We start from the raw sequence: 144,179 nt of genomic DNA on the forward strand, positions 1-144,179 counted from the left end.
CAGGACAGCGATCACTCACCTCGGATTAGACAAAGATTTTTTCTTCAACAAGCAAGACATACAAGACATTCTCCAAATACCCGACAGGGCCAACATCCCCGTTATCTGCAAGAGGAAACAACGCAGGTACAGAGGACAAAGAGCCAGATACCTGGTCAAGACCCGGAGAAGGCGAGTGGGAAGCTGCGTTACCCGTCAATACTACTCGTCAACGTGCAATCATTGGACTATAAACTAGACAGGTACGATCACGAATATCCTACCAACGGGACATCAAAAACTGTAATACCTATGTTCACGGAATCGTGGCTGAATGACGACATGGATATTCAGCTAGCGGATACACGCTTCACCGGCAAGATAGAACAGCACACTCCGGTAAGCACACTCAGCACACTCCGGTAAGAGAGGGGCAGGCTGTGCATATTGGTAGTGCAAGAATCTAAGGAAGTCCTCTAGATTTTGCTCGCCCAAAGTAGAGTATATTGTGATAAATTGCAGCCACACTACTTGCCTAGAGAGTTTCAGCTTACTTTTCGTGGCTGTTTTATTTACACCACAGACAGATGTGGGCACAAAGACCGAACTCAGTCAGCTGTATAAGGAAATAAGCAAACAGGAAACCACTCACCAGAGCGCGCTCCTAGTGGCCGGGACTTTAATGCAGGAAAACTTAAATCAGTTCTACAAATTTCCATCAAATATTAAATTGCAACCAGAGGAAAAAAAATTCTAGATCACCTGTAACTCCACACACAGAGACGCGTACAAAGCTCTCCCTCGCCCTCCATTGGTAAATCCGATCACAACTCTATCCTCCTGATTCCTGCTTACAAGCAAAAATTAAACAGGAAGCACAGTGACTCGGTCTATAAAAGTGGTCAGATGAAGCAGAGCTCCTACAGACTGTTTGCTATCACAGACTGGAACATGTTCGGGATTTCTTCCGATGGCATGAGGAGTACACCACATCAGTCATGGCTTATCAAATAAGTGCATCGAGGACGTCGTCCCCACAGTGACTGTACGTACATACCCAACCAGAAGCCTGGATTCAGGCAACATTCGCACTGAGCTAAAGGGTAGAGCTGCCGCTTTCAAGGTGCGGGACTCTAACCGGAAGCTTACAAGAAATCCTGCTAGCCTGTGACGAACCATCAAACAGGTAAAGCCTCAAACAGGGCTAAGATTGAATCATACTACACGGCTCCGACGCTCGTCTTATGTGGCAGGCTTGCAAACTATTACAGACTACAAAGGGAGGCACAGCCACGAGCTGCCCAGTGACACAAGCCTACCAGACGAGCTAAATCACGTCTATGCTCGCTTCAAGGCATGCATGAGAGATCATCACTGTCTGGACGACTGGTGATCACACTCTCCGTAGCCGACGTGAGTAAGACTTTAAACAGGTCAACATACACAAGGCTGCGGGCCAGACGGATTACCAGGACGTGTGCTCCGGACATGTGCTGAACAACTGACAGGTGTGTTCACTGACATTTTCAACATGAAATTGAGTCTGTAATACCAACATGTTCAAGCAGACCACCATAGTCCCTGTGCCCAAGAACACAATGGCAACCTTCCAAAATGACTACAGATCCGTAGCACTGATGTCCGTAGACATGAAGTGCTTTGAAAGGTTGGTAATGGCTCACATCAACACCATTATCCCAGAAACCCTAGACCCACTCCATTTGCATACCGCCCAAACAGATCCACATATGATGCAATCTCTATTGCACTCCAACGCCCTTTCCCAACTGGAAATTATGTGAGAATGCTATTCATTGACTACAGCTCAGCGTTTAACACCATATTACCCTCAAAGCTCATCACTAAGCTAAGGATCCTGGACTAAACAACTCCATCTGCAACTGGATCCTGACTTCCTGACGGCCGCCCCAGTGGTGAGGTAGGTAGCAAAACATCTGCCACGCTGATCCTCAACACTGGAGCTCCCAGGGTGCGGCTCAGTCCCCTCCTGTACTCCCTGTTCACCCACGACTGCATGGCCGGCACGACTCCAACACCATCATTAAGTTTGCCGATGACACAACATGGTAGGCCTGATCACCGACAACGACGGACAGCCTATAGGGAGGAAGTCAAGACCGGCCGGTGGTTGCGCAGATACAACCTATCCCTCAACGTAAACCAAGACTAATGAGATGATTGTGGAGTACAGGAAAAGGAGGACGAGCACGCCCCCATTCTCCTCAACTGGGCGTAGTGGAGCAGGTTGAGAGCTTCAAGTTCTTGTGTCCACATCAACAACAACGAGAATGGTCCAAACACACCAAGACAGTCATAAGAGGCACGACAAAACCTATTCCCTCAGGAAACTAAAAAGTTTGGCATGGGTCCTCAGATCCTCAAAAGGTTCTACAGCTGCAACATCGAGAGCATCCTGACTGGTTGCATCACTGCCTGGTACGGCAATGCTCGGCCTTTGACCGCAAGGCACTACAGAGGTAGTGCGTACGTCACTGGGGCTAAGCTGCCTGCCATCCAGACCTCTACACCAGGGTGTGAAGAGGAAGGCCCTAAAAATTGTCAAAGACCCCAGCCACCCCAGTCATAGACTGTTCTCTCTACTACCGCATGGCAAGCGGTACCGGAGTGCCAAGTCAAGTCTAGGACAAAAAGGCTTCTCAACAGTTTTTACCCCCAAGCCATAAGACTCCTGAACAGGTAATCAAATGGCTACCCGGACTATTTGCATTGTGTGCTAATACCTTTTTTGCACTATTGGTTAGAGCCTGTAAGTAAGCATTTCACTGTAAGGTCTACGCCTGTTGTATATGGTGCACGTGACAAATAAACTTTGATTTGATTTGATTCAACCTCGGGAGGCTAAAGACATCCAGCTTGGCCCCTAAAACCATCACAAACTTCTACAGATGCACCATTGAGAGCATCCTGTCGGGTTGTATCAACCTCTGGTACGACAATTGCACAGTCTGCAAACACAGGGCTCTCCAGATGGTGTTGAGGTCAGCCCGGTGTCACAGGAAGTCCAAGAAGATCATCAAGGACCTCAGCCACCCGAAACAGGGCCTGGTCACCCTGCTATCATCTAGAAAGAGGAGAAGAAAACAGGTGCATCAAAGCTGGGAGGAGAGACTGATAAACAGTTTCTATCTCCAGGCCATTAGACTGTTAAACAGATGCTGGCCTTCTAGGCAGAGTTCCTCTGTCCAGTGTCTGTGTTCTTTCGCCCATCTTAATCTTTTATTTTTATTGGCCAGTCTGAGATATGGCTTTTTCTTTGCAACTCTGCATAGGCCAGCATCCCGGAGTCGCCTCTTCACTGTTGACGTTGAGACTGTTGTTTTGGGTACTATTTAAMGAAGCTGCCAGTTGAGGACTAGTGAGGRYTCTGTTTCTCAAACTAGACCCTCTAATGTACTTGTCCTCTCGCTCAGTTGTGCACCGGGGCCTCCCACTCCTCTTTCTATTTTGGTTAGACCCAGTTTGCGTTGTTCTGTGAAGGGAGTAGTACACAGCATTGTACGAGATCTTCAGTTTCTTAGCAATTTCTCACATGGATTAGCCTTCATTTCTCAGAACAAGAATAGACTGACGAGTTTCAGAAGAAAGTCCATGTTTCTGGCCATTTTGAGCCTGTAATCGAACCCAAAAATGCTGATGCTTGAGATACTCAACTAGTCTAAAGAAGGACAGTTTTATTGCTTCTTTAATCAGGACAACAGTTTTCAGCTGTGCTAGCATAATTGCAAAAGGGTTTTCTAATGATCAATTAGCCTTTTAAAATTATGAACTTGGATTAGTCAACACAACGTGCCATTGGAACACAGGAACAATGGTTGCTGATAATGGGCCTCTGTACGCCTATATAGATATTCCATTAAAAATCWGCCGTTTCCAGCTACAATAGTCAATTACAACATTAACAATGTCAACCCTGTATTTCTGATCAATATGATGTTATTTTAATGGACAAGAAATGTGCTTTCTTTCAAAAACAAGGATAATTTCTAAGTGAKCCCAAACTTTTGAACGGTAGTGTATATAGCGTATTCTTGTCATGGCTCATCCTACAGATGTTGGATCTTAATTTGAGCCCTTTCGTCGCAGGAGGAAAATAATTCTGCAGCAGGAGGATTTGAGTGAATATTGAATATTTTAGGAATAACTGCCAGGGGGCAGATCTGACCGGTGCTTGTAGGCTATATTAGACTACAAGTCCACTGGGTGTCAGTTCAAGCAGCGTAGGCTACAMTTGAAGTTGGAAGTTTAAATACACCTTAGCCAAATATATTTTAACTTTTTTTTCACAATTCCTGACATWTKATCCGAGTTAATATTCCCTGTCTTAGGTCAGTTAGGATCACCACTTTATTTAAGAWTGTGAAATGTCKGAATAATAGTAGAGAGAATGATTTATTTCAGCTTTTATTTCTTTCATCACATTCCCAGTGTGTCAGAAGTTTACATACACTCAATTAGTATTTTGTAGCATTGTCTTTAAATTATTTAACTTGGGTCAAACGTTTCGGGCAGCCTTKCACAAGCTTCCCAAATAAGTTGGGTTAAATTTCGTCCATTCCTCCTGACAGAGCTGGTGTAACTGAGTCAGGTTTGTAGGCCTCCTTGATCTCACACGCTTTTTCAGTTCTGCCCACAAATTTTCTATGGGATTGAGGTCAGGGCTTAGTGATGGCCACTCCAATACCTTGACTTTGTTGTCCTTAAGCCATTTTGCCACAACTTTGGAAGTGTGCTTGGGGTCATTGCCATTTGGAAAACCCATTTGCGACCAAGCTTTAACTTCCTGACTGATGTCTTGAGACGTTACTTCAATATATCCATCATAATTTTCTTACTCATGATGCCATCTATTTTGTGAAGTGCCCAGTCCTCCTGCAGCAAAGCCCCCCACAACAATGATGCTGCCACCCCGTGCTTCACGGTTGGATGGTGTTCTTCGCCTTGCAAGTCTCCCCCTTTTTCCTCAACATAACGATGGTCATTATGGCCAAAACAGTTCTTATTATTGATTCATCAGACGAGAGGACATTTCTCCAAAAAGTACGATCTTTGTCCCATGTGCAGTTAAACGTAGTCTGGCTTTTTTATGGTGTTTTGGAGCAGTGGTTTCTTCCTTGCTGAGCGGCCTTTCAGTTATGTCGATATAGGACTCGTTTTACAGTGATATAGATACTTTTGTACCTGTTTCCTCCAGCATCTTCACACGGTCCTTTGCTGTGTTTCTGGGATTGATTTGCACTTTTTCACACCAAAGAACGTTATCTCTAGGAGACAGAAAGCGTCTCTTCCTGAGCGGTATGACGCTGCGTGGTCCATGGTGTTTATACTTGCTACTATTGTTTGTACAGATGAACGTGGTACCTTCAGGCATTTGGAAATTGCTCCCAAGGATGAACCAGACTTTTTTTGAGGTCTTGGCTGATTTCTTTTGATTTTCCCATGATTCAAGCAAAAGTCACTGAGTTTGAAGGTAGGCCTTGAAATACATCCACAGGTACACCTCCAATTGACTCAAATGATGTCAATTATCCCATCAGAAGCTTCTAAATCATTTTCCATCATTTTCTGGAATTTCCCAAGCTGTTTAAAGTCACAGTCAACTTAGTGTATGTAAACTTCTGACCCACTGGAATTGTGATACAGTGAATTATAAYTGAAATAATCTGTCTGTAAACAATTGTTGGAAATATTACTTGTGTCATGCACAAAGTAAATGTCTTTACCGACTTGCCAAAWCTATAGTTTGTTTKCAAGAAATTTGTAGAGTGGTTGAAAAACGAGTTTTAATGACTSTAACCTAAGTATATATAAACTTCAACTGTAGCCTCGTTATTGTTATTTTATTGTTATTTTTTTACATTAGTTTGTTTAGCCTGTATTTTCATACTCTGCATTGTTGGTAAAGGTCTTGTAAGTAAGCATTTCACGGTAAGGTTGTACCTGCTGTACCTGTTGTATTCGCCGCAAGTGACAGATGAAATCTGATTTGATTTGTTGAAATTGTGTTTTGAGGGTGAGTGCAAATTAAATGGCTAGGTCGCTAACTACCTGTTTTTAGCTCTCCATATTATCTCTGCTTATTGGCTAACTAGACACCTTGTCATCAGAATCCCATTCAGACATGACCAGTAAATCCTACCTTGGCTGGAAAAAGATGATTGAGTTGACTATGGCAATTGATATTCTATTAGGCCTTTTGATTATCTGTTAGGCTACTTATATGATGCTGACCTGAATACCTACCTTGATGTTTAATTACACGTTGAAATGTGCCTGATTTGCATACTAGTAACCGGATTGATAGTGACATTTCTATATTCATGGTTATTTGACTTTRGTACGCTTGCCTGATCCTCCTTGATTTTTCATTTTGAGTGAAACATGGTGTAAATCTTTTTAGTAGGCATTCACCATCACATGTACTTGAAATTATATTGTGAAATTACATTTGACATTTTAGTCATTTAGCAGACGCTCTTATCCATTACAGGAGCAATTAGAGTTAAGTGCCTTGCTCGAGGGTGTCACGCCCTGACCATAGTTTGCTTTGTATGGTTCTATGTTTTGTTTGGTCATCGTGTGATGTGAGTGGGCATTCTATGTTGTAGTTTGTCTGTTTCTATGTGTTTGGCCTGATATGGTTCTCAATCAGAGGCAGGTGTCAGTTGTTGTCTCTGATTGGGAGCCATATTTAGGTAGCCTGTTTTGTCATTGTGGGTTGTGGGTGATTGTTTCCTGTGTCTTTGTCACCAGACAGGACTGTTTCGTTTTGTGTTATTATCGTTTATTGTTATTTTGTTGTTTTGTTCGAGTATTTCGGTTTTCATTCAAAGGAATATGAATACTCACCACGSTGCAGTTTGGTCCTCCTCTCTTTCTCCTAACGACGAGCATTACAGAGGGCACATCGACAGATTTTTCCCCTAGTCAGCTTGGGGATTCAAACCAGCAACCTTTCGGTTACCAGATCAACCTCTTAACCTCAGGGCTGCCTGGCGTTCTAATGTTATTGTAATTGTAAAATGATTCAAATGTCTCAGTTACCATTGACCTTTTTATGAAATTGTGCACAGCAGCTAGGTTTCGATCCAATTGGCGACAGATTTTCATGTGAATATTCTAGAATCCGCGTAAAGAAAATATGTGCCTTTTCCCATCAAGGGTGTTTACACCAAATAGACATGTTGCGGATAAAAATCAGCGCGTGGTGACATAATCCACACAAAATGTACTTTTTCGCTTACATTTCATGTACCGGTATAAAAATCTAAAGTTCAATGTGTGTCTATCGCATTTTCAACCCGATGGATAGTTTTGTCACAAAAACTGTTGCATTAAATAGCAAATGTGTCTACTTTGGTCTTGGCACGTGTGCTCTAGCCGACAGCTTGTAGATACAATACGGACGGGTAAGCTAGTCTATATAATGAGTTGATCATGGACAAGAGCAAAAATATTTGTATTTGTCAAACAGCAGTCAAGCATTTGTCAAACATCATGTCACCAGAATAAGACCCTCGATATTGTTTTGAAAGGAGCATCAATATTATCGTGCACTTTCACCACTCTGTGAAGTTCATCAGAACTTATTTCATCTGTAGCCTAGTAAACTGCATGGTTTCCCGAGTCGTAGTGAGAGGACCACACCATATCATTGCGTGACTCCGTTTATTTCCATCTGATGGTTATTATATCAATATTTTAGCTGTGCTGGAGGACATCTGCAAGATGGTGCTGGCTGGCAGGCTTAAATTAAACAATGAATGTCAAATCACTTGCACTAAACTGTCCTTTTTATTTGCTGTCACAGTTTACAATAAGGTGTCAAAATTACCAAACTAAATGTGTGACTAGTACTTAGGTATTTTTCTGTTTGTAAGCAAATTAAACACTATATAGCCTCAAAACATGGTTAAAACTATAATTGTGATATCATGGATGGTCAGTCCTTGCYTCAATAGCTCTGTCTATGAATTTGAATGGTTACATTTCTCCAGCCCCATTCCTCAGCTTTATACCGAAACAGGGGCTGAGAGAGCACTTTGTTATTGTTTCTACTGCTGATAGCCGCTTTAAGTACAGATTTTCAGTACCATACATTCCTCTGCAAATTATACACAGCCTAACTATAAAACATGGGCGAGCGTCCACACTGGAGGAAAGTTTACCATTCTACAGTAGGTCTACATCTGTCAATCAACTGATGGCCCAAATCAGCTCAGGGAAACACAAACAGTAGCTTATTAATGGTTTTCACAACTTTCAATTTGTGACAATGGCTTGGCAAAATGTAGCCTATTGGAATATAATCAAATAACAAGGGGCCTATTGCAACCATCGATGGCACAAGATTAACGCCAGCTGATGTCTCCTTAAACCATCAATATGTGCTAAATTCACCCACGCGGCTGATCTCAATTGCAACCATTAATGGTCACCTCATTACCACACCCTAAAAGATGATGTCAGTGTTACCTTATACCACGTTCATATGCTACTCGGGAACTCTGACATTTCCGATTTCCTGTTTGGTTGGGCTGCGGTACGTGTATAAATAATATCAGTTAACATGTCGGAAATTTCAGAGTGCAAGTGAATGCAGCATTAGTCCGAGATCTGTTGGCTATACAATGACGAGTTGCTCATGTCTCCGCACTAACAATGGGAGTCGTCCCAAAGGCAAGAAGGCAGGTGACAAGCTTAGGTCTGCATATTAAACAACTGTTATCAAATGTCTCAACATGTATAATATCCACTCTATAGAAGGTGGAACGTGTTACAAAGAATAATAAGGGGGAAAGAGGATAACAACACCTTGAGGGGTTTATGAAAGTAATTTAGAGGTTTGCTCATGAAACAAATCAAATATCCTTAACCCTAAAAGCGGCAACATAGGCTATTTAGACCCCTAAAAGCACCAACAGGGGGAATTTCTGACCCTAAATGGGAAATTATGGCAAAAATACACATTATTGTATTTATCTTTTCCAACAAAAGAAATGGTTTTTAAATTCCACATTGCAGAATAATAGTGAAGACATCAACACTATGAAATAACACATATGGAATCATGTAGTAATCAAAAAAGTGTTAAACAAATCAAAATATATTTCACATTTTAGATTCTTCAAAGTAGCCACCCTTTGCCTTGATGACAGCTTTGRACATTCTTGTCATTGTTTTGCTTTTCTAACAGTCTTGAAGGAGTTCCCACACATGCTGAGCACTTGTTGGCTGCTTTTCCTTCACTCTGCGGTCCAACTCATCCCAAACCATCTCAATTGGCAAGGTCATCTGATGCAGCACTTCATCACTCTCCTTCTTGGTCAAATAGCCCTTACACAGCCTGGAGYTGTGTTGGGTCATTGTCATGTTGAAAAACAAATGATTGTCCCACTAAGTGCAAACCAGATTGGATGCCGCATCGCTGCAGAATGCTGTGGTAGCCATGCTGGTTAAGTGTGCCCTGAATTCTAAGTAAATCACTGACAGTGTCACCAGCAAAGCACCCCCACAGCATCACACCTCCTCCTTCATGCTTKATTGTGGGAACTAAACATGCAGCGATCATCCGTTCACCTACTCTGCGTCTCACAAAGACACAGCGGTTGGAACCAAAAATCTCAAATTTGGACTCATAAGACCAAAGGACATATTTCTACTAGTCTAATGTCCATTGCTCATGTTTCTTGGCCCAAGCATGTCTCTTCTTATTATTGGTGTCCTTTAGTAGTGGTTTCTTTGCAGAATTTCGACTATGAAGGTCTGATTCACACAGTCTCCTCTGAACAGTTGATGTTTAGATGTATCTGTTACCTCAACTCTMTGAAGCATTTATTTGGGTTGTAATTTCTGAGGCTGGTAACTCTAATGAACTTATCCTCTGTATCAGAAGTAACTCTGGGTCTTCCTTTCCTGTGGCGGCCGTCATGAGAGCCAGTTTCATCACAGCGCTTGATGGTTTTTGCAACTGCACTTGAAGAAACTTTCAAAATTCTTGAAATGTTCGCATTGACTGACCTTCATGTCTTAAAGTAATGATGGACTGTCATTTCTCTTTGCTTATTTGAGCTGTTCTTGCCATAATATGGACTTGGTCTTTCACCAAATAAGGCGATCTTCTGTATACCACCTCTACCTTGTCCCAACACAACAGATTGGCTCAAACGCATTAAGAAGGAAAGAAATTCCACACATTTATTTTGATTTGTTTAACACTTCTTTGGTTACTACGTGAATCCGTACAGTATGCGTTATTTCATAGCTTGGATGTCTTCACTATTATTCAACAATGTAGAAATCAGTCAAAATAAAGATAACCCCTGGAGCGAGTAGGTGTGTCCAAACTTTTGACTGGTGCTGAACGTGATATGGGCACTGGTGCCATCAGACTTTTAGCTCTACATTTGGAATGCTATGTGCTATCAATCCAGTTCCAATTGCAGGTTAATCAGGTTTCCAACCTTTTTATGCGAGTAAAGTACACGTCGGATAAAACATGTCATGCAATGCCTGATGGAAACAGCAAATTTGTCTGTAAAATTTTAAGAATGTCGACAAACAAAATATGGTAGACAAGGTGAGATTTGGTCGGTAAAATGTATTAATGTGAGAAWTGGTGGTGGAAACACTTTTATGTGCAAATATAGATATACAGTTGAAGTCGGAAGTTTACATACACTTAGGTTGGAGTTATTAAAACTCGCTTTTCAACCACTCRACAAATTTCTTGTCAACAAACTATAGTTTTGGCAAGTCGATTAGGACATCTACTTTGTGCATGACACAAGTAATTTTTCCAGCCATTGCTTCCAGACAGATTATTTCAATTATAATTCACTGTATCACAATTCCAGTGGGTCACAAGTTTACTTACACTAAGTTGACTGTGACTTTAAACAGCTTGGAAAATTCCAGAAAATGATGTCATGGCTTTAGAAGCTTCTGATAGCCTAATTGACATCATTTGAGTCAATTGGAGGTGTACCTGTGGATGTATTTCAATGCCTACCTTCAAACTCAGTGCCTCTTTGCTTGACATCATGGGAAAATCTAAAGAAATCAGCCAAGACCAAGTATTTTTTTTCTATTGTGTTATTGACTGTACGCTTGTTTATTCCATGTGTAACTCTGTGTTGTTGTTTGTGTTGCACTGCTTTGCTTTATCTTGGGCAGGTCGCAGTTGTAAATGAGAACTTGTTCTCAACTAGCTTACCTGGTTAAATAAAGGTGAAATATAAAAATATAAAAAATAAAAAAGTCTGGTTCATRCTTGGGAGCAATTTCCATATGCCTGAAGGTACCACGTTCATCTGTACAAACAATAGTACGCAAGTATAAACACCATGGGACCATGCCGTCGTCATACCGCTCAGGAAGGAGACGCTTTCTGTCTCCTAGAGATGAACGTACCTTGGTGCAAAAAGTGTAAACCAATCCCAGAACAACAGCAAAGGACCTTGCGAAGATACTGGTGGAAACAGGTACAAAATTATCTATATCCACAGTAAAATGAGTCCTATATCGTCATAACCTGAAAGGCCGCTCAGTAAGGAAGAAGCCACTACTCCAAAACTGCCATAAAAAGAGCCAGACTACGGTTTGCAACTGCACATGGGGACAAAGATTGTACTTTTTGGAGAAATGTCCCCTTGTCTGATGAAAAAAAATAGAACTGTTTGGCCATAACAACCATCGTTATGTTTGGAGGGGGAGGCTTGCAAGCCGAAGAACACCATCCCAACCATGAAGCACGGGGGTGGCAGCATCATGTTGTGGGGGTGCTTTGCTGCAGGAGGGACTGGTGCACTTCACAAAATAGATGGCATCATGAGGTAGGAAAATTATGTGGATACATTGAAGCAACATCTCAAGACATCAGTCAGGAAATTAAAGCTTTGTCGCAAATGGGTCTTCCAAATGGACAATGACCCCAAGCATACTTCCAAAGTTGTGGCAAAATGGACAAAGTCAAGGTATTGGAGTGGCCATCACTAAGCCCTGATATCAATCATGTAGAACATTTGTGGGCAGAACTGAAAAAGCGTGTGAGATCAAGGAGGCCTACAAACCTGACTCAGTTACACCAGCTCTGTCAGGAGGAATGGGCCAAAATTCACCCAATTTATTTGGGAAAGCTTGTGGAAGGCTACCCAAAACGTTTGACCCAAGTTATACAATTTAAAGGCAACGTTAACAAATAGTAATTGAGTGTATGTAAACTTCTGACCCACTGGGTATGTGATGAAAGAAATAAAAGCTGAAATAAATCATTCTCTCTGCTATTATTCTGACATTTCACATTCTTAAAATAAAGTGCTGATCCTAACTGACCTAAAACAGGGATTTTTTCTAGGATTAAATGTCAGGAATTGTGAAAAACTGAGTTTAAATGTATTTGGCTAAGGTGTATGTAAACTTCTGACTTCATCTTTAGTAACCATCATATCGAAGATAACTTGGAGTCACGAGATGACATGTTGTGTAGTTCTCCCCAGGGTTGGGGAGTAATGGATTACGAGTAATCACAAGTAATTACACAAGTAATTAACGGATTACAAGTAATCCGTTACACGTAAGAGATTACAAAAAACGGTAACTGTAACCGGTTACGTTACAAGCAAAAATATTGTTATCAGATTACAGATACTTTTGAAAAACTAGATGATTACATCGAGGATTACTTTTAAATTGAGAAAAGGTGTTTGCGAAAAGAAAATCTTTAACAGTTCTCTGTTTTCTCAATGACATTCAAATCAGCATTGAAAAAAGGCACAAGTTTAAGTTTGTTCCACCTGAGCGAGTCTGACCACAAGTCAGAGACCACTATGATGACACACCAAATGTGTTTGATGGCTCACGGGAAAAGAGCAGGAATAGGCTTTTGTAGGCTACAGTCCAAGCTATGTCTTCCAATGGTGCGACTGCTGTTGGCATCCAAAGATTATCCAACTTGAATAAACGCTTGGAGGTAAGGATGACAGCAGTGGTGTAGTCTACGGCGATATGGATATCACTTATTATTGATATCTACATAGCACATTGATGTGAATTACACTGCTGCTCTCTCATTTAGCTATTTGAGCCTTACGGATTGTGGTTGTTGTGGATGGCTGTTCACAAATCTAAATGTGTATATGAACCCAATAACGGTTGAATTCAAGAAATTTAAGCTGTCTATCAATCTTTTTTTTTTTAAACCAGTGGACAGCCAGTGAAAAGTGTGCTCTTGCAACAGCTTCATAGTGCGGATCCCAGCCTATGGAATAAAAGTGGGGCTTTTATTGCTCAGTCTAATTCATGCTGATAAAAAAATGCATCCATAGGCCTAATGGACACATGCTCAAACTAGCACACTTTTGATAGACTTAGAGGGGCAATCTGTAGTTGTTACATCCATTTTTGGACTTATAAATTATATATATTAATGTAAAGATATCATTTAATTGTCACGCCCTGACCTTAGAGAGRCTTTTTATTTCTCTATTTGGTTAGGTCGGGGTGTGATTTGGGTGGGCATTCTAGTTTTTCTATTTCTTTGTTGGCCGGGTATGGTTCCCAACRAGAGGCAGCTGWCTATCGTTGTCTCTGATTGGGGATCATACATAGGCAGCCTTTTTTCCACCTTTAGTTTGTGGGATCTTGTTTTTGGTTAGTTGCTGTGTTAGCGCTACAAAACTTTACGTGTCATTTATTCTTTCTTGTTTTTGGTGTTCATTTAATAAATTTATGATGTATGCCTACCACGCTGCACCTTGGTCCAATCCATCTTTAAACGATCGTAACATTAATCGTATTATTATATGTAGTAGAAAGCGATGGGTTAGAAGAAGCATACACAACCAACCCATAAAGTAAAATCTAACATCCATATATGGCCAGCTAAACTTTAACATTAATTCATCCTGCAATAGATGTCGTTCAATTGGTAACATACATTTTTGTCTTCTTCTAATGCCTCTTAAGGGGAAAGTAATCGAAAAGTAACTGAATGTAATCAGATTACATTACCGAGTTTGGGTAATCCAAAAGTTACGTTACTAATTACAATTTTGGACAGGTAACTAGTAACTGTAACAGATTACATTTAGAAAGTAACCTACCCAACCCTGGTCCTCCCACTACAACTCGGGAAACATGCAGTTTATTACACCTAGCCGTTTATTATAAGTTATGAATTTCACAGAGTGGTGAAATATCTTATTCTGGTGACATGATGATCGATGCTTGGCTGCCGTTTGACAATTAAAAGTAATATTGCTCTTTCGTTCAAAATGATCTCATCATGTAGGCTATACCAGCACTGTGTCTGTGAGCTGTTGACTAGAGTGCATGTACCCAGACCAGTGTGGCACATTCGCTATATAAAGCAAAACATTTTGTGACAAAACCATCAGTAGAGTTGAAAATGCGATGGAACCCCATTTAACTTGTATTTTTTATTCAGTACATGGAAATTGAACCGCAAAAGTTTTATATGTGCACTACGTCATCATGCACAGACTTTTATCTGAAACAAGTTAATTTGATGGAAACACATCTCTGGTGGGAAAATGTGAATATTTTATTTATGCATATTTTGGAATATTGAAAACCTATCGCCAGTTGGATGGTTACCTAGCCACTGACTAGAATTGTTTAGTAATTGTGTAGTTATAGTGGCTGCCACACACCCTAAGGGCAGATCTGAAGTGGCTCCATATCTAATTATTTTTTATATACTTTACTCTGTACCAAAATTTACTATTGAGTCTACATTTTCAGTTTAGCCGCACACCACTAGCATACAAAAGAGAGGTTATTTTTTATTTGATATTAAATCATGATAAATTGTGTTTTTTGTCTATAACTAGTTGCTTGACAAAGTCCTAAACATTTCAGTTGGATAAAAAAAAGGGCTTAGTAATTTACATTTTTGGCACTTTCAGGGTTAACATTGGTTTCTCAGTGATCTAATTAATACATGTAAATGAATGGCCACAAAACAACAGCCATTGTCAATTCTGTTGCGTAATTCACATTAATGTTTCCCTTGAGTTAACTATAGGATTTTTTAAATTTTTTCTTTGCCTCACAGTTTATTTTCAAAGGGTCAGCTTACAGTCTGTCCACAAGGCTGGTGAAATTGTATCTAATAAAAATGTTATTCAGTTTACTTTATTCAACGTTATACATGGTTCTCCCTATAGAGTCATTTATATAGAGAGCTGGGCCAATGCGGTTTCTGCATATTGACGCATTTACATTACACTTCAACAGTTTATGGCAGCCATGTTAGCTCCCCATTAACATTACATTAGGAATATTTAGACAATACTATCTAAATTAATGTCTAGAATTAGAACAATATAAAAACATTCTAAAAGTTGGCCTAACTCTGTAAATATATGGCTCCGGTTCTCCCTATTTGTCTTCTTTGAGTGGGCTGGGACTTCCATTACAGCTCAATCAGTGTCTCTTAAACAGCACAGCCATCTGGGTCAGATTTGTACATGTTGCTTGGTATGACAAGGCTGCAGCAAGACACAAGAAATGTCTCCTTACTCTGATGTATAGTGTGTATGTGTGTGTATATGCACATTTGTTTCCTGAACTAGAGAAAGTGGGGTGGTGTGTTGTCTTTCCAGAGTCCCAAAAGACTGCATTTGACCTGATATGTCTTCTCCAATCATTGTAAATTGAAGTACCTGTGCCTTGGCAGGGTTAGCCCTGGGACTTAGACTTTCATCTTCAGACATCCTTTCATGAGAAGCAAGCATTTTCCCAAGGTTAACTTGTGTCTTGTGTTGTAAATTTAGGACAAATTCAAGGTTCCCCTCTATTGTTACAAACATAAATTGAGGATTACATACTGTACATACTGTGCCCTATGTGAAATACCTACTGTTTGAAGATCAGTGGATAACATTTTTCTATCAAACTTAAACAATAGTTTGCCAGTCATTTATTCTTAAAAATTAATGCCAAATGATTCCAAATGATGCCATATTTCCCAATTTTATATTTTCCCGTCCCATTTTATGTTTAAATGTTTTGTTTTATCATCGCTAACTCTAAATTGAATACCAGAAACTGATAAATGTATCTGTCTGTATACAAATGTAAACATGTTCTGTATGGGTTCCTGTTTAGTGTAGTCTCCTTGGCAACTACAGTATTGAAGAGGTAAGGTGCATTCCTGATTCTGCTGCCATGTAATGAGAGGATATTTGGGGATTTACTTTCAGTTATGAAAGCTGTGTTTGTTATGGATTTTATAAAAATATATACATTATATCTATTTGGGGGGACTAACACAGGAAACATGCCTTACAAATCTTTATACAGTAAAGGTGTTATAGATTGCTTCGAAATCACTCTATGATGTTATCAGAGGCAGGGRGGTCAGTGCATGTCTCATATTGATGAAACACAACTGTATTTTCTCAAGGCGTCTAATTCAAACAGGCTAGCCTCTGGATAATCTCACTTGTTAATGTATTCCAGTTGGAACAAAGTCAGAGCTCCTGGCCACATCGTGCAAACTTGGGAAGAGAATGTGTGCRTCCTTCTTACTGTACAGGCTGTAGGCTTGTTACAGTAACTCGCAGTCAGCTATGTCATAAGACTACAGTCAAATAGGGACTTCATGCATGTTTTCCAGGGGAACATGTAGCTTCAGATTGTCGTGACTAGGGGGTATTCTAGTTTATTATTTCTATGTTGTGTTCTAGTTACATTTTTCTATGTTGGTGTGTTGTATGATTCCCAACTGGTAATCGTTGTCTCTAAWTGGGGATCATATTTAAGTAGCTATTTTTCCCACCTGTGTTTGTGGGATATTGCTTTGTGTTTGTGCATGTGCACCACGTAGTCACGTTTAGTTGTTCGTTTATTGTTTTTTCTTTAAGTTTCACTTTGCAATAAATATGTGGAACTCAACATCCGCTGCGCCTTGGTCCCGTTCTTACGACAACCGTGACAGAATATCCCACCAAAAGAGGACCAAGAAGCGTATCCACAAGGTAAAGGAGTTTTGGACATGGGAAGAAGTGATGGGTGGATGCGAAACCCTTCCTTGGCGGCAGACGGAAGGTAATAATGGAGGACAGCGACGACGCCAGGGTTCGCGGCCACAGAAAGCCCAAGGACAACCCCAATATTTTTTGAGGCGCGGGAAGAGCCAGAGCACATGGAGCAGGCGATAGAAAGGTGGTCGGTCGACCCAAGGAGAGAGCCAGAGCCCGCCTGGGAGTCAATGGAGCGGTGTGAAGAGGGATATCGGAGAATGATGTTGGCGAAGAGTAGGCTGCAGCGCAGGCAGGCTGAAGATCGGGTCATCAGTCCGGTGCCATCTGTGCCGGCTCCACGCACCAGATCTCCAGTGCGCCTCCCCAGCCCGGTACGTCATGTGCATGCTCCCTGCATTCGCCCTGAAGAGCCAGAGACCGTCAGGGAGGCAATGGTGAAGTTGGGAGAGAGAGAGATGAGAGAGATGTTGTGCAAGTGCGTTCTGCTCAACATCCGACCAGAGGATCTGGTGCAACCTGGGCCTGCTCCACGTTCTGGCCTCCAGTGCGCTCCCCAGTCCGGTACGTCCTGTGTCTCCTCCTCGCACCTGCCCTGAAGTGCGTGTTCCCAGTCCGGTAATCCTGTGCCTCCTCCTCGCACTCGCCCTGAAGAGCGGTCACCAGTCCGGTGCAACCTGTGCGGCTCCATGCATCAGGCCTCCAGTGCACCTCTCCAGTACGGTGCAACCTGTGCCGGCTCCACGCATCAGGCCTCCATGCGCCTCCCCAATCCGGTATATCCTGTGCCTGCTCCCCGCACTCGCCGAATTGCGTGTCACCAGTCCGGTGCTACCTGTACCGGCTCCACGCACTAGGCTTCCAGTGCGCATTCACAGTCCAGAGCTTCCGGCGACGTTCACAGTCCAGCGCTTCCGGCGACGGTTCACAGTCCAGACTTCCGGCGACGGTTCACAGTCCAGAGCTTCCGGCGACGGTTCACAGTCCAGAGCTTCCGGCGACGGTTCACAGTCCAGAGCTTCCGGCGACAGTTCTCAGTCCAGAGCTTCCGGCACAGCCGTCAGCTTTCGGTGTCACATCGGAACCCCCTGCGACGGTCCACAGTCCGGAACCTCCTGCGACGTCCACAGTCGAACCTCCTGCGACGGTCCACGATCCGGAAAAGCTGCGACGGTCCACGGTCCGGAACCCCCTGCGACGGTCCACGGTCCGGAACCCCTAGCGATGGTCCACAGTCCGGAACCTCCAGCGACGGTCCACAGTCCGAGGACCTCCAGCGACGGTCCACGGTCCGGAACCTACAGCGACGGTCTACGGTCCGGAACTACACGACGGTCCACGGCCGGAACCTCCAGCGACGGTCCACGGTCCGGAACCTACAGTGACGGTCTACGGTCCGGAACCTACAGCGACGGTCCACGGTCCGGAACCTCCAGCGACGGTCCACGGTCCGACACTCCAGCGACGGTCAACGGTCCGGAACCTCCAGCGAGGCAACGGTCCGGAACCTCCAGCGAGGGCACTCCGGAACTCCACGAGGGCAACGGTCCGGAGCTTCCAGGCACGGCGCCAGTCCAGCTCCATGGCCGGAGCCTTCCTCTACGCCGGTGTCTAGTCCAGGCACGGCGTCCAGGCACAGCGTCCAGTCCAGCTCCAAGGCCGAAGCCTTCCTCTGCGCGATGTCCAGTCCAGGCACGGTGTCCAGTCCCGCTCCAAGTCGGAGTCTTCCTCTCGCCGGTGCCCAGTCCAGGCACGGTGTCCATTCCAGCTCCAGGCCGGAGCCTTCCTCTGCGCCGATGTCCAGTCCAGGCAAGGCGTTCAGTCCTGCTCCAGGGCAGGAGCTTTCCTCTGTGCCGGTGCCCAGTCCAGGACGGCGTCCAACCCAGTTCAGGCCGAGCCCTCCTCTGCGCCAGTGCCCAGTCCAGGCATGGCGTTCAGCCCCGTGCGATGGCCGGATCCGGGGTCTGGCGGGGGATACGACCTACACCGGAGTCGCCACCACACTAATCACCCCCCTTCCCTCCCCATTTGGTTTCAGGTTTTGCGGTCGGAGTCCGCACCTTTGGGGGGGGGTACTGTCACGCTCTGACCATAGAGAGCCATTGTTTCTCTATGTGTAGTAGGTCAGGGCGTGACTGGGGGTATTCTAGTTTATTATTTCTATGTTGTGTTCTAGTTAAATTTTTCTATGTTGGTGTGTTGTATGATTCCCAATTAGAGGCAGCTGGTAATCGTTGTCTCTAATTGGGGATCATATTTAAGTAACTATTTTTCCCACCTGTGTTTGTGGGATATTGTTTTGTGTATGTGGATGTGCACCACGTAGTCACGTTTAGTTGTTCGTTTATTGATTTATTGTTTTTTCTTTAAGTTTCACTTTGCAATAAATATGTGGAACTCAACATCCTGTCATGTTTTGTCATTGATCATTATGTCTTGTCCCTGTGCTTCCCCTGCTGGTCTTATTAGGTTCTTTCCCTCTTTCTATCCCTCTCTCCTCCTCCTCCCTCTCCCCTCTCCCGCTCTCTCTCTCTATCGTTCCGTTCCTGCTCCCAGCTGTTTCTCATTCTCCTAACGACCTCATTTACTCTTTCACACCTGTCCCCTATTTTGCCCTCTGATTAGAGTCCCTATTTCTCCCTCTGTGTCCGCTTCAGTCCTAGGTATTGTCGCGGTCAGAGAGTGTGGCTTTCCACTCGTAACCTTCCCCTTACGACAGCTTCTCGTAAGTTGACTCCGCGGTTCATTGGTCCGTTCCGTGTCTCTCAGGTCGTCAATCCTGTCGCTGTGCGACTGCTTCTTCCGCGACATCTTCGTCGCGTCTTCCATGTCTCTTGTGTCAAGCCTTTTCTTCGCGCCCCGTTCGTCTTCCCTCCCCCCCCCGTCCTTGTCGAGGCGCTCCTATTTACAAGGTACGGAAGATCATGGACATGCGTTCTCGGGACGTGGTCACCAGTACTTAGTGGATTGGGAGGGTTACGGTCCTGAGGAGAGGAGTTGGGTTCCATCTCGGGACGTGCTGGACCCTTCGTTGATTGATGATTTCCTTCGTTGCCGCCAGGGTCCTCCTCGAGTGCGCCAGGAGGCGCTCGGTGAGTGGGGGTACTGTCATGTTTGTCATTGATCATTATGTCTTGTCCCTGTGCTTCCTCTGCTGGTCTTATTAGGTTCTTTCCCTCTTTCTATCCCTCTCTCTCTCCCCTCTCTCCCTCTCCCGCTCTCTCTCTCTATCGTTCCGTTCCTGCTCCCAGCTGTTTCTCATTCCCTAACGACCTCATTTACTCTTTCACACCTGTCCCCTATTTGCCCTCTGATTAGAGCCCTATTTCTCCCTCTGTGTTCGCTTCTGTCCTTGTCGGATTCTTGTTGATGTTTGCTGTCCTGTGTCCTTGTCCGCCCTGTCGTGTTTTTGCCTTCTTCAGATGCTGCGTGTGAGCAGGTGTCTATGTCAGCTACGGCCTGTGCCTTCCTGAAGCGACCTGCAGTCTGTGGTCGCTCTCCAGTCGTGTCCTCTCTACTGACGAGAGGATTTCAGTTTCCTGTTTTGGATTTACCTTTGATATATCCAGGAGAATCATGTTTGTTTGATACTGAATAAAGATGTTTCTATTACGTCGCTTTTGGTCCTCATCACCAGCATAACAGAAGAATCCGACCAAGATGACCCAGCGACTATGGATTCCTCAACACTGCCTCGAGTTCCAGGGAGCAATGCTCGGCAGACACGAGCAGGAATTGTTTGCTGCTCGTCATGCCGTTGAGACCCTGGCCGCTCAGGTCTCCGATCTCTCTGGACAGTTTCTGAGTCTTCGTCTCGTGCCACAGCTACTTCCTGTCTTCCGAGTCTCCGGAACCTAGGTTAATAACCCACCATGTTACCTGGGCAGCCCACTGAGTGTCGCTCCTTTCTCACCCAGTGTGATATTGTGTTCTCTCTCCAGCCCAACACGTACTCAAGAGAGAGCTCGGATCGCTTACGTCATATCACTCCTTACTGGTCGGGCTCGGGAGTGGGGCACAGCTATCTGGGAGGCAAGGGCTGAGTGTTCTAACGTTTATCAGAGCTTTAAAGAGGAGATGATACGGGTTTTGATCGTTTCGTTTTTGGGAAGGAGGCTTCCAGGGCCCTGGCTTCCCTATTCAAGGAATCGATCCATAACGGATTACTCTATAGAGTTTCGCACTCTTGCTGCATCCAGTGACTGGAACGAGCCGGCGTTGCTCGCTCGTTTTCTGGAGGGACTTCACGCTGAGGTTAAGGATGAGATTCTCTCCCGAGGTTCCTTCCAGCGTGGACTCTTTGATTGCACTCGCCTCCGCATAGAGACGGGTAGATCTTCGTCACCGAGCTCGTGGAAGAGAGCTCGCTGTTAACGGTGTTTCCCCTCTCCGCATCTCAACCATCTCCTCACCGGCTCAGAGACTGAGCCCATGCAGCTGGAGGTATTCGCATCTCGACTAAGGAGAGGGAACGGAGAATCACCAACCGCCTTTGCCTCTATTGCGGTTCTGCTGGACATTTTGTCATGTCATGTCCAGTAAAAGCGCAGAGCTCATCAGTAAGCGGAGGGCTACTGGTGAGCGCTACTACTCAGGTCTCTACATCAAGATCCTGTACTACCCTGTCGGTCCATCTACGCTGGACCGGTTCGGCTGCTTCCTGCAGTGCCTTGATAGACTCTGGGGCTGAGGGTTGTTTTATGGACGAAGCATGGGCTCGGAAACATGACATTCCTCTCAGACAGTTAGGGAGGCCGCCCATGTTGCGCTTAGATGTAGTCTTCTCCCAGTATCAGATGTGAGACACTACCTTTAACCCTCACAGTATCTGGTAACCACAGTGAGACCATTCCTTTTTGATTTTTCGTTCACCTTTTACACCTGTTGTTTTGGTCATCCCTGGCTAGTATGTCATAATCCTTCTATTAATTGGTCTAGTAATTCTATCCTATCCTGGAACGTTTCTTGTCATGTGAAGTGTTTAATGTCTGCTATCCCTCCTGTGTCTTCTGTCCCCTCTACTCAGGAGGAACCTGGTGATTTGACAGGAGTGCGGAGGAATATCATGATCTGCGCACGGTCTTCAGTCGGTCCAGAGCCAGCTCCCTTCCTCCTCACCGGTCGTATGATTTTGTATTGATCTCCTTCCGGGAGCCACTCCCCCTCGGGGTAGACTATACTCTCTGTCGGCTCCCGAACGTAAGGCTCTCGAGGATTATCTGTCTGTTTCTCTCGACGCCGGTACCGTGGTGCCTTCTTTCTCTCCCGCCGGAGCGGGATTTTCTTTGTTAAGAAGAAGGACGGTACTCTGCGCCCCTGCGTGGATTATCGAGGGCTGAATGACATAACGGTTAAGAGATCGTTATCCGCTTCCCCTTATGTCGTCAGCCTTCGAGATTTTGCAGGGAGCCAGGTTCTTTACTAAGTTGGACCTTCGTAACGCTTACCATCTCGTACGCATCAGAGAGGGGGACGAGTGGAAAACGCGCTTTAACACTTCCGTTAGGGCATTTTGAATACCGGTTCTGCCGTTCGGTCTCGCTAATGCTCCAGCTGTTCTTCAGGCATTAGTTAATGATGTACTGAGAGACATGCTGAACATTTTTGGTTTCGTTTACCTTGACGATATCCTGATTTTTTCACCGTCACTCGAGATTCATGTTCAGCACGTTCGACGTGTACTCAGCGCCTTTAGAGAATTGTCTCTACGTGAAGGCTGAGAAGTGCGCCTTTCATGTCTCCTCTGTCACATTCTCGGTTCTGTTATTTCCGCTGAAGGCATTCAGATGGATCCCGCTAAGGTCCAGGCTGTCAGCGATTGGCCCGTTCCTAAGTCACGTGTCGAGTGCTGAGCGCTTTCTCGGTTTCGCTAATTTCTATCGGCGTTCATTCCTAATTTCGGTCAAGTGGCTGCCCCTCTCACAGCTCTGACTTCTGTCAAGACTTGCTTTAAGTGGTCCGGTTCCGCCCAGGGAGCTTTTGATTCTCCTCAAGAAGCGTTTACATCCGCCCCTATCCTGTGTTACTCCTGACGTCACTAAACAATTCATTGTCGAGGTTGACGCTTCAGAGGTGGGCGTGGGAGCCATTCTGGCTCAGCGCTTCCATTCTGACGATAAGGTCCATCCTTGCGCTTACTTTTCTCATCGCCTGTCGCCATCGGAAGCCAACTATGATGTGGGTAACCGCAACTGCTCGCCATCCGCTTAGCCATAGGCGAATGGCGACAGTGGTTGGAGGGGCGACCGTCCCTTTTGTCGTTGGACTGACCATAAGAACCTTGAGTACATCCGTTCTGCCAAACGACTTAATGCACGTCAAGCTCGTTGGGCGTTGTTTTTCGCTCGTTTCGAGTTCGTGATTTCCTATCGTCCGGAAATAAGACACCAAGCCTGATGCCTTATCCCGTCTCTTTAGTTCTTCTGTGCTTCTACCGACCCCGAGGGGATTTCTCCCTGAAGGGCGTGTTGTCGGTTGACTGTCTGGGGAATTGAGAGACAGGTAAAGCAAGCACTCACTCACACTGCGTCGCCGCGCGCTTGTCCTAGTAACCTTCTGTTCGTTCCTGTCTCTACTCGTCTGGCTGTTCTTCAGTGGGCTCACTCTGCCAGTTAGCTGGCCACCCCGGCGTTCGGGGTACGCTTGCTTCTATTCGCCAGCGGTTTTGGTGGCCTACTCAGGAGCGGGACACGCGCCGTTTCTGGCTGCTTGTTCGGACTGCGCGCAGACTAAGTCAGGTAACTCTCCTCCTGCCGGTCGTCTCAGACCGCTTCCCATTCCTTCTCGACCATGGTCTCACATCGCCTTAGACTTTATTAACGGTCTGCCTTCGTCTGCGGGGAAGACTGTGATTCTTACGGTTATCGATAGGTTCTCTAAGGCGGCACATTTCATTCCCTCGCTAAGCTTCCTTCCGCTAAGGAGACGGCACAAATCATCATTGAGAATGTGTTCAGAATTCATGGCCTTCCGTTAGACGCCGTTTCAGACAGAGGTCCGCAATTCACGTCACAGTTTTGGAGGGAGTTCTGTCGTTTGATTGGTGCTTCCGTCAGTCTCTCTTCCGGGTTTCATCCCAGTCTAACGGTCAAGCAGAAAGGGCCAATCAGTCGATTGGTCGCATATTACGCAGCCTTTCGTTTCGAAACCCTGCGTCTTGGGCAGAACAGCTTCCCTGGGCTGAGTACGCTCACAACTCGCTTCCTTCGTCTGCTACCGGGCTATCTCCGTTTCAGAGTAGTCTGGGTACCAGCCTCCTCTGTTCTCGTCCCAGCTCGCCGAGTCCAGCGTTCCTCCGCTCAGGCTTTTGTCCAACGTTGTGAGCGCACCTGGAGGAGGTGCAGGTCTGCACTTTGCCGTTACAGGCGCAGACTGTGAGAGCCGCCAATAAACGTAGGATTAAAAGTCCTAGGTATTGTCGCGGTCGAGAGTGTGGCTTTCCACTCTGAACCTTCCCCTTACGACAGCTTCTCGTAAGTTGACTCCGCGGTTCATTGGTCCGTGTTCCGTTGTCTCTCAGGTCGTCAATCCTGTCGCTGTGCGACTGTTCTTCCGCGACATCTTCGTCGCGTCTTCCATGTCTCTTGTGTCAAGCCTTTCTTCGCGCCCCGTTCGTCTTCCCTCCCCCCCCCCGTCCTTGTCGAGGGCGCTCCTATTTACAAGGTACGGAAGATCATGGACATGCGTTCTCCGGGACGTGGTCACCAGTACTTAGTGGATTGGGAGGGTTCGGTCCTGAGGAGAGGATGGGTCCATCTCGGGACGTGCTGGACCGTTCGTGATTATGATTTCCTTCGTTGCCGCCAGGTTCCTCCTCGAGTGCGCCAGGAGGCGCTCGGTGAGTGGGGGGGTACTGTCATTTTTGTCTTGATCTATATGTCTCTGTCCCTGTGCTTCCCTTGCTGGTCTTATTAGGTTCTTTCCCTCTTTCTATCCCTCTCTCTCCTCCTCCCTCTCCCTCTCCCCGCTTCTCTCTCTATCGTTCCGTTCCTGCTCCCAGCTGTTTCCATTCTCCTAACGACCTCATTTACTCTTTCACACCTGTTCCCTATTTGCCCTCTGATTAGAGTCCTCTTCTCCCTCTGTGTTCCGCTTCTGTCCTTGTCGGATTCTTGTTTTATGTTGCTGTCCTGTGTCCTTGTTCCGCCCTGTCGTGTTTTCTGCTTCTTCAGATGCTGCGTGTGAGCAGGTGTCTATGTCAGCTACGCCTGTGCCTTCCTGAAGCGACCTGCAGTCTGTGGTCGCGTCTCCAGTCGTTCCTCTCTACTGACGAGAGGATTTCAGTTTCCTTTTGGATTACCTTTGATATATCCAGGAGAATCATTGTTTGTTTGATACTGGAATAAAGACTGTTTCTATTACGTCGCTTTTGGGTCCTCATTCACCACATAACACATCCGCTGCGCCTTGGTCCCGTTCTTACGACAACCGTGACACAGATGGACAGAACAACATGACTGTCATGTGTTTTCCAGGGGAAAATACCTCAAAAGAAAAAGATAAAGGAAAAAACAGACTAAATCAGCTGTACAGTATTAACCATCTTCTTCTGAAAGGGGTTTAAACGAGGTCAGAGATCTCGTATTAATCATACTGATTTATCATCAAGTCTCAAAAGCCGATGGCTGGTCTCCTGCCAGAGTCCATCAGAAGACAAACCCACCTGGTTTATATTTCTCTTTTCAGTTCTGGACCCAAGTGAAATTAAAAAGCACTAATGCCTGTCAGTGGTTACATCCAGAAGTAACATCCTTGCCAAAAGAAGCCTGATGACAAACAATATTCCAAAAGGATGTGCATTGAAACAGTATTAGTTGTTATAGTCTTTGGATAAAAGAAGAAACTACAATTTCCTTAGTCAATCTTCATCACTGTCATGGCAGCCAAGACAAATATTGCATCAAAATGTGTCGAGTTGTGTAAGACAGAAAGGTGGAGTAAAATGGATTTGACAGGCTATGGGATGCTAAAAGGAATTCTACCTTCTGTCTGTTGTTCTAGGCACAGGGAATAATACTGTTGCATTGGATACAAAATACATTGTGCATTGGGTTCCTCATCAATCAGGTATTTTTGCTTTGTGTAGTTATGCATTAAAAGTAACCAGAAAGATTAGTTATGCTCTCTCTACTGTCTTTTCATCCTCTCACAACATCTGAGGAAGACACTTTTGTTTTAGAAAAATAGATACAGAGAGGAATACTACAAAGCAGGATCAATGAGCCAGCTAATTTGCCTAAATATTCTGAAATAACTTTTRATTTTTTAGAAAGTTAATCTTGAAATGGGTATGGTCTAATTGACTCAAACACCAAAAACACATAGTTATGTTAAGCTTTCTTACGGAACCAGAATTTTGGGGGGGGTTGTTTTTCAAAGTAAGTTGTCTAGATCATTAATTATTCTATGTAGTATACTTAGAAAGTGAATAGAGATATCAACAGCTGCCATTTAACAAATATTCTCCCGGCTCTTGTAAAAAATTATATTAAATATAACTTCTTCCACAAAAGAGAAGGGAACATTTGAGAGATCATCATTTATAACATGAGTAGACCCTTAGATTGCTCTACTGGGCAATTAACCAATCTGCACAATACATCTGAAGCTGCATTAAAACATCTGCCTAGATACATCAATGTCAAACCTGTAGTTACCTAGTTTTCTATTTAATAGCCTGCTAGCAGTCTTCTCAGGAATCAAATTGACCATGTGGAAATCTTACAGCCAATCCATCATGTTTAGGCAAAAATAAAAACTTAATGTTTAAGCAAAAATTATTCTGATTCCAAGTTTGAATGATTCAACGACGGTAAGCGCTTCTGCGTTCCCACCTGCTGAACAGTACTTTAACAGTCAGCGTGTTGCTGCTGTGGACTTACTGTAGAGCTGTCATAGAGGGCATACCAAGCAGTCAACGGGTCTCAAAGCCAGCTACTGCTTAGTAGCACGAACATCCAAATCTGTTGAGAAATGTCATACATGACCCTGCACTTGATGGTCCTTTGGGGACAGTGACCCCAATGCACAGGTCAGTGACTTTTGTAACCAAAAACCAAAGGGTGCTAGGCAATGTGACTACTGCAAAGTAATCTTTAACACACATGCTGTCTCTGAGGGGTGCTATGGAAAGTTGGCCACAGCCAGTCGACCTTCCTGAAAACTATAAGGTAACCTGCTGTTTTTATAAAGGCTTTTACGTTTGTAAAAAAAATAAAAAGTACTATTTTTCTCTATGTCGTTTACACAGAGTTGAGTTGTGGGGAAAGGTCACAGATCRGTTTCTTTTTATCACATTGTATCTATTCAGCATATCTGACGCCGCCCACATACACATCTCAATACATCCATTCTGACCAGATTTTGCTGACACAGACCTTTGCAACCAGATAATCACTGGTAAGCTAATTTAGTTCTAACTTTCCATGCTTGAAGAGTACATTTATAAAGCTTTCCTGCTGCCCATAAATAACGGACATTGTTAAAACTTATTCTAGCATTCACAGTTAAAGAATGAACAAGGCTCTTCTGTTGCAACCAGTACTTTTAAGCAATTCAATCAAATATATGGTTTAGAATTAAAGACGGGTGGAGGGATGAAAATTGATTTAATCTGGATCCTGTTTTCTGTGTTCCATTTTGTTTTCAGTATCTGAGAGTTTAAAACCCTTTCATGTCATGCGAAAAGCCTGTTCCCTATAAAGTGTGTTTTTCACATTTGTTTCTTTCTGAAGATAATAAGATATATTCTCAATTACTTACAAGAAACATTTTCCAGGTTAGATGGGTCTTTAAGAGGGAAACTGTTGGCGTATAATTTTTATTTTTARATATTTTCATTCATTCGTCTTCTGATTGCTCTCCAAGAGTTTCATGTGTAAAATATATTGTGCATATGAGGTCCAAAAGTATTTGGACAGTGACACATTTTTTGACGTTTTGGCTCTGTACACCATACAAAATATATAAAATTATACAATGACTATGAGTTTAAAGTGCCGACTGTCAGCTTTAATTTGAGGGAATCCATATCAGGTGAACCGCTTAGAAATTACAACACGTTTTATACATAGTCTCCCCATTTTAGAGAACCAAATGTATTTGGATAAATATATGTATACGTGTTTTAAAGTAGTCAAAAGTTTAGCATTTGGTTCCATATTCCTAGCACGCAATGACTACATCAACTTGTGGCTACAAACTTGTTACATGCATTTGCAGTTCTTTTTGGTTGTGTTTCAAATTATTTAGTGCCCAATAGCAATAAATGGTAAATAATGTATTGCCTCATATTGGATTAACTTTTAATCAAATAAGAATATAATATATTTCTGAACACTTGTACATTAATGTAGATACTACCATGATTATAGATAACCCTAAATGAATTGTGAATAATGATGATTAAGAAAGTTACAGAGGCACAAAGACATTACCCACAAGACATGCTAACCTCTCACAATTCCCAATAACAGGGGAGGATGTTACCATTTTTTTCAGGGGTATGGTATTTATGTCTCTGTAACTTTCTCACTGTGGCTAGGCCAGCTAATGACCACTCTGCAGAGCTGCCTCCAGGACAAGATTCATCCCAACAAATGCCAGCCTGCTCTTAATCATGGCGTGAATCATTAAGCTATTTCAAATGTACAAAAGCCCTCTTAATAGCCCTTTTATATGCATTTTCTCTAACATAAACCTTCCTCAATCYCCTGCACTGCGTTGCTTTGAATGAGTAGGGATATTCCCCTAGGACCCCCCCCCCCCCTTTAAAAGTTACCCTCAGCAGCTGGTATTAGTCAAGATGAGCTTCCATTGTTGTCCTTTTAGCTGCATAGCTCTCGTAAAAGGGAAACATTAAATGCCCAGTTAGGGACATGCAACTGCCAGAGATTCAGTAACAACTTTTTGAAATTCTACCCTGCAGTGGCCATTTTCATTTGCCAAGGTCCCAGATAGTAACACTGTCCTGTATAGTAGAATTAGAAACTTGCTTTGGGAATGACACATTGTTGTTGGAATACTTTACCTTTAACTCATTCATCTAAAATTGAGTATTGATGTAGGTATACTATATCATGAGACTGTATGTGTCTGCCAAAAATTCACAGAATAGTAAAKCTACAGCCAAATAGTTTTTTACCGAAATGACTAAAATGTCAACCTTTCAATAGCAACCTCTCAATTTCATCTAAACAGTGCTAGGACTTCATTAAGCCCCTCTATTGTTAACATCTGGGTGAGAAAGAATGGGTCTTTCTCTGGTAAACTGTGCCCCTGCTTTACAAGAGGATTTTATTACGCTACGCCGTTGACATTGGCAGCTAGTGGCACACCTGGCAATGGAAAACCCTCAGCTGTTTCAGTCAAAAGAGATCAATCAAAGCAACCTGTTTCCCTGAAGCGTTAGATTTCATCCAGAAAGGTTGAGGTGGGGGACTTACAATAAGCAGTGTGTGACTGGTCTTATTCTACAGCCCAGAGACTCGGCAGGCAAGTACTTCCCTTTGAGAGCTTCCTGACCTCTCAGCTCACACAGTCGCTCGTAACACTGTCAGACTAGTCCAGACATAACATTAGCTCACACTTGAGTCCCCAGTGAGCCAGCTAGTCACTGACACTCCCACCCCTTCCATATGCCACTCTCCCTCATCGCCTTTTTTAATCTCTCTCATCGCCTTTTTTAATCTCCCTCATCGCCTTTTTTAATCTCTCTCTCTCTGTCTCTGTGTTTCTTCCTCCCTCTCGCTGACTCTATCCTCTCTCCCATCCATTCCCTGCTAGGGATGCGGTTGCCATGGCAACTGCTGAGTCACTGCCAGCTCTCTGCTTTCAGCTGCCGTCCTCTGATGTGATTCTTTCAGTGAGGGGGGCAGAAAGGGCCTCAGTCTCCACCCTGTCTGCTTCATGAGCATATTGATCAGAAAACTCCACCATGTGCATTTGTTGCAGTTGAGCGTAAAGATCCATCACTGCGGGTGTCGGAGCCAGAGGATCCTGGGGGAGCTCTACAGGCCAAACGGGAGCGTTTCGGATGGGCAACATCCCCACCACAGTGAAGCACTGCCTGAGCTATGAACAACTCATCCAGGATTATCCGTGGCTAGGAAGCCGGCTGCAGGATGAGAAGGTAAGAGGGAGGGTGTAGGTTGGGGACATGTGAAAGGACAGAGAGGGGGCATCACCCTGGGATGCAGAAACAGGCACTACACTAACTGGCATCAGACTGCAAACACTCTATTTCAAAATAAATTKAATTGTCGTGATAAGAGCGCAATATATGAAATAATTGTTATGCCTACTGTTTAACGTTGACTTGCGGTCTAAAAGCAGGATCCTGTTCCTCTCAACGATTTATATATACACTAGATGAATGATAGGGGACGCTACGTGTCTCCATCTTGGCACTCCCCCACATTGTAGAAAATATTTTGGAAGCTATAGAAATGCATTTATTAATATATTTTATTCTATTACAGACACCTTAATACATACTTTAAAATTATATCATGTGAGATAAAAAAAAAATGTAATCCTTAAAGTATCATTTTGAGCGATTACTAATGTTACTGTCCTCACTACAATAACAAAAATACTTAAATACATGGAATGTTGTCCATGAAATATCTAATTGAAATATTGTAGAATTTAATTCATTCTTTCCTCCCCCACCATCTATCTTAAGTAAGTCTGGTAATTGTCAGATAGAGAGTGCATCAAGTGAACACCCTTCCTATCCTCCTCTCATCTTTTCCCACTACAACTGTTAGATTAGTTAGTCAGGTATAATATAAAAAAATCTGTATTATAGTTGTTGGTGGACTGCTTTTGTTGTCAACTGTAAAATCGACTGTAGGTATTATTAGAAATTCTGAACTGACACACTTTACGCGTTTCATGCATTATTAAAATGCCAGCAGTGATCTGAAGATCAAAGTGTTCTGGGCTTAAAGAGCGACTGCCCCTAGAAAACAACGAATCCCTTTGAAAAGGGCCTATGTGGCGTCCTTGAGTCAGAATCATTCATTCTAGTGTCAAAATTGATTACAAAGTGTAATAGCATAATTTTAGTCATAAAGTCAGTCTCYCCTAAAATGGAGTTTGGAACCTCAGTGTGTCACAACGAATTAAATGAAGGTTGGGTTTCGATTACAATTATGTCAACAAATCATGCTACCCTTTTCCAAGCTCCACAAGCAAATCGCCCCTCAGCCTCCCTTTKTTGAATGGGGCTCCGGTTGWRTCATCGCCCCCAACCAACACGTTCAAAGGATCACGGCCATTCGATTGACCATGCAATCAATGCATGCTTCCAGAAGGATGCACAGCCAAAAACGATGGTTTGCATGCCCTGCCGAAGGACCCTATCATGCGCAATAGGTGGTTGGATTTCGTTGCTCTCCAGTGGTGGTGAGTATACTGGTAGCTAGACCATAGACTGCTGGTTATGTATATTTTGATAATCATTATCACTATCATCGCTAGGCTAGCTACCTACATAACTAGATAGCTGGCTAATGTTAGCCTACCTCAATACAACTTGGACTTGGCTTCGAAACACAATAACATTTCAAAGGAAGTCAAATATTTAGTAGGAKAACTTGTTGTCATGATTGTGATTTCACCAGATTGACTTTAGATGCAGTATAACTTTAGCCAGCMAACTAAGATTAAGGACACAACCGTATATTAGCTAGCTAACATTAGCATTGCTAGCTATTTTTGAAACACTTCGCTAGTAACAGTAATGGCAACATTGCCATCTCTCTAGAGTAAATTTGACAACACCATAATATGGCAAAGTTGTTTCCAATGAAATATTTGCCTACTTTAGCGTTGCCATCGTATTTCCATGCCACTCTAATTTAGTTTAATGTAGACTAAATTGTCACAGCCTRCGAGGTGCAACCCATGTCTAGGGCACAAATACAGTAAATATTGGATGCAACGATGATGGTACTAGGTAACCATGTCTGTCTACAACAGTGCACTAACTAGCAGCAACAAACGCAAACCAACTCTGGGCCATAGCAAAARATGTCACAGTTGGATGCATATTGTAACGGCGTCACCGGCCTGAATCTAATCTGGAGCCAATCAGTCTACATCTGTCAAGCATAGAATTAGCTTCCAAACGAGATTGTTATTTCTCTATCTATGTTTTATAATTGATAAATGATGACAATCGTTGACCCTTTTTTTCTGTTAGACAAAGTGCACAGTTGGTCATGAACGGATGCCAGGACCTACAAGAAAGAGCAAAGGTGGGTACCATAACATGTCTAGCAATGGGACTCCAATGTTTTAGCGACCTCCAAAAATTATTTAATTCACTGTTCTCTTGTTATTTTCACAGCTTGTCAGGAAAGACCTCAGAATAAAAGTGTGTCATGCGACACAAGTACTCGTGTGATAAGGAGGACCGAGCACTCCCCCATTCTCATCGACGGGGCTGTAGTGGAGCAGGTTGAGAGCTTCAAGTTCTTTGGTGTCCACATCACCAACAAACTAGAATGGTCCAAACACACCAAGACAGTCGTGAAGAGGGCACGACAAAGCCTATTCCCCTCAGGAAACTAAAAAGATTTGGCATGGGTCCTGAGATCCTCAAAAGGTTCTACAGCTGCAACATCGAAAGCATCCTGACTGGTTGCATCACTGCCTGGTACGGCAATTGCTCAGCCTCCGACCGCAAGGCACTACAGAGGGTAGTGCGTACGGCCCAGCACATCACTGGGGCTAAGCTGCCTGCCATCCAGGACCTCTACACCAGGCGGTGTCAGAGGAAAGCCCTAAAAATTGTCAATGACCCCAGCCACCCCAGTCATAGACTGTTCTCTCTACTACCACATTGCAAGCAGTACCGGAGTTGCAAGTCTAGGACAAAAAGGCTTCTCAACAGTTTTTACCCCCAAGCCATAAGACTCCTGAACAGGTAATCAAATGGCTACCCGGACTATTTGCATTGCTCTGATGACACAGATGACTTCATCAACAAAGACAAGTAATGTGTGTTATATAAAAAGTTGTATTCAAAAACACTTGATAAAATAGTAGGCTAATTCCCCAGCAAGCAGATACAACTAGTATAATCATTTTGGTTGTGAAGTGCATTAGCAAATAGCTCTGTCCTTTCTTTAGAACAAAATACAATTGACCACTTGGCTGTCTATTATATCACCTGTCACAGGCCCTACCAGTCAACACCACCTCATAAGACCGCCTGCTGCACTTGTTCGAGAGATGTCCAGTTTGCAGCCGGACATGGGGGCCCTCATCGGCATAATGCAGACATGCCCTCGCTGTGAGTATTCCTATGAATGGAACAGTTAGTCACATGTTGGCAAGTATCCAACCAGCAACCTTCACCTGTCAGTGGCAACAGCTTTCACCGGCTCATCATTTGTACTAATACAGAAGGTAACCCACTTCATTACTTTGATCCATTTGATAACCAAATTTTGAAACTAAATGTAAACTGACATTATTTGTTGCTATTTTCTACTTCTTAGATGCATATAATGTCCAGGGCATAACCTAGCCTGGTGGAACCAGCCTGGTCGCTGTATTCACCATTCTATTTCACTTCACATTTTGTGAGGTTGGTTCCACCAGGCTGATCATAACCACCATTTAATAATGTAATCAGTTGTGTGTGTGGTGTGTGTGTGACTAACCAGTATCTTTGAACAGGGGGCAGGAGCTAATCTACGCTGCCATGTGTTATCAATGGGGCTCTGGCAATGACCTTACCTCCAGCCTCACCTCTTGCATGCTCACCACTGGTCGTCGATGGGGAGAACAGAATTAGGTAGGTTTAGTGTGACCTCTTCAAACTTCAACATAGTACCTGTTTGTGTGTCAGACATTACCTATCCTAATTGCCATTGGTAATAGAACAGTGACTATGTGTGTATGTGTTCACAGAAACATGTATGGAGCCAGCACATGGAGACTTGCAAGATGATGTGATGAAGTCCAGATCGACAGACGCACTTGATACTGATGTCTCTGAATGTAGAGAGACCTGGAACTCATCATAAAATGTTTACTAGACACAACTTTTACTTGTATTGTCTTTTTTTAAATGATTGAATGGAATGGTATCAGTGAGTATGGGGAGGAAGAAACCCTGTGCATTCCGCACCAGGATCAGGGAACTCCTGTTGTATACGGGACACCACACAGGGAGGTATGACCACTCTGACATGTTTGCCAAGGTGGCCCCATTACCACAAGAGAAAATGCCGATAGGCACAGTATCTGTATCGGCTGGGAACGACAATGAAAGGTGCACATTGTTATATTAGCAGAACACTGATTCTATGGTATTATGTAAAGGGTTGTATATTCTACATGGACCTGTTACTACATTTGAAAGATATCAAAACACTTTGTTTATAACATCTACATAATAAAAAAAAAAAACATTTTGTCATATTATTCTGGAGGCTGACCTATTCAAAGCTTCCTCAAGCATCTCACCATACATCCGCCTGTAGTTGAGTTCAACCTGCAGGATGTATGTTTGTTGTGATTAGTGGGGAGAAACAGCTGCTGGTAAGGTTCTGACAGATGGGTGTGTCTTGGTGGTGGCAAGGACACACCCGAGAAACACTCACATCAAACCACACCCCCAAGCCAGCTTCTGTCATGGCTGCCAGCATTTCACAWGGAGCAAGCCAAAAAACGAGGCCAAATCAGCAGGTGTAGTTCCCTTTTAAGGTTGTAACACATTATTGGACAGGAGAAACAGTTAAATGGGAAAATAGCGCTTTAGAGTTTGTGACAACAGATATAACATTTGTTTATTGTTTTCAATATCTAACATGACTCTTTTCATTTTCAGTGTACTTTAACACGTGAATATCCAGAGTATGTTAAAATTATTGAAGTTGGACCAAGAGACGGACTTCAAAATGAAAAGGTATATGTTTTCATCACAGTCACATCTGAATGACACACCATCCATGATCATGAAATAAGTCATGTACAGTGCATTCTGAAATTATTCAGACCCCTTGACTTTTTCTGTTTCGTTACGTTTCAGCCTTATTCTAAAATCGATTAAATAAAATGTTTTCCCCATCAATCTACACACAATACCCCATAATGACAAAGTAAAAACAGGTTTAAAAAAAATATTTAAAAAATAACTTATTTACATAAGTATTCATACTCTTTGCTATGCGACTCGAAATTGAGCTCGGCTGCACCCTGTTTCCATTGATCATCCTTAGATGGTTCTACAACTTGATTGGAGTCCACCTGTGGTCAATTCAATTGATTGGACATGATTTGGAAAGGAACACACCTGTCTATTTCAGGTTGACAGTGCACAGTTGACAGTGCATGTCAGAGCAAAAACCAAGCCATGAGGTCCAAGGAATTGTCCGTAGAGCTCCGATACAGGATTTTGTCGACCCACATTTCTGCAACATTTAAGGTCCCCAAGAACACAGTGCCCTCCATCATTCTTAAATGGAAGAAGTTTGGAACCTCCAAGACTCATCCTAGAGCCGCCCGGCCAAACTGACCAATCGGGGGAGAAGGGCCTTGGTCAGGGAGGTGAACAAGAACCCGATGGTCACTCTGACGGAGCTCCAGACTTCCTCTGTGGAGATGGGAGAACCTTCCAGAAAGAGAACCATATCTGCAGCACTCCGCCAATCAGGCCTTTATGGTAGAGTGGCCAGACAGAAGCCACTCCTCAGTAAATGGCACATGACAGCCCGRTTGGAGTTTGCCAAAAGGCACCTGTAGGTCTCTCAGACCATGAGAAACAAGATTCTCTGGTCTGATGAAACCAAGATTGAACTCTTTGGCCTGAATGCCAAGCGTCATGTCTGGAGGAAACCTGGCACCGTCCCTACAGTGAAGGATGGTGGTGGCAGCATGCTGTGGGGATGTTTTTAAGTGGCAGAGACTGGGAGACTAGTCAGGATCGAGGGAAAGATAAAAGGAGCAAAGTACAGAGAGATCCTTGATGAAAACCTGCTTTTTTTCTATGATTACCCATGACATGTGTTTCACATGTTCTTCTCCAAAAATGTATTGATCAAATGAACACCAACTGCCCTTGAAATCTATGGGAAACATGACATGACTTTACCAGATGGCTCATATGTTGTATATATTCAAGTCTACTGTAGCTGTACAAATTGACATGATGACAAAGTCAAACTCTGGGGGTACTACATGCTGTAATTGTAGGAAGTACTGTATGTTTGGAAGAAGTGGACCAAGCAGGTGAGTGCCGTAAATTACTCTGGTTGCAAAGATATTGCAGCTGAATTGCCCAGATGTCCACTCCGCACATACCTCCAATCTTGACAGGGGATCAGAATCATATCCAGAAAGAGACGGTCTCCATTTCATTGTTTTCCAGGAAATGGTTCCGACAAGAGTCAAAATCCAGCTGATAAACATGCTCTCGGAAACAGGCCTGCCTGTGATCGAGGCCACCAGCTTTGTGTCTTCAAAGTGGGTACCACAGGTAATAACTCTTCTTTGTGTTCCCAGAAAGCTTACTGAGTGATTTATTAGGCTCTTATTGTTCTCTTCAGGACTACTGGGGGAACCTGCTACTCCAGTATCCCAGTTAGACCCTGGACTCGCAGATGTTTTCGGGGAAAACCTTGAGCTATAGGCCTATTCCAAAAACTGTTTTCCAAGCACTTTATTTTGTTTGCCTGTGTAAAATATATGACAGCTCACCTCATGAAATAAACTACAGATGTCTGTGTCATATTCTTGAGTTGTATTGAGACATATGATGTGGAACAGCTATCTCTGCATTTCTATATGAGCTTCTGGAAAATATGAGTTTTCGTAAAACTAGGCTACATACTAGTCTCGCTTGCCAGGCGCATGGACCTCCAACAGCAGCTGTGGGAAGAGACTATACTCTGTCGACATATTTTGTAAACWTGCTTTTGTCTGTTGTCAAGATGGCGGACCACACTGAAGTGCTTCAAGCCATCCACAGATCTTCTCATGCTCGTTATCCTGTACTGACACCCAACATGCACGGCTTTCAGGATGCTGTAAGCATTTCATTATTCATCCGAGAAATCACACTCTTTAAAAAGAACAGATATCTCCCCAGGCTCCCCTGATGTGTAGTGCTGTATAGAGGTTGAGGGAACACTATGCCTGAGATGAATGGAAAAGTTTTAAAGTAATGTTTGTTGCATAATGTTACATCGAAATAATGTAACTTCCCTCTGTCCTGTTGAAGGTTGCGGCTGGTGCTACTGAAGTGGCCGTGTTTGGGTCTGCCTCTGAGACCTTCAGTCGGAAAAATATAAATTGCTCTATTGATGACAGCATACTGAGATTCGAGGAAGTCATTTGCACTGCTAAACAACAACAGATTCCAGTCCGTGGGTTTGTATCATTCCTCACTTTGCGCTTCTTCACCAGTAAAGCCATTTTACTTTAATAMATTGCAATGATTCCATATGCTCTATAACTGGTGTCAACCATGTACCGTCGTGGACAAATATAGTGAACCCTTGCTCTTTTCTTAAATCATTTCCTATTTCATCTAAAAAAAATAAGTTGAAATTTAAAAATACTTTTGGTCTCCACACCATGTAATTGTATTTTCAACATTGCAGAACCAARTTTATTTTTGTAAACTTAAGTTTACAATTTGAATTAAGAATATAAAGACACATTTTATGGACATGGGTACTGGGGGCCTTGAACGTGTGCAAGTCATCATGAAATCAACAGACTATCAATGTGTTTTCGAGTCCAATGTTTAACTCTGTGTCCAAAAACTGGGTCTCCATCGAAGATGAAGACGGCCATCAAGGAACTTCACTGGACTATATGCAAACTGGAACCATATATCCMGAGGCTGRATTTATTGTAGCTGGGYATTTTAACAAAGCAAATTTGAGAACAAGGCTACTTAAATTCTTCCAGCATATTGATTGTGCGCATGGGCAATACCCTCGACCACTGCTACTCTAACTTCCGCGATGCATACAAAGCCCTCCCTTAGGCAAATTTGACCACGACGCCATCTTGCTCCTACCGTCTTATAGGCAGAAACTCAAACAGGATGTACCAGTGACGAAAACCATTCAACACTGGTCCGACCAATCGGAAGCCACGCTTCAAGATTGTTTTGATCAGGCGGACTGGAATATGTTCCGGTCAGCCTCAGAGAACAACATCGACCTACACGCTGACTCGGTGAGTGTGTTTATAAAGAAGTGCATTGGAGATGTGGTACCCACTGTGACTATTAAAACCTACCCTAACCAGAAACCGTGGATGGATGGCGGCATTCACGCAAAACTGAAAGCGCGATCCACCACATTTAACCATGGAAAGAGGTCTGGGAATATGACTGAATATAAACAGTGTAGTTATTCCCTCCGCAAGGCAATCAAACAAGCGACCTGCCAGTACAGGGACAAGGTGGAGTCGTAATTCAACGTCTCAGACACGAGACGTATGTGTCAGGGCTAACAAGAAATCACGGACTACAAAAACGTCACAGACACAGACGTCACGCTTCCAGACACCTTCTTTGCACGCTTTGAGGAAAATACAGTGCCACCGTCGAGGCCCGCTAACAAGGACTGTGCCCCCCCCCCCCCCCCGCTCCCTATCCCAGTCTGTTGTCCCCACATGCACAGCACCCAATGTCACAGGAAGGCCAAAAAGATCATCAAGGACATCAACCGCCCGAGCCACTGCCTGTTCACACCGCTACCATCCAGAAGGTGAGGTCAGTACAGGTGCATCAAAGCTGGGACCGAGAGACTGAAAAAAAGCTTCTATCTCAAGGCCATCAGACTGCTAAACAGCAATCACTAACTCAGAGAGGCTGCTGCCTACATTGAGACCATATCACTGGACACTTTAATAAATGGATCACTAGTCACTTTAAATAATGCCACTTTAATAATGTTTACATATCTTACATTACTCATATCAGATGTATATACTGTATTTTATTCATGTTTACATATCTTACATTACTCATATCACATGTATATACTGTATTTTATTCATGTTTACATATCTTACATTACTCATATCACATGTATATACTGTATTTTATACCGTCTACTGCACCTTGCCTATGACGCTTGGCCATCGCTCATCCATATACTTACATGTACATATTCTCATTCACCCCTTTAGATTTGTTTGAATTAGGTAGTTGTTGGGGATTGTTAGATATTACTGCACTGTCAGAACTAGAAGCACAAGCATTTCGCTACACTCGCATTAGCATCTGCTAATGTGTATGTGACAAATAGAATTTGATTTGATTTGAGGTTGTGGMTCTTCCAAAAGGACAASGACCCCAAAGACACATCAAAAGCACCCATGAATGGTTCAAGAAGAAACACTGGAATCTTTGAATCACATCCATAGCCCACGGTGAGAACTGAAAACAGCAGTTGGTGGAGGGCAAGCCTCAAACATTGAAGAATTTGAGCAGTTTGCTACTGAAGAGTGGGCCAAATTGCCAGTAGAAAGGTGCAACAAGCTCATTGAAGGCTACAAGAAGCAATTGTTGGCACTTATCTTGTGCAACCAAGTAATTGCTCTGGGGTGCCAATAATTTTGTCCATGCCATTTGTCTTTATTTTAAAAATTAAAATTGAAAATATAAGTTAACAAAAATAAAATTGGTTCTGTAATGTTGAAAATCCAATAAGGTGTGGAGACTTTATTGTTGTGGTTGCAATTTTAGCTTATTTTTTTATGAAATAGGGAAATATTTAAGAAAAGTGCAAGGGTTCCAATATATTTGACCACAACTGTATGTTTATGTTGACTTTGAAAAAAATGTACTACCGTAAAATGTTTCAAAGGCCTAATGTTACTCTCTCTCTGTTAGCAAAGGTACACTCAGACAGTGATAAATGACTCCAGAAATAATAGGTTAACAAGCAAATTTCCAGATGTGCACTGAATCGTTCTATGTGTTGCTTCAACTACAAGTCCAGATGGACAGTATAGAACCGCTGACATGAAGCATGTTTAAATTTTGTGGTACAGTAGCCCCCTTTCATTCAAACAACGCAGCAATGCCATGGCAACACATCAGTTTGACACAGGCATTCTGGCAAATATCCTGCTGTTGGAGATGGCTTGGGCAGCACTCCCTTCCCTCGAGTGCAGCTAGAACTTTCTGGATATTCCGGTGACAAACTGAGGTATCGTCTAACGACTGCGAGCCCAAGAGAAACATTTTCTACTTTTCACATGTCCGCTATTTCAAGCAGTGAACCTTTCCTACACATATGGAATAGGCATATTGTTTGACTTCACCCCCCTGCATAATTTCTCATTGCTACTGTCAACAACATAACCACTACATATAACAAAATATTCAACACCAATTGGATATAAGATTTGAAGTCTATATTGCACTGGCAGTTAGCGGTTACTGAATCCAGAAAACAGAGTTATGATATACCTTAGAGTTATGATCTACCTTATGCTATTTGTCCTTAGACAAATAGCATACATTATGACTTTTTGACTAGAGAGAGTTAACCTTTTAGTGCAATTCACTTTGTGACATGTGGCCAAGTTGGCATGTTWATGACCCATGTATTAATATATTCCATGTGTGTTTATGACCCATGTATTAATATATAGTACKAGTCAAAAGTTTGAACACACCTACTCATTCAAGGGTTTTTKTTTATTTTCACTATTTTCTACATTGTAGAATATTAGTGAAGACATCAACACTATGAAATAACATATATGGAATCATTTAGTAACTAAAAAGGTATTAAWCAAATCAAAATATATTTTACATTTGAGATTCTTCAAAGTAGCCACCCTTTGCCTTGATGTTAGCTTTGCAAACTCATGGCATTCTCTCAACCAGCTTCACCTGGAATGCTTTTTTTTTTTTTGCTTTTCTAACCGTCTTGAAGGAGTTCCCACATATGCTGAGCACTTGTTGGCTGCTTTTCCTTCACTCTGCGGTCCAACTCATCCCAAACCATCTCAATAGGGTTGAGGTCAGGTGATTGTGGAGGCCAAGTCATCTGATGCAGCACTTCATCACTCTCCTTCTTGGTCAAATAGCCCTTACACAGCCTGGAGGTGTGTTGGGTCATTGTCATGTTGAAAAACAAATGATTGTCCCACTAAGTGCAAACCAGATTGGATGCCGCATCTCTGCAGAATGCTGTGGTAGCCATGCTGGTTAAGTGTGCCTTGAATTCTAAATACATCACAGACAGTGTCATCAGCATAGCATCCCCACACAATCACACCTCCTCTTCCATGCTTCACGGTGGGAACKACACATGCGGAGATCATCCCTTCACCTACTCTGCGTCTCACAAAGACACAGCGGTTGGAACCAAAAATCTCAAATTTGTACTCATAAGACCAAAGGACAGATTTCCACTGGTCTAATGTCCATTACACGTGTTTCTTGGCCCAAGCAGGTCTCTTCTTATTATTGTTGGTGTCCTTTAGTTGTGGTTTCTTTGTAGTAATTCATCCATGAACTTCTGATACACACAGTCTCCTTTGAACAGTTGATGTTCAYATCAAATCAAATCAAAAAGATGTGGCACATGCGCCGAATACAACAGGTACACAACAACAACCTTACAGTGTGAAATGCTTACTTACAAGCCCGTAATCAACAATTCAGTTTTAAGAGAAAAAAAAMTGTTAAGAAAGTATCTACTAAAATTAACTGAAATAAAACAAATTAAACGTTCTAAAATACAAAAACAAAAGAGAAATAMATTTTTTTATTTTTTATTTTTAAATAACAGTAGCGAGGCTATATACAYAGAGTACCAGTACAGAGTCAATGTGCGGGGGCACCGGTTTGTCAAGGTAATTGAGGTAATATGTACAGTTGAAGTCGGAAGTTTACATAGACCTTTGCCAAATACATTTAAACTCGGTTTTTCACAATTCCTGACATTTAATCCTAGTAAAGAAATTCTGTCTTAGGTCAGTTAGGATCTCCACTTTATTTCAAGAATGTGAAATGTCAGAATAATAGTAGAGAGAATTATTTATTTCAGCTTTTATTTCTGTCATCACATTCCCAGTGGGTCAGAAGTTTACATACACTCAATTAGTAATTGGTAGCATTGCCTTTAAATTGTTTAACTTGGGTCAAATGTTTCGGGTAGCCTTCCACAAGCTTCCCACAATAGGTTGGGTGAATTTTGGCCCATTCCTCCTGACAGAGCTGGTGTAACTGAGTCAGGTTTGTAGGCCTCCTTGCTCGCCCTTGTTTTTCAGTTCTGCCCACAATTTTCTATGGGATTGAGGTCAGGGCTTAGTGATGGCCACTCCAATACGTTGACTTTGTTGTCCTTAAGCCATTTTGCCACAACTTTGGAAGTATGCTTGGGGTCATTGTACATATGGAAGACCCATTTGCGACCAGCTTTAACATCCTGACTGATGTCTTGAGATGTTGCTTCAATATTCCACATCATTTACCTACTCATGATGCCATCTATTTTGTGAAGTGCACCAGTCCTCTTGCAGCAAAGCACCCCACAACATGATGCTGACCCCCGTTTTCATGGTTGGGATGGTGTTCTTCGGCTTGCAAGCCTCCCCTTTTCCTCCAAACATAACGATGGTCATTAAACAGTTCTATTTTTGTTTCATCAGACGGGAGACATTTCTCCAAAAAGTACAATCTTTGTCCCCATGTGCAGTTGCAAACTGTAGTCTGGCTTTTTTATGGCAGTTTTGGAGCAGTGGCTTCTTCCTTGCTGAGCGGCCATTCAGGTTATGTCGACATAGGACTCGTTTTACTGTGGACATAGATACTTTTGTACCTGTGTCCTCTAGCATCTTCACAGGGTCCTTTGCTGCTGTTCTGGGATTGATCTGCACTTTTCGCACCAAAGTACGTTCATCTCTAGGAGACAGAACACGTCTCCTTCCTGAGCGTATGACTGCCACGTGGTCCCATGGTGTTTATCCTTGCGTACTATTGTTTGTACAGATGAACGTGGTACCTTCAGGCGTTTGGAAATTGATCCCAAGGATGAACCAGACTTGTGGAGGTCTACAATTTTTTTCTGAGGTCTTGGCTGATTTCTTTTGATTTTCCATGATGTCAAGCAAAGAGGCACTGAGTTTGAAGGTAGGCCTTGAAATACATCCACAGGTACACCTCCAATTGACTCAATATGTCAATTAGCCTATCAGAAGCTTCTAAAGCCATGACATAATTTTCTTTCGAATTTTTCCAAGCTGTTTAAAGTCACAGTCAACTTAGTGTATGTAAACTTCTGACCTACTGGAATTGTGATACAGTGAATAATAAGTGAAATAATCTGTCTGTAAARAATTGTTGGAAAAATTACTTATGTCATGCACAAAGTASATGTCCTAACCGACTTGCCAAAACTGTAGTTTATTAARAAGACATTTGTGGAGTGGTTGAAAAATGAGTTTTAATGACTCCAACCTAAGTGTATGTAAACTTCTGACTTSAACTGTACATGTAGATAGAGGTGAAGTGCTATGCATGGATGATAAACAGATTGTAGCAGCAGCGTAAAAATGGGGGCGGTGGGGACAATGGAAATAGTCCGGGCAGCCATTTGATTAGCTGTTCAGGAGTCTTATGGCTTGGGGGTAGAAGCTGTCTAGAAGCCTTTTGGACCGAGMCTGCTTGCCGTGCGGTAGCAGCAAGAACAGTCTATGACTAGAGTAGCTGGAGTCTTTGGCAATTTTTTGGGCCTTCCTCTGACACTGCATGGTATAGAGGTCCTGGATGGCAGGAGGTTTGGCCCCAGTGACGTACTACCCTCTGTGATGTTGAGATGTGCCCATTATTTGAACTCTGTAAAGTATTTATTTTGGCTGCAATTTCTGAGGCTGGTAACTCTAATGAACTTATCCTCTGGTAACTCTGGGTCTTCCTTTCCTGTGGCYGACCTCATGAGAGCCAGTTTCATCATAACCCTTMATGGTTTTTGCGATTGCACTTAAAGCAACTTTCAAAGTTCTTGAAATTTTCCGGATTGACTGAACTTCATGTCTTAAAGTAATAATGGACTTGCCATAATATGGACTTGGTATTTTACCAAATAGAACTATCTTCTGTAAACCTCCCTTACCTTGTCACAAAGCAACTGATTGGCTCAAATGCATTAAGAGTGAAAGAAATTCCACAAATTAACCTTTAACAAGGCACACCTGTTATTTGAAATGTATTCCAGCTGACTACCTCATGAAGCTGGTTGAGAGAATGCCAAGAGTGTGCAAAGCTGTCATCAAGGCAAAGGGTGGTTACTTTGAAGAATCTCAAATATAAAATATATTTTGATTTGTTTAACACTTTTTTGGTTARTACATGATTCCCTATGTGTTCTTTCATAGTTTTGATGTCTTCATTATTATTATATATTATTCACTATTATTAGAAAATAGTCAAAATAAGGAAAAACCCTTGAATGATTAGGTGTGTCCAAACTTTTGACTGGTACTATATGTGTGTTTTTGACCCATGTATTAATATATGCCAAGTGTGTTTATATTTACCATGTATGTTTGTTTTCTTTTAGATATGTTTCTTGTGCACTAGGATGTCCATATGAGGGACCCATTGAACCCACTAAAGTTGCAGAGGTAAGACAACACTTCTGCGTTGCCTTCTTGTGTCAATAATGGACATACTCTATACCTTATACGTGGGTCGTTCCACGATATTAGTTCCTTTAGGCTCGTGTAACTTGTTGGAAAAAATCTAGTTTTATTTCACCTAATTTTAACATTCTGTCACAAAGAGCACATGTTCAACCTAATWAAAAAAAATCCTATCTCAAAAATTACTGTAGTAAGTGCCTATAGTGCCAAATAAYMWAKKYGMTTTGACCATAACAGGGTTGACCGTAACAGGGTTGARGATTTAATCAGCCATAAAACCCTTGTGACAGGGGAAATGGAAGCTTGTTGTGTGCAACAGGGAGAGGCAAATTAATGCAAGCTTCACAAAGAAAATGCAYTTTTTCAAAGATTTCTATTCAAATCAACACTTGAGTTGCTTACCAAGAAGACATTGAATGTTRCTGAGTGGCSTATTTACAGTTTGTTTTTACGGTCTGAAAATCTATGAATCTAAGACTTGAAAATGGCTGTCTAGCAATGATCAACCATCAACTTGACAGAGCTTGTAGAATTTTTTAAAGAATAATGGYAAAATATTGTGCAATCCAGGTGTGCAAAGCTCTTCTAGACTCATAACTGTCATTATCGCCTAAATTGGGGTATTTTGTGTAGATGGGTGAGAGAAAAAAATCTATTAAATTAATGTTGAATTCAGGCTGTAACATAACAAAATGTGAAATAAGTCAAGTGYTATGAATACTTTCTGAAGGCACTGTATAGTAAAGAGCACTTCATTTCATATACAGTATCAGGCTTTAAAAATCCAATGTTGGTGGACAATTTCTATTTAAAACATCAAAGGGARGCAGTAGGGAATAATTTTCTGTACATGTATAATCTAAACAATGTCAAACRCCCGAAATGACTGTTTTCTAGATAATAAAAAAACGTTAATAWGTCTGTAATGCTGTAACTACAGTATACACAGTTCTTCTTTTTTTATTTTAAAATGTAACCTTAATTTAACTAGGCAAGTCAGTGAAGAACAAATTCTTATTTGCAATGACGGCCTACATCTGCCAAAAGCGGACGACGCTGGGCTAATTGTGCACCGCCCTATGGGACTCCCAATCACGGCCGGTTGTGATACAGCCTGGYTCATATCAAGCAAGAGACCTCTGAGCTCCTGCATGTTTATGTTTCCAATGGACTTGTTATGATAAGTTGCTCTATTCTTGGCTATAGGTGGTAAAGCGGTTGTATGAACTGGGCTGCTATGAGGTGTCTCTGGGGGATACTATCGGCGTGGGCACCCCAGGCTCCATGGCCAAGATGRTGCACTACGTCATGAAAGAGGTACCCAGCAGCGCTCTGGCCGTTCACTGCCACGACACCTACGGCCAGGCTCTGGCCAACATCCTAACTGCACTGCAGGTAATGAGCTAACAGCTAACATTTAAGCACAATATGGGRACTACGGTTGTTTCAAACACATATTTTTAGATCCCCTGACAATCTAGGGTATGAGTAATGTGTAGTAAAACGTTACTGAAAGGATGCATGGTAAACGTTCATGACACAATACATAACAATGTGGTAGAGGGCCATTATGAAGTGGTCCAAGATGGTACAGATGTTGCATCTTCATTTGAGCCAGTTTGCTACAGCAGAAAAATAATCCTGCAGCAATAGGAAATGTGAATTATTATGAGAATTATAATTAATGGACATTTTTGTAGGGGTTTATACACTTTTCGTAAGGGAAAATCAAGTCTGAAATTTCAAAGTGGGAATTTSACTCAACTACACTACAAGTTTTACATTTCCTACATTGCAGGAAAGTTGTCACCAAATTAAGGTCCTACATCTGTATTATGAAGSCTTTTGTGTACCAAACGTCTTGTGTGCTCGGATTGTTTTGTGAGAATTGAGGAGGCATTGTTTGCTTGAATGAAAATATATTCATAAACAACAAAAACAAAGGCTATATGTCACAATAGGACATACTGTACATAAATAGGAGAACACACATCTCTCAATTGGGAACATGATCTGGAAGTRCCCCACAAAGTAAAATAATACAAAAACTGCCCACCAATAAAATCCCAGAATCATAATGAACATAAGATATGCTGTCATATTACCAGCACCTACATTAAAGATAATAAAATAGTATTTCACAGATCATTAATAAAYCTTTATCCTCTCTTTAAACCACAAAATCGAATTAAGTTGTACAAAGCTTCCTGGAACACCACTCTTCTATTGTGTTTTTCACCACCTCTCCGGAGTGAACCTATGACCCGGGAGTCAGTCAGGTCATAAACCAGAGGTAAGGTAGACATGGCTGTATCAGTTCTCTTGGGAACCTCATTGTGCTCTGTCTCCCAGTTTGTCATCCTTGGCAGCGGAGGGATGATCTTTTGGTGCTGGGCGGGGGGGTCAGAAGATGTGAAGGGGGTTCACACAAAGGCTCACCTATTCAGTGTCTGTTTCACATGACAGTGCTCTGGCCTTGACAATGGTACTGAGTGTGAGCGGAGGAAACAGCCAGCCCTGAGGGGTTCCCAACTCATGTGCTGCTTGGCTGTTGAACTATTTGACAATGCTGCGCTTAAAGGGCATGGGGAAAATGATCCTATCATTGGCCCGCATGAAACACATGGAAAATGGAGAAGGCGAAAGAAACCTGTCCAGACCAGTAACTATGTAACTGAGACAGGGAGAATGCAGTGACTATCGCTGGATTCATTGAGAAATCAAGAGCTTGGGACTATAAGGTTCTATCTGCAAAAATATGATTCTGAGATAATTAGCTTTAAATTTTCGCAACCCTCATTGTGTCAGCAATTTTAGTCTCGTATTCTTTTGAACTTAACAACATGCATTTGGGTATTTAAAGAACTATATAGGTAGAGAACATTGAACAGAACAAGGCTATGTCAATAACAACATTTTGACAAGAATGCAGATAGGAAGTTATAGTCCCAATCTCCCAAAAAGTGACTCATGGTAAGACACTTAGAAAAACAGAACAATTCAAAATGAAAAAGGCATCATTCACTTCAGAAAAGCATMTGTTGTGCTGCAATCCCACTTACCCTAAATAACCCAAAGTCTGCATAACTTTTAGCACTGATTCATGGCTTTACTTATGAATTTATCTACACAGAAAATTCACCAGTGTTAAATCAACACTGACAGTGTTACATTTAACACTGATACYGTGTCTATGCAGTTCCACACTTTTCAGTGTTAAATTAACACAGTGCTTAGTCTAAAGCCTTATTTGCATAAAAACATTGATATTGAAARAAACAATTCTAAAAAATCWACCTGCAATAGAGCARGCTGGAAATATGATAATGATGGCCGTGGTAACACTGGTTATTAACACCAACACTGGGGTTCTTTTACACCCATTAGTGTTAATTTATCACTMACAGAGTTCATTTAACTCCTGAATTAACACTGTAAATGTTACACTGAAAGATCAACACTAGGTAACACTGGCCAATTTGCTGTGTATTTCCATGCTCAAAGAATTGTACATGTTCATAAAACAGCTTCCTGTTTTGTATTTTTTTTTAAATAACCTTTCAACACATCCTGATGTTGGGCACTTTTGACAAGGGGTGAGAAGACCCAGAGTGTGGGTAAAATTCCTTTCTGTGAATCACATAGAAATTGATTTATCACAGCTGCCCCGTGACCATTGAAAATAATAACAGGCGTGGATGTTTAGCCAACCATTTGTTCTCCTCCCATCTCAACAACCTCAGTGGAAATGAAAGATTTTATCATAGGCTTTTCATTACTGAGTGCCAGTAGTCCATGCCACCAACTGGGATAGAAATGAATTCCACTAACCCCTGTCAACCCCGTGTCAACTCTGCTTTTGTTCATGATAATGACATTCCATGCTCTTTGTACCTTTATTTTGGGAAGTTCTGGGGTCCTTTGTTACAAACCCACCTTGGCGGGTCACACAATGACAAAGTATGTACTTCGTTTTTCAGACTTGGCTGGGAAATAGATTTGATCTGACCCAACGTTTCCATGTAAACTGCAGCTGACTTGCTGAGCTATTGATAGAACTCAGTGTAGCCAGACGCTCTTGACTGAGAATTCAGACCTGTTCTTACTCATGCTTATCTCCTCTACATGAAGCAAAGCAAGTCCGAGCCAAAGCTCATCGACAGTGCTTTAAACTTGTGAATCTCGCTAAATACACCACATACAAACGTATGTGAACATCCCTTCAAATTAGTGGATTCGGCTATTTCAGCCAAACCCATTGCTGACAGGTTTATAAAATCTAAACCGCCRCTGGAAGCAACATCAGCACAATAACTGTTCATCGGGAGCTTCATGAAATTAGTTTCCATGGCCGAGCAGCCGCACACAAGCCGAAGATCACCATGCGCAATGCCAAGCGTCGGCTGGAGTGGTGTAAATCTCTGGTGGTTGCCAGGAGAACGCTACCTGCCCAAATGCATAGCGCCAAATGTAAAGTTTGGTGGAGGAGGAATAATGGTCTGGGGCTGTTTTTCATGGTTCGGGCTAGGCCCCTTAGTTCCAGTGAAGGGAAATCTACAGCATACAATGACATTGTACATAATTCTGTGCTTCCAACTTTGTGGCAACAGTTTGGGGAAGGCCCTTTCCTGTTTTCAGCATGACGATGCCCTCGTGCACAAAGTGAGGTCCATACAGAAATGGTTTGTTGAGATCGGTGTGGAAGAACACAGAGCCCTGACCTCAACCGCATCGAACACCTTTGGGATGAATTGGAACGCTGACTGCGAGCCTGGCCTAATCACCCAACATCAGTTCCCAACCTCACTAATGCTCTTGTGGCTGAATGGAAGCAAATCCCTGCAGCAATGTTCCAWCATATAGTGGAAAGCCTTCCCAGAAGAGTGGAGGCTGTTATAGCTGCAAAGGGGGACCAACTCCATATTAATGTCTATGATTTTGGAGTGAGATGTCCGACGAGCAGGTGTCCACATACTTTTGGTCATGTAGTGTATTTACAGAGTGGAAAGTATGAATGTTATTCTGATAATGGGTGGAAGTGGGTCAGTAAGGGTCACTATTCCATTTTGTCCAATATATCAAAATACTCAGATGAGGGTTTTCCCAGTGGTGGCTTGAGAGACCCACTAATGGGTTGTACTGTAGCTAATATCTGCTGGGTAGTGGATCTCTAACTTGGATAGAGATGTTTATGTTTACTTGTGGTGTACAACGTTTGGGAAGCACTGGTGACAGAGACAAAGTTGTAAATAGGATGAGAATGTTTCATAACCACGGTGARGACAAATCAAACAGGCATGATGTCCAATAAACCTATGGTTATGAGTTAACCCATGCAATCCAGAGGACATTACATTTGAGCTGTGTAGGTGTATTGTTGAGTGTCATTAAAGTGAAGTGAGATGGGTGTAAAGACCTGTCAGTGGTAAACAACTCTGCCTATTTTCAACAAAGTGACTAAACATTTAGACAGCTTCATCTATGTGGTTTGATGGTTGATTACTAAACCCTCACTCAAAGGTCAAGGAGCAAAGTCTCTAGAATAATGAGTGTTAACATTAGTTGAATGTTAATGACTCTTCAAACGCAAGGTTGTTGACATATCAACAAAGGGAGTCTCTTTTCTAAAGAATTTGGAACGCTCACGTTGTGCAGTCTTAGCAATGTTTATCTTCGGTAAGCATGTTTAGTGCTCTAGCTAGCTAGKCTACAGCACCGCCTATGACAATATTTAAACTTTTCCCTAAAAATTACTTCTGGAAATTTGGCAACATTGCCAACATGACAYGCTACAAGGAACTCCCATTTAATTGCCTGCTGAGGATATTAGCTTATTAGAAAAGGCCTGTGCCCCAGAGCGTGGTGCAGGAGTCAGTGTATGTGCCAGGTAACCATAGTGATGAAAGCCAGTAACTTGGTGGAAAATATACCTCTCCGTGTGCGCTTAAGATCAAGACAATGCTGCCCTGGGCATGGTCCCGTTAGTACACCAACACACAAAGAAATGGTGCCTTATTAGAGAGTAAAACACTATCAAGTAATCAACCTTAGGTSGACATGAGGTGTCTGCTGTGTCTCAAGATGGACAATATAGTTGAATATACTAAAAACGATGCATCTTAAAGTTAACTATACAAACAACAAAGGTTAGATTGGCGCAATAATTGGTGCAACCAATGAGGCAGGTGAAATTAGWATTTCTTGAATTTAGTATGACTTACTTCTTCAGCTTACTGTACAAAACATTGTAGTCAAATGCTTTGAGTGGTTTACACTGTAACTGAGGGGTACTTTCTTTAAGAGTGAGGGCTCTACTTGGCCAATGACTGCCYTGGTCCGACTAGACAATAGAAGGTTTTCATGCTTTAAGTTAGAAATMTCCCTCTTTTCATTTCTGATTAATCCATATATGTTTTTGTGTCTACCTCCCTATTACCTACAAATATCAAGGAAGATGGCTTGTAAAGGTGGCTTTACAATGACAGGACAGTTTATTTATTGCTGGAAAGGGCTGTCCCAGGTTAGACATTTGTCAGCCTTGTGAGTTACCATTGAATACAATCTCCTTCAGTTCCACATTCTATGTAGAGAAATGTCAAGGCTGCGGTGGTGAAACATTGCTGCCTCAAACACTTCAATGAACATACCCTTTCTGCCCCAACTGACGCACGGCCGCACTTCAAACAAACAATACTGGACAAGAGTGTGGCAATCTCTCAAATTGTTCACTTACAGTATATTAGCCGCCTTCCGTAATCCCATATCATGTGATGTGAACAGCCCGAGTAAACTAAAGTGTATTTTGCCAGGAATGTATTGTTTTTTTACCTCCACTGCTCACTGAATGTGGCTCTTTAACAGCCAGGCCACATCTGGTTTCTGGGCTATGAGAGGCTAATTGAACACTGGCAATTTGGACTTTCTGACCACCAGTCCCTGTGCATATTACGTCCCATAGAGCAACAGGAGTCAGACGTGTTGTTGAAAAGGATTGCTGTGCTCTTGCATTTTGTTCCTCTCGGAAATGGTCCACCGGAGACCCTCTGACCCTCTCGCAGTTAGCGGCAGAATGCGAGAGGTTTGGCACTGTAAATTACAACTCTGTGTTTACACAACAAAAAAGTCTGCCCAGTACAATATCCTGCCCTGGAGTTAACTAAGGTCTGGGAATCTTGTGCGCAGTGCACARCGGAGTGGATCACTAGGCCTTTGCCAACACAAACAGCAATTACAGGCTGCTCAGAACAGCCCCTGGATAAAATAGACCCTTGTCTCGGAGAAAAGGCACCAATTAGGACCATTGTTTAAAGAGCAAACCGTGCTTCCGTTATTGTTGTTTACTTGGGTCTGTCCCCCAGGGAGAGACGTCCTTCATGGTTTCATTCTGATGTGTCCCCGTGCCACACCGGGGTCAGTGGGAGGATAAGCGAGTTCATTTTATAGCACCGTGGGATCCTCTGACATCTGGTTCTGCCACGGAAGCAGGAAAACGTTGTTAATATTCTCCTGACGGTCGCTGAGATACGTGGAAAACATTGAGAATATCTTAATCTGCGATGCCTCTGAGAAGTAGATGCTTGGCTTCAGGGCCGGCCCTAGCCTTTTTGGGGTCCCACCTCTCGGGTAAAACATTTTCGTGGCTCCCCTCTTGATGGCTGAAAGAAAACTTTTAAAAGACATTTCCTGCAATGCACATTTTGCCATGGGGCGTAGAGAAAATATTGCAGTTTTAAAGTAAGTTTTCTGCCATTCTACACATTTTGCCATGGGGCGGAAAGACATTTAAAAAAAWMTATAATAAATGTAATGCAATTCTACATATTTTGCCATGACTTACAGTTTCTTCAGAAAGTACATAAAGCTTTGTATTCAGGACATTCCATTTATTTATTTGCCATATTTTGCAGTTTTACTTCATTGCCTTATTGCAAAAAGGATGCATGTTTTGGAATATTTTTTATTTTGTACAGGTTACCCTCTTTTCACTCTGTTAATTAGGTTAGAATTGTGGAGTAACTACAATGTTGTTGATCCGTCCTCATCCCATCGCAGCCATTGAACTCTGTAACTGTTTTAAAGTCACCATTGGCCTCATGGTGAAATCCCTGAGCGGTTTCCTTCCTCTCCGGCAACTGAGTTAGGAAGGACGTCTGTATCTTTGTAGTGACTGGGTGTATTGATACACCATCCAAAGTGTAATTAATAACTTCACCATGCTCAAAGGGATATGCAATGTCTGCTCTTTCAAAAATGTATGCCCATCTACCAATAGGTGCCCTTCTTGGCGTGAGGCATTTGAAAACCTCCTTGATCTTTATGGTTGAATCTGTGTTTGAAATGCACTGCTCAAATGAGGGACTTCACAGATAATTGTATGTGTGGGGTACAGAGATGAGATAGTCATTCAAAAATCATGTCAAACACTATTATTGCACGCAGTGAGTTCATGCAACTTATTAAGTGACTTGTTAAGCAGAGTTTTACTCCTGAACTTATTTAGGCTTGCCATAACAAAGGGGTTGAATACCACACCTCTCTTTCCTTTACTGACATTTTACTGACATTCCTTTACTGACATTTCAGCTTTTACTTTTGTATACATTTTTTGTACAAAAAAATGAAAACAGAATTCCATTTTGACATTATGGAGCATTGTGTTTAGGCCAGAGACACAAAATCTTTATTRAATCAATTTTAAATGCAGGCTATAACACAACAAAATGTGAAAAAAGTKAAGGGGTGTGAATGCTTTCTAAAGTCAAGGGGTGTGAATACCTTCTAAAGGCACTGTATTCCAATGATCTGAGTGAAAGTGACTAACAAAATCAATGTGGGCCGCCTGGAGGTCAGGGCCCCTGGGCACGTGCCCTGCATGCCTGGTCGGTATTCGGACATGATTACTACAAGTTTAGATAGCTGGCTAGACTAACTTACCAATCTAAAAATTGTTAACTGACATGGCTAATTTAATGACTCTCGTGACTGACATAACAAGATAAAAAACTACTGATACACAACCAGATTTCGAACTTGCACCTTGTGTATTCTACTATTCTACCTCTCAACTTGAGACRCCGACTGAATTCCTAGAAAATAAGMTTTTTTGGGGTCATGGGCCACCTAGCGGCTGGGGGCCCTAAGCTACCGCTTATGTCGCTTATGCATGGAACCGGCCCTGCTTGATTTCATAATTTGTCCCAATGAAGACAAAAAGTTCCAAGGCTATTGTAAATAACCTGATGGCTTTGAGGCCTGAGGTCCTCAGAGGCATATTATATAGTAATTTCCCCCATCCTGAAAGTAAGTGAAGCTGTGTACAACGTTTTTATCACGTGGCAGTTGATAAACTGTATAAAACTCCGGTTCTCTGTTGGAGCATATAAATCATGTTTAAAACCCAACATAACAACAATAGCATATCCCATGATTTGAGAGTTAACATCTGGGAAAACTTCTCTATGGGTCATATTGTCTTTAATGAAATGTAAATGTATTCGACAAGAATAATTAAACTTGTCTGGCGGACTGAAGATGTTTTTATGACATCAACATTTTGGACGAAACAAGCTCCTGATTTTTTTTCTGAAAGGTAGAGTTAAAGTTTAATGGAAGACAAATTAGCGAGGTGGGTTTAAGGCAAATTATTATGCTTTCATGTGTTTTTGAGGTCTTCATAACTTGGAATTGAACTGTCACTTTCAGCTGTACTTCCTGTCTCCTTTGCTTAAAGTCTGAAGGGACAACAAAGGACAACAACACATCTTTATGCTTTTCTACATTCTTTATACAGTGATGTTGCATTCCTTATGAAAGATAAAAACATTCTTAGCACGATAAAGTGGATTATTCTCCCCAAGATCACATGAGGTGGATGTTTTGGGAATGTTTAACTATGATAAGGCATTTCTTTCCTGCAACACTAGGTCAACCAAATATCAGTGAGCCTATCCCTTGCTAAGCAACATGTTCTGGCTGTTTGGTACCGTGGTCCAACAATAAGCTCAACAATGCATCATTAATTCTCATATGGAGGCCAGACAGTTGGTGTCGTAGGCAGTAAAAAGCATTTTCCCACAGAAAGTAGAACTCTCTCTGACAATTACTTTTATTGTGGACATTGCATGAACCACTTTGAACTCAGAGACATTAAACAAAACAAGACATACATTTTATATGTAATTATTTTTACATATGGATGCGTCCTATTTTTTCAGTACATGGAAAATACTGAGACATTATACTCAAAGACAGCAGAGGTTGTCTTGATGTCATTGAAATTGAGTTATTGCCCTGAATTTAAACAACCCCAGCGCTTAGTAACACACACCTTTGGAATTAACCATTTACAAATGGACTGTAGGTAGAAGACTAATTATTCAATGAATGTATAAAGTTATAAGTCTTTGAGTTATAGAAAAAACCCAAGAAAATATATGTGGAGAACAGTCTTGTTAAAAGTGAGTAACAATTGAGTAAAAAGTAAAAGTATTTTGAGACTAAGAGCTCACAAGAGGTGGTGCAGTTTAACACACGTTACCATGAAGATCAGAAAACATGGCAAAACAATATGGAACTTTCTGCATTTACAGAGTCTTATATTACCAAAAACAAATGATGTGCCACTGGTTTAGTATGACAAAGAGGATGAGTAAGCTGAACTGTGAGGAACACCAGGCTGTTGCGCCCACTCATCTCCGAGAAATGAAGACCACAGTTATCCTAACTGTCTGTAAAACATCACCACAACCCTGGCAGGGCACGCTGTACCAACACATACAATACAGGAGAACAGGGGACATTGTTCTACATGGGATTTTGCCATCTGCTTGCTCTGTGRGTGTGGTTGCTGAATGTCTCTCCTGTGTGTGTGTATACCTCAGATGGGGATTTGTGCGGTGGACTCATCTGTAGCAGGTCTGGGCGGGTGCCCATATGCCCAGGGAGCCTCTGGTAACGTGTCAACAGAAGATGTTCTCTATATGCTCCATGGCATGGGCATTAAAACTGTGAGTGTTGCCTCACACATAACCTGAAAACAGCACTTTAAAACAGCGTTGTAATCGCTAGGGAAAATACAGCTCACCCTCTTTAATTTGAGAAAGCTTCAGACAGAGGATCGGGCCTRGTTTACATTAGTAAAGTGCTTTTTTGCATAACTGTCATGTGTATTGGTAGGCCTGCTGTTTCTATTTTCACAACTGTTTCTTTTGCAATGGCTCCCCCTGCTGGCAGGGTACCATTCCTGCTTCTTTGATCRCTTGTTTCTTTCATTCCAGGGAGTCGATCTCTCCAAGGTAATAGAGGCAGGTGATTTCATCTGCAAAGCCTTAAACCGCAAGACCAACTCCAAGGTAGCCCAAGCAAGAAGCAAGTCCTCGTGATTACTTTGTGCATTGATACAAGAAGAAGATAAAGACCTTTCCCTTTAGCACAGTGTTTTGTCCTGTTGATGCTGCATATAGATAGCCAATGATTCTATACAAAGTGCAATATACATCTTTTTTTTAAACCAAAATTGATGGCCATTTAGCAGAGGCTCTTTATTAAAATGTTGCTGGATAAGGCCTACTTAAATTCAAAAATAACTGAACTTTTTTTTACCAAAAAACCTCTTCCAGTTATCACGTATAGTCTGTCTGGTAGGAGGTGAAAGATAGAGATGACTCCACACTAAGTTGTGAAAGTTATTCATGGTGTGTCTGTGGGGGTCTCTTCCCATTCATTTCCAGCTCAGCAGGAGTCCTGATGGGTTTTAAACCAGTGAGCGTCGATCATTTTCTCCCTCAAAAAAATGTTTTCTCCCTCAAAATGTATTTTCAAGTCCGTTGCTTTATTAACGTGGAAGTCTGCCTGTCTCCACATGTAAAATATTGATTTGTTTTTTCTCTCTTCAAAGCAAATGTTATTTGTCATGTGCCATATACAACTGGTATAGACTTTACAGTGAAATGCTTGCTTACGAGCCCGTCACAACGATGCAGACTAAAACAAATAATAGTAACACAATTCATCCTCACCAGTGCATGACCCCGTTCGAAACCATATAGATGGTMGCGACTATTTATTTTATTCTGTAGAGTTAAAAGCACAGTAGGCGGCAGCTTTATGTTGACCTGTTGTATGTGCAATAGTCAGAGGGGCCAAATGTATTTTACCTGGAGAAGCCTCTTAACCGTTTATTTTAGTTGAAGTAGGCCTTCTGAACATACAGCATATCTAAGAACACCGAACAATATCATGAACTTTGTTGTATAACAAAGTATTTAACCTCCCTTCCACTAGACTGGACTCCTTTTTAAACGCCTTAGAAAATGTCAATATACACAATTAAATGATTTTATTAATTTTCAATAGTAAAAATTAGCATTTCAAGTAGAATTTCAATAGTAATGAATGCAGTTCAATGTGAAGTATTATGTGACAAAGTCCCATAATAAGAAGAAATATATTCAATGTATGTAGTGACGTTATTCTATGGGTTCATCTTGCAATAGGAAGCGACATTTATATTATACATTAAATAAATAGTTATTTAAAGAAGGGTGGTTGAGTAAGTCTGATTTGTTAGGAAACCAAGATAATATAAATAATAGTATCCCTTTTATATTGTAGTTGGAGTGGAGGAAATAGAAACAGAAAACAACTGAAGAGAGTTCTGGCAAACCACTGTGAATCCAACATGTTTACTACATAAAGATAATAAAGGTTGATTAAACAAAATTGTTTACAGTTAAAGAGCTAGATTACTGTAGGTTTCAGATTACACATGACATTCTAAGCTTTCAATGTTTGCCTACAGTGCTGCCTGCATATCTAATATTTATCTAATCATCTACCAGCCCCTTCAGCCCAACCTTTCCCAAAAATCAAGACCTAGCTTTGTTATTATCTTGTGACAATATTGTATTACTTAAATTATTATTTTACTTGAGATAAATCCAAACAGTTGTTAACCTTTAAATATCTTACTGGGAGAGTATCACAGGATTAAACACACAATAATCTTTTTGACACACATTACCAATATATTTTATGAATGTTAAAAAATACAAAATTCCCATTGCTTTTGGAGGGCTTAAGTAAACACATACATTTTGTAGACATCTGGATTAAGGTGTTGAGGTTCCATGAAAAGGGGGACATGACAAAGCAATGCATCTTATCAGACTTGAGACAGGTCATAGACGTGACCTTAAACATGAACATCTGCTACATAGCAACGTTAGCCATCATATATCAACCTAATTATGCAATTCTCTAACACGTTCTGTATAGCCAGCTAGCATATTGCTAATATAGTTAACTCATGTTGGTTACTGGTAATACAATGCACATGTTAAAATACAACAAAGATCTTGTTGTCTTTGCTCCCTTGGGGAAACAGGATGGTTACAAGGCTGTAAATATATATATATATATGTTTTTCTTATAAGAAGTTTGAATCAGCTCGACAGCATTGGAGTGACAATAGAGGGAAGAAAAAAAATTCACTTAAAAGGGATGAGTCAATATTTGACCATCATTGCCTTGTTGACATTACCAGTTGTATAATGTCCCTTACTGACTGTGTTGTGTACCAGTTACTAGAGCGCTATCAGCTTTTTCCAGGAGTTATCACATAAACCACGCCACTGTGTTCTGACACTCAAGCAAGCAAGGATAGCAGAAATGGCTTATGGCCGTACATTTGTTTTAATTGCACAAAATTATCTTAAAACAGAGTCATGTTTTGACATATTAGTATAAGTAGCTAAGTAAYTGTTGATAAAATAGTATTTTCAAAAAGCTGTTAGATCCCAATAAATCTAAATTAGATCAGAAAATGCAGGTTCTGCATTATCAGACATATACCATTGCATACTGTACCATAATCATATGCATAATATATACACAGATACATGCGTGTTTGAGTGTCAAGGTCAGAAAATTACAACACTATTTTTATCAGGAGGGTGAAATTGAGGCTTTTCGTTCCCTCTGTGCGTCCTATGAGAAAAAAAGCAATGTATCAAACAATTGTATTGTTTAAGCATTCTACCCTGCATCTATTATTAATGTATACTTACTTACCGTATGTGAAAAACAATCATGACTCCCAACAGTACTACTGCAACAAGCAGTATGTATGCAAAAACATTCACCAGCTGATCTGAAAAAACAAAGTACACTTTCATTTGAAGCTCTGCTGGTGGATGTCTATTGATTTGACTGTCTCCAAACCATTTTGAATAGACACAACAACCATTACAGTGCTGACATTTAGCATTACAGTTGAAGGAMAACTTCAAATATTACCACTCAACCATTCGTATCCTGATTCTGATTCACTCATTGGAGGTGGCACATAAGGAGTACTTTCTTTCTTCACTGGTGACACTGAAATACATTTTAAAAACAGGTTTTCAGCCACTTCAAAATAAATCTGAAACACAAACTATTTGCCCCACTCCCCCCACTGACATTGCTGATAACTTCATTGTTAAGAGAAAATGTACTTAGTTATCTTAAGATGAATACACTAATAAGAGTGTCTGCTAAATGACTCAAATGTAAAATGTAAATGTAATAAACACATCCTTTGGGGAAAAAACTTCACCGTATAAATAATCCAATAAGTAGCGTTGTAGTTAATGACTGTGTGGACGTCACTCACTAAAATGCGTTCGGTTGTGAAGTACTTCACGCATCATGTTGCACTTGAATAGGTCTTTGTTGTGAAGTCCACCACATGTACAGGGATGCTGAAGTGTTGTTCCCATGGTAGCAATCAAAGACATTCTGCACTTTGCATCTCCTCCCAGAATAAGAGCAGGATCCAGAAGACTAGTGCATTCATCCATAGAAAAATCACTGCACGGTGTGTCTTCAGTATCCCAGCAGTTTGATAGGAGAGCTTCTAAACGGTTCCTGTTCATTTATATTTATATAATAAATCATACAGCAAAAAGACCCAGGCAGGCACTACAATGTCTACATGAAAACATCAGCAAAATCCCCTGTAGACTTATAGAAATGTTGTATCACGATTGTCCAATACAAACCTGCAGAGCGCCTCCCCCAGGCAGTTGTCAAAGATTTCCAGACAGATTTGGGTCCTGGCCTCCTCCAAATGTTCTCCACATGTGCCACTGTGCAGACCCTCCTTCATATGCAGACAGTCCGGATCGCCTGGGTCACATTCACAGAGGACGAACATCTCTGCGATGTTGTATGGCAGACCAGCGTAGAGCTGTTGAGTGACCTGTCGACAGTGAGTGCTGTTGCATTGCTTTGCCAAACACGTCTGCACAAGAGGAACTATCTGCCTGTTGCAGACATCATCATGGAGGCAGATTGTCATCTGTTGCAAACAGGACCCATCAATGTCATGAACTGAAAAATAAGGGTCCGGAGTCAATTATACTGTTTATAGCCCAAACTACAATATTTACAGTAACATAAATAGTTATAATCGTCTAACTGTGTTCTAAATGTATGAATACGAGGACAACAAATTCATTACCGTATTCTTTCAGACTGCTACTTTTCCAATCCACAGTTGAACTCTTCTTCTGTTGTGCTATATGGACTTAGATCATCAAAGAYAATAATGCATTACACACAGACTTATACACAACGCCCACAGACCACAATACCTTGCTATGTGCGGATAGTATGCATCCCTTTCCCCTCAAGAATGGTCTACCATATAGTCAGTCATGCAGGGTTAAATTAATCTGTGGCCACCAGACAGATTTTGACAGCAATGCTAAAAGAAATGACAGATACATTCAAAATGAGAGACTACAAGGACAAAACTCTTGATGCTGCAATGATGAAAATATCTCAAAAACCAAGAGGGGAATTACTAAAAACTCAACCAAASAAGAAAAACAACGCAACCGTCTTTTGCACTAAGGACACCAAGAGTTCGGAGAAAATGAACGCAATCCTGAAAAAGCACTGGCATATTCTGCAATTAGACAAAAAAATCGCACACCTCTTCAAGGAACCCCCAATGGTGGTCTATAAGTGTGGTCGCAATATTGGAGATAGTTTTTTYAGATCTGACATACCCCCTGAGCCCACTCAGATACTCTTGACACCCATTCCAAATGGGAACTACAAATGTGGCTCATGCGCACAGTGCAATAGCACTACAAAAACATCCTTCTTCAGACACCCACATACAGGTCGAAAAATCCCTGTTTGGGGTATCATCACATGCAAGACCAAGGGAGTAATCTATCTCATCACCTGTTCATGTGGAAAAGCCTACAAAGGGAGGCTTACCGGATATCCTTTCTAAAAACATTGACCCCTAGTGGTCTGATCTCAGGCCCTTCTTATGAACAATTCTTTCTTGTATGAACAAGTCTTATAAATGTATATATTCTTTCTACGGCTTATTAGCGTACACCTAATATGTTCCCCCTGTTGATGATGCTTATTATGCATTATGGTTGAACCAAAAGATGACATGTAACAAATATGAAATGAAATATGAAACAATTAAATATGTGAAATTGAATTAAACAATAATGTATGTTGATGCTAACATTATGTAAAATATTTAATTATGTTTCTATATGAGAACAATAGCCTAATATATTGAATATGTCATAKTCTATTGTTTTTTAACAGTTTCAGTAATTCATTCTAATTAACTTAATCACTTTGACACACCCCTCACTAMTGTCATTGGTTGCACTAATTGCACTGTTTGTCTACATAACCTGGTTCAAGTATTCATGACATTACCCTGAAGAAGACACAGTGATGCTGAAACGTTGGTAAATACTCAATAAATTACTGGGAGTTTATATATGGAGTGTGCGACTCTATTTTGATAGTTTATTCGCCGTTAGTCAGCACCTCCATACAAACACATTTTTCTGGGTGGGCGCCAGCTCATGTTTTTTATTGTGCTATATGGGTGGGACAAAGATTCAAAAACAATATAAATCCAGCCACTTATACAGTACCAGTCAAAAGTTTGGACTCARCTACTCATTCCAGGGTTTTTCTTTATTTTTACTATTTTCTACATTATAGAATAATGGTGAAGACATCAGTTAATAGTGAAAACATCAGTTGTGTTGTGACAAGGTAGGGTTGGTATACAGAAGATAGCTCTAAAATACCAAGTCCATATTATGGCAAGAACAGCTCAAATAAGCAAAGAGAAACGACAGTCCATCATTACTTTAAGACATGAAGGTCAGTCAACTTTCAAGAACTTTGAAAGTTTCTTCAAGTGCAGTCGCAAAAACCATCAAGCGCTATGATGAAACTGGCTCTCGTGAAGACCGCCACAGGAAAGGAAGACCCAGAGTTACCTCTGCTGCAGAGGATAAGTTCATTAGAGGTAACTGCACATCAGATTGCAGCCCAAATAAATYCTTCACAGACACATGTCAACATCAACTGTTCAGAGGAGACTGCGTGAATCAAGCCTTCATGGTCAAATTGCTGCAAAGAAACCACTACTAAAGGACACCAATAAGAATAAGAGACATGCTTGGGCCAAGAAAATGATTAGACCGGTGGAAATCTGTCCTTTGGTCTGATGAGTCCAAATTTGAGATTTTGATTCCAACCTCAGTGAGTGAACGGATGATCTCCGCATGTGTAGTTCCCGCCATGAAGCATGGAGGAGGAGATGTGATAGTGTGGGAGTACTTTGCTGGTGACACTGTCAGTGATTTATTTAGAATTCAAGGCACACTTAACCAGCATGGCAATCACTTCATTCTGCAGCGATACGCCATCCCATCTGGTTTGCGCTTATTGTGACAATCATTTGTTTTCAACAGGACAATGACCCAACACACCACCAGGCTGTGTAAGGGCTACTTGACCAAGAAGGAGAGTGATGGAGTGCTGCATCAGATGACCTGGCTTCCACAATCACCTGATCTCAACCCAATTGAGATGGTTTGGGATGAGTTGGACTACAGAGTGAAGGAAAAGCAGCCAACAAGTGCTCAGCATATGTGGGAACTTCTTCAAGACTGTTGGAAAAGCATTAAACATGAAGCTGGTTGAGAGAATGCCAAGAGTGTGCAAAGCTAACATCAAGGCAAAGGGTGGCTACTTTGAAGAATCTCAAATACAAAATATATTTTGTTTAGCACTTTTTTGCTTACTACATGATTCCATGTGTTATGTTATATTTTTGTGTCTTCACTYTTATTCTACAATGTAGAAAATAATAAAGAAAAACCCTTGAATGAGTAGATATGTCAAACTTTTCACTGGTACTGTACCTATGTCCATTTTAGTAGTAAATTAAAGTTGATCAATACCCTGTATAWTACAGGAGATAAAATTAGTCTTACCAGTTAACGTCTTTCTTGTATTTGACCTGTCCTTTAAATCATGTAGACCCTTTGAAGCCAATGCCTCCAGTGCATTCTGAATGCAGGAGTTGTTGTTCACGACACTCCATATTCCTTGGCACTTTCTTCTGCTCAGGGCGCATGTACAATTAGACAGAGAGGTGCTCTGGAGTTCCATCCACAATGACAGACAGTGGCGCTGAGAGCTTGGAGAGTTGCACTGTTTTTTTCCTTTCTGGCATGAGTCCTTCAACTTCTTATACACTAATGCACAGTGGTGGGACTTCTGGCAACTATGAAGAGCAGAGAGACAGCTATCTCTGGTGGTTATTGGTTGTTCCTTCATAGGATTCCAGCGGGGTCTAACAGAGCTGCTCAGGGCTTGACCATCTACAAATACAGGTGCATTGCAATGTAAAAAGGACATGTAATGTACAGTTGAAGTCGGAAGTTTACATACACTTAGGTTGGAGTCATTAAAACTCGTTTTTCAACCACAAGTCAGTTAGGACATCTACTTTGTGCATGACACAAGTAATTTTTCCAACCATTGTTTACACACAGATTATTTCACTTATAATTCACTGTATCACAATTCCAGTGGGTCAGAAGTTTACATACACTAAGTTGACTGTGCCTTTAAACAGCTTGGAAAATTCCAGAAAATTATGTCATGGCTTTAGAAGCTTCTGATAGGCTAATTGACATCATTTTAGTCAATTGGAGGTGTACCTGTGGATGTATTTCAAGGCCTACCTTCAAACTCAGTGCCTCTTTGCTTGACATCATGGGAAAATCAAAAGAAATCAGCCAAGACCTCAGGAAAAAATTGTAGACCTCCACAATTCTGGTTCATCCTTGGGAGCAATTTCCAAACGCCTGAAGGTACCACGTTCATCTGTACAAACAATAGTACGCAAGTATAAACACGTCTCCTAGAGATGAACGTACTTTGGTGCGAAAAGTGTGAATCAATACCAGAACAACAGCAAAGGACCTTGTGAAGATGCTGGAGGAAACCGGTACAAAAGTATCTATATCCACAGTAAAACGAGTCTAATATCGACATAACCTGAAAGGCCGCTCAGCAAGGAAGAAGTCACTGCTCCAAACATAAAAAAGCCAGACTACGGTTTGCAATTGCACATGGGGACAAAGATTGTACTTTTTGAAGAAATGTCCTCTGGTCTGATGAAACAAAAATAGAACTGTTTGGCCATTCTGTTCGGGGTAAAAAGGGGGAGGCTTGCAAGCCGAAGAACACCATCCCAACCATGAAGCAAGGGGGTGGCAGCATCATGTTGTGGGGGTGCTTTGCTGCAGGAGGGACTGGTGCACTTCACAAAATAGATGGCATCATCAGGTAGGAAAATTATGTGGATATATTGAAGCAACATCTCAAGACATCAGTCAGGAAGTTAAAGCTTGGTCGCAAATTGGTCTTCCAAATGGGCAATGACCCCAAGCATACTTCCAAAGTTGTGTCGAAATGGCTTAAGGACAACAAAGTCAAGGTATTGGAGTGGCCATCACAAAACCCTGACCTCAATCCCATAGAACATTTGTGGGCAGAACTTAAAAAGCGTGTGCGAGTAAGGAGGCCTACAAACTTGACTCAGTTACACCAGCTCTGTCAGGAGGAATGGGACAAAATTCACCCAATTTATTGTGGGAAGCTTGTGGAAGGCTACCCGAAACGTTTGACCCAAGTTAAACAATTTAAAGGCAATGCTACCAAATACTAATTGAGTGTATGTAAACTTCTGACCCACTGAGAAATTGATAAAAGAAATAAAAGCTGAAATAAATCATTGTCTCTGCTATTATTCTGACATTTCACATTCTTAAAATAAAGTGGTGATCCTAACTGACCTACGACAGGGAATTTTTTACTAGGATTAAATGTCAGAAATTGTGAAAAACTGAGTTTAAATGTATTTGGCTAAGGTGTATGTAAACTTCCAACTTCAACTGTATGTATCACCAAAGGAGGGTTACATTTACCGTACTAGGTTTGCGTCATTTTGTTCTTAATTGTTTCCTTTAGAAGAATACTAATGTTGATAGGACAACTAAAAACAACATGTACAGATGTAGGATGTTAATTTGAGCCAGTTTGCTAAAACAGYAAAATAATCCTGCCGCAACAGGAAATGTGAAATATTATGTGAATTATAATTAGGGGAGTTTTTTGTTGGGGTTGATAAATGTATCTTATGGGAAATTAAGTCTGGAATTTTAAAGTGGAAATTATCAACTTAAGAAGCCTATTTAAACCTCAAATAGACTAGAAGTCTTTAATTTCCTGCATTGCAGGATAGTTCTTCTGCAACAAGTTCTTTTGAACAAATTAAGATCCTACATCTGTACTATGTATGAYAGAATGGGTGCACCTGTCTCAGGGAGGCATTGTGAAGTGAGTAGTTCCAGAGAGGTACAGGGCTCCTCCCATGCACACAGACACCCTCTCACTGTAGGATATTGGTCAAGAATGGAGTGGATGGTCATGTTACAGACCTTTGAGACTTTTATTTGGCAACTTCCATCTGGATTCGAGCACAAAGGAGAAGAGGTAGAAAAACAGGATTTTCAAAGGCAGTTAAATAGATGCACATTGGCACTGATATGTATTCTGTGCAACAGGTGTTTTTTTCAAGGCTGGGCTACCCCCCACCATGTAATTGGCCAAATGAATTGTTTGATTATCTCAGAATAAACACAAAGCATTTCTGAGCAGGTTTGATGTAGCTTTGTGGGACTACAAAAATGGACATGTAAATATCAAATCCATTTCCCACAATAATGTAGCCTACAGCTCCCAGAATTACAGTCATTGAGGTTCTATTTATCCTCTCGTTGAGACAACAATATCATCTGCTCTAGGCAATAGCAGGTGTGAAATCCATTTTCCACACAAGACTATAGGCTTGAGGCTATTGCTTTAGTAGTATTAGGTTTCCTCAATATCACACAGGCGTGGAATCGAACATTATCTCTACTGTAATTMAATTTATGTTCCATGGCTTTTGATAGTATTTTATTCACTCAAAGAATGGCAATATGGTTAAGTCCCAGTAATCAAATAAAACAGATTACATCTCTTACAGCAAAAAAAATTACCTTTAGGATTACATGTGTTTCTGAGAGATGATTTCTCACAGAAAGCTGACTGTGATATGCATGTCTCCATAAAGCCCAAACAGCCTGTGGATCTGGATGAAATCTTGATGCTGGTCATCTGGTAAACAAGAACTACTGGAAGATATTTACAAACAAAAGTTTGAATACAACAACTTTAAAGTAATTGAACTCTTCTCCAATGTGTTGGTAGATAGAACACCTTCCCCATCCTTCTCTTATGAGTGGATTTCACACGGAGTAAGCTGCAAAGTAGGCTACTGCTTYAAATTGAATACAAAACTTTAGTCCTTATGTTCCCCTTTAAACTACCCACTGGGCACAGACCTCAGTTCAAGGTCCAGTTTTGATTTACATTTTGTTGAGTTGTTAATTCAATGCAAAATCAACAAACAAACAAAATCACAAGTTCATTGGATTTAGGTTAAAAGTTGGGTAAAAACATTTTTTAAATGACTTTTTGCAAATTCAGTCAGTTTTCCACGATCATTCAGCATCGTCACATAGATGTTTTTGGTTGAAATGARGTGGAAACAGCGTTGATTAAACCAGTAGATTGTGTAGCATTATTTCAACCAAGTTAATTTAGGCTGCCAATTCACTAATTTATTTTGCAAATGAAAATACTAAACATATGGATATTATCATAACTCTATTTAACTTGACCACTTTTGCTACTTACTCTACATTGGGGAGCTACATTCTATCTTTATAGGTCAGGTATCACAGAAGTAATAGTAAAGGAAAGCGTGTCCTTTATTCACATGCTTGAGGCTCGATAAAAAGAAGCTAAATATACACCAAATTACCGGTAGACTTTATATACTCACCAATTACCGTCGCGGTTTTCACACCTGTCGTTCGCTGCATGGTAACACCTTCCCTTTCGGTTGGTACCTCTTCAAGTGGACAGCTCCGATCTTTGCAGCTGCGATTGCCCCGGTGCGTATCAATCGCTATGACGTCAGTTGAAAGGTAACCAGACTTGCAGGTGGGATCTAGGCTAAGTACTTACACCTCTGAGACTACGATTAGTTAAACAGATAAGTGAATGCAAGTTTGAGGTGCGGCTGATTGCACACATCATACTTCATGCTCATAAAGTAAACATTTTATGCCCTTGTTATGCATGCAGCACTGGGTTATCAAATAAAATAACTTGGTKACTTTTATCTTGAATCTTCAGGGAGTAATGCAAATTCATTCTAATGAAATGTGTTAAAAGTTGTCAAACTCATGGTGACTGACAGTCAATGAAAGATGTTTAGGACAGGGTGGAATACATACACCACTAATAAATGAGTTGTATAACAAAACACATAGCATTGTCTCCAGGTTGCTTTCATCAATGTTATGATCAGTGGTTAAGGACAGTGATGGTCAGTAAGAGGTGGGTATATTCATCCATTTAAATAATAGCCTATACAACCTGGTTAGTCAATCATGGTAAAGTTCATACTTAACCACAGGAGGTTGGTGGCACCTTAATTGTGGAAAACGGGCTCGTGTTAATGACTGGTTAATGACTGGTGTTAATGAAGTAACTGAAATACCCTAAATAGTATTTGAACCCAGGTCTGATGAATACAAGATCAATGTTGATACATAATATGTTGTTTTACAAGAAGCACAGCAAACAATGATAAATGTTTAAAATGTTTACCTTCAAACAGATCAAAAACAACAATCACTTACATGAACAGATACATTTTTAGGGGAAACTGCTTAACATACTTTTTAAAAAGTACATGAAATAATAAAAAACACCAATAAGAAATCATCACAACAAACACCTGAGAAGAAATCAAAACAAACAAAAGCGATTGTAGAAACTGCTTTTCAAGGGTTCACATCAAATTAGACGTTTTTAAAAAATATCAGAATTCAATGTCTTGTAGGGTTATTTAATTCTGATTGCTTGTTGATTGATCCAGCAGTGAATTAGAAACAAAGCCGTCTTTATGAAAAAAAGTCTCCATTACCTAATTTACATATTATGAGAGCTGTAACACAGTTGTGAAATCACAAAACCATGTCCATAATAACTAGTCAGGAAGAATAGAAACAGATGGTCGTGAGAAGGTTGTGAGAATTTAACCTTCCACCTTGTCATGAAAACCACTGTAGATGTATTTTCGAACTTTGGCTGGATTGTCAATGTACAATACCATATCTGTAAACATATAACCAGATATTACACATAGAATAGGAAGGTAATAACAATAACAATAAAATATAATAAACAACAGCATCAACAACAACAATAATACAAATATTAATAATAACAATAATAATAAAAAGTATTATTATTATTATGATAAGTAGTCATCATAAGACATAAGTAAACATCACCACAAATACACATGTAGTACACTATTGTGGCTAATTAATAACGAGTAAATTGTTATTTTGTAATCCATCTTCAGATTTAAGAAGCTTTGATAATAAACGTTGATAGGGTTTAATCTTTGTATTGTGATTCATCCTTCAGTCTGTTCTTTCTGGTGAGGTGTACAACACCATGGGGTGCTACTTCCTGCCTCTGGTGGGATGAGAATCAAAGACTGGAGCCAATAGAACGGTTATCCATCTGTAACAGACACGACTCATTCAAATCACTTCTCTTCCCCTGGGTAGAAGTTCCAGCAGGGGAGGGATTTGCTTTCACACAGGTTGGTAGATATTGAGTGCTTTCAGTCCATTCAGAGTATGTGGTCTCATTCAAGATGTCTGTTATTAAAAGCTTGACGTTACAATGTGTTCTATTTGTGATCTTTGTATCATGGAGACAGTGAATGCCAGTGTGTCCTGGGTGGCATGGTGCAATTATAAGATCTCCCAGCATGCCCCAGTATAGGATTAAACCACATGGTCAGATATCCGTGAGACATTGTCCATGTTGTTGACTTGAGTGGACAAGGATTTACGGCTGTCAGTGTTTATTCTTGTCCGTATGCCCTCTGTTTGGTTCTGACATRGGCCAAAAGAGCGACAGGAAAATGCTGCTTTGAATTCCGCTCGAAACTTCCCTGTGGAAAAAAGCTAAACTTTGTTAAACACATAACATTTTAGTAATTTAGCAGACGCTGTTATACTTACAGGAGCAATTCGGGTTAAGGGCCTTGCTCGAGGGCACATAGACAGATCTAGTTTTTTGAACCACCAACCTTTCGGTTACTGGCCCAACACTCTTCACCACTAATCAAACCTCATATGAAAGTGGTATTCTGTTGAAATTCTACCACTTAAGTATTACGTTTCTTTACCATTAAAATTGATTGAACAAGTTACCCCGGCACATCAAATCCCTCTTCCAAAGCTCCACTCTAAGTGTGTTGTGATATACTATACTGTCCAGCAGATGGGGCAATAAAATCATGAACAAAGTATTTTGAGACAAACTCACCACTTAAAAAGTTATAGATGATTGGATTTGCAGCACTGTTGGCATATATCAGCCAATGTGAGAACGTGAACCAGGCGTATACAGTCTCTCTGCTGTTTGTGTACTTAAACGTCCCAAACACTCTGCAATGACAAGGTAACATCAGTGAGACCTCATCAGTAATGACACCAAGTGTGTTGAAGCTGTAAATGGAGCTATAGCTTATTGACAGGTGTTTGCAGGGGTGGGGGGTATTAAAGAGATAGTTTAGCCTAATTTCTATTTTACCTCATTCTATGAATAAATAGCAAGTGATATATTGTCGCTGTCTGATGAAAACCTCGTAACTAAATGTTTTGCCAATTTTCATAATTATTTTACATTTATTGAAAGCAGTAACTACCCTCAATGTGCCCTGAACATTTCATGACTCTAGGACCAAGAAAATATATTCAACATAGCTTCTGAAGTTTCATCATTGTATATTAATGGGAAATTACGGTCATTCTTTCAAATTCCTGAAAAGCTTCTGTTTTGGAGAAAATAGGMTTTCATCAGACAGCAACGATATGCACCCTGAGAGACAGACATCACAAATATGTTTGCTTATCGCATTGATATAGATCAGAACATGTGTGATCTAGGTATGCTAAATTAATGCTTACAGATTACTAAATTCTCAGTATGTGATCACATTTTTCTGTAAACACAATGTTTACCAGGGACTACTGTGAATGACAACCGTTATTTGAGTCAAATGACTCATTTCCAAATCGAAACTTCTGACTCATTGAAACATCTCTATGTTGAATCCTAGAGTGTAATGGCTATTGATCCTGAAGACAGAGAGACAGAGCAGCCAAAGAGGCTGCTACCTTTTCATGATGTTGAGTACGCTGATGGGCAGGTAGCAGAGGGCAAAGACAAAGAGGACCACCATCAGCATGCGGGCTGTCTTCCTGCGGGCCCGGACCTGTTTGATCTCAGCGGACACTGTGCTGGTCCGGACCCTGGCTGACTCTCCAGGTCCTGGAGGATAAGTGGAACCCTGGAGGGACGTCCGCTTCCTCTGTAGCACAGATGACGTCCCAGGAATCTGTTAACAGAACCCACAACCCACAGCCGATCACACTGTGGTCTTTGAACAGCGTTTGCTTGACAAGCTCATTAAAACTCAAAACATTCAAAAAGCTCAATGGAAAGGATCTGAACAGTGGAGTGCATAATCTGAGAGTGCATTGTCAAATAATTGCAAGGATAATGGACACTGATAAATTGGTGACTGCATGATCTAGAAATAAATGTGGAGAATCAACAAAGAGKCAGATTGCTAAGAAACAGTGCAAATGTTGTCTGTTATCGTTCACAAACATAAATGTACATAGATACCTGTTGACACCACAGTTTATGACATATCTGGATGTATGCCAGAACCATCAGACAGAGGGGAGCGAAGTATGTGACGATGAAGAAGCAGGTGTGATACACCTTGGGGTAGACATCAGCTGTTGAGAGAATGAAATGTGACTTAACTAAATGATTGTGACATAGATGTAAATTAGAGGTGCTACCCTTACAGAAAAACCACATGATTTCACATGTGGAAAATCACATGATTTCACATGAAATGTTACATGTTACTTCATGTGAAAAAATGTTTTTGTAACCCTTCACATTGTTTCACAGGTTTTCACATGTGTAGTTCCATGTTATCACAAGTTGCTTTACATGTTTTRACATGTTATCACATTAACTTCACATAAGATCAGAGATCACATGAAAACATGTGTTTTTGGAATACTTCACTTGATCACATGTGAGATTATGTACTTTATCATAAGGGTACTGTAGGAATTGTGGTGGTAATTTGTCAAATCCAAAGGGGAAACAAACATGTCTACATTTATATACATATTTATCAGTAACATGCATGAGCTTGTAGTTACTGTGCAGGAATTTAAATTGAGTGGCAAGACAGAACTCTCCATCAAAAAGAGACATTTTTTTAAAGGGAATCATCAGATTGTGCTGAATATGGTTCCTATCACAGAAACATTCTACACTTTAAGAAATAACAATTGAATAAGTCGGCAAGTTTCCATTGACCCAAGTTCATTCAACAAACTAAACATTGCGACATGTGTAATGTAAAAGGCAGTTATAGGAGAAATGTTCTAAACATCTACTACATTTATATCTATTCAACAGAGGCGGATTTTTCTTTTGTCAAGCTTTCTTTATTGTGACAAACGATTATGGAAACGGTATTTTTCAAATAAATAATGATTGCCAAATATTTTTGAAGGTACGTTGGGCATGTGATGCCATTTCCCTTACTATAAAGCTCCACTCCACATTTAGCCTAACTCTAAATGCCTAGTGCTTGCTAAATCAATTTTTTCAACTATAAAAATTATGTTTTTTTTGCAGGACAAGACTTGTGCTGTCTATCAATAATGAATGAATTGCTTAACTTTGCTTTTCTGGTTGGCTGGATGCAAGTTCCAAGATCCAATTATTTCAGGTTTACAGGACTGCAAGTTTCACCATGGCACGGTTGGGCGATACACTGGCACATGAGAATTATTAGAATATTGCAAATATTACTAAATTCTTGCATTCTATCCATGTTAACTTTTGCGGATAACCTAAGACATGAAACAGATAGGTGGGAGCGGGCATACCAATTTACTAATGCACTCTGCCCTACATGGAAAGAGTTTGACATCACTGCTTTAGACAAACTGCTGAGCAAAAATTGCATCCTGGCAATGTAACTGTCCCCATACAACTTAAATGATAACTTTTGCATTTCAGAGATGTGAGTCATGAGTAATACCACGTTCACGTGCTAGTCAGAACTAAAAAAACMTAGAAATGTCCGACTTGCTAACGGGTTGTAGTTATATACGTGATGTGTTCAACAAGTTAGAAAGTCTAACATTTCCGAGTTCTGAATAGCATGCGAACGTGGCATAAGTCTGAGATGCAGGTACTGTACATATACTACATGTGGACACCTGCTCGTTGAACATCTCATTTCAATATCATGGGCGGTAARACGGAGTTGGTCCCCCCTTTTAGATATAACAGCCTCCACTCTTCTGGGAAGACTTTCCACTAGATGCTGGATCATTGCTGCGGGGACTTGCTTCCATTCAGCCCTTGCTTTGTGCATGGGGGTATTATCATGCTGAAAAAAGAAAGTGCCTTCCCCAAACTGTTGCCACAAAGTTGGAAGTACAGAATTGTCTAGAATGTCATTGTATGCTGTAGCGTTAACATTTCCCTTCACTGGAACTAAGGGGCCTACCCCAAACCATTATTCCTCCTCCACCAAACATTACAGTTGGCACTATGCATTCGGGCAGGTAGTTTTCTCCTGGTATCCGCCAAACCCAGATTCCTCCATCAGACTGCCAGATGGTGAAGCATGATTAATCACTTCAGAGAACGCGTTTCCACTGCTCCAGAGTCCAATGGCGGTGAGCTTTACACCACTCCAGCCGACGCTTGGCATTGCGCATGGTGATCTTAGGCTTGTGTGTGGCTGCTCAGCCATGGAAACCCATTTCATGAAGCTCCTGATGAACAGTTATTGTGCTGACGTTGCTTCCAGAGGCAGTTTGGAACTCGGTAGTGAGTGTTTCACAGACGATTTTTACATGCTACGCGGTTCAGCATTCGGCAGTCCCATTCTGTMAGCTTGTGTGGCCTACCACTTCGCGGCTGAGCTGTTGTTGCTCCTAGATGTTTTCACTTCACAATAACAACCCTTCAGTTGACCAGGGCAGCTCTAGCAGGGGAGAAATTTGACAAACTGACTCGTTGGAAAGGTGACATCCTATGACTGTGCCACGTTGAAAGTCATTGAGCTCTTCAGTAAGGCCATTCTACTGCCWATGTGTGTCTATGGAGATTGCATGGCTGCGTGCTCGATTTTATACACCTTTCATCAATGGATGTGGCTGAAATAGCCGAATCCACTAATACTTTTGCCATGTAGGATCTTAATTTGAGCCAGTTTGSTACAGCACGAAAATAATCCTGCAGCCACAGGAAATGTAAAKTATTATATGGATTTTATACAATGGCATTGTTGAATACTCGTTTCTGATTGGCTTGAAGGGCATTCTAGAGCATACATTATTTCCCTGTAAAGCACGGAATATCCGCATGGTTGAATTTAATGGCAATAGTTCCTTCTTACATGTTTTATGTTTGACCTGCTTTTGAAAGCAAAAGTCGAATTGAAAACATTATTGACATCGGTGAATATCATTTTCATAACAGCAAGCTAGGACTGATGGTTTGATTAGCTAAACTAGCAAGTCTATTTGTTTGGTTACCAAGGCAAATGAAAACATTTCTAGTGGCAAATGTGTTAAATTATAGCCATGGTATACTGTAAAAGGGACAATCAACCGGGGCTCTATGCGTTCTCTGGAAAAAATGCCTTCCACGTCGTCCATTATTTTCCATAGAATGCATATGCCGCTCGCTGATTATCCCTTACATAATGCATGGACATTTTACACTTCAAATACACTTACAAGTTTTAAATGTCATGCATCAAATTAAGATCCTACAGCAAATTAAGATCCTACGTCTGTAGATGTCAACCTTTAAAGTTGAGAGTTTGCATGAGGACACATTCCTGCAAAGGTTTTCCACCCAAAAACGAATTTGAGAGATGGAGAACTTTCATCTCGCTCATTTAATCGATAGCCTTGACACATTCATTTATTTTCTATCTAAACAATTGTGCTGCCAATAGTTGTATGGTTTTCTGTGAAAGAGTATTTGTCTGTAGCAATCAAGAGGCATCCAAGCCTCTTTTATCGGATAACCTGCAAAGTCATCCCTCAATGCATTCCAAGTATTTTTCAACTGTCTGACCCTGAATCATTCAGTAGAACAGATAAATGGGAGGCTGGTGATGGGAGGACAGCTCATAATAATGAATGGAATGGAAAACCAGGTCTTTGATGTGTTRGATATTTTTWCATTTATTCCATTCCAGCCATTACTATGAGCCTGTCCTCCCCATTTAAWGTGCTACCATCCACCACTGCCTTAAACATACAGTCTGGTTAGATAGTCGTTTTTTCCTATCAAAGGAAGACAGTGACTTGTTTTCAATATTGTGTCAACATGAATGTTACATTTGTATAACTCATTGAGTAGAATTCAAAAGGTACCCGCCCATGTAGAAAACATGTAGGAGGCTGGGATAGAACACTCAACCATGTAGAAAGAACTTGCAAGAGGCCCAAATAGAAAACATATTGTTGCTATGTAATTACATGCTGACAGTAGATGACGGTACAGTATGAAGCTGAAACCTATGCTTTCTGTTTGCATCTTAGATCTGCACCTTTTTGTGTTCATGTCAAGTATGTAATTAAACACCAATAGCATTTTATCTCTGCCTCCTGCATGTTTTTTTCTGCATGGTTTGAGTGTGAGTACCTTTTGAATTCTACTTAGTTATTCCCTAGTTATCCCCACACTTAGTATATGATTAGAATACTATACAGCAGCGGATTAATGACATTTGGATACTGGTCTCACACAGCTTCAGAATCCCTTCAAGGAAAACCCCACAATCTTTAGGTATTTGTTTCATTAGTCCATTATTGATTTAGTCCCAAAATGTTTTTCATGTCAGCAATCAAGTTTTCAAGATACAGTATATAACTTTCAAAATTCAGAAATACAGCTGGTATGATGCATTTTGCATCATATGATGCTGCACTTTTCTGTATTTTGAAAGTTATATATCTTGAAAACTTGATTGCTGACATGAAAAACATTTTGAGACTATATGAACATTGGATTAATGAAACAAATACRAATAGATAGTCTTTCGGTGGAATTTTCCTTTAAGAGTGATGTCAACACAGCAGACACTACAGTATATAACATTACAGATGTTTTTTTCTAATGCTCCTATGAAATATTGATTCCATCAGAAAAGAACGAGCACATTTGTGTAGCTGGTGTAGTGTAACACAAATTATAAACCGGGTGGTTCGAGCCCTGAATGCTGATTGGCTGAAAGCCGTGGTATATCACGGGTATGACAAAAAAAATATTATCATTGTTCTAATTACATTGATAACCAGTTTATAATAGCAATAAGGCACCTCGGGTGTTTGTGGTGTATGGCTAAGGGCTGTATCCAGGCACTCTGCGTTCCGTCATACGAAAGAACAGCCCTTAGCCGTGGTATATTGTCCATATACCACACCCTCTCTGAACTTATTGCTTAATTATTCCCCATCTGACAACAGCTCCGGGAGGTTTAGTCACAAGAACTGAAATATGCCTGTCGCCTTTGGTCCAGACCTTGGTTCAAACAGTGACTGTTTACTAGAGGCTGCCTGGAATGCTAAATGGGCAGGCTTAATACTTTTGGGACTACTCCAGTGGAGTACTCAATTGTTTCAGGCATTCTCAATCAAGCTTAATCCAGCAGAGTTAGAGTATTAGAAATTGGTCTGGTCTGGGGTTACAGTGCCTTGGCGAGTTCCTATGGCATTGAGAGGAGGGATTTTGTGGATGCCCGCCTACCTCCCCAGCGCTCTTCACACACAGTGAAAAGGCTGGTTTTGTTGGTGAGCTCAGGGAGCAGGCTGCTGCACTCCATCACGATGGCCTGGGGGATCATGATGACACAGGAAACCCCCCAGATGAGGAGGATACTCTTGCGGGCGCGCCTGGCCGTGCTTTTGAACATCAGCGGGTGGCAGATTGCGTACCAGCGGTCGAGAGCAATGCAGCTCAGAGTCAAGACTGACACAGATACGGAGATTGTCTGGGAGATTGAAAAAGAGGATGTCCAGTTAATTGAAGCACAAAGTGAAGCAGTACAAAAAGTACTACACTTAATATATACCTGCTGAGAGAAAATCTGGGATTTCCCTTGGGCAAACAAAATAATACTTTCTCTTCATTATTGTGAAGAAGAGAAGAAGAAAATGACTGTTCTTTTTTATCTATTTTCTCATTTAAAAGACTTCTCAATATGAATATTCTGTCACTGCCAGCAGAAAAACATTGATGGACAGGGAAAATTGGCTGATCTAGATGTTGACAGGGGCAACCATTTTCCCCCAGGACGATTACACCCAACCTCCCCCAAGGCATCAACTATTTATATGGACTAATTAGAATTGGTATGATGTGAAGCAGAATGGTAAGGCAACCCTTAGAGACCACACACACCGCACCGAATGTTGATCTGCCATTCGTTCGGCGCAGTATTTTTTTAYGGACCACCCACGGGTGGACATCTGACTGCTGACATTTTCGCACGATTCTGTAGAATGTAGAATCGACTTGCACTTGGTTTGAAAATGATGGCCYGCACTCTGTTCAGAGGTGCTAAGTACTCTTAGCTTTTGTTAGAAGCGCAGAGATAATTGACTGTCAGGTATTATAATTATATATTATATATATATGTATAGTATATATGATGAAGTCTGACTAACTACCATAACCAAAGGATGATTACAATATAAACATTTATATGTATCGTGCTACTAGACCTTAGTGCTGCCTTTGATACCATCGATCACCACATTCTTTTGGAGAGATTGGAAACCCAAATTGGTCTACACGGACAAGTTCTGGCCTGGTTTAGATCTTATCTGTCGGAAAGATATCAGTTTGTCTCTGTGATTGGTTTGTCCTCTGACAAATCAACTGTACATTTCGGTGTTCCTCAAGGTTCCGTTTTACGACGACTATTGTTTTCACTATATATTTTACCTCTTGGGGATGTCATTCGAAAACATAATGTTAACTTTCACTGCTATGCGGATGACACACAGCTGTACTTTTCAATGAAACATGGTGAAGCCCCAAAATTGCCCTCGCTAGAAGCCTGTGTTTCAGACATAAGGAAGTGGATGGCTGAAAACGTTCTACTTTTAAACTCGGACAAAACAGAGATGCTTGTTCTAGGTCCCAAGAAACAAAGAGATCTTCTGTTGAATCTGACAATTCATCTTGATGGTTGTAAAGTCGTCTCAAATAAAACTGTGGAGGACCTCGGCGTTACTCTGGACCCTGATCTCTCTTTTGACGAACATATCAAGACTGTTTCAAGGACAGCTTTTTTCCATCTACGTAACATTGCAAAAATCAGAAATTTTCTGTCCAAAAATGATGCAGAAAAATGTATCCATGCTTTTGTTTACTTCTAGGTTAGACTACTGCAATGCTCTACTTTCCGGCTACTCGGAATAAAGCACTAAATTAAACTTCAGTTAGTGCTAAATACGGCTGCTAGAATCCTGACTAGAACCAAACAATTTGATCATTATTACTCCAGTGCTAGCCTCCCTACACTGGCTTCTTGTTAAGGACAAGGGCTGATTCAAGGTTTTACTGTTAAACTAACAAAGCGTTACATTTACATTTAAGTCATTTAGCTGACGCTCTTATCCAGAGCGACTTAACAAATTGGAAAGTTCATACATTTTCAATCCTGGTCCCCCTGGGGAATGAACCCACAACTCCTGGCGTTGCAAGCGCCATGCTCTACCAACTGAGCACACGGGACCATGGGCTTGCTCCTACATGGGCTTGCTCCACCTATCTTTCCGAGTTGGTCCTGCCGTACATACCTACACGTACGCTACGGTCACAAGACGCAGGCTAGGAATTTCTAAGCAAACAGCTGGAGGCAGGGGCTTTCTCCTATGATCTCCATTTTTATGGAATGGTCTGCCTACCCATGTGAGAGACACAGACTCGGTCTCAACTTTTAAGTCTTTATTGAAGACTCATCTCTTCAGTGGTCATATGATTGAGTGTAGTCTGGCCCAGGAGTGTGAAGGTGAACGGAAAGGCTCTGGAGCAACGAACCGCCCTTGCTGTCTCTGCCTGGCCGGTTCCCCTCCTCCACTGGGATTCTCTTACCTCTCAACCCTATTACAGGGGCTGAGTCACTGGCTTACTGGTGCCTTTCATTGCCGTCCCTAGGAGGGGTGCGTCACTTGAGTGAGGTTGAGTCACTGACGTGATCTTCCTGTCTGGGTTGGCGCCCCCCCTTGGGTTGTGCCGTGGCGGAGATCTTTGTGGGCTATCTCGCCTTTGTCTCAGGATGGTAAGTTGGTGGTTGAAGATATCCTTTAGTGGTGTGGGGCTGTGCTTTGGCAAGTGGTGGGGGTATATCCTTCCTGTTTGGCCCTGTCTGGGGGTATCATCGGATGGGCCACAGTGTCTCCTGACCCCTCCTGTCTCAGCCTCCAGTATTTATGCTGCAGTAGTTTATGTGTCGGGGGCCTAGGGTCAGTTTGTTATATCTGGAGTACTTCTCCTGTCTTATCCGGTGTCCTGTGTGAATTTAAGTATGCTCTCTCTAATTCTCTCTTTCTTTCTCTTCTTCCTTTCTCTCTCTCGGAGGACCTGAGCCCTAGGACCATGCCTCAGGACGACCTGGCATGATGATTCCTTGCTGTCCCCAGTCCACCTGGCCGTGCTGCTGCTCCAGTTTCAACTGTTCTGCCTGCGGCTATGGAACCCTGACCTGTTCACGGACGTGCTACCTGTCCCAGACCTGCTGTTTTAAACTCTCTAGAGACCATTTTACTCCTGATGGTGTCTGACTTGCTGCACCTCGACAACTACTGTGATTATTATTATTTGACCATGCTGGTCATTTATGAACATTTGAACATCTTGGCCATGTTCTGTTATAATCTCCACCCGGCACAGGCAGAAGAGGACTGGCCACCCCTCATAGCCTGGTTCCTCTCTAGGTTTCTTCCTAGGTTTTGGCCTTTCTAGGGAGTTTTTCCTAGCCACCGTGCTTCAACACCTGCATTGCTTGCTGTTTGGGGTTTTAGGCTGGGTTTCTGTACAGCACTTTGAGATATCAGCTGATGTACGAAGGGCTATATGAATACATTTGATTTGATTTGATGATGAATCTGAGTTTACACAATAGACACACAAAAAAAAACGGCATTACTGTTGATATGGCGAAATACTATCAAAGTATGGGGGCCCTAGTCTATATTCAACAGGTCTATACTCAACATTCTCAGCATTTTTATTTTATTTTACTAGGCAAGTCAGGTAAGAACAAATTCTTATTCACAATGAAAATAAAATAACCGTCACAACCATTTTGTTTTTGTGGAGCGAACAGCTAACTTTAGACGTGACGACCGGGCATTCGTGCGGTTGAGTTTGTTTCTACGGTATTGATGCAATAATTTCCATGGTAATTTAGAATGTTCATTCAAATGATGTTAACTGATGTGGCTCATGCAATCAAATTAATTTGTTTGTAATGTCAGTTGAGTTGAACCAACAAATCACAGCGGTCGTCACTAGTTATCACAGCCACAAAGTCATAAACCCTGCCTATTTCTTCAATTTATCTTCTTAAAATGTATGTTGCATTTRAGCAGATGCACTTATCCAGAGCAACCTKCAGTAGTGAGTGCATACATTTTTGTACTGCTCCCCCATGGGAATTAAACCTACAACCCTGAGTATGGAAGCGCAATGCTCTACCAACTGAGCCAGCCACACAAAACCTAACCGTCTCCTGTTAACCTGTTAACCTGTTAACCTAACCGTCTAACTGTTAACCTGTTAACCTAACCGTCTCACTGTTAACCTTATGCCTATCCCTAACCTTAAATTAAGACCAACCCAACGGCCAACAGTCCACCCATTATGCGATCCTTGACTTGAATGGGGACGCCCGTTATATTCATTCTATTTCTATGGCAGCACATGCAGACAGGAGCGGAGGAGAGGAGAAAATGTGCATCTTTAAAAAATTATGTGTTTTGGTTGTTATTTTTTGCTATTCAAACYGTTATGACGTGACTCRGGTCATTCGGCTGACGAATAACCGTCATCCGAAATTCCATGACCCTCACAGCCCAAAATGTTGATTTTTACTCATCACAGTGATATGAATCTACCAGCCATTTTCTGTTATCCTTGTTTCCTCTGTCGGTTTAGAGTGGTGGGATTTATGATTATATTAACCATAACACTTTCAAGAGATAATTTGGCAACTTCATATTAATAAAAAGAAAGACATCACAAATCTGGAAACGATATGGGGCTTGTGTATTTTTTACAGTCGTTTTAGATTGTGTCATATAGCTGGATCTGCAAAACAGACAGCCTGGGCCTTTTACATTTCAGACTAGCTTATCCAGAGCGACTTACAGAAGTAGTAAGTGCATACAGCTTAATCCTTCTTTCATACTGGTCSTCTGTGTGAATCAAACCCACAACCCTGGCACTGCGAGCACTATGCTCTACCAAATGAGCTACYCGSGACTGTTTTTGACATTAGACTACTTTTTATGGTTTAAAACAGCTGACACACTTTGATCTTAGAGTGTTATGTTCTTTTCATATCTGCAGCCATTACTCAAATATCAATTAGAGCCTGTAGACAGTAGAGGAGCTGTGAGAATTACAATTGAGGCCATCTGATTGACGATGGGGGATATTTTCAGCTCTCTCATTAACATCCTATAGCCAATGGACACATCAAATTMGCCCTACAGCTGTTACAGCTATTCCAATTTACCTCAGACATGCTTCACACAGCCATTAGAAGAGGCACGATGTACACACAGTGTTGTAGTAAATATTGGAGTAACTAATGAAATGTCAACGAAGTTTGTGCAGCATTTACAGATGACCTTCCTTGGGAAAGCACTTTTGACACACTGCAAGTAGGCCAGGGGAGAAAACCAGTTTAATATTCTGCTTCTTCAGCTCATCAGGTAAAGGTTTTATAAATGGTTTTAATTGATCTCTTGATGGGGTGAGYTAGACCACCAGCTGCCTCTCCTCTGTTGGTAATTGTAGTCCTCTCAACACGGTCTTTCAGGCAGACATGAATGATAAGACAGTAATTCAGTCCAGGACCTTACTGATAGGACTCCCGGCGTTTGTCTGTGGGTTTTGGATGCAGTCCAGTGTTAAATAAATCCAAAGATCAGCTACCCTGATAAACCCTTTCTCAATCTCCTGACCACTTATTATATTTGTCAACAGGCAGCATTGCAAAAATGTAAGGGCACTATCCACTATATTTGTCCCCAGCATGAATGCAAAATAATATGAGTCACAAATGGATGAGAGGCTGTCTTTAGATCATTTCAATGTTATTTTCTCAACGGTTAGGCAATCAGATGTTTGATTGATAAAGTATGTTTGATTGATAAAGTATGCCCCCATTTAACATGAAAATAAACTGAGACTGAAGAAAGGTCATTTTGTTTAGACTTTAGAGCTTTTCATAAAACTTTTAAAAAAGGCTAACATTTTAGACAATATCCTCATATCCTTGGACTAGCCAGAATCCAACATTCATTAATTTCTTCTCTGTAATCGGAACGGTGCTATGCCAGAATGTGGACAGTCAGAGCCCAGTGCAGTGTATGGCTGGGAAAACATACCTCAGTCCAYTGATGGAATATGTCAATGTGCTCCTAATTCTCCTGAAATTATGAATGGTGAATTGAGAAGATTGGAAAACTGCTAGTTTTTTTATTAAACTGCATGCTGGGCTAGCTAATGCTATAGCAGCCAATTGGATTCCTTGAAAATGCATTGGGGTGAGTAGTTAACATAAGTGTTGTGGAATCCAATGGGTTGCTTTCATAGCCATGGAAAGTAGGGGTGCTGAGGGTGCTGCAGTACCCCTGAAAAATCTATACAAAACAAAATAATAATATATATTTTTTAAATTACAAAAATGTATTCACAAAAGTAGTGCACTGGGCCTTAACTAGTCCTGTATTAGCAGACTGATATAAATTATTAAATCATATAATAATCTGACATACCCAAATCTAACTGCCTGAAGCTCAAATCTAACTGCCTGTAGCTAATGACATACCCAAATCTAACTGCCTGTAGCTCAGGACCTGATGCAAGGATATGCATATTCTTGATACCATTTGAAAGGAAACACTTTCAGGTTTTTGGAAATGTGAAATTAATGTAGGAGAATATAACACATTAGATCTGGTAACAGATAACACAAACAAAAAAACATGTYTTTTCTATTATTGTTTTTGATCCATCATCTTTGAAAGGCCATAACACAATATTGCAGTTTAGCCGCAATTTAGATTTTGGCCACTAGATGGCAGCAGTGTGTGTGCAAAGTTTCAGATTGATCCAGTGAAGCATAGCCATACTGGACAATATTTTGTATCAAGTCTGCCCAAATGTGCCGAATTGGTCAATTGATACATAACTAATTGGTCAAAGTACATAACTATAGAGAAAATACAAAAATMATATGGTAATACACATTTAAGTTTACACACTCCCAGGAATATCATACATGACGGATCATTAGCTTCTACACTAACTTTCACACATCTAGATGGCCGGGCAGGGTGGGTGTGGAGCCAGAGACAGCAGGGGTTCAAAACTGTAGAACCCAGTTCCTACATTTGAATATAAAATGGATTTTATCAAACAAAACTATGCTACATTTTATCTCTGAGACCCTCAGGATGACAAATCAGAGCAAGACTACTGAATGTAAGTACATGATTTACCTTCAGAGGTGAATGTATCAGATCAGTTACCGTGGTACGTTTGTTGTTGTTGTGCACTCTCTTCAAACAACAGCATAGTATTTTTTCACTGTAATAGCTACTGTAAATTGGACAGTGCAGTTAGATTAACAAGAATTTAAGCATTCTGCCCATATAAGACATGTCTGTGTCCTGGAAGGTTTGCTGTTACTTACAAACGTCACGCTAATCACATAGCTCAACTGTCCCGGTGTAGGGACACCTATCCCATAGAGTAGAATAGCAGTATTTCAATCTTACTGTATCATTTTTGGTAATGGGATAATTAGGTYTACAGCACCTTATCCCATCTCAGGATTGAGGTACGTTTTCTGTGCCATATCTCACGTTGGCTCCGCGGTGTCCTTATCATGGCAGCCTGCCGTTCAGACCATACAGGGAAGATGTAATTACAGTGGCTGTAAGGTCTGAATCTTTAGGCTAATCCTCTGACACACAGATTGGCATAGGATTCTGCCCCATATGGCTGAGTGGATGTTCCATCACACTGGATCAAAAGAGAATTATGATGTTGATCCATTGAAGACTAAGCCCATGGCAGTTGAGCTGGGAAAGCAAAATACTTTCCCATGGCACAAGGATCACCACGGGGTCCCTTCAAAGAATACTGTTCAGTACCCTGGAGTTCCGTACCAACTATCAAGCTTGAAGTTGCAAGCGGTACCAGTACCGGAGCGCCAAGTCTGGGACCAAAAGGCTCCTAGACAGCTTCTACCCCAAACCAGAAGACTGCTGAGCAGTTCATCAGATGGCTACCCTGACTATTTGCATTGACCCCGTTTTTTCTCATAATTTGTATTTTCTTTGCACTGACATTCTTCCACTGGCTCTATGCACACTCCACTGACTCTACCCACACACTCACACTCATACTACACTGACACTCCAACACACACACACACACACACACACACACACACACACACACCACACACACACACACACAACACACACACACCACACACACCACACACACACACACACACACACAAACACACACACACACACACCACACACACACACACAACACACCACACACACACACCACATACTACACTGACACTCCAACACACACACACTCCACACTCCACTACACCACACACACACACACACACACAACACACACACACACACACACACACACACACACACACACACACACACACACACACACACACACACACACACACACACACACACACACACACACACACACACACACACACACACACACTCACACTCACACACAACTTCAACATTTCAACATCATCAAATCACCTCTGCTTAGTCTAATACCGATCAACTAAAAGATTACCAAATACTATATTAGTCCAATCAACTTAAGCTAAATATGATGTCTCTGTCCATGCCATGGTTCTGATTTGTGTGTATGTGTGCGCTCCTGCAAGTAGAAAAAACATGTTGACTCACCCTTCTTGCAGAGAAACGCCAATGCCATCCTCCTCTCTTTCATGTTGATGAAAGGGTCTATGAGGCTCTCATACAGTACACACTTTTATTTGTTTTGTCCTACAGTACATACGCTCACACACACAAAACACACACACACATGCATATTGACGCCACACACTCACACATTGGCACACATTCACACTCTTCACATACGCTGCTGCTACTCTGTTCATTAATGTATCCTGATTGCCTAGTCACTTTTACCCCTACCTACCTACATATTACCTCAATAACCTCAACTACCTCGTAACCCTGCACAATGACTCGGTACCAGTACTCCTTGTATATAGTCTCGTTATTGTTATTATATTGTGTTACCCATTTCCTTATTTATTTATTTTTTGCTKATCTTTTCTTACTTTTTAACTCTGTGTTGTTGGTAAAGGGCTTGTACCTAAGCTTTTCARGGTAAAGTCTACACCTTTTGCAGTTCTGTGTAACTCAATTAGTAGAGCATTGTGCTTACAACGCCAGGGTTGTGGGTTTYATTCCTGCAGTGGACCAGTACAAAAATGTATGCAGTCATCTGGATAAGAGCATKTTTTAAAATGTAAATGTATTTAGCACATGTGACAAATGAAATATTATTTGATTTMAATATAAAGTGAAAGTTGGGAAATGTGAAAATAAAAACCTTGAGACATCCTCTTACCTGTAAGTAAGGCAGTATTTTACAAAGAGTGTTTCCAAAGAACCATGTTTCTGTAATGTCTACCACAAGACTTGCCGGGAGACAGGTGATGGTGACCAGGACATCAGCAAAGGAGAGATTCACAATGAAACAGTTGGTCACTGTGCGCATGTGATGGTTTTTCCACACTGCAAAACAAACTGACAACAAGACACAACCAAGGACTGCTGCTGTTAGGAATAGAGGGAGACATCAATGACTTTAATTGGTTTAAATCAAATGCAATACAACACACAGCACACACCTGAATAACAGAYCCTGAATAACACCTGAATAACAGAACCTGAATAACACCTGAATAGCAGCACCTGAATAACACCTGAATAACAACTATCAATTGCATAATCAATATGAAGGTATTACAAATTAACCTGTTGTCCTGTTATGTCACTTACATGTCAGTTGGTGATTATGAAAAGGGCAGTCAAACAACATCGTATAATAGTGACTCATTTAATCTACAATAAGCCTACATCTGTAACAAGACTGTCATAAACAAATTTCTTATTTACTCCAAAATAATGTGGAATGTAAAAATAAGGGATATGAACACAGTAAACATAGCCTACTTTCAGTATCCACAGGGTATGTGGACAGGTTTAAAAAAAACTCAGGAGAGTTAAACATATTGAACAGGTTTCTCGTTTTCAAAGGTTCCCCAGCCTGCAGTGAATCATTCCATTCTCCAAAGCTGCTCTTCAAAAAGCACAGAACGCTCCTCCTGCCTTATATACACAACGTACCCTCACTACAGACACGTGTATTATAAATGGCAAATAAACCAGTCTCATTCACAAACAGCTCATGAAGAATGAGTAAAATCGTGCCCTAAACTTTGGGTAAAGCGTCTTCGGTGATGGCTGTTGAACACTGCCTTTCAGTCCACAGCAAAATGTCTTGCACTATTTTGTATTTAACTAGGCAAGTTAGATAAGAACAAATTCTTAACTACAATGACAGCCTACACCGGCCAAACCCAGACAACACTGTGCCAATTGTGCACCACCCTATGTGACTCCCAATCACATGTGATAGAGCCTGGATTCAAACCAGGGACTGCACTGAGACGCAGTGCCTTAGACCGCTGCGCCAATCGGGAGCCCGATCAACACAAGCGAACAGCACTGCCATAGTAACAAGAGAAGCTGCACGCTGAGAAAATTAGATTGATTGTAGGCTACTTGAAAACATTGTCAAATTATGCCAGTATTGTCAGCACCGAAAACATTGTTTAGAATCAATTAAGACATTTAATTAAGACCATTAACAATAATTTAATGAGCATATAGTTTCATAATAGCAGTTATTAAGGGCTAGATTAAATTGTATGTAAATATGATATGTTTAAGCAGTATCTTAAGTGTCTTGATAAGATACTGCCCGAGAATCATCTACTTGTAAAGGGACTATGTTAATGCAGTAGACTTGATTTATTCCACAGGCATCTTATTCTGAACTAGAAGCATAGGCCTAATAAGGATGTTCCAAAAATATTTTATTGACAATTTCTAATATGCCCTCAACTATATTTGTCAAGTATTATTAACAGCTTTAAACGGAAAACGACCGTTTAAAGAGAATGCTACAGAGAAGTGCTACAGCACTTTGATTGCGGTTTATCACTTTACAGGTCCCATGGTTTATCATTTTCCCTGTCGAGTGTCGCATGCACATCCAAATAAGACAGATGCCCATGCATGTCCGCACTCGGGATAATGTCTTTATTTTGCGCTTCCCAAATACATTCGATTGTCAGTCACCTCTTGTTTAGAAGGTAGTCTACTGATACTAAATTAGTGAACACCAAATGAATATAATAATAATATTAATAATAATATATGTAATAKATAGCCTACATTCGACTCACCAGTAGCCTAACTTCTATAAAACTACCATCATGTTCAATGAAGCCCAGATAACTTTGAGGACTTGATCTAATGCCKTACACTTTAAAATGAGGATGACATTTTAGAAATTATACTGGCTCAATTAATCCAACCTGCGCCAAAACCTTCACCAAAACTTACCTAGTGTGTTTCCAAGGAGAGAAACAAAAAAAACAAGTATGTATCCTACAATAAGAACCCACTCATATTGCTTGGGATGCAAATATTCCCTCCAGATATACTTCAGCAGTTCATCGTCGTCATCGATGCTAGAGTATGGGTGTAATTCCGTGGTGCAAGGCTCATGCGAAGGGGGTGAACATTCTCCACAATCCGAATTCACTGTGATCCCCGACATCCTTCAATAGTTGGAAGTGTTTACGGTCTTTTTAGTGTCCATTCAGCGCGCCTGGAACGAGCAACAGACTATCGGGTTTAACGTCTGCTAATAGAATGGCTATGCACCAGATCTGAATCGCTTTGGCATCGTCAACGTGACCATCTCTCCAAAGCAGGGATCATGCAAGGCAAGAAACCAATCAGAAAATTCCTTGTTGACAAAAAAGAGAGGGGGGGGTTAATTCCACAAATATCAGAAGCCCTGTCATAAAACACAAGTGATTGCATGAGGAATTGAGGAGACCAGATTTGATGACTTCATCAAATAACATTATTTTTAATAGAAAGATGTGATATACAAATGTGTAACAATCAACTGAAAAAGGTCTCAGTGGAGGGTCCTGATCGTTACCTTATRGAAGCAAAGTAAGACCAGAGTTGAAGTCAGATCTTTGTCTTGGGAAAAAGTTAGAAAAAGTCACCAGGAAGCAGAAGTGGACAATTAACCACTCTGACAGGAGAGGGATGTCCATCACATTTGTTTATAAACCAATATAAATATAGTGCAGGGGTAGACCACCCTGTTCCCAAAGTGCCACAGATAATGGAGGATTATGTCCCAACTCGGCACCACACCAGACCAACTGAGCTAATCAGTTCAGTGATCAACATTTTAAATTCAACACGCCTGGTCTTCCATGTTGGTTAAAACAAAAACATGAATTCAGGAGCAGGGTTGCCTAGCCTTGGACAAGTGGTTCCCTATATATAAATCACTGGTACGCAACAGCATATTGACGGCATTGTCTGARAGCATGTTGTTTCCAGGTTGGGGGTTTTCCATTATATTGAAAGATAATGGGCCAGGACCGAGTTTGGGAAACCCTGAGCTAGCTGTTCATTAATCCCCAAAATTGTCTACAGCGGTTGATTGGGATCACATACCCCAGCGGTTTGAAATTGGTTTGGCACCTATCATTAAACTTGGCCAGAGCCTCATGCACTCCTGCATGTTTACTGGCGGTGAGGGACTGGCACTCCCTCTTAGAAGCCTCTGAGCACTTCAACTTGATGCTGAGGTACTCTAAAGGAAGAGCACCCTGTGCTGAAAACTGTATCTTCCTGTTTTCATACAGACAAGTATAGTTTGTGTGTGAGTTCAACCCAGTATCACAGATTATTGTAAAATAGACACGGCTGCATTATGAAGAAAGAAAGAAAACTTATACACAAGAAAAGTGTACTTTTTCTTGTGCCTGTCACGAATTTCGAATAAGTAATTAATGTTTATTTCACAATAAGCTGTGATAGTTTTGGTGAGTTCTGGTGGGTCTTCGCGCTTCAGCAAACAAAAGAAAAGGAGGGGTGCTTGACAACAATGACAACTAGAAAAGGAAGTTTCAGTAGAAACTTTGTGTGCTTGKTTAGCTGCCTGAAAGTAAAATTATTAATGGTAGTGGAAGAAGTTTACACAGTGAAATAGTTAGGCCTATATCTTTCAGATATCTTTCAGTAAAACCAACCTTTAAATGCTTACAGTTTAAAATGTATAGCCTTTGCCTCCTTTGATTTGCTGAGGGAAACCTATCATCTTCCRAGAAATAACTTTTGCAGATACAGATCAACTCAAATGTTATTGGTCACATACACATGGTTAGCAGATGTCATTACGAGAGTAGCGAAATGCTTGTGCTTCTAGTTCCGACAGTGTAGTAATATCTAACAKGTAATCTAACAATTCCACAACAACTACCTAATTACACACAAATCTAAGTAAAGGGATGGAATAAGYATATATACATATAAAATATATGGATGAGCGATGACCGAGCGGTATAGGCAAGATGCAATAGATGGTATAAAAATATAGTATATACATATCGGATGAGTAATGCAAGATATGTAAACATTATTAAACTGGCATTATTAAAGTGAATAGTGATCTAGGCCCACCTGGAAGAGAGACAGAGTTACGCAGTAGAGAATCGGGGAGATGCCGCCTACAGAGATGGTCGCCTCGCTTCGAGTTCTTAGGAAACTATGCAGTATTTCGTTTTTTRTGTATTATTTCTTACATTGTTACCCCATGAAAGTTTTAAAKGTTTTTTAAATMAAGTTTTATTACATACAGCCGGGAAGAACGATTGGCTATAAGAGCAATGTCAACTTACCAACATTACGACCAGGAATACGACTTTCCCGAAACAGATCCTCTGTTCGGAACACCACCCAGGACAATGGATCTAATTCCAGTAGTCGACCCAAAACAAGGGCGCCACAGAAGTGGCCTTCTGGTCAGGCTCCGTAGACGTGCACATCGCCCACCGCTCCCGAGTATACTACCAMRCAATGTCCAGTCTCTTGACAACAAGGTAGACAAAATTRGAGCAAGGGTTGCCTTCCAGAGAGGCATCAGAGATTGTAACATTCTCTGTTTCACGGAAACATGGCTCTCTCGGGATATGTTGTCGGAATCYGTTCAGCCACCGGGCATCTCCATGCATCTCGCCAACAGAGATAAACACCTCTCTGGGAAGAGGAAGGGCGGGTGTCACGCCCTAARCTTAGAGATCCTTTTTATGTCTCTATTTTGGTTTGGTCAGGGTGTGAYTTGGGGTGGGTATTCTATGTTCTATTATTTGTATTTCTATGTTTTGGCCGGGTAGGGTTCTCAATCAGGGACAGCTGTCTATCGTTGTCTCTGATTGAGAACCATACTTAGGTATCCCTTTTTCCCACCTGTCTTTATGGGAAGTTGACTTTGTTTATGGCACATAGCCTTTAGCTTCACGGTTTGTTTTGTAGTGTTTTTTGTTTTGTTCGGCGTCTTTTCAAATAAAAAGAAAATGTACGCTTACAACGCTGCGCCTTGGTCCTCTTCTTTCAACGGCCGTGACAGCGGGGGTGTTTGCTTCATGATTAACGACTCATGGTGTAATCATAACAACATACAGCTACTCAAGTCCTTCTGCTCACCTGACCTAGAATTCCTTCAAATCAAATGCCGGCCATTTTACCTACCAAGAGAATTCTCMTCAGTTATAGTCACAGCTGCGTACATTCCCCCTCAAGCAGACATCAAGATGGCCATRAAGGAACTTCACTGGASTATATGCAAACTGGAAACCATATATCCTGAGGCTGCATTTATTGTAGCTGGGGATTTTAACAAAGCAAATTTGAGAACAAGGCTACCTAAATTCTACCAGCATAATGATTGTGCTACGTGCATGGGAAATATCCTCGACCACTGCTACTCTAACTTACGCAATGCATACYAAGCCCTAACCCGACCTCCATTCGGCAAATCCGTCCACGAGGTCATCGTGCTAACTACCGTCTTATAGGCAGAAACTCAAACAGGATGTACCAGTGACGAGAACCATTCAAAGCTGGTCCGACCAATCYGAAGCCACGCTTCAAGATTGTCTTGATCAGGCGGACTGGAATATATTCCGATTGTACCCACTGTGACTATTAAACTACCACTGTGACTATTAATACCTACCCTAACCAGAAACCGTGGATGGGATGACGGCATTCGCGTAAAACTGAAAGCGCGATCCACAGCATTTAACAATGGAAAGAGGTCTGGGAATATGACTGAATATAAACAGTGTAGTTATTCCCTCAGCAAGGCAATCAAACAAATTAAATGCCAGTACAGGGACAAGGTGGAGTCGCAATTCAACGGCTCAGACACGCGACGTATGTGGCAGGGTCTACAGGAAATCACGGACTACAAAAAGAAAACCAGCCACGTCACGGACACCGACGTCATGCTTCCAGACAAACTAAACACCTTCTTTGCCCYCTTTGAGGAAAATACAGTGCCATCATCGCGACCCGCTAACAAGGACTGCACACCCCCCTCTCCTTCTCCGTGGCTGGCGTGAGTAAAACATTAGAAGGCCAGCATTCCGGAGTCGCCTCTTCACTGTTGACGTTGAGACTGGTGTTTTGCGGGTACAATTTAATGAAGCTGCCAGTTGAGGACTTGTGAGGCGTCTCTTTCTCAAACTAGACACTCTAATGTACTTGTCCTCTTGCTCAGTTGTGCACCGGGGCCTCCCACTCCTCTTTCTGTTCTGGTTAGAGCCAGTTTGCGCTGTTCTGTGAAGGGAGTAGTACAAAGCGTTGTWCAAGATCTTTCTTGRACTGAGAGGGGTAGGCTGTTTACTCRACCTGAGCAGGGTATCCCACCTCTATCTTTTGATGTACCATCATCACCAGTCCTCAGTYATAATGGGACACGTCCGAGTCAGCTTAGTGACCTTATTAAGCATATAGATTCTCCTATCTCTGAACCAATCAGAGCAAGTTAACTGCAGCCTGGGGCTTCAAGTCTTTCTCCTGCCCATCCCCCTCACCAACCCCAGCAGTTTCCCCTGTCTGATCAATGTGGGTCAACTTTTATTGATGCGTCCAASCTGAATCTGGTTGTGAAGTCAGATGTTAGTGCTCCACCTTTCTTTAGGGGTGATGGCTCAGATAAGTACTCTGTCCTGGAGTGGGAGGAGCTAATGGGAGTCTACCTAGAGAAGAGCTGTTACACTGGGTCTGAGCATGTTGGGGAGGTGATGTCTAGYCTCATGCGGAGGGCACAGGATGTGACCAAAGCCTGGATGCGTAACAGCCCTGTTGTCACAGATGTTAAGGCAGTGTTCAGTGCTGTCTCTTATACACATCTAGATGTGTATAAGAGACAGCAGGCAGTGTTCAGTGTTCTCAAGCAACACTTTGGGGATACTGTCTGCTCAGGTATGCCATTAGCTGATTTCTATTCAATCAAACCATATGCTAATGAGGATCCACTAGATTTCTGGATTAGGCTTAACAAAGCTGCAGAGGCAGCTGAACAGTGCTCAGAGTTGGCAGTCATGTTTGTACGCAACTGTCCTGATAAAGAGTTGGCCCAAGTGTTCAAAAGCAAACCCCTTCATGACTGGACAGCCAGTGAGGTACAGGATCGTTTGGATGAACTGTTAAGGGAGCGTAAAGCATGTAGAACACAACTTTCACAGCAGGTGGCTGCCGTCTTTGACTCCCCCCAGGAGGATGTGGATCCTGTGAGCAGACCTAATGTGTCATCTTTTTCTCGATGTGGCCTTGAACCAGAACAGGCCCCACCTGTATCTAAGAGTGGYATATTAGAGAAAGTGTTGAGTATGTAAGAGAAGGCACTTGTCAGCAATACTCAGTCTGTGAACAGATGGCCCCTTAAACAGTTCCCCAAACGTCAGCGTAAGTGTGCTGTCTGTGGAAGCACTAATCACAGGACCAAAGCTCACTGTCAGATGCACCAGCTGTGTTTCAAGTGCTTCTCTCCTGGCCACATGAGCTTTGACTTTAGTGAGACTGGGCAGCAACAGAGCCCTGGATGTGGACAGCCCGGCAGGTCTCAGGAAAACTYGAAAGCCTCCATTCTGAGGAGGGCAATGTGGGGCAGTCTAATTTTTCCTCCACTGATGATGATATCCAATCTGTTTATTRTTATTTTTGTCAGTACCCAACAACAGTCATTTTTCAGAYCACAATGACAATTACTCAGAATGACCGTTTGTTTTACACCACCGTGCTAGTACAGGATAAAGTTGACCTGAAGGGGATGTTAGATAGTGGGTCCATGGCTACTACTCTGCGTGCAGATATTATACCTCGGTTGAGGGAGGCYGYAGTGGTAGAGGGGAACTTTCTAGCTCCTTCAGACATCATTCTGGTGGGTTGTGGTGGGARGCAAACTAGCCCAGTGGGCATGTGTGACTTAAAAAATCAGCTTTATGGGTTCAGTTATGTGGTCCCAGTGCTTATTTTAGATGGGCAGGTTGATGAATACAACCAAACTATGTTGTATATCATTTTACTTGTATTGTATTGTGTGCTGTTGTGCACTGAATGTGTGCACGCAGCACCAGTTATTTCCTTTTGATTGCTCTCTTGCCTGACCTTCAGCTAGCGAGATGCTTGAGAGCTGTGACTGCGCCAAGGGCTAACATATTGTGGGTTGTCTCTTCGTGCGCAGGGCAAATAAAAATCCAACAAGCAGACCTCCAGTTGTGGCAGTGTCCTCATTAAATAACAAGTTTTCAACTGGGTCTTTAAGAATAGTCATGTCTGTTTTTCATATTATTGGACACTATGTTGCTTTATCCCACTACAGGTCCATTCCATTTAAATTCCAGTCAATTCAGAAAGTAAACCAAATTCCAATTACACGTTTTCCTCATTGAAAAGCTTTGAAGAGAATTGGAATTTCAGTGTTCTTCCTGAATTGTTCCCAACCCTGTCCCACTGTCCTGCAGCAACTAGTTTGACATTAAGTGGAAGAGAAAAATGTTCTTCCCTCATCATTAGCTATGCGAGCTCCAAGGTTAATGAAATATTTACAATAAATAGATCAGCAAACACAGGTCTCATGGGGTGGGGTGGCGTAGCTGTCCTTGGATGCTTGACTGTAAGTTGCTTTCAGGGCTGGCTCCAGGCATAAGCGCCATAAGCTGTCACTTAGGGCCCCCAGCCGCTAGAGAGTTAGAATAGTAGAATAAAAAAGGTGCAAGTTTGAAATTTGGTTGTGCATCAGCAGTTGTGATCTTTTGTTCTCTACTCCCCATGGCAAAATGTATAGAAATGCAGAAAACTTGCTTTAAAACTTTTACATTTTCTCTGCACCCTATGGCAAAATGTTTAGAATTGCAGGAAATTCACTTTAAAACAAAAAAAATAAATTATCCTCTGTCAAGGGGGGTCACATTTCTTTTGCCTGCTCGGTGGGGGCCCCCCAACCAATTCTCGCTTAGGGCCCCCTAAAGACTAGAGCCGGCCCTGGTCGCTTTGGATAAAAGTGGCTGCTAAATAGCATATATTATTATTATTACATATAAAATATAGTCAAGAGACTCTATACTTTTGTAATTCCCATAAACACTCTAATCTACTGATTTATAAATAATTATTTTGATCAGACTAGTGACCACATGTATTTGTACAGTAACTCCTATTTGTTCTGAGCTTAATGGCACGTAATGGCACGTAATGGCGCATAATGGTCTTAGTGGAACARAACAATATAAATGTATACTTATGAGAGGCTTTTGGAAGCAGTTTATTCCATTGCATATATATTACATATTGCACAAATTAGAAACCCAGTGGGAAAAACTGGTTGCAATGACACATCTTCCTAGCGACATTACAAAATTATGTTTCTGACTTGATGGTCATAATGCTGACCTCCATAGAAGCCTCTTGTAAACTACAATCTCATAATTCCGACCTCATAGCTCTAAATTATAACAGATCTATTGGACAATATCTATTCTCATCATTACTAAAGATGGAAAACACAACGCAACAACAGGTAATTCAATTCAAATTATAAAAGGGCTAAGTGTTCACTTATGCTTCTCGAGAGCAAATACCAACATCATATTATCAAACACAGATTWAAAAAAGTTTCAATAGAACAATTCCCAACCTTCCATCCATCATATGTCCCCCCTCCCCCCCACCATTTTATTATTAATGTGATTTCTTGTATACCTGATGCAATGACAATTATTCCCATATRAATTACAAGCAGCTGAATGCCTGCATGCATGCACTCTGTGAACTTCACATTGAATGATACACTTTCTATGTGATGTGAAACATTGAGGTCTTGAAGTACTTAGTGACAGTAGGAACCCCGTCTAATGAAAAGGCATGGTTCAAAAAAGCGTAGTTCAAATAGTCCAGAATCAGTGGAATGCAAAACGCAAAAATAATGCTGTGCTCTATTCAAGTCATGCTTATATATCATGTTGACTGTGAAATTGTCTTTAGCTTGTCAGAGGAAAACACATACAACCTGGCCAAAAAACTATTCCATAGCTTAAACAGACTGAAATAAATACTTCACCTCATGGTGGAACTGTAGGATGCACTAACACAAACACAATGTCACATTTGTTTGGAAAAAGCAACTATATTTTTCAACCAACTTTGTCAGTGTTTGTACAGGTCAAATATTTGACACACAATGTACATTTCCCTAAATTAGTCCCTCATAATACCACTGCATTTCCCACAACACCTGTAAAATCCAAGCATATTTTGCCAAGACATTTTTCCAAGAAAAAAAACACTCCAAAACACTCCAGACACTGCAATGATGACAAAAGCGGCATTAGGTTTTGACAGACTAACTAATTCACCCAATCATGCAATTCACATGTACACACTGTAAATCCTGTACTCTGGATATGTTTTTCTGATATTGTGGCTAACAAATAGATTGTTTTCACTCTTTTGATCAGAGTTGCTATTGTGAAGACATCTTTAAAATGAAAATATTTCATGTGTTTTATATGGAAATGAAGCTACWGCATTATGAACTTTTAGTCTCTCATCACAGCCATCGAGCAGCTGATTGGTTCTGGMTTTWWWWWWAAATGCCAATGGCTTTGATATATTATGAAGAATATAGATCTTTGATGTATTACAGACCAAAAAGCATAACATATTAAAGCACTCTTAGACTCGAAGAGCAAATAAGATGTAACAAATTTGTGTTCAGTGTTTCCCCACACTGAAGTGTACAAACACACTCACACACACACACACACTTTTATCTTACCTCTTTTAGTCTTGGACTGAAGACTTATCAACGTCAAGGTACTGGAGTGACGAGCCACCCTTTCTGTCTCTGCWTGGCCGGCTCCCCACTCGGATTCCCTGCCGCTGACCACTAATTCCCTTCTAGTTCTGTCTCCCCTACCACAAGGACCTTGGACTGTGCCTCAGAACAACCTGGCCTGCCAATTCCTGGCTGTCCCTGTCATTGGYGGCTGCTGAAGGGAGGACAGCTCATAATAATGGCTGGAATGGAGCAAATGGAATGGCATCAAACATGTGTTTGATGTATTTTATACCATTCCACTAAATCCGCTCCAGCCATTACCATGAGCCCTGCCTCCCCAATTAAGCTGCCACCAACCTCCTGTGGTCCCTGTTCACTTGGCTGTGCTGCTGATCCAGTTCTGCTGTTCCGACTGACACTGTGGGCCCCTGACTTGATTTCACAGTCCGTGATACCTTGTCCTGGACCATGCTGACCCCCCCCCCCACCCCCCTTTAATTCAAGTAAAAATCTGTTTGTAATTGCCTTAAAGAGTCCTAAAAGGATGTAATCTCTTCATGTAACCAGTTTTCAAGTTAAATAGTGCAGTACACTGTTTCCACTCTGCCRACCATTTGATTGGGCCCTTGAAAGCTTTTGTAAATTTGACCAGTAATCCATGTTGTATTATGCTAACTTTCTTTTCTACTACTTATTTTTGTGAATGAAATGCCCCACTCTTTGTATGAATTTGCCCAGTTTGTTTTCATGGTGGCTATATGTCTGCTGGRCAGTGTGGTTGTGTTGTTCATTGGTGAAGTTACTTTTAGCAGAGTACATGCTCTTGGTCCTCTCTGGGGAGTGTATGGGGGCAGGGCCTGTTGCAGATTGTGAGGAATGGGGTCGCTCCTTCTCCAATGAACAGAAAGGCTCAAATCTGCTATACAAACGACTATCGCCACCCCGATCGCTACGCCAATTTCCTGACGCAAGCCTTGCTCTTTCATGCGTTTTATCAATGGAAGTATGCTGCCCCTGTGTCCCCATGGATTTAGTTCTGTCAGGAAGATTTTGGTGCAGCTCTTCAGTGCTAAAACGAGGGGTTGAGGATAACCCTATATCATCTGCACAGTGGTTCTTGTCCATCTGGAGCATGCTACTCTGTGATGCAACCTTCCTCTCTCTCTCTGGTCTTTGTACCTCTTCGTCAGTGACTATGGTGTCTGAGCTACCACCCCTTTTAGGGGAACCCCCTTTTTTCTCRGGTATTTTGAGCAATGATCTGATTTGCTTGGTGCTCTTCTTGAGGAAATGTGGTGAACCCAATGCTGTGCTGGTGGACTTGTAAGTGGGCTCTTTGCTGTTCARATCYAGGGCTGCTGCAGACACAGTTCTGGAGGGAGGCTCTTGCCAAATAGAAACAGGGGGGCTCTTTGTGTCCACAACGTTTTTGACGTCATAATGAGAGACAGATCTCTGATCCTTGTTCAAATTTGAAGAATATCCTCCATTCTGTGCACCCAATCTTATTCCACCACCATCTGGCTGACTCCTCCCAAAGGTCCTACCATACATGTGACTGGAGGACTCTTTATTGACTCTGTAGTCACTGTTGGTCTTTGAGTCTGCCACACTGTGTCTTTTGTGCCAGTTATCTTGAAGGAGCTCAGGGGCTTTCATTACCAGTCCCTCTTTGGTTCTTCCCAGGCAGGCATAGACCGACTGATATGGGTCTCTTCCTTGGCCATAGCCAATGTTATTCCTAGGATCATCCAAAATCTGCAGACTCCGCCTTTTCATTATGTATTCATCTTGTCTCATTCTGTTTTCCATCGATGTTGCTGGATTCCATTGCAATTGCATTGAAGAGTAATACGGTGCATTATTTGGCTTTGCAGAGGGGTCGACCTGACGTATGGAAGAGGAAGAGTTGTTTGAGTGACTGTTTGTCTCCGGTTTCTCTGGAATAGTGGACTTGAAAACAAGGGATGACCTAAGTCTGGAAGGAATCAATGAGCTAGTTTTGTTTTCCTGTGCTTCATACTGGTCCAGATAGTCACAGGATTCCCCAATAGGATCATCAGTGTTATTGAGGTAAGACTCAATCCTATATGTGCGCAAGAAGGACTTAGCTGTGTTCTTCAAAGTTGGCATGTTCTGCTGCATAGAGCGGATTTGTTTGTCATTCCCGTGGTAGGACTGGCGAAAATTGCGACCTCTGATTATCTGTGCCCCCTGAGAATGGTCTTCCAAAGCATTGGAAAAGTGGCTTCTTCCAGGAGCACAGTGATTACCTCCATCTCCAGCCACGTTCCAGTTGCTTGCCCCATACCTTGTGTTGTGTGGAACATATGGGACTTCTTGTCTCTCCCCAGCATAACTGTGCCTTTTCAGGAAGTTCACAGTCTCTGCAGACTGGAACTGATGGATGCGGTTTTGAACACTCTCGCCGTGATTTATCATGGGTCTGTGTTCAAATGGCTCCTTGTCATAAAGTCTCTCCTCCATCTCTCCGATATGGCTGGTCATGCCCATCTGTCTCTCACAGGCTTTCCTGTACACTGTGTCCAGGGTATGTCTCAACTGGTCCTTCCTCTCAAAGGCTTGTCTGGATTCAGAAGCATACTTTGCCCGAGCATGTCTTCCATTCCGTTCTAGTAGCACAGTCTCGGGAGGGGTGAGAACTGCTGGCACGAAGGAACGGGCGAAGAGCGTTCTAAACTCCTCGTCATAGGACTCCACCAGCTGGCCTGTTATGACCTGCACCATACTCAGGTTGATTTTCTCATAGGACCACATGAAGCTAGGCAGAGAAGAATAAACAGAGAGCAGCAATTACTTCAGTGAAAATGAAATAACAGCCATTTTTATCTCAGTCAACTGCACACGGTCAACTGAGGTAGACAGTTTCACAATATCAGTAAATTGTTGAAGATGTATTGAAGATAAGCCTTCAGGCTGTCTAAAGTAAAACGTTAATAAAAAAGTAATATTGCCTTATCTGTTACCCATAGGTATTCTAGGAATATATCAGCCCCTACCTCATAAAAATTATGTTTTTGAAAAMTGAACCCTTTTCGATTTTTTTGCCCAATCTTAAATGTTTTCTTATTCCATATAGAATTGAAATACAGGCTCTACAGACAGCCCTGTCATGTAACATTTTGGAACAGAACTTTTTCCTAAAAACTTTGTCCAAGATTTCATTCTCATTTTCCATTCATTGTTTACAGAAAACAATTATGTTTGGGGTAAATATTCAGAAAACCATCCCTTTAAGCCTTACCCTTATCGTGATCAAATAGTCACTGTTATAATACAAAGAAAGAACATGATAATGACTCAATAAAGTGCCTTTCATTTATATCTAAAGAACATTTTAATCAATATTGGAAAGCCTTTTCTGACCTGCTAGATTATCATACAGTAACGATAGTGTACTTGCTATCCGGATTCCTTGGGACGTCCCAGCTCTGACGTCACCCCCATTGAAGTTGATATGGTTAAGGTTAGGGTAAGAGTAGGGGTTAAGGTTAGGGTTTAGGGTAGGGACGTCCCAAGGAAACTGGATTGCATTAAGAGTAACAATAGGGTCAGGTTATTGGACATTTCTTCTCCCTGAGCTCCTAGCTCCATTTACCTGTATGATCCATACACCACTGTTTGGCAGTCCACCAACAGAAACTTCTGCTCCATTGCTCCATGAAATGTTGCTCCTGAACGACAGAGGTAATCCTGACCCTTCACTGTCCGTACTCTCATGTTCTGTAGACCAAGAGAGTCAGTGGAATGTTACTAAGACCATTCCATGGTAACACATCGCTTTATGCAAAGCTTGAATATATATATAAATATATATATATATATATATATATATAAAAAGTTTATTGTCACATACACCAGATAGGGGCAGTGTAATGGGTTGTTTTATAGGGTCAGCCATAGTAGTACAGCACCCCTGGAGCAAATTAGGATTAAGTGCCTTCCTCAAGGGCACATTGACAGATTTTTCACTTTGTCTGCTCGGGTATTCAAACAAGCAACCTTTCGGTTACTGGCCCAACACTCTAAATGCTAGACTAACTGTCGCCCTTTTGTGAATATACTTAAAGGGTGTGGTTGCTGTGTGCTAAATACCTCATCCCTCTGGTAATAAATACAGTTAACTGTCAAAATAAAGGAAACACCAACATAAAGTGTCTTAATAGGGCGTTGGGCCACTGCGAGCCAGAACAGCTTCATTGCACCTTTGCATAGATTCATCCCTCTGGTAATAACTACCTCGCCCTTTAAACTGCCTCACCCTGCAAAAACAGGAGGAGTGAGACTTTGACTTCTTCAGTCTGTCATTTTGAGGGCCTACTGTCAGTGGTTGAATCAATACTGTTTATACGATGAGAGGATGATCAGTCGATGCATGTAGATCTCTACCTGCATACGTTACCATTGTAGCAGAGGATCTGAACTTACCCTAAGTTTTGGGATTTGGATGTCTTGATTCTCAACCATTAAGAGAAAGCTTTGCAGATGAAATTCATCCAGAAGCACATAAACTGGAATTCCTCTGGTGGAGGCATCAACCACCTCTTTGAATATATCCACATCTGTAAAAATGTCCATTACAATTGCAATAACCTGTAGGGAAAGAAGGGACAATAACAACACAAATTAGAACCAGAAGTACAGAAAAACATGATGATTTATGAAAATAATTTGTATACCATTACATACTAAACTCAGCAACAACAAAAAAACGACCTCTCACTGTCAACTGCGTTTATTTTCAGTTTATTGGCCCTGAACAAAGGGGGGTGTCACGCCTGCTCCCGCTCTTCCCCGGGCGCCAGGCTGTCCTGCATTACGCACTCCTGCCACCATCATTTACGCACACCTGCCTTCCCTCGTCACGCGCATCAGCGATATTGGACTCACTCAATCACCTATTTATTACCTCCCCTATATTTGTCAGTTCCCCAGCTCTGTTCCCCGCTGCTGCATTGTTTGTCATATGTCCGTGTTACCCGTGTGCCGGTGCTGTTCCTGTCTTGTTCTATGTCTGTTCCCGAATAAATGTCTGACTGCCCGTACCTGCTTCTCCTGTCCAGCGTCGGTCCTTACAGGGGAGGTCAAAATCAAAATTAACAGTCAGTATCTGGTGTGGCCACCAGCTGCATTAAGTACTACAGTGCATCTCCTCCTCATGGACTGCACCAGATTTACCCGTTCTTGCTGTGAGATGTTACTCCACTCTTCCACCAAGGCACCTGCAAGTTCCTGGACATTTCTGGGGGGAATGGCCCTAGCCCTCACCCTCCAATCCAACAGGTCCCAGATGTGCTCAATGGGATTGTGTTCTGGCCATGGCAGAACACTGACATTCCTGTCTTGCAGGAAATCATGCACAGAACGAGCACTATGGCTGGTGGCATTATCATTTTGGAAGGGTACCACATGAGGGAGGAGGATGTCTTCCCTGTAACGCACAGCGTTGAGATTGCCTGCAAGGACAACAAGCTCAGTCCGATGATGCTGTGACACATCGCCCCAGACCATGACGGACTCTCCACCTACAAATCGATCCCGCTTCAGAGTACAGGGCTCGGTGTAACGCTCATTCCTTCAACGATAAACGCAAATCCGACCATCAACCCTGGTGAGACAAAACTGCGACTCGTCAGTGAAGAGCACTTTTTGCCAGTCCTGTCTGGTCCAGCGACYGTGGGTTTGTGCCCATAGGCGACGTTGTTGCCGGTGATGTCTGGTGAGGACCTGCCTTACAGCAGGCCTACAAGCCCTCCGTCCAGCCTCTCTCAGTCTATTGCAGACAGGCTGCAACACTCACTACCGAGTTCTAAACTGCCTCTGGAAGCAACGTCAGCACAATAACTGTTCGTCGGGAGCTTCATGAAATGGGTTGCCATGGCAGAGCAGCCACACACATGCCTAAGATCACAATGCACAATGCCAAGRGTTGGCTGAAGTGGTGTAAAGCTCGCCGCAATTGGACTGGAGCAGTGGAAACGCTTTCTCCAGAATGATCAATCACGTTTCACCATCTGGCAGTCCGACAGAGGAATCTGGGTTTGGCAGATGCCAGGAGAACGTTACCTGGCCGAATGCATAGTACCAACTGTAAAGTTTGTTGAAGGAAGAATAATGGTTTGTCGAGATCGTTGTGGAAGAATTTGACTGGCCTGCACAGAGCCCTGACCTCAACCCCATCTAACACCTTGGGGATGAATTGGAACGCCGACTGCGAGCCCGGCCTAATCACCCAACATCAATGCCAGACGTCACTAATGCATGTGGCTGAATGGAAGCAAGTCCCTGCAGCAATGTTCCAACATCTAGAGGAAAGCCTTCCCAGAAGAGTGGAGGCTGTTATAGCAGCAAAGGGGGAGCCAACTCCATATTAATGCCCATGATTTTGGAATGAGATGTTCATGTATTTGGAATACTTGTAGCTAATACTAGCTAGACAATGTAGACTAAATCACATAAGAAACTACAGTAAAACTATAGTTTGAGTGTTCTGATAGGTGATTTGTAAATGTTCAAAATAACCCATCCTTGACCGAAGCGGATGAAGCAGCAAATATAATTATCAGGGGTTTGGCATTGCATAGCCAACAGATTATATGACTGCATGATAGGATTCAAAGTACACTCTCAGAATAAAGGGTACAGTTAGGGCAAAGTACAGTAGATCAAAATCCTCTGAATTTGCTACATTGGTGTCAGAAGTTTTATGGCGGAGAGGCATGTACACGTGAGGGACTTGGCATAGAGAATAGGTACATTTTTGCCACTTAAAATTATCAAATGGCTTTGTCACTGTGGTGGTACCCTTTTGGCTCTTTTGAGGTAAGGGTACAATTATGTAAGGGTACAATTATGCAAGGGTACAATTATGTACTTATAACTAATGGGACAATGGATGTACCTTACAGGGTAGCACTACATTGACAATAATTTGTACCCCTTTAAGTACAATTCGGTAACTTTTTTTTCTGAGAGTGTAGTTATGACTGCTACGATGATAGGTTTTCAGGAACATCCTTTGATGAATCCAGTTCCTGTACAACCGGTTCTTTCTTTGAACACAGCATTGACAGATTTCTTGCATGACAGCTGCAGGCAATCCATGATCTGTGTACTGTCCTGCTGTGCAACATAAGGTAAAAGTCTATTGATCTTTACATTTCTATTTCTGGTAATGGTAGTCTAAAAATGTCTTGTGAATCACACAGAGAACAAGGTTAGAAGCAGGATAATCTGTACATGGCTTAATCTCAGGATTTGACCCACAACTACGAGAGTTACCTCACATTCAAGGATACCGGGTGAGTTTTCGTTGCAGCGGCACCTACTCATGAAGGTAAATTGTAAYAAAATCTATATATTTTATAGACCCACCGTGATACCACCTCAGACACACCTGTCTAGTGAAAAGGAACTATGTGGGTATAATTCTGCCCTGGGAGAAAAGGGAGTTGTGCTGTAAATCATTTTGTCCTGGAATAGTTTCAATTTGTGATTCAGGAGCGATCACGTTCACACAAAGAGACAGTCACAGTTGAAGAACAGACATTATTCTATAAACTATATAGTATATGCTATACTATTTTACTATAATAACAATAATAATAATACATWAAAAAAAAGGAGCAGCAGCTTTTAAAAAAGACAACTATTGTAATTTGCATTCCATAAACTCCATTAGCTCCATAAGCATTGCCATTGTTGTTGACACAAAACATTGCAGGATTACCTGTCTGGCATCCTGAATGTGTTTCCGGATCACCTCTTTGATGGTGGGTCTGTTTAGTCTGGGTGGATGGAAGAACAGATTTATATTGGTTTGCAGTCTATCAGGCATGACCTCCGGCCACCCTAACTCCAAGTCAGGTGTTGCTATGTCAGAGTCCACAGGCCAGTACGTTCCAGTTGAAGACTTGCTGGCCGCAGCGTCCGGAGCTGGGCCATCAATTTCTTCTGTGTGGTTGCTAGGCAATGGCTGTGAGGCGTTTGTAGTGATGAAGTGGAGTTCATCTTCTGAGAGGAAGCTCCCTATCCGCTCGGACTTGAGGAACTCCTGGTAGCTCTCTCTGCCGTCATTCACCAGGGAATCAATGGCAAGGCGATATGCCTCCTTATAGTGGGGCTGAATGTAATCTTCAGGCTTCAACTCTTCCTTCAAGGAGGACAGCAGGGAGAGTTGTTGGGAATCCATCATAAGAGTGGCTTAGTGCGTTCTGTTACAGATGGTGGATGCTTGAAGTCAAAGAGACAAGAAGCAAGGCATTAGAAAAACAATCTGATAGAGAGTGTGTCTTCCTTTAAATAAATTATATGTTTTCACTGAAAATACATTTTGGCATTTCCCAGGTCATGTTTGTCCAACTTCTAGGAAGATTTTAATCCACTTAACCCCAGGATTTCCCCAAGTTTTCACCATCATTGTAAAGCTTTGGGGCATCAACCCTGTGACACTCATCTTTTCCCATTGAATGCAATGTATTGACATAAACTCAATAGGTTGACACTCATCTTTTCCCATTGAATGCAATGTATTGACAGAAGCATCAATTGGTTGAAGTTTCTCTTTTCCATTGACTGCAATGTGTTGACATAAGCGTCAAGCCTTTGGCACTCATCTTTTCCCATTGAGTGCAATGTATTTACATAAGGATCAATTGGTTGATCCTTATCTTTTCCCATTGGCACCGCAAATCTTGGTGGGAGCATGGCCAGTATACATAAGCATCAATTTGTTGATGACTAACTTTTTGCAAAAACGTGACAGAATGACGTTTTAATAATGGGCTAACATATTATATTATGCATCCTGCATTTTGCACATTTGTTTTCTACTCTTGTTCAAAGTTAAATAGATCCACCAGCCAATTGGGGTGTAAATCAGGGCAGCCCCCATCTAACAGAAGTATCTTAAATGTAATTTGATAGCTCGAGGTAAGGTGAAAATCAGAMGWTGTRAAATAAACACCTTTAATAATTTCATTACCCCCCACCCTTTGATGTCTATATASAGGCTGGAGCCAAGTTGGAATGTTTGTATTTCTCTGCAGTCAATTAGGGAGCCCTGCCATGCTCTACATCAATGCTTAATAACAGCCGGGTTTAAAGGAGATCTTAAAGGGATAGTTCGCAATTTTGACAATGGATACCATTTTTATGTCTCTGTGCTCAGTATGCAGGAAGTTCGAGGTAATTTTGAGAGCTAGTGCTAACTAGCTTAGCGCAAAGACTGGAAGTCTTCGGGTACAGATAGTATTTGTACTAACTAGTTATCATGAAATTACATCCCTCGAATGGTATTCACGAGTTCATCTCTCTGGAGAAGTAAATAAAGGGCTTCATTGCCAAAATCCAGAACTATTCCTTTATTAAGATATCATTTCAACCCAGATGTCATTAAGKATTATACAACAGGTGGGTCTAATCCTGAATGCTGATTGGTTAAAAGCGCATTCTAGTCGGTGTCTATTAACAGCGGCTAAATCTATGCCGTTAAAATGCCTATTTACTCTGTTCCGTCTGACCACTGTCTCATCAGCCCAGGCAAGGAAGTTATGGACTTCATCTCCTCTATAAAAAGCATCTAGACATGATCTCACATTTCTTTTAAACATTTAGTTTTCAACAGCGGAGATTTGTATTAACCTTACTGTCTGTCTCGCCGACACTGTTTCAATATTCAAATTCGATCTCCAACTGTCCCATAGTAATGAACGCGTAGGGGTCGGCAGTCTGAACGAGAGAGAGAGGCAGGCAGCTTTTTTCAGCCAGTCAAAATCATGAATCAGCTGGCATCATTGTTATAGATATATACACAGAAATGTAAATTGAAAAAAGGTCAAACGAAACAATTGCAGCTGGTTTGCAGTCTTTCCAGCTTCAGTTTGAAGTGATTGTGTTAGCTGTGTTGTTGGCTAGCTCCTCTGAACAACAGTGTCCTGACGAGTTCTATGCCAGATGAAATCGTGCCTCATTAGCTCATTGTTATGGATGTATCCAAATAAATGTCACTACAAAACAGCTTCAACAAATGCAGCTACTGTTGTTATTCTGTCGTCACTGTAAGTTAGCCATAGTTGGCTAGCTAGCAAGCAAAGGATAAGAACGTTGCCAGCCAGTATGGCAATGGTAAATGTAGAACGAACATCCATAGATACAGAACAAAAAGACTGAATGACTGGGTTGAGTCTCTGACAACCGAATCAATAGATCCGAACAACCAGCCGGCTTGGGTAGTAACCCTAGATTTGTTTCGGGACTATATCTTGTAGAAGGATGAAATAGTATGAATAAATCATCAATATAATGTTTTTAATGAAAATATGTCAATCATTATTTGAATATGTTGGTAAGCTGTTGTTATAAAAGTGATAATGCTCTCAAAGGCGGTGTTTGGAGGATATARTGGCACAACAACCGTGCCAACATATCCTCCAAACACCGGGTTCTCGGACATCATCACTTAATTMATGTAGAGCATGGCAGCGTTCTGTAATTGAGAGCTGAGAAAWACAAACATTCCAACTTGGCTCCAGCCTCTATATAGACATCAAAGGGTGGGGGGTAATGAAATTATTAAAGGTGTTTATTTAACATCCTCTGATTTTCACCTTACCTCGAGCTATCAAATTACATTTAAGATACTTCGGTTACTTGGGTGCTGCCCTGTTTACACCCAAATTGTCTGGTGAATTTATTTAACCTTGAACGAGCGTTGAAAACAAAATGCAGGAAGCATAATATGACATGTCATTCAGGCTTATCAAYTAGTTAAACATAATAAACACTAAACCTGACACCTATAACCACCATTAGCTAGAGACCATAAATGAAACAGCTGTACCAAATCAGCATACTAATGAGCCACTAAACCTAACCCTAACCTTAACCACACTGCTAACCCTAATGCCTAACCCTAACCTTAAATTAAGACCAAAAAGCACATTTTTGTTTTCAGGAATTTTTACAATATAGCCAATTTTGACTTTGCAGCTGGCCTATCTAGTGGAAATCGTTCAGTCCTAACTCCAGGACAAGACTCACCATGACAATAAATGTCAACCTGCCTAATGGAGACTTTAAGGTTAATACATAGGCGACTTACAGTTAGTGCATTCGTCGTAAGGTAGCTAGATGGCACAACCACATATCACAGTCATTTTAAGGGTGGTAGGTAGCCTAGCAGTTAAGAGCTTTGGGCCAGTAACCAAAAGGGTGCTGGTTTGAATCCCAGAGCTGACTAGGTTGAAAAGAGCAAGGCACTTAACCCTAAGATAAGAGCGTCTGCTAAATGACGTACAAGTACAATTTCTCCTCCATAAAGTAGCCATCAGCAAAGACAGTGCTAGTAACAAAAGACAAGTGTTTCATTGATTTTTGAAAGAATCTCTTAATTGTTATGAGAAAATATTTAGATGAATAGGGATGATACGTATTGTCATGCTATTGTTATGCATAGTGTTATGCATATTGGTATGCATATTGGTATGTATATTGTTATGTGTATTGTTATGCATATTGTTATGTGTATTGTTATGTATATTGTTATGTGTATTGCTATGCTTATTGTTACGCTTATTAGTCCATATGTCTATTGTTATTCATTCATTAGTCTATTTAATTATTTTAAAGCATACTGTACATTCCGTATCACAACAGTCTAATGTTAAACTCTATAGTAGTTACTTACATTAAAAGTATGAGTTATAGAAAAATCCTCTTGTAGTTTCCCAATAAATTCCAGTACTGCATTTTTCTATGTATTCTTCCGACTGTTTAGACGTATTGGAGCAAAAGCTGATATCTGCCAACMGAAGTAACAAAGACAAGGAGGTGTCTCAACATGAGAAGCACTCTGTGGATGGAGGGTGTGGATTCCAGTTTTCTCATGCAAATAGCACCGGCTTCAAACTTGCTCACAGGCCAAGAGCTGCCATAAACCTGTTTCAGATAGGAGCCACACCCCTTTCTTCTTCAAGCGTTCAAAGTTCAATTATGGTGTGTAGACAATGGAGGTTTTGATAGTCAGTTATCTTTTCAAGCAAATTTAAAGGCTTTGCACTTTTTACATGTAATATGGTAATATGTAATGAAGCTTTAACTGTACTTGTTAACTTATTTGATGACACTTACCTATCATAAGTATTCACGCCCCTTGGATTTCTTCACATTTCATTGTGACAAAGTGGGATTAAAATGTATATAATTGTCATTTTTTGAAAATGATCTATACAAAATATTCTGTAATGTCTAAATGAAAGATTTTTGTAATAAAAAAAAGATGAATGGCAAATAAAATACCAATTTACCTTGATTTAACCCCTGCCCCCTCCCCGAGTCAATATTATGTTCGAAACAACTTTGGCAGCGATTACAGTTGTGAGTCATCTTGGGTAAGTCTCTAAGAGCTTTGCACACCTGGATTGTGCAACATTTGTCCATTATTCTTTTCAAAATTCTTCAAGCTCTGTCAAGGTGTTSGTGACAATGGCTAGACAGCCATTTTAAAGTCTTGCCATAGATTTTCAAGTAGATTTAAGTCAAAACTATAACTTMGCCACTAAAGAACATTCACTGTCTTCTTGGTAAACAACTCCAGRGTACATTTGGCCTTGTGTTGTAGGTTGTTGTCCTGCTGAAAAGTGTATTTTTCTCCGAATGACTTGTGTAAAGCAGACTAAAGCAGGTTTTCCTCTAGGATTTTGTCTGTGCTTAGCTCCATCCTGTTTCTTTTTATCCTGAAAAACTCCCCAGTCTTTGCTGATGTCAACAATACCCATACCATGATGCAGCCACCACCATGCTTGAAAATAAGGACGCAGTTACTCAGTGATGTGTCCCAAACATAAGGCTTTGCATTTAGATCAATGTGCCATGTGTTTGTTTTTTTGCCTTGTTGCATGCAGGATGCATGTTTTTGTATTCTTCTTTTCAATCTGTCATTAAGGTCATTATTGTGGAGTCACTGCAATMTTGTTGATAAAAACCATGGTGTCATTAAGTTCATTATTGTGGAGTCACTGTAATGTTAATGATAAAAACCATGCCTTAAAAATGCAAATTTGATTGCCATTTGTGTTTGCCTCTACATCACTCTGCCTGCTCAAACCAGATCCAAAAGTACCTGTCAATTTCCCACCATTCAACAATGATATACCAGTAGGCTACTATTATCAGGTTTATACTGTAGCAGTGGTACCCTGTGATGCATGTGGAGCCTGGAGCAATCCAACAGATTGTGAACCAATTACTTATTTCTGTGTGGTTGTCAACAAGCCAATAGGGCCTGGGCATTCTTTATTAATTCAACAGAGGGTTATTTTACAATGCTCCCTCAAATTTCAATGAATATTTTGATTTTGATTTCACCTTTATTTAACCAGGTAGGCCAGTTGAGAACAAGTTCTCATTTACAATTGCGACCTGGTCAAGATAAAGCAAAGCAGTGRGACAAAAACAACAACACAGAGTTACACATAAACAAACGTACAGTCAATAACACAAAAGAAAAGAAAAATAGAAAGATATATGTACAGTGTGTGCAAATGTGGAAGAGTAGGGAGGTCGGCAATAAATAGGCCATAGAGGCGAAAATAATTACAATGTAGCATTAATACTGGAGTGATAGATGTCCAGATGATGATGTGCAAGTAGAGATACCGGGGTGCAAAACAGCAAGAGGGTAAGTAATAATATGGGGATGAGGTAGTCGYGTGTGCTATTTACAGATTGGCTGTGTACAGGTACAGTGATCGGTAAGCTGCTCTCACAGCTGATGCTTAAAGTTAGAGAGGGAGATATAAGACMKCAGCTTCAGAGATTTTTGCTACTTTGCAATATTGATCAATTGGGCATACAATTCCATATATCTCTGAGGCTATTTATAACTCTCTGTGTATCAGGGATTATTCTAGTTGACTAATAATCACTGCAATTATCCACTGAACAGCTCTTACTTGACAACCATGTCAAACACTTACTTTGTTCCTTACCATATGAACTATTATTACCCTCCGAATGCACACGGCTCAGGTTTTTCACCTGTTGTTTATTTGACAAGTGTATGCCGTGACCTCATGAAAACACAAGATTATTGTTATCTATGTATTGTTATTGTTATCTATTTATTGATTATTGTTATCTATTTGTTATCTATGCTATTTGTAAGAGTGAATTATTTTGTACTAAGAAGCTCCACATGCAGTCTTCCTGCAGTGTATTTAATTGTTTTAAGGGATTGGGTTTCTCTTGACCCAAACCTACCACAATCCATCCCAAACAGACTACATCCAGTCAACATGACAGTCATTCTTGTGTAGCCAGAAACACTTTGATCAGGCAATGTATTGAAATGATCTCATCATGGTGAGAAGCTGCCTCTTCAGATTCAGCAAGGGAAGTGTGGAATACTAAATGAGGTTTAAACATTGCACTCCAAATCAGTGAGCCAATCAGAGTCACAGAGAATCCCTGAGTGAGGACATCTCTTATACCATGTACATAAGTGTAGCTGGAGCTAACTGAAAAGATTTGGAATACAGCAATCAGCCACAGTCTTTAGGGCAGAAGGTAGCCTAGCGGTTAGAGCGTTAGGCCAGTAACCAAAAGCTTTCTGGTTTGAATACCCGAGCCGACAAGATGAAAAATCTGTTGATGTACCCTTGAGCAAAGCCACTTAACCCTAATTTGCTCCAAGGGTGCTGTACTACTATGGCTGACCCTGTAAAACAACACATTTCACTGTACCTAACTGGTGTGTGACAATATAGCATATATACTGTATATTTAAAAAATACAATCTGCTCCTGGTGCCTTTGAATACCGCAAGCAGCCACAGTCTTTCATCACCCATGCTGGTGAGAAATAGAAAGAATGTGAGCAGGGCCTTTATTCCATTCATTCTATTAACCTAGCTAATAGAGTCATTTAGAAATAACTGAAAGAATCTGAATCAGGCCTTTATTCCATTCATTCTATTAACTAGGTAATAGAGTCATTTAGAAATAACTGAAAGAATCTGAGCAGGGCCTTTATTCCATTCATTCTATTAACCTAGCTAATAGAGTCATTTAGAAATAACTGGGGCAAATTGGTTTGAAGTATTAACGCTGCATTGAATTTATACTAATATTTGAGAAATATGAAAACGATCTATTTGAAATCGTGCCTAAAACTAAAAACATTTCCTGGGGTCATTTCAAACATAAAGAAGAGTACTTACACTTATCTGACATGTATGTCAAAGAATAAAATGATCAGATATCTCCGAGCACTTAGTTTCTTTACCAGTCTAGACTCAGTCAGACAGTGTGAGCTCCAGAGCTAAATGCCTACGTGGGGTGTGTAATTGCAGTAGTAGGTCAATGGGCAATAGACTACTATTCCCTTATTCAATCAAAGTTTTGCAGAGAGGGGGCCTTGGAGTCATACAGAGTTGACTAAATTAACTCTCATCTGGGGAGGCCAAACGTTGTTTTTTATCAGCCTGGGGAGAACAAATGTATTTTGTGTGTGGTTTTTTGTTATTTTTTATATTCAATTTAGTTCAACACATCGACTGACAAGGACACTCGGACTGCTGTTTCAGTTAAATCACCCTCATCTGCAAATCAGTGGCTCGCCTTATTTCCATGTTACTAAGCTAACATGTTTATTTCCTGAAGAGCAGCTTGCTTTGTGTTTGGACTGTCTGCCTATGAACAATGATGCTGCTTGTTTGTACTTTCAAACATCTATTTCTAATGAATCATCACACTACTAGGCCAACACACATCTATTCTATTTTATCTCATCTATTATGAGATAAAGACAGGAAATTAGGTTTGTGTTGGTGCCTGTGGCATTGGTTGTAGTGGATTTTCTGAAGTATTTACTTTCTGCCGCAGTTGGATCTTTTGTTTGGACTAAAACAATAGTATGCTTATCATTTACAACAACAAAAAACGTGGTTAAACAGAAACATGAATGTTGACTGATGGTATATGGTGTTGTTTAAAAAAAAATCTATGATACTAATACACTGATTGAGATAAAGCCAGAAATTGTTTTTTGATCAAATAAAAAGATACCAGTGGACATGACAAAGACATAATTATTACCATCATCGTGTGTCTTGTCAGTCCAACGGTTCCTATGAATACAAATATTATCTTAGAATGCATGTGTAAAATTCAAAGCATGTTATCTTGACTTCTTCAGAATTTAATGTTCAAACCTAGGCCAGTGAATCAGACAAGATATGCATTTTTGTCCACAAAGCCCCTGTGTCTTTGTGTCCTGAGATATAGTAGGGGAGACCGGGGATGGTTGTAACACTTCTCACCTTTTCATCCGCGTCTCAGAGATCGTTTATGGTAGTMTATTCAAAACATGATACAAACAACCTACATCTATCCTTTACCAATTGGTGAGGTTATTATACATGTAAATCAAACTGCAAATGCACGGTGTTGTCTTAAATACAAGGAGTGAAGTGTTACAATCTACCCCATGGTCTGGGTTAGCTGTAAGTGCTTGGGGTGAATTGTAACAGATTGAAAAAGACCATGAGAGCAACATTGCCGTGTTGAACCTTTTGTTTGGCAGAAATAATAATAAATATAAATAATAAAATGTTTATTTTTTTACCCTCCACTAAATGGTATTTCTCAACCAAACAACAACTACGCTAAACTAAACACCTGAACGTTTGTGGTGTGTGTGTCTCCTGTATATGTGTGTGTGTACTGTGTGCTGTACTGGGGTACAGGCTTGGTGGGCCCATCATTTGCATTCCCAGAACTCTGCACCGAGACCTCCTTGGACTTGAAAGTGTTAAAGGGCTCCATGCACACAATGCAGAAGTTTTCCTCGTATAGAGGAATCTGAATCTTCTGCTTCAGTGTGATTTGTCTTGGCTTTTCTCTCAGGCAGGATTGTTTTTAGTTGTTATTCAGTAAGATTTGGCTTGGCTTGCTTCTTTCCAGCAGTTTTGTTAGGCAGGGCTGAGTGCTTGACTTGTTATGCTCTTCTTCCAGTACCTGCTTGGGTGAATCCATCAAAATCACAGTTTTTCTTCTTTTCCTACCCCTTGTTGTAATTTTCCTGGGCCCTGCTTTTGGGAAGGGGCGTACATCAACTGGGTTGAAATCAGAAGAGTAATCAGGTGTTTCCCAGCCACAGCCTGATACATGTGGGGAGGTGCCCTGTGAAATGTCTGGAGAGGTGCCCTGTGAAGTGGTTGGAGAGACGGCCTGGAAAGCAACTGGAGAGGTGCCCTGTGAAGTGGTTGGAGAGACGGCCTGGAAGGCAGCTGGAGAGGTGCCCTGTGAAGTGGTTGGAGAAGTGGCCTGGAAGGCAGCTGGAGAGGTGCCCTGTGAAGTGGAAGGTCAACTTGTGGAGGGGTGTTGGAGAGGAGTGGCTCTGGTTTTGAGATAGGTCACTCAGCTTGAGGGTAGGTATGTCTATCGGCTTGTAGGAAGTGGGTTTCTGGGGGAGAAGTGCCTGGAAGTGCCTTCCATAGGGATCTGGAGAGGGGATGGCCCCCCATAGTGGACAGTCGGCTCTTGATGGAGAAGTGACCAGGGAACGGCATGTCTGGAGAAGGATGACGATACTCGTAAGAAGTGGTATGAGAAAAGAAGATTGTTGAACACAGAGAGGAACAAAAGAAAAAGACTGGGGAGAGGTGCCCTGTGAAGTGGTTGGAGAAGTGGCCTTGGAAGGCAGCTGGAGAGGTGCCGACTGTGAAGTGGTTGGAGAAGTGGCCTGGAAGGCAGCTGGAGAGGTGCCCCCTGGGTGATATGATAGGTCTGTGAGAAGTTAGAGACACACTGGAAGAGAGACATAGACTTTGGACGAGGCGTTGCCCTGTGAAGTGGTTGGAGAAGTGGCCTGGAAGGCAGCTGGAGAGGTGCCCTGTGAAGTGGTTGGAGAAGTGGCCTGGAAGGCAGCTGGAGAGGTGGGCTGGATAGCAGTGGGCACAGTGGGCATAAATCAGCTGCCCTCAAGAGATACTCTGACAGCTTCTGCTCCTGCTTTTCCATGAAGACCCTGTTTCCACTACTGTAGCCTACATGAGGAAGCTCTCTCAACCCCTTCTCCAGTAGCTTCTTTTTCGCTTTGCAGAATCTGTACAGCATTACATGACATATGCCATACAACTTTGCAACCGATCTGATTGACTTCCCCTACTTTGCTACATAATTTGATGCTCTTTTCAAAGTGTGAAGAGGTACTCCCTGTCTGTCTTTCTTTTCCACTATCTAGGCATGCTGATATGAAAAGAAAACATGTACCAAAAACATCCAGCTTTACTCAGGGTAGGTTTAAACATTTTCTCACAAGTTGTTACCACTACCCCTGACCCTTGTAGCCCTTAGCTAGCTTCCATTTTAGATAAATGTTAAAACTTTAGCATTGCTAACTTGACTCAAATATCCCTACACAGACTGGTTAGAAACATGACATAAGTTTGGTGAATGGAACTACAAAGCAGTTGATGCCATCACAAAAACACAATTGGTCAAAATAATTACTTTCTTACTTCAAAAAAAGTTTATCACAGGGACTTGCTTTTAAACATGAGGGTTCAGGACTAAACTGAGCATGTGCACAGTGAATCCCGTAATTCTACCTCTCTCCTGATTGGAGGAATTGCAAGTGTTACAACTGTCCCATGTTACAACCATCCCCGGTCTCCCCTATACACAACAGCTACTGTATACCTGAATATATCATAATGTGAATGAAATGCCTCTGGTAGTTAGTTCCCCAATTCTGAACCTGAAAGGAATCAGGTAGGACAAAATATGATCTTGCATTTTCCAGCTATAATCTGGAAGTGGGTGTAGTAGTCATTTAGTCCATGTAAGGTATGTCTTTTGTCATTAACTGTGCATTTCTTCACCCGAAGCTGCATCACTGGTAAGTCTCCCTGGGAAATTCAAGCCCTGCTGTGATGTTGTCCCTATCTGTGACTGGCAGGCTGTCTGGGTCTGACTCATGCCCAGACATGTGTCTTGTCATTCCCAACTCTGATGTAAGCACAATGAAGCTCTGGGATGCCACTCCTTCTTACAAACGGTGTGTGGTTATGCTTAAGAAACAATGTGTGTAGCCCTACTGTAATATTTAGGTAAGGGATGAACGCAGACAGTCTGTACATTATCTGGAAATAATGAAGGATGTGGTAAGGACGACCGACAAGGCCCCTTTTAAATAAAATTAAAATATACTAATAGTCTCTCCTTACGTTCATAACAAAATGCACCAAGTCTGGAACAGCTTCTACCCCCAAGCCATAAGACTTCTAAACAAGACGGCTAAATAGCTAATCAAATGGCTTGACAATGCTACCTGCATTGACTCTAAACTAACTTTCTTGCACTGACTCTATGCACACACACTGTACTCTACCCACATGCTCACACATACTTACACTGACACCCCAACACACACATACACACACACTACATACGCCCACACAATTATAACATGCACACACATGCATAATGACACCTCACATACACACACACACACTTTCACACTCACCACATACGCTGCTAACACTGTCTATTATCTAACCGGTTGCCTAGTCACTTTACCCCGACATTACCTATATGTACAGTACATATAGTAGCTACGTCAACTACTTCATACCCCTGCACATCGACTCGGTACTGGTACTCCCTGTATATAGCCATGTTATTTCTCCTCCCTATATATTGCCATAATATTTTTTGTCATTATTTCGATTCATTATTCACTGTATTTATACCTCGGGTCACCATTAAACACTTTTCTTTAKATTTTTATCTTTACCTCTYCATTGTTGGAAAAGGACTCGTAAGTAAGCATTTCACTGTTAGCCTACAACTGTTCTCTACGACGCATGTGACAAAGAAATTTGACCTGATTTTATTATGAAAACGTTACATCTGTCGGGAAGCTGTGGGACAAAAGGATTATGAGGAACAATTATACCYGTGTGCTGGTTTTTACATGAATGATTCGTTGGATGTATCAGGATTTGATAAAGTTACTAGAACAGATCGTACATCATATACAGCGCATTTGGAAAGCATTCAGACCCCTTGACTTTTTCCACATTTTGTTACGTTACAGCCTTATTCTAAAATAGATCAAATAAAAAATGTTTCTCATCAATCTCCACACAACACCCCATAATGACAAAGCAAAAACAGGTTTTAGATTTTTTTGCAAATGTATTAAACCTAAATACAGAAATACCTTACTTACTTATTCAGGCTCTTTGCTATTAGGCTCAAKATTTAGCTCAGGTGCATCCTGTTTCCACTGATCATCTTTGAGATGTTTCCACAAACTTCATTAGAGTCCACCTGTCGTAAATTCAATTGATTGGACATGATTTGGAAAGGTGCACACCTGTCTATATAAGGTCCCATAGTTGACAGGGCATGTCAGAGCAAAAACCAAGCCATGAGGTCGAAGGAATTGTCCGTAAAGCTCCGAGACAGGATTGTGTAGTGGCACAGATCTGGGGAAGGGTACCAAAACATTTCTGCAGCATTGAAGGTCCCCAAGAACACAGTTGCCTCCATCATTCTTAAATGAAAGAAGTTGGGAACCACCAAGACTCTTCCTTAAGCTGGCCACCTGGCCAAACTGAGCAATCGGGGGTGAAGGGCATYGGTCAGGGAGGTGACGATGGTCACTCTGACAGAGCTCCAGAGTTCCTCTGTGGAGATGGGAGAACCTTCCAGAAGGACAACCATCTCTGCAGTTCTCCACCAATCAGGCCTTTATGGTAGAGTAGCCAGATGGAACCTACCCCTCAGTAAAAGGCACATAACAGTCTGCTTGGAGTTTGCCAAACGGCACCTAAGGGGCTATTAGACCATGAGACAAAGTTCTCTGGTCTGATGAAACAAAGATTGAACTCTTTGGACTGAATGCCAAGCGTCACATCTGGAGGAAACTCTTTCACCATCCCTACGGTGAAGGTGGCGAGAAAGATGGCGCCGGAGAGGATGGCTGCTGTTTTATTAGCTCTTAACCAACCATGCTATTTTGTTTGTTTTTTCGCATTGTTTGTAAATTATTTTGTACATATGTTGCTGCTACCGTCTCTTATGACTGAAAATAGCTTCTGGACATCAGAACAGCGATTGCTCACCTCGAATTGGACAAATAATTTTTCTTTAATGAGTTGGACGGGATATACTCCAAACACCCAAACAGGCCCTCATCATTCGCTGGAGAAAGAAACTGAGATGTTGCGGATAGAGATCGGGGTATTTTATGAGAATCAGGCGAAGAGTGGCTAATCTGCCTTTGCCATTCGTACTGTTGGTTAACGTTCAATCGCTGGAAAATAAATGGGATGTACTGAAAGCACGTATATCCTACCAACGGGACATTAAAAACTGTAATATCTTATGTTTCACCYAGTCGTGGCTGAACGACGACATTAATAACATACAGTTGGCAGGTTATACACTCTATCTGTAGGATGGAACAGCAGCCTCTTGTAAGACACGGGGTGTCTAGGCTACCTTTACTCCACACACAGAGATGCGTACAAAGCTCTCCCTCGCCCTCCATTTGGCAAATCTGACCATAATTCTATCCTCCTGATTCCTGCTTACAAGCAAAAATTAAAGCAGGAAGCACCAGTGACTCGGTCTATAAAAAAGTGGTCAGATGAAGCAGATGCTAAACTACAGGACTGTTGTGTTAGCACAGACTGGAACATGTTCCGAGATTCTTCCGATGGTATTGAGGAGTACACCACATCAGTCACTGGCTTCATCAATAAGTGTGTCGATGACGTCATCCCCACAGTGACTATACGTGCATACCCCAACCAGAAGCCATGGATTACAGGCAATATTCATACTGAGCGAAAGGGTAGAGCTGAAGCTTTCAAGGAGCGGGATTCTAACCCGGAAGCTTATAAGTAATCTCGCTATGCCCTCCGACGAACCATCAAACAGGCAAAATGTCAATACAGGAATAAGATCGAATCGTACTACACCGGCTCCGACGCTCGTCGGATGTGGCAGGGCTTGCAAACTATTACAGACTACAAAGGCAATCACAGCCGAGAGCTGCCCAGTGACACGAGCCAACCAGACGAGCTAAATACATGTTATGCTAAATAACTTCTATGCTCACTTTGAGGCAAGCAACACTGAAACATGCATGAGAGCATCAGCTGTTCTGGACGAATGTGTGATCACGCTCTCCGCAGCCGATGTGAGTAAGACCTTTAAACAGGTCAATATTCACAAGGCCGCAGGGCCAGACTGATTACCAGGACGTGTACTCCAAGCACGTGCTGACCAACTGGCAAGTGTCTTCACTGACATTTTCAACCTCTCCCTGTCTGAGTCTGTAATACCAACATGTTTCAAGCAGACCACCATAGTCCCTGTGCCCAAGAACACTAAGGTAACCTGCCAAAATGACTACCGACCCGTAGCACTCACATCTGTAGCCATGAAATGCTTTGAAAGGCTGGTCATGGCTCACATTAACACCATTATCCCAAAAACCCTAGGCCCACTCCAATTTGCATACCGCCCCAACAGATCCACAGATGATGCAATCTCTATTGCACTAGACACTGCCCTTTCACACCTGGACAAAAGGAACACCTATGTGAGAATGCTTTTCATTGACTACATCTCAGTGTTCAACACCATAGTGCCCTCAAAGCTCATCACTAAGCTAAGGACCCTGGGACTAAACACCTCTCTCTGCAACTGGATCCTGGACATCCTGACGGGCCACCCTCAGGTGGTAAGGGTAGGTAACAACACATCCGCCGCGCTGATCTTCAACACGGGGACCCCTCAGGGGTGCATGCTCAGTCCCCTCCTGTACTCCCTGTGTTACGCAGGCCTCTATGAAGAGGGAATGCAACACCCTGCTACAACTCAACTCTCCGTGAAGTGAAGGAGGTATGGACTGTAGGTGTGAGTAAGGATGACAAAAGGCAGAGAATTGTACCGTTTACAAGGAATTTATTCCGTCACACGGGAATTTTGGGGAAAAGGGGCTGGACGGAACCAAAGCACAGAAAGTAAATATCAAAGCCCCCTCTCCTACCTTACCTGCCTACCCACTACTTACCTAACTTAGCACCACCTGGMGCGCTAACCAAAATACAGGGGGTGGTCCGCCCAGGTCTTTCCTAGTGTGCCTAGACAGTGAATATACTACGGGTATATGTATGCCCGCGGGCCTCTTGCCTAAGCACTCCCTAGGTGCCTTCCCCTTCCCCCCTGGGAACAACTGAATCAGAATTATCCAAATGTAATTAAACAATTTCAAGAATCAAAAACACAGTTCCATTAGCACACACATACCAAAAATACTTAACAAAACCTGTCTCTGAGCCACAACCAAGACAGGACATCAAATCAGCTCTCTCTCTCAGCAACAACCACAGAACATAACCATCTCTGTTAGCAACCACCAACATAATGACCCTCAGCCATCAACCTCCTCTCTCAGCAATGATCTCTCAGCAATGATCTGTCTGCAATGATCTTTCTTTTTGAGCAACAGAACACTGGTTTTTACATAGCTTCAGAAGGCATTGGTAATTGGAGACAGCTGCGTCCTGACGAGGGGGCGGGGTCAGCTCTCCAATTAGCCATGGAGTCGACCAATCAGCTGCTTGGGGGGGATTTCAGGAAGCCATCCTGAAACACACACCTAACAAACCACAACACAGAAACTGGGGAACGTAACAACTCATGACTGCACGGCCAGGCCAGACTCCAACACCATTATTAAGTTTGCCGATGACACAACAGTGGTAGGCCTGATCACCGACAACGATGAGACAGCCTATAGGGAGGAGGTCAGAGACCTGACTGTGTGGTGCAAGGACAACAACCTCTCCCTCAACGTGATCAAGACAAAGGAGATGATTGTGTACTACAGGAAAAGYAGTACGCCCCTATTCTCATCGATGGGGCTGAAGTGGAGCAGGTTGAGAGCTTCAAGTTCCTTGGCGTCCACATCACCAACAAACTAGCATGGTTCAAGCACACCAAGACCATCATGACGAGGGCACGACAAAACCTATTCCCCCTCAGGAGATTGAAAAGATTTGGCATGGGTCCTCAGATCCTCAAAAGGTTTTACAGCGGCACTATCGAGAGCATCCTGACGGAGTGCGTCACAGCCTGATATGGTAACTGCTCGGCCTCCAACCGCAAGGCACTACAGAGGATAGTGCGTATGGTCCAGTACATCACCGGGGCCAAGCTCCCTGCCATCCAGGACCTCTATACCAGGCGATGTCAGAGGAAGGCCCTAAAAATGGTTAAAGACTTCAGCCATAGACTGTTCTCTCTGATACCGCACGGCAAGCGGTACCGGAGCGCCAAGTCTAGGTCCAAGAGGCTTATAAACAGCTTCTACCTGCTAAGCCATAAGACTCCTGAACATCTAATCAAATGAATACCCAGACTATTTGCATTGCCCCCCCCGCCCCCCTCTTCTAAAGCTGCTGCTACTCTCTGTTATTATCTATGCATCGTCACTTTAATAACTCTACCTACATGTACATATTACCTCAATTACATTGACACCGGTGACGCTGCACATTGACTCGGTACCCCRTGTATATAGCCCCGCTATTGTTATTTACTGCTGCTATTTAATTATTTGTTATTCTTCTCTCTTACATTTTTTAGGCATTTTATTAAAACTGCATTGTTGGTGAAGGGCTTGAAAGTAAGCATTTCACTGCATGGTCTACACCTGTTGTATTCGACGCATGTGACAAATAACATTTTATTTTATTTGAATTGAAGCATGGTGGCGGTTGCATCATGCTGTGGGGATGTTTTTCAGCGACAGGGACTGGGGGACTAGTCATGATCGAGGGAAAGATGAACGGAGGAAAGTACAGAGAGATCCTTTATGAAAACCTGCTCTAGAGCGCTCAGGACCTCAGAATGAGGCGAAGGTTCACTTTCCAACAGGACAACAACCCAAAGCACACAGCCAAGACAATGCAGGAGTGGCTTCGGGACAAGTCTCTGAATGTCCTTGAGTGGCCCAGCCAGAGACCGGACTTGAACCCGATCGAACATCTCTATAAATAGCTGTGCAGAAACGCTCCCCATCCAAACTGACAGAGCTTGAGAGGATCTTCAGAGAAGAATGGGAGAAACTCCCCAAATACAGGTGTGCCAAGCTTGTAGCATCATACCCAAGAATACTTGAGGCTGTAATAGTTGCCAAAGGAGCTTTAACAAAGTACAGAGTAAACGGTCTGAATACTTATGTAACTGTGATATTTCATTTTTTAAATTTGAAACACATTCACAAAATTGTCTAAAAACCTGTTTTTGCTTTGTCATTATGTGTTATTGTGTGTAGATTGATACATTTTAGAATAAGGCTGTAACGTAACAAAATGTGGAAKAAGTCAAGGGGTCTGAATCAGTGTGTATCTGATTGGATGTTGAAGAGAAATAAAAGGATGAATTCGAGGCTGAAAGAAGTGACGTTGACGAGCATTACATTGACTAAAGAGTCCAGACTTAAAACAATTAATTCAGAGGAGATGTGCTCAGGGTTCCCATACACAGTCTAATAATTTCAGTTTCTATCGTTCTGCATCAGACGAGGTTAATGAATTTTTAGTGACCTATAGCTCTTCTCCAGAGGGATGTTTTGAGTTAAGGTAATTTAGTTATTTTGAGCACAATTATACTGTGTTCATGACATCTCATAAATTCATAAATACGAGCATATGGAAAAAATCCACTTAAACCCCCCTCCATCTTGTAATTACTAGTGGGAAACTTATCTATCATACCTGTGCTCCGACTTCTCCCACATTGTGAACTCCGACATCACATACTAAGGGAATTAACTTGATAACAGCATTTTCAGCAGAAAATATGTTAGATGTTACACACAAAAAACAAATATACAAAGATATACAAAAATAGCATTCATAAAAACCAATCTATTCCTATGGTTTTTGAACACTATACTGTAACTTATTTCCGAGCATGATAGCTGTACTTTTCTTTAATGGATGATGCAACTTGTTCGCCATTAGCCAATCGACGCTCTCAACGAGTCCACATTTAGACCATTTAGCTAGGCCTAGGACCCCTAGACTTAGCGTGAGCAGCAATATCATTAGGCTAGCTAGATGGTTTCGTAATATATGAGGGCTCGTCCAGGATGCTCTGGATTGATACAATGTATATGTTTTTAGTTTTATATGTACAATTAAACACAAAAACTACATTTTAACTGTTTAACATATTTAGTGTTGACAATACCCCAAAAAGACAGGATATTCCAAATTTGACCTATGAACATCAATAGCTGTAGCTGTAACGGCTGTCTAATGCCTCCTCCTCGGATGAGGAGAAGGAGTAAGGGTCGGACCAAAATGCAGCGTTGTATGTAGACATAATGCAGTTTATTAAAGTAAAGTCGAAACACGAAAACACTTAAACAAACTACAAAACAAATAAACGATGTAGACAGACCTGGACTTGATTGCTTACAAATAAACGAAGAACGCACGAACAGGAACAGACTACATACACGAACGACAAAACGAAACAGTCCCGTGTGGTAAAACATACAGACACAGGAGACAACCACCCACAAACAAACAGTGAGAACACCCTACCTTAATATGGTTCTCAATCAGAGGAAACGTCAAACACCTGCCTCTAATTGAGAACCATATCAGGCAACACATTAACCCCAACATAGAAACACAAAACATAGACTACCCACCCAGCTCACGTCCTGACCAACTAAACAAAGTAAAACAAAGGAAAAATAAGGTCAGGAACGTGACATAACCCCCCCCCTTAAGGTGTGAACTCCGGGCGCACCAGCATAAAGTCTAGTGGAGGGTCTGTGTGGGCGTCTGTCCACGGTGGCGGCTCTGGAGCTGGTCGTGGTCCCCACCCCACCATAGTCACTACCCGCTTTCGTAGCCTCCTCAAAATGACCACCCTCCAAATTAACCCCACTAGATTAAGGGGCAGCACCAGACTAAGGGGCAGCACCGGACTGAGGGGCAACACCGGAATGAGGGGCGACACCGGAATGAGAGGGCCGACGACCTGCAGCCCAATAGTAGGCCAACGACACCTGTATAAAGGGAGAGAGAGCGGACAACAAACGGAACCAATAACAAGCGGCAGCATCACGGACTCAATAGGGCAGCTCCGGACTCTAGGGCAGCTCCGGACTCTAGGGCAGCTCCGGACTTCTAGGGCAGCTCCGGATCTTAGGGCAGCTCGCGACTCTAGGCAGTCCGGACTCTAGGGCAGCTCCGGACTCTAGGGCAGCTCCGGACTTAGGGCAGCTCCGGACTGGGCAGCTCCGGACTAGCAGCTCATGACTGGAGGGCAGCTCATGACTGAGGAGCTCATGACTGGAGGGCAGCTCATGACTGGAGGGCAGCTCATGACTGGAGGCAGCTCATGACTGAGGCAGCTCATGACTGTCTGGTGGCTCATGACTGCTCTGGCGGCTCTGGCGCTCCTGACTGTCTGGCGGCCTGGCGGCTCCTGACTGTCTGGCGGCTCTGGCGGCTCCTGGACTGTCTCTGGCGGCTCTCTGCGCGGCTCCTGACTGTCTGGCGGCTCTGGCGGCTCCTGACTGGCTGGCGGCTCTGGGGCTCCTGACTGGCTGCGGCTCTGGCCGACTGGCTGCGCTGGCGGCTCCTACTGGCTGGCGGCTCTGGCGGCTCCTGACTGGCTGGCGGCTCTGGCGGCTCCTGACTGCTGGCGGCTCTGCGGGCTCCTGACTGATGGCGGCTCTGGCGCGCTCCTGACTGGCTGGCGGCTCTGGCGGCTCTGGCGGCTCCTGACTGACGGACGGCTCAATGGCTCGGGACAGACGGGGCGGCTCTGAAGGCTCTGGGCAGACGGACGGCTCAGATGCGCTGGGCAGACGGACGGCTCAGATGGCGCTGGGCAGACGGACGGCTCAGATGCGCTGGGCAGACGGATGACTCAGATGCGCGGGCAGACGGATGGCTCAGATGGCGCTGGGCAATGGATGGCTCAGATGGCGCTGGCAGACGGATGGCTCAGATGGCCTGGGCAGACGATGCTCAGATGGCTGGCCGACGATGCAGATGGCGCTGGGCAGACGGATGGCTCAGACGGCGCTGGGCAGACGGATGGCTCAGACTGCGCTGGCGACGAGGTCAGACTGCGCAGACAGATGCAGGCAGCTCAGACGGCGCTGGGCAGACGAGCAGTGCAGGCGGCGTAGGCAGGCAGGCAGTACAGACGGTGCTGGGCAGCGGCATGCAGCGCGTTGGGCAGACGGCCGACTCTGACCTGCTGAGGCGCACAGTGAGGCCTGGTGCGTGGTGCCGGAACTGGTGGTACCGGACTGAGGCACGCACCTCAGGGCGAGTGCGGAGAAGGAACAGTGCGTACAGGCTCTGGAGACGCACAGGAGGCTTGATGCGTGGTGCCGGAACTGGAGGCACTGGGCTGGAGACACGCACCACAGGGAGAGTGCGTGGAGGAGGAACAGGGCTCTGGAGACGCACTGGAAGCCTGGTACGTGGTGTCGGCACTGATGGTACTGGGCTGGGGCCACGCACCAAAGGCGAGTGCGGGTGCTGGAACTGGAGGTACTGGGCTGGGGCGGGAAGGTGGCGCCGATATACCGACCGTGCAGGCGTACTGGCTCCCTTGAGCACTGAGCCTGCCGAACCTACCTGGTTGAATGCTCCCCGTAGCCCGACCGGAGGTGGAATAACCCGCACTGGGCTGTGTAGGCGAACCGGGGACACCATTCGTAAGGCTGGTGCCATGTACACCGGCCCGAGGAGGCGTACTGGAGGCCAGATATGTTGAGCCGGCTTCATGGCACTTGGCTCAATGCTCATTCTAGCCCGCCCAGTGCGGGGAGGTGGAATAACCCGCACCGGGCTATGCACACGTAGAGGAGACACCGTGCGCTCTTCCGCATAACACGGTGTCTGCCCGTACTCCCGCTCTCCACGGTAAGCATGGGAAGTGGGCACAGGTTTCCTACCTGCCCTCGCCACACTACCCTTTAGCCCCCCCCCCAAACATTTTGGATGAGCTCTCGGGTTTCAGCCGCTCTGCCTTGCAAGCGCCTCATAATGCCGCCTCTCCGCTTTTGATGCCTCCAGCTCCGCTTTGGGGCGGCGACACTCCTCTGGCTCTGCCCAGGGTCCTTCTCCGTCTAGAATCTCCTCCCATGTCCATCCTCCTTGTACCACTGCTGCTTGCTGCTGCCCGTTTCCACGCTGCTTGGTCCGGGTTTGGTGGTGATTCTGTAACGGTTTTCTTCCATAGTTGAAGGAGAGGACCAAAATGCAGCGCGGTTAGTGTTCAACATGTTTAATCTGACAATAAATGGGAACACTATACAAACAACAAAATAACAAATGTGAAAACCGAGACAGACCTATCTGGTCAGAACACAAACACAGAGACAGGAAACAATCACCTGTCACGACTTCAACCGAGGCAGGCTCTCCTTCCCGTTCGGGTGGCGCTCGGCGGTCGTCGTCACCGGCCTACTAGCTGCCACTGACTCTTTCCTCCCCCTCCTTATGTGGTATTTGTTACACCTGTGTTCAGTTAAGTGGGTAATTAGTATGGCTTTATTGTCAGCCAGCCCGTAGGCGTCTTTGTGCGGGATTGTTACTTTGTAAACCTTTTGGATTTCGGGAGTGGAGATTGTATTTGTGGACTGGGATTGTGGCTCGGTCGTTGCGAACCGTGTATGTTCACCCAGTTCGTCCCGTGTTGGACATTGTGTTGGACAGTTGGGGATTAAAGACTCAACTTATTGAAGCTCTGCTGTTTCCTGCGTTTGACTTCGCACCCCCCCCGACACCCAGGTCGTTACACACCCACAAAATCCCAACACAAAACAAGCCTCCTATATATGATTCTCAATCAGGGACAACGATTACCAGCTGCCTCTGATTGAGAACCATATTAGGCTGGACACAGAAACAGACAAACTAGACACACAACATAGAATTCCCACCCAGCTCACGTCCTGACCAACACTAAACAAGCAAAACACATAATAACTCTGGTCAGGACGTTACAGTAGCAGGTGTAATAAGCTGAGTRTGCTGTAAAACTTTGGTGCACATTTCAAAATTGGAAATTTTCGTACGTGCCAAGTTGGAGGTAGAAATTCCTTTATCCGGATGTTTTAATTACACAACCAAAATGTAATGCTTAAGGCCTTTACTTTGTGCAGTTTTCAGAGACTGAATAGCTCAACTGATGGCAACCGACTCACACATGTTACAGGATGACTTTTAATTCCCATTCAAAGCAAAGTAAAAACATGTAAACATATTTATGACTCATTGACAGTCAATGCCATAGACACAAAACAAAAATGTGCATCAGAGTTGTATCTTTCTTTAGAATTTGTTGGGCTGTTTCTAGCCTAAAGCACAAATACCTCAATTCGTCAACAGCCTTAATTCGTCGGGGCATGACTCTACAATGTGTCAAAAGTGTTCCACAGGGATGGTTGCCCATATTGACTCCAATGCTTCCCACAGTTGTGTCAAGTTGGCTGGATGTCCTTTGGGTGGTGGACAATTCTTGATACACATGTACATTCTTGAAACTGTTGAGTGTGAAAAACCCAACAGCGTTYCAGTTCTTGACACAAACCAGAGCGCCTGGCACCTAGTACCATACCCCGTTCAAAAGCACTTAATTTTTTGTCTAGCCTATTCACCCTCTGAATGACACACATACACAATCCCATGTCTCAACTGTCTCAAGGCCTAAAACTCCTTCTTTAACCTGTCTCCTCCCCTTCATCTACACTTATTGGAGTGGCTTTAACAAGTGACATCAATAAGGGATCATAGCTTTCACCTGGATTTACCTGATCTATGTCAATGGAAAGCGCAGTTGTTCTTAATGTTTTGTATACTCGATGTACAATAGATATACAATCAACATACGCTGGTTGACTTGAGTGAGGATGTATGTGATAATATTTTTCTCCTTCAACAAATATGAATTAGCTGAATTAGCATTTGACATACAGTATTAGAACTAGCGATACCCAGTAGATTCAGAAAGTAAACAGCATAGTGGGTCAATTTCCGTAACAACTAAGAGTGTTGAAGCGCGAGGCTCAACCCCTCCTCTGTTTTGATGCCAAGGCTACCACGCTGGGAACAGTGTGAAGTGAACCCCTGCACAAGCACAGATACTGCGTGTGAAGTCTTGCATCTCGCTCATCTCAATATCTGAGGTGCTGTGTGTGGCAACGTCATTTCGCTGAGTCTACCTTTAACATGTGCAATTGTAGCTGTCCATCATTTTGAATATAGCAGTCCAAACTTAAAGATTGTTTTTAATCATATCAACAACACATTTTTRTAAATATTCAAATGGATGTTGACAACTCTGTTGGATTTCTTCAATGTCTGTTCAGTGGTTCTCTATATTAGAATGCWAATTTTTGAGGCCTATCGTCGTTAAAGAAAACCTCTGAATGGATCGGAGAGCCGCTTGATAAGCCTTTAGAGCAGGATTCCCCAACTGAACAGGTGATTTTATTTGACCCCCCCCAAAAAAGTGTTTTATTGTTGGACATATGACTGTTAAAACACCAGCAAATCATCTCCAGGTGATTTTCATTTTGGAAATCCAAAGTATTCCCACGTATAATAGAGAGATACACTATATATGCGGTYTATAAAATTGAGCACACGGCCATGCAATCTCCATAGACAAACATTGGCAATAGAATGGGACTTACTGAAGAGCTGTGACTTTCAATGTGGCACCGTCATAGGATGCTACCTTTTCAACAAGTCAGTTCTTCAAATTTCTTCCCTGTTAGAGCTACCCTAGTCAACTGTAAGTGCTGTTATTGTGAATTGGAAATGTCTAGGAGCAACAATGGCTCAGCCGCGAAGTGGTAGGCCACACAAGCTCACAGAGCAGGACCACAGAGTGCTGAAGCGCGCAGTGCGTACAAATCTGTCCTCGATTGCAACACTCACTACCGAGTTCCAAGCTGCCTCTGGAAGCAACGTCAGATCATGAACTGTTAGTTGGGACCTTCATGAAATCGGTTTCAATGGCCGAGCAACAGCACACAAGCTTAAGATCACTATGCGCAATGCCAAGCGTCGGCGTGGAGTGGTGGTGTAAAACTCGCTGCCATGGGACTCAGGAGAAGTGGAAACYCGTTCTCTGGAGTGATGAATCATGCTTCATCATCTGGTCGTCCAACAGACAAATCTGGATTTGGCAGATGCCAGGAAAATACTACCTGCCCCAATGTATGCCAACTGTAAAGTTTGGTGGAACAGGAACAATGGTCTGGGGCTGTTATTCATGGTTTGGGCTAAGTCCCTTAGTTCCAGTGAYGGGAAATCTTAACGCTACAGCATGCAATGACATTCTAGACGATTCTGTGCTTCCAACTTTGTGGCAACAGTTTGGGGAAGTGTCACACCCTGATCTGTTTCACCTGTCTTTGTGATTGTCTCCACCCCCCTCCAAGTGTCGCCCATCTTCCACATTATCCCCTGTGTATTTATACCTGTGTTCTCTGTTTGTCCGTTGCCAGTTCGTCTTGTTTGTCAAGTCAACCAATATTTCTGTGTCAGCTCCTGCTTTTCCCCAGTCTCTCTTTTCTCGTTCTCCTGGTTTTTGACCCTTGCCTGTTCTGACCCTGTACCCACCTGACCACTCTGCCTGCCCCTGACCCTGCCTGCCGTCCTGTACCMTTGCCCCTGTTGCTGTAATGAACATTGTTACTTCGACATGTTCTGCATCTGGGTCTTACCTTGATACCTGATAGGGAAGGCCCTTTCCTGTTTCAGCATGACAATTCCCCCYTGCACAAGGTGAGGTCCATACAGAAWTGGTTTGTCGAGATCGGATGAATTGGAACYCCGACTGCGAGCCAGGCCTAATCGCCCAAAATCAGTGCCCGACCTCACTAATGCCCTTGTGGCTGAATGGAAGCAGGTCCCCACAGCAATGTTCCAACATRTAGTGGAAAGCCTTCCCAGAAGAGTGGATGCTGTTAATGCCCATGATTTTGGAATGAGATGTTCGCCGAGCAGGTGTCCACATACTRRTGGTCATGTAGTGTAGATGTAATAGCATATAAATGTAAGCAAGGTTTTAAATMATTATATTTTTGTCAAATATTAMATCTGTTTGGGCTTCTTGCAGTGAATTTGCAGTCTACAAATTATTGGTTATAATTTTTGGCCCCCCGACCATCCACTCAAGAAACAAAATGGCCTGTGGCTGAATCTAGTTGATGATCCCTGCTTTAGAGATTGAAATTCTCTGTGGATGTGCGCAGTTTCGTTCGGGAATATCGAGGATTGACGGAAAAAAATACAAGAGGAAAAAGTCTATTTAACATGCATGGTGCAATCAGAACTAAATATAGTAGCAACTATGGTCGCCACTGTAATTAACTTGATCTAGGCTTCTTGTCTGGAGAAATGTGTCCACTGTTATGTAATTAAAACTGTAATTAACTATAATTTAGTTAATTGTATGTAGTGCAAAGTATTGACAACTCTGAAGTGGAAATGGGTAGAGAGATGCTGTAAAGTAGAATAACATATACAATTTGTCAAAATGAGAAARGTTTCAATTAGTTATGTTCTGAGTCAGTACAAAGAAATCACAGGGACACACAGGTACAACACCAACACCACATAGATGTACTTGCATTATGTATAATAAAATGTTTATTCGCATGTATTAAAAAGGTCAGTAATCAAATGAACTTTTTGAAAAGATGACAAAATATTTTATTCAATGTTGGAACAAACTAATTTATCCCAAAATACAAGTCAGAATGATTAAGTAATTATATCAATCACTTCAAAAAGGATTKTCTTTCATCCCAGTGGAGCATGTAGTTTTACAATCTCCAGAAAAATGTTGCATTCCATAAATGTTTATACAATAGCAAAAGCAGTTGAATTTATTGCATGCTGTCACATCTGCTAATAATGATCAGAAGTCCTCTTTGTCAATACTATAGGGAATGACTCTCTGTAACACTTTATTTGAAACGTCCGTAATAAACCATTAATAAGGCATTTATAAACWATTTATAATGCGATTACAAACAGTACTCACCATTTATTAATCATTACTCCCACATTCATAAATGTTAGCAAATATCCTGTGTTGTGTGCTTATTATTTTACCTGGTACTGCTGGAATGTCTACCAATGGCATGCCCATRTTTTTGTGAGAAATTACACTGGTCACTCAAAACATTGATAAGGTATTTGTAAAGCTTATATAGCACTCACTTTAGATTAGGGGCTGCAAAAAGACTTAATAACTAATGATTAGTAAAAGGTTTATAAATGTGGGAGTAAAGATTAATGGTTAACACACTTCATTAATGCCTTATAAATGGTTTATTACGGACACTTAAAATAAAGTGTTGCCTTAATTTCTACCCCGTTCTGTTTTGTCATCCATTTATGTCACAAAAAATTAAATGTGCGTCTCAAAGGCTTCCATCTTCACCTTGGTAAGGTTGAAAGAGGTCGCACCACCTTGCCAGGATCCATCTTTTGCAGGGTTAGCGTTCGGCTCCTCAGATTCAGTAATCAGCAGTGAGGAGATTGAGATGTTGTCTTCCTCTTCTGTTGTTAAGTTATTCTCACTGTTCWTCTCTGTGTTCAAGGCCAGGTTGCCAGAGCTTATGATGCCATCTGCCCCCAGCTTTCCCAAAAGTGTGTTTTCAAGCTACAGACAAAAAATATGATGTTACTGTTGAAAAAGAGARGTCAGTGTCTGTGCCAATGAGAAAATAATTATGAGCTGTGATTTCAGTAACTCTGCAAAACTACTGAAGATGTTATAATTGATTAGTAACATTCTTGTTACAGTTTAGTCTGCAGTTGAATTTGTTCAGAATTTTTATCCTCACAACCAGCATCTTAGGACACTGCAATGTGTMGTGGTATTTACTGTCACGGACCTACGGTAATTGACAATTATAGTCATTGATTGGACAGAGCACCAATTCACCTGCTCTCACAGACCCAAATCCATTGCAAATGGAAAAGCATCGACAGAAAATAAGCAAGGACTTCCAGAATTGCAGTTTTGTTAACAAAATTATGTTGAGACGTTATATAACCATTTAATCTATTAACTCCAATCTGGTGTGAGAGCTACTGAAACACTTGTTACAGASGACTGAAAAATACTTCTGTATTTTTTAAACCTCATGTTTTGAACTTGACGTGTCAATGTATGGTCCATATGGGCATTTTATTGAATTCRTATACGATTGACATGATATACATATGTGATGTTGTAAAACTTTTTTTGGGACCCCTCTTGGCTRGCTATTTTCAAAACTACTGGCTAAAAAGTACGCCCCATCCCGCCCCCGTTCCCTCCTGTCCCGCACCCCTGGAAGGCTCTTTCCCCAGAGCTAAACAGCCGGATCACGTTCTGCGCATGTGTTACTTAAACTTTACTTTATGCACACATTGTTTTGCATAGCTGCTGATCACCCTACCCTCACTTTACGTTTCTCACTTTATCCATCGTGAATGATAATTCTTCACATTTTGCCGGTGATACATCCATTCAGCATCTGCATGCCAACCATTTGATCTCAATCAGTTTCATTGGAAWATGCATTAAGATCTTCTTGAATTATGTACAGTGTCGTTTTGTGAGCAAATTCAGAGCCAAACGTTCCCGCGCCGTGTAGGCGGTAGYKTATGAGCCAGAGTTTGACTAAAACAACATGCCTGTCAATTGAAGTGATCAATCTGCCACACATAGGTTACAATGTTTGTGGGCCGTAAATGTGATTTTATTAAAGGTACAACAGAGAAAGGTTGTTTATAGTTACAACAGTTTGTACAACAGACAAAGACATCTGGTCATGTGCAGGGGGAYCATGGGTGGACTGGGATAAGAATTCGGKCCTGGCATTTTATCCACACCAACCCACAGCACTGCGCGCGCCACCAACTCACTGTGACCAAATCAMGGTTTCAGCGCCCCAAAATGTTACGTTTCAAGTGAGGTGACAATATAGAATGAGCTCTTTCTACGTTCATAGGCAACCTTTCCGTTTTTTAAGATCCATGACCTTGGCTGTCTACCTGATGACAGTCAGAGCAGGTCTCTTTACTGATGCRGCGATTTACTTTGAATTTGAGCATGCATGACCTCAGCTCAGCCTATCAGAAAACCGGGCCTTCCCATCTTGGTAGGGCCGTTGCCTTCTGATCAGCCAAAAGATTTCCTGACACACCGCCCCAGGTGGTGAAGTTAGGCAACATCACCTCCTCGACACTGATCCTCAATATGGGGACCCCATTAGGGTGCGTCCTCAGTCCGCTCCTCTACTCCCTGTATACCACGTCTGCGTGGCCTCACACAGGTCCAACTCCATTATCAAGTTCACTGACGACACGACAGTAGTAGGCCCGATTACCAACAACGACGAGACAGACTCCAYGGAGGAGGTAGGCACTCTGKCGGTGTGGTGKCAAGTAAACAACCTCTCCCTCAATGTTAGCAAAACAAAGAAGCTGATTATGGACTTCAGGAGGAACCAGGCTGAGRACGCCCCATCTCAATCAACGGGATCGCCGTGGAGACGGTCAAAAAGTTKAAGTTCCTCGGCGTACACATCTCTGAGGAGCTGAAATGGTCAAACCAAACGGACATCATGGTGAAGAATGTACAACAGCAACTCTTTAACCTCAGGAGGCTATAGAAATTGGGCATGTCCCCGAGGGCCCTCACAMTSTTCTACAGGAGCACCATCGAGAGCATACTGTCGGGCTGCATCACAGCCTGGTACAGCAACTRCAGGCTGTACCAGGCACTACAGAGGGTGGTACACTCAGCCGAACGCACCATTGGGTGCACACTGCCCGCCCTACAGGACACCTAAAACACCAGGTGTCGCAGGAAGGCCAATAYSATCATCAAGGWCCTCAGCTACCTGAACCATGGCCTGTTCTCCCCACTTCAATCACACAGGAGCATCATGGCTAAAACTAACAGACTGGCCAATAGCTTCTACCCCCAGAAACATCAGGCTGCTGAATAGCTCCCAACCCCCCTGCGCACTGTTGGAGCACAGAGCTTCACAATTTCACTGTACACTGCAACTACATCTGCGAACCTATGCATATGACTAAATAAAAATCTAATCCCAAAAATTATTGATTTGTATAATAGAGAAATTGCGTAAAAATATTTGCCAGATGGCCAATCCGCCACTGAGGGGAAGTGAGAACAGGAAAGAGGGAGCAGCAACAACCTACATTTTTTTTGCATCAAGTAGAGAATCCCTCACATGTGCAGAAGGTTCGGTTGTTTAGCTATGGGGAAGAGCAGCCACTCCGTAAAAGTAAAGAAAAACATCTGTAATGCATCTTTAAGTGAGGGAAGAAGCACTTCCAACTTTCATGATGCTATATCCTAGAAACAGTAGGTGACAACTTCAGGAAGCAAACATCAGATGAAAAAAGGAAGTAATGGCAATGCAAAGTCAACGGGGACAAGGCTGAAGGCCCTTTGTTAAAGTATTAAATAAGGTGTCTGTTAAGTGTCTGTTCAAGTCTGTCTCTGTGAAATAGTCTATTAATTGAGGTGCAAGAAAAGTAACCCAAACAACCTTGGTCCTGAGCATACAGCTGGATAAAGGAGCAATTACTGGACAAAGCACTGACATTAGCAATGCCATTAGCGTTGAATTTGTATAATGATTTTAATATATTCAGTAGTGCATTCTAAATACAAGGCTATTATGTCATAATAATACAAAGCATTCAAAAATGTCAGACTCCCCACTATGATTGCAGAATGGGTTATTTAATGCAGCGTCTCAACATAAGTCTCAATAGATGTTATATGTTACCTTTTTGGACATCAGCGCCTCATTCTCATGGATTGTCACAAACGGGTGAGTAGACTTTCAGTTTTGGCATCCAGAGTAGAACCACGGACCAAGAACAGAACAACAAGATAAAGAACAAATAATGAATAAGGGGTTCATTCAAATTGAATCTCGAAATATTCAAACACAGTACTCTCGTCATTGTTACCCAACAGAAATAATTATAATGGTTACAAAGAAAAAGTAACAAGGTACTCTCAAATATGAAATACATGCTCCATGAGTATATTGGAAACACCTGTCTGGGACCTAGAAATTGGATCCATACCCTTGTTTACAGCTTCAGTCATACTTGTATTGTCACTGCTGATGTTTCTGCCTTGGGGTGACTAGGACAGTGGACACTACGCAAACTAGAACACCACTACGAATTGGGGAATTCTTAAGAGCACAAATACCCTTCAAGAGACGTTCGCCGTATCAAAACATTGGCCTCCAGTTYACTATTCTGTTTACCTGTGCCTGTACTTAGAGTGGATAATTACTTTAAGAATAGTTAATGTACCTGCAGATTGACTGTAACGGTTTAGTGCTCGCTAGTGTAATGAATACGTGGCAATTTTGCTGCATGATGTATAAAACAAGATTTATTGTCATGACTTCCACCGAAGGTGGCTCCTCTCCCTGTTCGGGCGGCGCTCGGCGSTCGTCYTCGCCAGTCTACTAGCTGCCACGATCCCTTTTCTTTTTRGTTTGGTTTTGTCTGTCTTGTGTTCACCTGTGTCTAGTTTAGGCTAATCAGTGGGGTATTTATCTCGCCCTACACGCTAGGTTTTGTGCGGGATTGTMTGTGTATCTGTCGTTGGTTTGGGTTGCGTTTTGCTTGTTCTGTTAAACAGGTGTTTTCACGGGACTGTTTTCCCGCACGTTAGTTTAGTCAGAGGAGTGGTTTCCTCCGTGTTCMACTGGACTGCGTTCCTGTTTCTTAGTGGCTGCTGTTGTGGTCCTGTTGTGGTCCTGTTGTGGTCCTGTTGTGGTCCTGTTGTGGTCCTGTTGTGGTCCTGTTGTGGTCCTGTTGTGGTCCTGTTGTGGTCTTGTGCCTGTTCTGTTGATGGACTTGTAATAAAACGCCCTTCTTGAAATTCTTACTKTCCTGCGCCTGACTCCACACCCACCTCTCCTAGGGAGAATCTGACATTTATTCAATAAATTAAAACAAAAGCGTGCCACAAATAACAATGAACACAACCCATGACAAAAAGGATCTCAGTGTGACTGGTCTATAATAAAGATTGCCAGACCCAGTGTTGCCAGACCCAGTGGGCAAAATGTGGAAAACAATACTTGAATTGATATCAAACATGAAAAACCAACTCTTTGTATTTGCATCACTCTGCCTGCTGCTTGATCCAAAGAGACTCACAAATTGTATTTTGTGACAAATGGGAAAACTATGTGTGTGTCATGGAATACTCAAACCCAAATGAAACAAAGGGGAGAAAAAATTGTAATGAACGTCAAAACCATAAGTGACTACCTTGAAATGTCAAATCAGAGGAGAAACTTTAGTGACAGAATCCTCTCAATGTCTATATACAGTACATTCGGAAAGTATTCAGACCCCTTAACCTTTTCCTAATTTTGTTACATTACAGCCAATCTACCCACAATACCCCATAATGACAAAGTGAAAACAGGTTTTATTAAAAATAAAAAACTTTTTACATAAGAATTCAGACCCTTTGCTATGAGACTCAACATTGAGGTCAGGTGCATCCTGTTTCCATTGATCATCCTTCAGATGTTTCTACAACTACCTGTGGTAATTTCAATTGATTGGACATGATTTGGAAAGGCACACACCTGTCTATATAAGGTCCCACAGTTGACAGTGCATGTCAGAGCAAAAACCAAGCCATGAGGTCGAAAGAATTGTCCGTAGAGTTACAAGACAGGATTGTGTCGAGGCACAGATCTGGGGAAGGGTAGCAAAACATTTCTGCAACATTGAAGGTCCCCAAGAACACGTTGGCCTCCATCATTCTTAAATGGAAGAAGTTTGGAACGACCAAGACTCGTTCTAGAGCTGTCCTCCAGGCCAAACTGAGCAACTGGGGGTGAAGGGCCATGGTCAGGGAGGTGACCAAGAACCCGATGGTCACTCTGACAGAGCTCAAGACTTCATCTGTGGAGATGGGAGAACTTTCCAGAAAGACAACCATCTCTGCAGCACTCCACCTCCAGGCCTTTATGGTAGTGGCCAGATGGAAGACAATCATCAGTAAACGGCACACGACAGCCTGCTTGGAGTTTGTCAAAAGGCACCTAAAGTCTCTCAGACGATGAAAAACAAGATTATCTGGTCTGATGGGACCTGAATGCCTGGGGGGAACGTAGCCTAGTGGTTAGAGCGTTGGACTAGTAACCGAAAGGTTGCAAGATTGAATCCTCGAGCTGACAAGGTACAAATCTGTTGTTCTGACCCTGAACAAGGCATTTAACCCACTGTTCCTAGGCTACCATTGAAAATAAGAATTTGTTCTTTAACTGACTTGCCTAGTAAAATGAAGGTTAAAAAAAAATACCAAGTGTCACGTCTGGAGGAAACCTGGCACCATCCCTACAGTGAAGCATGGTGGTGGCAACATTATGCTGTGGGGATTTTTTTCAGAGGCAGGGACAGGGAGACTAGTCAGGATCGAGGCAAAGATGAATGGAGCAAAGTACAGAGAGATCCTTTATGAAAACCTGCTCCAGAGCGCTCAGGTCCTCAGACTGGGGGCGAAGGTTCACCTTCCAACAGCACAACGACCCTAAGATCACAGCCAAGACAATGCCGGAGTGGCTTCAGAACAATTCTCTTAATGTCCTTGAGTGGGCCAGCCAGCTCGGATTTGAACCTGGTCTAACATCTCTGGAGTGACCTGAAAATAGCTGTGCAGCAAAGCACCCCATCCAACCTAACAGAGCTAGAGAGGATCTGAAGAGAATATTAGGCTTTTAGATTTGTGTGTATTCTGTAGTTGTTGGGGAACTGTTAGATTACTTGTTAGATGCTACTGCACTGTCGGGAACCAGAAGCACAAGCATTTCGCTACACTTGCATTAACATCTGCTGACCATGTGTATGTGACATATACAATTTGATTTGATTTGAAACCTGGGAGAAACTCCCCAATTACAGGTGTACTGTAATTTGCTTGTAGCGTCATACCCAAGAAGACTGTGCTTCAACAAAGTACTGAGTAAAGGGTCTCAATACTTATGTAAATGTGATATTTCAGTGTTTTTATTTTTGCTTTGTCATTATTGGTTATTTTGTGTAGATTGATAACAATTTAATAAATTTTAGAATAAGGCTGTAACCTAACAAATTGTGGAAAAAGTCAAGGGGTCTGAATACTTTCCGAAGGCACTATATATAAACTCCATACTACGTTTCATGTTTTGTGTTAGACTGCATTCTCTGAAATGATCCAGTCTGTTTAGACTTTGTTTGCAGTTGACATTTCTTGATGACAGTCTTGCTTTGTGTCCAAGCCTCCTAGATTGAAAACAGTGTTTATTGTGTCAGTCATTGACATTTCAAAACCATCCCTGATGTTTTCAGAGAGACAAAATATACTTGGAAGTGCTCACTGTCATGACATCTCCCTCTGATATTGTGATTGTTTTCTCACTGTCTGGAGGCTGAAAAGATTTGGCATGGGTCCCCAGATCCTCAAAAGGTTTTACAGCGGCACCATTGAGAGCATCCTGACGGGTTGCATCACTGCCTGGTATGGCAACTGCTCTGCCTCCGACCGCAAGGCACTACAGAGGGTAGTTCGTACAGCCCAGTACATCACCGGGGCCAAGCTTCCTGCCATACAGGACCTCTATACCAGGTGGTGTCACAGGAAGGCCCTAAAAATTGTCAAAGACTCCAGCCACACTAGTCATAGACTGTTCTCTTTGCTACCGCACGGCAAGCGGTACCAGAGCGCCAAGTCTAGGTCCAAGAGGCTTCTAAACAGATTTTACCCCTAAGCCATAAGACTCCTGAACAGCTAATCAAATGGCTACCCAGACTATTTGCATTGCCCCCCCACGCTGCCCTTACTCTCTGTTATTATCTATGCATAGCCACTTTAATAACTCTACCTACATGTGCATAATTACCTCAATTACCTCGACACCGGTGCCCCCCGCACATTAACACGTTGACACTGAACCAGTACACTCTGTATATAGCCCCATTATTGTTATTTACTGCTGTTCTTTAATTATTTGTTATTCTTCTCTCAAACTTTTTAGCGATTTTCTTAAAACTGCATTGTTGGTTTAGGGCTTGTAAGTAAGCATTTCACTGTAAGGTCTACACCTGTTGTAATAACATTTGATTTGATTTGATTAGATTTTGTGGGTTTTCATGCTGACTTTGATACAACATTGCTCAGATCGAAACAAATATCTGCTTCAGACATTTTAGTCAGCTTTATAAAATAGTTGGTTCTATTAGTTTTAACATGATCATTTTAGATATACATGGTAGGAAGACCTAGTTGTACTTGTGGCTTCCTATACATATATTCACAGCTCATAAATAAGAAATTAAATAATTACTCTTAATTGCTAATAACTATAAAGTATGGTCCTTCCTTCCTGGATTTATACACTCTAACCTTGTGTCCTGACTTCCATATTGTTGCTACGCTACCATTTAATGTGAAAAAAAGTGTKAAATAAGACCATGTTATATGTTAACCTTAACTACGAGTTGAGTGTTTGAAAGCTTTTAGTGCTTTGAATTAGATGGAGATGGGATGGGAGAAGAGATTGGACACACTGGGGATTAGAAACTGAATGTGAGAGAGTGGCTCTGACAGGAATTCTCAAGGTAACAACAGTGGGAGATCAAAATGAAGGAATGCAAAGTTATTAAGATGGGCTGATGCAGACTCCGGTCACTTTATTAGGTCTGGTTAACAGCTGACAAGTGTTACAAAACCTTCTTCATATATGTGCCAAAATGACTGAAGAAGAGATGATGTATACATTTGGTTATGTCATACCAGTAGTTGGTTTTCTTTGTATTGTTCAGTTGGCAATCATTCATAGTCCACCGGAAGTATACCGCCCAAACATATACGTGTGGTTGTCCCCATGCGTGTGCATGAAGGAAAGCCGTGAGGCGAGTGTGAAATTGCTTTTGCCTAGCTACTGCACCCACTTAAGGTCCGGTTTCTGAAGCAATCATCTGTAATTATGGCACTGCCCCTGTTTCAAGTGGTTAGTTTTGTCTGCCAGCTGCCTACGATTGAGTACATTACAGATGTAAGATCTTAATTTGAGCCAGTTCGCTACAGCAGGAAAATACTCCTGCAGCAACAGGAAATATGAATTGTTATGTGGATTATAGCTAATTGTAAAAAAGTGTAGGGGTTGATACCTTTTCCGTTAGGGCAAATCAAGTCTGCAATTTRTAGAAGCCTTTTTAATGCTGGACWGCACWAAAAGTTTGGATTTCTTAGCAAAAAAAAGAGTGATCAAATTAAGATCCTACATCTGTAGGTGAMGTTTTCCCAATGARAAGAGACGGATAGCGTTCGGTCCCCATCTCCTTCCACTCACTTCTCCGGTGATAAATCTCTATCCCAATCGTTTGGTTTTATCCCTCTTATACAAGCTTTTTAATAGACCGACACCAACCAAGTTGTCCTGATGACTGAATGACAAGCTCTCCATTACAAGAGGATGGTTTGACTGGATATGGTTTGATTTGAAGCTGGATGAAGCTCAAACGTTGCACCATAATGATGCCTGTTGTGATGTGAATACCTGCTGTTTGTGTTGGGAGTTGAGCCAAGAAAGTTTGAGATTCTATAATTTCCCCAAGCAGACACCTATCGTCTCACAGCAGATCTACAAAGTGTCACCCAATGGGAGTGCTCTACATAATTAGACATGAAACAGAACGTTTCCTGACTTTGTTGTCAGTAAGTCTTGACTGGATTAAAGGTTGTGAATAAAGGACTTAAATCCATCCATCTTTGATTGGCATTACTATCGATATATATATATTTACACAACGTGTYGGTCTAATCCTGAATGCATTCTAGCCGGTGTCAATTACACAAGTTACCACCGGCTAAATCCATGACATTAAAATGCCTATTTACTCTGTTCCGTCTGACTGCGCAATCCAATATCTCATTAGCCCAGCCAGGCAATTTATGAATTTGATCTCCATTATAAAAAGCATCTAGACATTATGTCAAAGTTCTTGTAGACTAACATTAAGTTTTCAACAGCGGAGATTTATATAAATATTACTGTCTGTCTCTCCGACATTTTCCACATTGTTTCAATATTCAAATTCGATCTCCAGTTGTCCCATAGTAATGAACGTGTCGGAGGTCGGGATGAGACAGACAGATAGGCAGCTTTTCTCCATCATGTTTATGTATATATACAAAGAACTGTCGATAGAAAACAAGTCAAATGAAACAAAGCGCAGCTAGTTTTCCAGCTTCAGTTTTGAAGTGATTTTGTTAGCTGTGTTGTTGGCTAGCTCTTGAACAACAGTGTCCTGATGAGAGGACATTTTCTATGCCAGGTGAAATCTGCATCATTAGCTCATTGTTATGGATGTATACAAATAAATGTCYCTAGAAAACAAATTAAGCAAATGCAGCTACTTCATTTTTATTCTGGCTGCACTGTTTGATGTGACTGTAAGTTAGCCATAGTTGGCTAGCTAGRAAGCAAGAGATAAGAATATTGCCAGRCAATATGGCAATGGAACCGATAGAACAAACGACCAGCCGGCTTGGGTAGCAACCCGAGATTTGTGTTGGGACTATATCTTGTGGAAGGATGAAATAGTATGAATAAATTCATCAAAATAACGTTTTTAATGAAAATATGTAAATCATTATTTGAATATGTTGGTAACCKATTGTATAAAAGTGATAATGCCCTCGAAGCCGGTGTTTGGACCTCGAAGAAAGGGTTTGGACTTTGTCTCGGGCCTAACAACCTCCGTGCCAATATCCTTCAAACACCGGCTTCGAGGGCATTATCACTTACAGTAAATATACACATATGAAGAGTTTATATCCAAAATGCTATATCCCTACATTTTTCACATTTGTGTTTTTTCATCAGAAATGGTTGATTATGAGTTATGGGTGTGTTAAATATGACTATCCTCTGATTTTTTATTCATAGATTCTGGATGTGTAAGAACTTTTTTGTTGTTGTTGCAAAACACCAAGTATCCATTGTTTAGCTGGAATGGAATGTTGGTACTCCGTATATTTGACTGTGATATGTGGTTCTCACCTAGCTATCTTAAGATGAATCGCTCTGGGTTGACCCTTGTATTTATCTTTATGTACACTCACAAGACTCTACACACTCACGCACACTGATACTCCAACACACGCACGCACACACACACACACACACTTAATTTGCATCCACACACATAACATGCACAAACATTTATACTGACAGGGGTGGGAAAACCCCTGTCTTGAGGGCCACATCGGGATTTTGAAATTCAACGGAGGGCCGCATATTTTAGGGGACAAATTGTTTGTTAAAATCAATTTGCGAGGGCCTCCCGAGTGGCGCAGCGGTCTAAGGCCCTGCATCGCAGTGCTTGAGGTGTCACTACAGACCCGGGTTTTATCCCAGGCTGTGTCACAACTGGCCGTGAATGGGAGACCCATGAGGCGGCGCACAATTGGCCCAGCGTTGTCTGGGTTAGGAGAGGATTTGGCAYGCCGAGATTTCCTTGTCACATCGTGCTCTAGCAACTCCTGTGGCGGGCCAGGGGCATGCGCTGACACTGTCGCCAGGTGTTCAGTGTTTCCTCTGACASATTGGTGAGGCTGGCCTCTGGGTTAAGCGGGCATTGTGTCAAGAAGCAGTGCAGCTTGGCTGGGTCGTGTTTCGGAGGATGTACGGCTCTCGAACTTCGCCTCTCCCGAGTCCGTACGGGAGTTGCAGCGATGGGACAAGATTGTAACTACCAATTGGATACCACAAAATTGGGGAGAAAAATGTGGTAAAAAGTAAAAAATGTCTCGTAGGCCGGATTGCAGTGCCCGGCGGGCAGTAATTTCCACCCCCCTCCCCCTTACACAAGCACACATACAGCCATATACTGTTGAAGTTGGAAGTTTACATGCACTTKGGTTGGAGTCATTAAAACTCGTTTTTCAAACACTCCACAAATTTCTTGTTAACAAACTARAGTTTTGGCAAGTAGGTTAGGACATCTACTTTGTGCATGACACAAGTCATTTTCCCAACAATTGTTAACAGACAAATGATATTACTTATAATTCACTGTATCACAATTCCAGTGGGTCAGATGTTTACATACACTAAGTTTACTGTGCCTTTAAACAGCTTGGAAAATTCCAGAAAATGATGTCATGGCTTTAGAGGCTTCTGATAGGCTAATTCACATCATTTGAGTGAATTGGAYGTGTACCTGTGGATGTATTTCAAGGCCTACCTTCAAACTCAGTGCCTCCTCAGAAAATAAATTGTAGACCTCCACAAGTCTGGTTCATCCTTGGGAGSAATTTCCAAATGCCTGAAGGTACCACGTTCATCTGTACAAACAATAGTACGCAAGTATAAACACCATGGGACCACGCAGCCGTCATACCGCTCAGGAAGGAGATGCGTTCTGTCTCCTAGAGATGAACGTACTTTGGTGCGAAAAGTGCAAATCAATCCCAGATCAACAGCAAAGGACCTTGTGAAGATGCTGNCAACAGCAAAGGACCTTGTGAAGATGCTGAGGGAAACAGGTACAAAAGTATCTATATCCACAGTAAAACGAGTCCAATATCAACATAACCTGAAAAGCCGCTCAGCAAGGAAGAAGCCACTGCTCCAAAACCCGCATAAAAAAGCCAGACTGCAGTTTGCAACTGCACATGGGGATAAAGAGCGTACTTTTTGTAGAAATGTCCTCTGGTTTGATGAAACAAAAATAGAACTGTTTGGCCATAATGACCATTGTTATGTTTGGAGGAAGGGGGATGCTTGCAAGCCGAAGAACACCATCCCAACCGTGAAGCACAGGGGTGGCAGCATGTTGTGGGGGTGCTTTGCTACAGGAGGCACTGGTGCACTTCACAAAATAGATACCATTATGAGGATGGAAAATGATGTGGACATCAGTCAGGAAGTTAAAGCTTGGTCGCAAATCTGTCCTCCAAATGGACAATGACCCCAAGCATACTTCCAAAATTGTGGCAAAATTGCTTAAGGACAACAAAGTCAAGGTGTTGGAGTGGCCATCACAAAGCCCTGACCTCAATCCTATAGACAATTTGTGGGCAGAACTGAAAAGGCGTGTGCGAGCAAGGAGGCCTACAAACCTGACTCAGTTACAGCAGCTCTGTCAGCAGGAATGGGCCAAAATTCAACCAACTTATTGTGGAAAGTTTGTGGGAGGCTACCCGAAATGTTTGACCCAAGTTAAGCAATTTAAAGGCAATGCTACCAAATACTAATTGAGTGTATGTTAACTTCTGACCCACTGGGAATGTGATGAAAGAAATTAAAGCTGAKATAAAACATTCTCACTACTATTATTCTGACKTTTRACATTCTTAAAATAAAGTGGTGATCCTAACTGACCTAAGACATGGAATTTTTCCTAGGATTAAATGTCAGGAATTGTGAAAAACTMAGTTTAAATGTYTTTGGCTAAGGTGTATGTAAACTTCCGACTTCAACTGTACATTGCTGCTACTCTGTTTACCACACAGTATATRCTGTTGCCTAGTCACCTTAGCCCTATACATATCTATCACTATTACTCCAGTATCGCTGTAGATTATAAATATGGAGTTGGAAATMACCCTGTATATAGCTTCTTACTTCTCGTGTTCTTCCTATTTCTTTATTTCTTGTGTTTTTGTTCTACCTTATGTTATTTTTAGTGCTACATTGATATTGATTACTGCATTGTTGGGTTTAGAGCTTGCAAGAAAGGCATTTCACTGTACTTGTGTACGTGACATTAAAWCTTGAAAGTAAGACCATCTGCTAAATGACTAAAATGTCAAATGTAAATGTTTTACATACAGATCTCATATTGATGCATTACATTTTTTGTGTGACTATTTT

General features: G+C 42.1%; 6 protein-coding genes across 9 annotated transcripts in view; 2 read left to right on the top strand and 4 right to left on the bottom strand.

The window, feature by feature from the left end:
• Positions 1-29,883: 29,883 nt before the first annotated feature.
• hmgcll1 (3-hydroxymethyl-3-methylglutaryl-CoA lyase like 1) lies at positions 29,884-59,259 on the top strand. The gene is made up of 9 exons (XM_023993643.2): positions 29,884-30,153; positions 34,873-34,950; positions 36,412-36,519; positions 36,974-37,069; positions 37,264-37,412; positions 44,585-44,648; positions 45,873-46,061; positions 55,547-55,672; positions 55,943-59,259. Exons 1-9 carry the CDS (start codon positions 30,058-30,060, stop codon positions 56,045-56,047), a joined length of 1,011 nt encoding a protein of 336 aa, XP_023849411.1. The 5' UTR covers positions 29,884-30,057; the 3' UTR covers positions 56,048-59,259.
• On the top strand, positions 31,072-34,084 carry LOC111968096 (uncharacterized). Its single transcript, XM_070444990.1, has 6 exons — positions 31,072-31,433; positions 32,233-32,287; positions 32,380-32,958; positions 33,214-33,327; positions 33,717-33,834; positions 33,951-34,084. Exons 3-5 carry the CDS (start codon positions 32,537-32,539, stop codon positions 33,832-33,834), a joined length of 654 nt encoding a protein of 217 aa, XP_070301091.1. The 5' UTR covers positions 31,072-31,433; positions 32,233-32,287; positions 32,380-32,536; the 3' UTR covers positions 33,951-34,084.
• Positions 58,563-62,924, bottom strand: gfral (GDNF family receptor alpha like). Its single transcript, XM_070445043.1, has 7 exons — positions 62,915-62,924; positions 60,169-60,234; positions 59,708-60,038; positions 59,320-59,573; positions 58,962-59,042; positions 58,737-58,815; positions 58,563-58,652 (listed from the first exon to the last, which is right to left on the bottom strand). The coding sequence occupies exons 1-7, from the start codon at positions 62,922-62,924 to the stop codon at positions 58,586-58,588; spliced, it is 888 nt and encodes a 295-aa protein (XP_070301144.1). The 3' UTR covers positions 58,563-58,585.
• Positions 62,925-67,767: 4,843 nt separating this feature from the next.
• hcrtr2 (hypocretin (orexin) receptor 2) lies at positions 67,768-87,687 on the bottom strand. Its single transcript, XM_023993645.2, has 7 exons — positions 87,311-87,687; positions 85,245-85,423; positions 76,086-76,329; positions 70,899-71,014; positions 70,385-70,605; positions 69,531-69,652; positions 67,768-69,153 (listed from the first exon to the last, which is right to left on the bottom strand). Exons 1-7 carry the CDS (start codon positions 87,525-87,527, stop codon positions 68,984-68,986), a joined length of 1,269 nt encoding a protein of 422 aa, XP_023849413.1. The 5' UTR covers positions 87,528-87,687; the 3' UTR covers positions 67,768-68,983.
• A 9,095-nt stretch (positions 87,688-96,782) lies between these two features.
• On the bottom strand, positions 96,783-107,990 carry fam83b (family with sequence similarity 83 member B). The gene is made up of 5 exons (XM_023993646.2): positions 107,833-107,990; positions 103,876-104,378; positions 100,575-100,739; positions 99,745-99,869; positions 96,783-98,907 (listed from the first exon to the last, which is right to left on the bottom strand). Exons 2-5 carry the CDS (start codon positions 104,338-104,340, stop codon positions 96,813-96,815), a joined length of 2,850 nt encoding a protein of 949 aa, XP_023849414.1. The 5' UTR covers positions 104,341-104,378; positions 107,833-107,990; the 3' UTR covers positions 96,783-96,812.
• A 21,842-nt stretch (positions 107,991-129,832) lies between these two features.
• The window catches only part of mlip (muscular LMNA-interacting protein), a 53,902-nt gene continuing 39,555 nt past the window's right edge, over positions 129,833-144,179 (bottom strand). For 3 of the 4 annotated variants that reach the window (XM_023993647.2, XM_023993650.2, XM_023993649.2), the window contains exons 12-13: positions 134,058-134,111; positions 129,833-130,903 (exon numbers count right to left, since the gene is read on the bottom strand). In XM_023993647.2, coding sequence (XP_023849415.1) covers positions 130,649-130,903; positions 134,058-134,111 — 309 coding nt within the window. In that variant the 3' untranslated portion in view covers positions 129,833-130,648. Of the gene's footprint in view, positions 130,904-134,057; positions 134,112-142,816 lie in introns of those variants that run through there. The other variant, XM_023993648.2, reaches the window with a different exon arrangement.

Source organism: Salvelinus sp. IW2-2015, linkage group LG8 (assembly GCF_002910315.2).
Source record: "Salvelinus sp. IW2-2015 linkage group LG8, ASM291031v2, whole genome shotgun sequence".
NCBI lineage: Eukaryota > Metazoa > Chordata > Actinopteri > Salmoniformes > Salmonidae > Salvelinus > Salvelinus sp. IW2-2015.

Bases quoted from the DNA above. Each gene is read 5' to 3' on its own strand.
- LOC111968096 (XM_070444990.1), top strand. From the start codon at position 32,537: ATGGTCCAAACACACCAAGACAGTCGTGAAGAGGGCACGACAAAGCCT. The intron at 32,959-33,213 runs GTAATCAAATGG...CACCTGTCACAG, and splicing joins GCCATAAGACTCCTGAACAG to GCCCTACCAGTCAACACCAC. The intron at 33,328-33,716 runs GTGAGTATTCCT...ATCTTTGAACAG, and splicing joins AATGCAGACATGCCCTCGCT to GGGGCAGGAGCTAATCTACG.
- gfral (XM_070445043.1), bottom strand. The intron at 59,043-59,319 runs GTGAGTGACGTC...AATGTATTTCAG, and splicing joins TCACAACCGAACGCATTTTA to TGTCACCAGTGAAGAAAGAA. The intron at 58,816-58,961 runs GTAATATTTGAA...TTGTTTTTTCAG, and splicing joins AGGATACGAATGGTTGAGTG to ATCAGCTGGTGAATGTTTTT.